Source organism: Hyla sarda, chromosome 3, assembly GCF_029499605.1.
Source record: "Hyla sarda isolate aHylSar1 chromosome 3, aHylSar1.hap1, whole genome shotgun sequence".
In the NCBI taxonomy this organism is placed as follows: Eukaryota; Metazoa; Chordata; class Amphibia; order Anura; family Hylidae; genus Hyla; species Hyla sarda.
Window position 1 is genome coordinate 97,933,725 of NC_079191.1, and position 144,179 is coordinate 98,077,903.

The 144,179-nt window shown below is 45.0% G+C and overlaps 3 protein-coding genes across 8 annotated transcripts; 2 read left to right on the top strand and 1 right to left on the bottom strand.

Annotated features, from left to right (window-relative positions):
- Positions 1-2,978: 2,978 nt before the first annotated feature.
- PPP1R7 (protein phosphatase 1 regulatory subunit 7) lies at positions 2,979-66,184 on the bottom strand. Of its 2 annotated transcripts, none has more exons than XM_056564743.1 (10): positions 66,115-66,184; positions 31,210-31,308; positions 19,032-19,087; positions 18,330-18,395; positions 17,942-18,072; positions 13,428-13,590; positions 11,078-11,194; positions 8,981-9,085; positions 8,140-8,226; positions 2,979-3,651 (listed from the first exon to the last, which is right to left on the bottom strand). In XM_056564743.1, the coding sequence occupies exons 1-10, from the start codon at positions 66,167-66,169 to the stop codon at positions 3,475-3,477; spliced, it is 1,056 nt and encodes a 351-aa protein (XP_056420718.1). In that variant the 5' UTR covers positions 66,170-66,184; the 3' UTR covers positions 2,979-3,474. The 2 variants fall into 2 exon arrangements, with proteins under 2 accessions (XP_056420718.1, XP_056420719.1); XM_056564744.1 differs by lacking the exon at positions 66,115-66,184 and adding an exon at positions 37,107-37,247.
- Positions 66,038-116,798, top strand: PASK (PAS domain containing serine/threonine kinase). Of its 5 annotated transcripts, none has more exons than XM_056564737.1 (18): positions 66,038-66,174; positions 74,796-74,960; positions 76,974-77,134; positions 78,493-78,660; positions 79,855-79,983; positions 80,143-80,277; positions 83,542-83,784; positions 90,936-91,068; positions 91,276-91,384; positions 93,016-94,007; positions 96,562-96,740; positions 98,799-98,966; positions 103,963-104,088; positions 105,069-105,203; positions 106,841-107,040; positions 108,868-109,001; positions 109,640-109,792; positions 115,165-116,797. In XM_056564737.1, exons 2-18 carry the CDS (start codon positions 74,813-74,815, stop codon positions 115,206-115,208), a joined length of 3,357 nt encoding a protein of 1,118 aa, XP_056420712.1. In that variant the 5' UTR covers positions 66,038-66,174; positions 74,796-74,812; the 3' UTR covers positions 115,209-116,797. The 5 variants fall into 5 exon arrangements, with proteins under 5 accessions (XP_056420712.1, XP_056420714.1, XP_056420715.1 ...); XM_056564739.1 differs by having other exon boundaries at positions 66,075-66,184; XM_056564740.1 differs by lacking the exon at positions 66,038-66,174 and adding an exon at positions 66,309-66,445.
- Positions 116,799-130,707: 13,909 nt separating this feature from the next.
- On the top strand, positions 130,708-136,085 carry GPR17 (G protein-coupled receptor 17). Its single transcript, XM_056564745.1, has 2 exons — positions 130,708-130,941; positions 134,798-136,085. Exon 2 carries the CDS (start codon positions 134,845-134,847, stop codon positions 135,841-135,843), a length of 999 nt encoding a protein of 332 aa, XP_056420720.1. The 5' UTR covers positions 130,708-130,941; positions 134,798-134,844; the 3' UTR covers positions 135,844-136,085.
- The last annotated feature ends 8,094 nt before the right edge of the window (positions 136,086-144,179 follow it).

A 144,179-nucleotide genomic window follows, 5' to 3' on the forward strand; every position in this document is an offset into this window, starting at 1 on the left:
AGCAGGCGCCCTGATTGGTCGGCCGGCTCTGGCTGTTCAGGTCACTGAAGACCCGATTGACCCGGAATCGCCGTAGATCGCTGGACAATTCAGCATAATGACCCCCCTGGGCGATATGCCGGGATGCCTGCTGAATGATTTCAGCAGGCATCCGGCTCCGGTCCCCAACCGGCTAGCGGTGGGGACCGGAATTCCCAAGGGCGTATGGATACGCCCTGCGTCCTTAAGGACTCAGGATGCAGGGCGTATCCATACACCCTGCGTCCTTAAGAGGTTAACACTGACCTAAAGCTGTTTTCCAAGATTTTAGCTACCCGTCTCAGTCGTCTCCTCCCCTCACTCACTCACTCATTCATTCATAAAGACCAGGTGGGATTTATTCCCTGTCGTCAGGGGGGGGGGGGGGGGGGGGAGATAATACGAGACAGATGATTGACTTGATTGATCTGGTCAACCAGCGGTCTCAGCGGGCTGTAGTCCTTAGCTTAGATGCTTTTCCCTTAAAAAATTCGGATAACTGTCCCCTTTCTTACGGCGCTGCGGGGCCTATACTCCTCCCCTACTGCCTCCCTTAAGTTCCCTCATACAGCCTCTCCCTCTTCCCTTATTTAATGGTACCAGACAGGGGTGTCCACTGTCTCCCCTGATCTTTGCTTTATGTATTGAACCTCTTGCTGCTATGATCCGGGGGAACGTGGTCATCTCTGGGATTACCCTACATGATAGGGAATTTAAGATTTGCCTTTTCGCTGATGATGTTCTTCTTACTAAACCACTGACTTCTCTCCCTACGCTTTATAGGGTCCTTCATCACTATGGTACAGTGTCAGGCTATAAAATTAATCTCTCCAAGACTGAAGTCCTTCCTTTAAATCTCCCCCCTTCGCTGGCTGCCCAGCTGCGTGCTTCCTACTCTTTCCGTTGGTCTCCCTCTGCTCTTTCCTATCTGGGGGTATGCCTCACCCCGAGCTACTCTTCTCTTTACTCCACTAATTACACTCCTCTCTTTCAGCACCTTCAGGCGCTTATGGATAAACGGCGGTCCCAATATATTTCTTTTTTCGGGAGAATCAAGGCTTTTTTTGGGATGGTAAGAGGAATCGCCTGCTGATGTCGGTAATGATGGCGGGTAGGTCTGTGGGGGGGGGGGGGGGGTCTGTCTGTGCCGGATGTAACTAAATACTACTGGGCGGCACACTTGCGCCACCTGGCGGCTTTGGCTACTTATCGGGCTTACAGTCGCTGGATGGAAATTAATTGAGAAGTTGTGGTTAGCTCCATATCACCCGAATACTTTTCTCTGGTGCCCCTCCTCCCCTCGGGCCCCCTACTGGGACCTATGTCCTTTTCTAGGTATGTCTGGGGGTACTGCTCCAGGAAGTTTCAGTTTTTTTCCCGTGCCTCTCCTCTTCAATCCTTTCTCTACAACCCTGCCTTCTCCCCGGGTCTCACGTCAGGAGTAGTTAGGGAGTGGGGGGGGTCGGGATCTCTTCTGTTGGGCAGACCTAGTGGATCCCCTCTCCCGTGACTGGCTCTCCTTTGATAATTTAGTCTCCCGCTATGGCCTTCCCTCCTCCGAGTGCCTCCACTATCATCAGCTCCGGCATTTCATGTATTTGGCGTTGGGTACCTCTGTGGTCTCCCTGCCCACGGCCTTTGAGAGGCTGTGTCACTCGGGGCCTCAGACAAAAGGTCTACTGTCTGATATCTACTCCATTTCCATTCTCAATGCGCATTTGGCAGGGAATGGGCCATCTCATCGCTACATGAGTCGCTGGGAGGAAGCTTTGAACACCACAATTACTTTGCCCCAGTGGAGGATCATTTGGGAGAGGGCTTCTAAAGCCTCTATCTGTACAACTTATAAAGAGACGCAATATAAGATGCTGATGGGTTGGTATCACACCCCTGCCCTGCTAAACCGTTTGTCTTAGCAGCTGAAATCCTTATTGCTAAATTTTGGAAGCAGACTCTTTCTCCTCCCCTGCCCCCCCCCCCCCCCTCTTTATAGTTACTCTTCTGATGCTTTCATGCGTTTTTTTTTTTTGCTTGGAAAAGTTATTTGATGTTAACAATATGATCCAATCTCAAGACTGCTTATCTTGACACTCTTTTGATGTGCCATATTGTCTTTATGTTGTAAAACTTTACAGTTAAGGAAAAGGGGGACTTGGGCTCTGGATAGCAGGTAAGTATAGCAGTCAGAGACCCAGCATCGGTCTCCTATTCACCCGCACTATAACCCCGTGCATCGGGTTATAGTGCGGGTAAACGGGTGACAGTTTTCCTTTAAAAATAGTGTGCCTATGAGGAAACCTCTCTAAAGTACACAAAATGCACCTGTATTTCAAAAGCATTGCTTTTTGTTCCCCAGAGAACTTGAATTAAAAAAATATATATATTCAATTTGATTGGTTGCTGAGAGCAACTTGTCAGCTTTTCTTCTGAAAAGGTCTGATAAAATATCCCTCAATGAGATGGATAGGGCTCTTAGAATTCTAAATTTACTCATAGAAATATGGTACCACTAAAGCTTCCAACAGCTTCCTCCATAACCACTAGAGATCTCACAATGTCACACTGTGCCTCCAGGGGCTATAAGAAGTGAGGTGGGCAGCTGAAGAAGAAGCAGCACAGTACAGACTTAGAAGTCACATGTGACATATACAGCTTTTTCTTTGATAAGTTATATTTAGTGGATTTTTAGGGGCTGTTAATTATATGTTGATCCCCAGCTGATATGTCCTCTTTGGGCATTTTTAACCTCCCATTTGTATAATAGGGGGATAATAAAAAGAGGCTTAACACAGGCAAGCAAATTAGGAAAAAAAAATATGATGCCATCTACATAGGCCATTCTTTATGATAATGTTAACTTCCACTTCTACATAAAGTTCAATTTCTTTTTTTACAGTAATGTACTGCTGCTGATAACAAAAGCTCTATATGACTGACCCTAAACAAGGTCTTGTGTGTGCTTGGAAGAAAAGAAAAAAAAAAAAAAAAGTGTCCATGCTGCATATATAAAACCAACTTTTGCAAAAAAAAAAAATGTAACAAACATTCCAATATGATGCAGCCATGAGGAATATTACAGGATCTATTAGTGCAGTGACATGTAAAGTGATGGAATGACTACAAATGGGCCAGAAATGGAAAGTTTCATGTAATGCCGATATGCTGAGGTTAAAATTAACGAAAGGACTACTGTCCAGAAATAAATACTGTATTGTGGCGCCACTGTATGGGGTAATTTCAATTCAATCAAAGGTGCATCTCAGGATGACAAGCAGTGGAGTCTATGTAATGAGCTATTAACATTCAGGTTGATATGAGAAAATCATGCAGTGCAGGGAACATAAAGTAATGCAGCGGTCGGATGATGCGAAAGGAGATTTCTATCTTATGTAAGAGGTTGGAGTTGTACTGTGCTGCTACAGTAGGAAGGAAAGAGGCATAATACCATCGATCAACTCAGAATCTGACAAACGTTGCATCAATCTGGCGGACAGAAGGCAAAGCCAGCATGATTTTGCGCCTGTATTGGTTATCTTTCTGTAGAGGGTTCCTTTCCAGATACACTGTCTGCAAATCACTGGCACCACTCAGCTCTTCCAAGTCGGCCCAGTTCTCCACTAAATTGTCATTCATCTGTGATAAAGAACACACACATAAAACACTCCTAGCTGGAATAGACAAGTGACAAGATGCACACTGAAAAATAAATTCTGGCCTTGCAATTTTGTAAACTTTGAATTTTCAAAGGCTTTGTCTCAATGTGATCTCCAGGTTTTCCTTAGGGTAGGGTCACGTGCCGCATATTGCTACCCATAGACTTTAATCGGTAGGAAAATACGCCACAGCAAAATACGGCACGTGTGACCCTACCCTAAGGTGGTGATTGCAAAACAAATGTAAGAATTACAACAATGATTTAATTTCTGAAATTGTCAACTTTTCCCCCTTAGAATTAAGTGGCACCCTCCTTGTTTTTCTAACAAATTTTGATATGTATGATTAATGTAATGTATTATAAAAGGAGATTTTTGTACTCACTGTAAAATCTCTCTCGTAACCTTACTGATGGGTATATGCTCTTGTCACTAAGAGGCGCTGACACCTAGGATAAAAAAAAAGTCAGCTCCTCCCTGGCAGGATATACCCACCCACTGGAAGTGAGGTAATCAGTTTTGTCACAAAGGACCCTAGAAAAGAATCCTGGATAAGAAAAAAAAAAAACGGAAAAAGAGTATTCGGACCAAAAAATAAAATGAAGAAATTGGTGGGTGCGGTGTCCCCCAATGAAGGTTACGAGAAAGATTTTACAGGGAGTGCAAAAAGCTCCTTTGCTTGATCGCTCTTCATTGGGGGAAACAGATACTGATGGGACGTACCAAAGTAGTCCCCTAGGGTGGGAAGACCACCCACCAAAGACAGGGAATCAGTCCAGAGACTGAACCAACTCCGAACGTAAGCCACCTGGACCCCAGGCCAGAGAAAACCGAGGCCTAGAAAAGGAGCTCCTGGAAGATCCCCTGTCCATGGAGATGGACTGGGACCCAAAAGGAAGGGACTGTCCTTCACAGAGACTCTAAACATACAGTCCTCAGAGAGACAAGAAAAAGTCACTTGGAAGCCAGAGAGGCCGGAACCATCCTGGAAGTAGGTAGGAATCAACTCTAAGGAACACAGAATCAAACAGAGGGCTAGCCCAGCTGGGAAACAAAAATTGAAAATGGCACAACAAAAGAACCCCATCCAGAGAACATAGCGGAAGAAGCCCGGGAGAGCAATGTACACCTGAGCAGAAGGCGAGCACAGGAGATGGAGGCTCGAAACTCACCAGAAAAAAGAAACACGGAAACCGGCTCTAGAGAGGCCTGGTGCGGAAGATCGAAGACCCGAACAGCTGCAGACCCAAAACCCCTATCCAGGAGCCCGCAGCGAGCACCTGGGAGGACATAGCTCAACTGGTGTAATCCGGACGACCGGAACGCCCTCCATCTCGAGAGAGGACCCCGAAGTAGAAGATGTAAGAGAACAATGGACAAGAAGGAGCGGAATGTCCAGAAAAGGGGCATCCCGGAACACCAGAGTGACAGACATGGAAGCTGGAGATTCCCGAGTCACCTGGAAGACAGACACGGAAGAATAAACGGCCAAGAAAGGAGCAGAAGACCCTGAAAAGGAGTATCCCGGAACATCGGAGAGGCCGACATGGGAATTTGGAGGTCCCCGAGTCTCCTGGAAGACTAATACCCGAAGGGTAAGGAAACCCAACGTCTGCGAAACGCTCCAGGTGACTAACATCCGTGCAGAGACAGAAGAAGTGCGGTACAGAAAGATTGCCCCATAAATGGGATCGCGGAGAAGTCTGAGCAGGACCACTACACATACCCGAGACCTCAACAGACACTAAGGCCCAAAGAACCAGGAGGGCAGACCTAGAAAAGTAGGTACTCCACAGGATCCTAGCAAAGTGTCCAAGACAAGGAGACCAACCGATCCTGGGCCCAAGCGGACCAGAGCACGCCGATGTAAAAAACCATCATGACGGGAACGGAGGGGGAACAAAAGGAAACCCGGCTGGGACTCCCAGGCTCTGGGCACAGGAAGGTTAGTCTAGAAGACTGTGGTGTCAGTTCAGCGCAACTGACCACGTCAAAAGGAAGGAGGAACACACCCTACTAGGGAGATTGTGCCAAGGGAGGAGGAGAGCAATTGTAGAACCCAAACGACAGACTGGCTAGACCAGCTGTGGCCGAGCCACACGATAGCAGAAACCCCTCCAACAGAAGAGAGTGCCAAGGCTGCCTGAGCAGCAGTAGATGACCAAGAAACAGTAGGGGGTCAGGCTGCAATAGTGGGCACACAGGCAGAGACAGCGAAAGGCTCTTCTGAATGCTCTCAGCGAAAAACAAGGGCCCAGATAGATATCCCACCTACAAAGTAGGAAGAGAGATTGCTTCATCTCGGTAGTAGAAAGCGACCAGTGAAATAGTTCCCCTAGTGGAGGGGTGGTCGAGATGAAACTCAGGCACTGACCATGCCAAGCCCCCTGATCCCTGTACCCTCGTGGAAGGGGGATTGTCAAAGTGCACCAGGCACTGAAGGAGCAGGGACATGCCGCCCTGTGGCAACAGACAAAGTACTGGGTAAACGTAGCCCCAGGAACTCTGCGAGAACATATCAAGGAGCCAATGTGTGTCCCCAGAGAGATCGCAATCCTGGACACTGGAGTTGGGAAAAAATGCAAATACGTGACTACAAATGCAAGGAAGAAGCACACACACAGCAACCAACAGAGTTGGGAGGAACACCCCATTGGGGTGAAACCCTGGACTAGATGGGCGCCAACGGATGCAGTCTGGTCATGTGTAAGCCAACCGAGCAGGCAACTGAGCCACCCTGCACAGGAATCCAGGAAGATACCTGAAGGCATAAGGGGGGGGTGCTGAACTGTCTGTGACGCCTCACCATGCCCCATGCCAGAACAGAGGTGCTCAACCACTGCAGACCTGTGGACACAAGATTACAGGAAGGTCCGAGGCACACCCCACCGACAGAAGGGAAGGTGGGCTCTACACGTGCCAATACAGACATGGATACCTCACGATAGTAGTGAGGAAGCAAGACTGCAGGCACAAAAGGAATCACAGACATCCAAAAGTCCGGCAGTATGAAAGACAGACTCGGCACCCAATGGTGTGGCACAACCATGCCCCTAGCAGACCAATGTGGCACTCTTAGAAAGGGAACAGAGAGTGCTGCCATTGCCATGAAAAGCCATGGAACCTGTAGGATAGGAAACGCCCACACCCCATCTTTTAATGGTGCCCCACACCAGGACTGCTGTCGCAGATGCAGGAAGTCTGATTGGTATAACAGGTTCAATGAACCCAGAGACACTTTGTGGAACGTCACATGGAAAGTGAGTGAACCGGATGCTGTCACGGCAGTGGCAGGAAAGGAGGTGGTGACCTGGTGGATCAGAAGCCATGCAGACACAGTCTGGCTATATGACATAAGGGCCATGGCCACACCAGGTCCCCGCATTCAGTACCACACATCGAAAGTGGGTTACCAGCCTTCATCTGTGAGAGCGGCAGGCATGCAGAGAGGAACCTGGTAAAGCAGGGAACCCTGCGAACCAGTATGTGGTGAATTGTATAAAGGCCCATGGAGCAAAATGGGGTGACTCACTCAGAACTACACCTTGGCAGGGGGTTACCTGCACTTCCATCCACGGAGTGGGAAATGTATGGTAGTTGAACCGAAGTAGCAGTAAATCAAGCAGACGTCTGGCTGACTGGATTCCTGAACGCACAGGATCACTCCTTCAAACCCTCCCACAGAAAGTGGGGTACTGGAGTGCGGCCGATATGATGGAGGACTTGGTGGTGCCAGAGATGGTGGAGCCGAATTGCGGGCCCTGTTGTCCAGGCGCTCGGCCTCCTGTCACCCTGGGAACAAGATGAGGGAGAGGGGCAGAGCATGAGAAAGAAACCCTAGCGGAGTGCAGAAGGTGAGGGACAGACACCATCTTCTCATCCTCACCCAGGCGTCTTCAACCAGCTTATGGCCAAGCTACATCATACCAGGCTAATATAGCAGTGCGAGTGGGGGACCTGGACCCAGGGTAAAACCTCCAGGCGCTGGCCGTTGACGATAAGGGGTTGACACTTATGTTCCGTGCCCCTTTGTCGCCTATGGGGGAACAGGTAGCGCCATGCTCCTGAACCCCCAAATTAAAAAGGGAGAAAAAAATCCTAACTAAACCATCCTTACTAGAAAATAATGAAAAAAGACCAGGTCTGGGGAGCACCCAAACATGTGTCTTGTCTCCTACTGACACTAGATAAAACCGATTACCTAGCTTCCAGTGGACTGGTATATCCTGCCAGGGAGGAGACAACTTTTTCCTAGTGTCAGCGCCTCCTAGTGGCAAGAGCATATACTCAATAGTATCGGTGTCCTCCAATGAAGAGCGACCGAGAAATTAGTCAGCATTTCCTAGTGTCAATCTTGCCACATGGACCTGCCTGCTTAGCCAAACAGCATCACAGAGCCTTAACCTTAGATAGCTGTAGGCTACATGTCGCAGTTAGGAAATAAGGAATAAATCACAAAAAACATTACCCAGAATTCCTGGAGTTCTGTCAGATGCCTGATATTTTGAATTCTCTTTATTCTGTTAGAAGCAACATCCAATGTTGTGAGTTTAGTCTAAAAGACAGAATGAGAAACAAAGGGATCATTCTTATTCTCTTTTAACAAACCCATGTCACCACCCCCACAAATTCTGGACTCCCCACCACTGAATAGAATACTTTACATTAGGGATGTCCCGATACTTTAAAGACCAAGTACGAGTACGATACTTGTTTTTAAGTACTCCCCGATACCAATTACCGATACTTTTTTCAATGTCACGTGAGAAATGGCTTTTTTATATATATAAAAAAAAAATGTTATAACTTTTTGAAAAAGAGGGGTGATTCAAATTTTTATTAGGGAAGGGTTAATTCACATTTATAATTATTATTTATTATACTTTTACTTTAGTCCTCATAGGGGACTATTACTTGCAATCTGTAGATTGCAGACACTGATCAATGCTATGCCATAGCATTGTTCAAAGTAATTGGCACTCCCTTAGGGCTGCAGTAAAGGAGCGACGATTGGACGGCACGGAGCACGGTAAGGGACCTCCGGCCGTCCTCTCAGCTTGTTGCAGTGATCCCCATCAGCATCCCTGAGCTAACCGGCAGTTAATCTCAGGATTTTAAGAGGCCGCGATCAACTTTGATCACGCATCTAAAAAGATTAATGCGGGTCACACACACAACCTGAGGACAGGTGTGGTGCTGGTTTTGGGAGTAACTAGCTCTTTCTCTATTCCTGGATAACCATTTTAGGGACAGTAAACCTCAGGTCTTCTATGCATTTGCTTAAAATCCATCCCCTTCCTGCAGCTCACATTGTTCTCCAGACCTTCCAGGACTTGGATGCCATTGTCACTCAGGTACAACTCACGCAGGTTCACAAGACTTTGGAGACCTTCAATCTTCAAAAGGCGATTACTCTGGGGGGGGGGGGGGGGGAAGAAAGTTCACACAGTTAATGTATATTAACGGGATAAAACATATACTAAACAGACAAGTTCTACAGAGTACACAACTTGGTCCTAAAACCTTTGATCAAAATATGCTTGCATTTTTTGTACTATAGCACAGCTGAAACAGTCACAACCAGCGTGTTTCTGGTAGCTTTGACTGGTCATATAAAGTGCTTGTGTTACATGGGACTGACCATGCAAGACATCCAGTCTATGTCCGTAAGACGTCCGCATGCCATGGCGGATACAAGAACTCTGGAAACTTAATAGGTTACAAGAAAAGCATCTGCTTTTCCCTGATCAGTGTTGTGTTTTCCAACTGTTTGTGCCTCCTAAAGACGCACATACAACTGAAAGCTGCACAAACCCAGGGATTTGGACTCTCTTTGGGCTCAGTAACACCCCCTATGACTGAACATTACACCTTTGGGAAAGGAATCTCCCATACTAGTTGTGGAAGCACCTCTCAGTTGGTAGTGCAGGTTAGCATACAAATAAGGTTATAAACACAGAATATGCATTTCAATTGGTCACCATAATAATAAAGTTGATCCAGATAGTAGGATCCCTTGCTGGACTTAGGATAACCCATCAATACAGTGACCCCCCGACCTACGATGGCCCCGACATACAATTATTTCAACATACAATGGCCTCTCAGAGGCCATCGCATGTTAAAAGCAGCATCAACATACAATGCTTCTGTATGTCGCGGCCATCCCATAAACGGCTATTCGGCAGCGCAGACTGCTTCAGCTGCCACCGGATAGCCGTTTACAATGCCCTGTGTGGTCCGCTGATGATCACTTACCTGTCCTCGGGGCTCCGGCGCGTCCTCTTCGGGATCCCCTGCATAGTCGTCGCTCTCCATAGTCATCATCACGTCGCTACGCACGCCGTCCCGTCATCCAATAGGAGCGGCGTGCGTAACGACGTGATGGCGGCGACTGAGAGCGAGGATGCCGGGGAAGCAGAGGCTTTGCCGGACACCACAGGGACACGGCGACAGCGATTGAAGACGACATCCAGGGCAGCGGTGACTGTCCAGAGCTGCGGGGACACGTGAGTATAACCTACAATACCAGTGGTCTTCAACCTGGGGACCTCCAGATGTTGCAAAACTACAACTCCCAGCATGCCCGGACAGCCAACGGCATGCTGGGTGTTGTAGTTTTACAACATCTGGAGGTCCGCAGGTTGTAGACCACTGTCCCATACTTTACATTGCACGGATCCCTCAACATGCGATGGTTTCAACAAACGATGGTCCATTTGGAATGGATTACCATCGTATGTTGAGGGACCACTGTATTAGATTTGTGGTGTTTTAACTAACTGGTACAGCAGGTATTTCTATTAGCAGTACCGCAGCTCAGTCCCAGAATGGACCCCTAAAAAGATATAGGGAGCGGTGCCTGGTAAACAATGAAGAGGCCACAGGATTCAACAGAACGCTGCAGCCCCTGCAGTCAGTGGATCATTGTGAGCCATACCCCACCAGTCTAATATCAGTGGCCAATTCCACAGATAGGTCATCAATAGAGATGAGCGAACTTACAGTAAATTCGATTCGTCACAAACTTCTCGGCTCGGCAGTTGATGACTTTTCCTGCATAAATTAGTTCAGCTTTCAGGTGCTCCGGTGGGCTGGAAAAGGTGGATACAGTCCTAGGAGACTCTTTCTTAGGAATGTATCCACCTTTTCCAGCCCACCGGAGCACCTGAAGGCTGAACTAATTTACGCAGGAAAAGTCAACTGCTGAGCCGAGAAGTTCGGGACGAATCAAATTTACTGTAAGTTCGCTCATCTCTAGTCATCAATATAAATATCCTGGAAAACCCCAATTCATTATTATTTAGTATTAGTAATATTTTTATTCACAACCACACACGTTGTCCACTTGGTTGCTCCTATGTGCTGACAGCAGAAGTCTGCACCGTAATGGCCATCGAGATTACCTGCACACTCAAGACTGTCAGGTTTGTCAGTGTATCCATGTTCTGCAACTTTGTGATCTTGTTCTTCCCTAGGAACAAACTGTCCAGATCCCGTAATGTATCTAGATTCTCCATCTCCTGCAACGACAGATTATGATTAAACTCATATGATGCTATTTATGAATAATTCTCATGAGAAGAGAACATCATAAATACATTTTAGTTTGTTTCTATTTTTTATTTTTATTATTTTTTTATTCCACAAAGGGAGCGTTCACATGGAGTAATTCAATAGGAATTTACTTGAGTAATTCCTCTTGAGTTCTCCACTCCAAATTAATGCACATCTCCTCTGCCCATTGACTTTAATGTTTTTTCCGCTGTCCTGTTCACACATCGGAAATTCTTTTAGTGGAATTCCGACGCTGAATTCCTTTCCGCTTGAAGAAAGAACATGTTCAGTCTTCAAGCGGAATCCGCGAGAAGAAATCAATAGAAGTCAATGGAAAAAAAAATTCCGCCCGACAGTTTTCGCGCGGTAATGGCTGAAAAACCCTTCACTTCTTTCTCCCCCATTTTTGCGCGCAAATAGAATATTATTTTTTCCGCACGTAAATTTTTCAGCGTGGATTCCTCTTGATTTACTCAGTGTGAGCGCACCCAAAAACAGAACTCAAAATTGCAGTTATCATTTGAACCCCAGGGAGCAACCAGACATGTTTCTTAGGCAGGGTGTGACCTCCTGCTTTGGTCCTAAGGACATGTCAAAATTATTTATTGGTCGGGGTCTGGGTTTTCAGATTCCAACTAATCACTAGAATGATCGGCTGGACACTTCTCTTGTATGAGAGCGAGACAGTCCCACAGACTTCTATAATATCACCGTCTTGAGTTTGCAGTTCTCCCAGCTCGTTTTACTGATCAGACTGATCAAAACGTTTGATATACGTCTCTGGCATAGCAAACTTTTTATATAATGAAAGTGCCCATTTAAAAGGGGTACTCCGGTGGAACCTTTTTTTTTTTTTTAAATCAACTGGTGCCAGAAAGTTAAACAGATTTGTAAATTACTTCTATTAAAAATTCTTAATCCTTCCAGTACTTATTAGTGGCTGTATACTACAGAGGAAATTCTTTTTCTTTTGGGATTTCTGTTCTGTCACGACCACAGTGCTCTCTGCTGACACCTCTGTCCATGTCAGGAACTGTCCAGAGTAGGATAGGTTTGCTATGGGGATTTTTCTCTTGCTCTGGACAGTTCCTGACATGACCAGAGATATCAGCAGAGAGCACTGTGGTCAGACTGAAAAGAAACCCAAGAAGAAAAGAATGTCCTCTGTAGTATACAGCCGCTAATAAGTACTGGAAGGATTAAGATTTTTTTTTTTAATAGAAGTAATTTACAAATCTGTTTAAACTTTTTTCCACTAGAGTAACCCTTTAATATCTACCTTTCATACATTAAAGGGTCACTGAGTTTTAAAGTCAGGGTCTGATTCCCTACTAATCGCTAGAATGAGCCTGGAGAAGTCTATGCTAAGCGGGTTCTCTCTCTACGTGACCATGATGGTCTCATAATGTGAATCTATTGAACTGTCTCAGGTTGCGTGCGGGGAGAAACATGTGGCTATGCCAGCGTTTCCCAACCAGGGTGCCTCCAGCTGTTGCAAAACTACAACTCCCAGCATGCCTGGACAGCCGTTGGCTGTCCAGGCATGCTGGGAGTTGTAGTTTTGCAACAGCTGGAGGTGCCCTGGTTGGGAAACACTGGCGTAGCCACGTTTCTCCCCGCTAGTTCTAGCAATCCCTAAACACTTAGGTATCTTTTATCAAACTACAACTCTGTTGGAGAATGCACAAAAAATATGCAATAAAAATGGAAGTCTAGGTCTTGCTTGTTCACCATAAGAAAGCACAATGTAGTCTGCAATAATGGATGCACATAGGTCTGATAGGAGCTGCAAACAGTAGGACATTTTTAATCCAGATTATTTACAACATTGTTTCATGTTTTGGGGGGAAAAAAAAATAAAAAAGTTGCAAAGATATCCAGAAACCTATGGTCCACAGATGTTTGGTGATCAGTGGGTATCCTATGGACTATCAGTCCTGGGTCCACTGAAAGATCACAATAATCCTAAATATAACTATACTGTATAATGTAGGGCAACTGTCAGCAACAACTACCTGTAAATACTCCGTGATCAATCAAGAATTAAATAAAAATTGCAATAAATGTCTTCTGGCACATTACATAAACACTGGGTTTCCCTATAACAACCTGTACGATACATTCTGCACGTTCCTGAGGGTGACTGCTGTAATGTTACATATAAGTAGTGAAAGGACTAAGCTCTACGTCAACATTTACCCGAATACGATTTGAGCCTAATTCCAACAAGCGGAGCTGCGTTAGATTGTTGATGTTTTCCACGCGGCTAATCTTGTTGTTCACCAGGTAAAGGCGCTTAAGCTGAGTCAAGGAGTCCAAACCCTCAATTCGCTTCAAAAGGTTGAATGAAAGATCCAGAATTCTGCAAACACAAGATTTTACCACATTTTAACTTTCTGTCACGTGGGAAGTCAGGACTAAAAATCCTAATACTCTCATCTGGTGTTGTATAAATGTAACAACGGGAAAGACTCCAGGGATTGTTTTGATGCTATTTGGCAAACGGTTATGTAGCAGAATCTGCTTAGCAAACAGAACCTTATTTTACCTTCTTGATAACAATATACACGAATGGCCACTTTATTAAAGATGCCCTCTAGTAGAACATTGGTCCTTCTCTGGCCTTAAAGGGGTACTCCGCCAAGACATCTTATCCCCTAAGCCCAGGGGATCTCCCATGCTGCACCTGGCATTCGTTTACAGCGCTGGAGGCTCGTGACGTCACGGCCGCACCCCGCTCGTAAGGTCGCGGCCACGCCCCCTGAATGCCAGTCTATGGGAGGGGGCGTGATGACAGTCATGCCCCCACCCATAGACTTGCATTGAGGGGGCATGGCCGTGACATCATGAGCGGCGAGGGGAGGTGGTGTTGGGGCATGGGAAGTGCGCGTGACCATGACGCCAGGAGTCATCCGGCACAGAGAGAAGTTCGCTCCATGCACCATATGTCTGGGGTGCCGCAGCAGAGATAGGGGAGGTCCCCTGCAGCAGGACCCCCGTGATCAGACATCTTATCCCCTATCCTTTGGATAGTGGATAAGATATCTAGGGGCAGAGTACCCCCTTTAAGAACTGCAGTAATTCATTCTGGCAGATTCATAGTTACATAGTTAGTACGGTCGAAAAAAGACATACGTCCATCAAGTTCAACCAGGGAATTGAAGGGTAGGGGTGTGGTGGGATATTGGGGGAAGGGATGAGATTCCATGAGGTGCTAAATTCGTTCTGATGGAATTTTGGGCTTTCTGCAAGTGACATTAACAGGATTATACGGAAAGAAAGGTGTATTTTTTTTTTTTTTTAAACATGCCCAAGCTGCCTGCTTAAACAAAAAACTGTAGTTACCTCCCTCACAGCCTCCGTCATTGCTGCTTTACTTCCTAGTGCTGTGGTCAACACGTCACATTGTCGCTCAGCCAATCACTGGTTGCAGCAGTGTCTCACCTTAGCCAGTGACTGACCAGAGCGCCGATCTCTTCTGTGCTGTGGTCAGTACATTAACGCACCATATATCGTCACAGAGATGTTCAATAGGATTAAGATTTGGGAACTGTGTAGGTGAGGGAAGCAAGAAAAACTCGCTATCATGTTCCTGAATCCAATCTATGACTATATGAAACCTTGTGGCACGATGCATTGTCCTGCTTAAAGTATCCTTCTTCCATAAGGTAAACAGCTGCCATGAGGGGGGGGGGGGTGAACTTGGGCATCCTCAATACTAAATAAGCCTAATGTCCAAACATCCATGCAAGGGAATCAGAGGACCCAGGGTGTGCCAAAAACCATTCCCCACACAATACCACCCCCTCCGCCAGCCTAAACTGTGCACACCTGACAGGAAAGATTCATTGATTCATGCACTTTATCCCAAATGTTGCCCCTCACATCAAATGGGGCCACAGAAATCTGGATTCCACTGACCATAGTTTTCCCACTGCTGCAGCTTCTCATTTTGTACTTTTGTCCACTGAAGTCTTGCGTTTCTACCTTGATAGCATGGACCCTGGTCATCAGCTGTTATAGTCTGACCGTACTATTGAACGTGTTGTGTTCAGACACCAGCATTGTATTTGTCTGCAGTTTACTTGACATCCTGACCTATTTTTCAAGTTGTTTATGCCCACAGGATCTCTTGCCTGTGTTCTTTTGATCACATCATTCACTGTATCAGAAGAAACCCCCACAAGATTGTCAGCTCATAAAATCCTTACCCCAGGTAGCCTGGCGTCAATCACCAGGCCTAATTTCCACTGCTCAGATCATTGGATTTTCCATTTCTAGCGTAGATTCACATTGATTTGTGAACAGACAACAAAGTGAACAGACAAACCACCATACATCTATTTTGTAATATTTGGTATGCTTCCTTACTCTAGATCAGCGGTCTCAAACTGTGGCCCTCCAGATGTTGCAAAACTTCAACTCCCAGCATGCCCGGACAGCCAACGGCTGTCCGGGCATGCTGGGAGCTGTAGTTTTGGAACATCTGGAGGTCCGCAGGTTGAAGACCACTGCTCTAGATGCACATTGAGACTGATCAGCAGAAACACCTTCACCTGATTTTCGGTCTCGCTCCAGGGTCACGTGTCTCATTTTCATAAAGCGTGAAAGAACAGCGATCTCTAATAAAGTGGTCATTCAGTGTATATTTCTCTCTGCAGTGTGTTATCCTTTTGTAATACGAGAACAACCTTCAGATTTCATTATTTTTATATACTCGTGTCCAGTAACCTACATGTTTAGGTTTTATGCTCTTGTATGTACCGGCAGCATATTCTTTCTGGGGAACTGCAGCGATTTCAGATCTCTAAATAATTTGTCCAGGAGGAGGAACAGGTCTGTTCTTTCTTTTCCCACAGAGACAGTGCCAATAGGCTGTCTGGTATTGTGACTATGGCTTAGACCATGTTCACTTTTTGGATGCAGGTCTTTAGTCCCCACCATTTGAAAAAAAAAAATAAAAAAAAGTATCATCAAAAAGATTTCCCGTTACTAGTTGTAAGAGCCTCAGGATTTCTATTATCGGAAAACAATTCCTTTTTATTACAAATACAGCCAGACTGCTTAGAGAAAATATTACTTTTTGATGAATATAATATTTAGAGGAATACTGGTCCAACCCAAAACCAGTGACTGCATTGGATTATGGGTATTAACCATATCGGAAATTAGCATTCTGCTTTTATTTAGCTGCTCTCCCCCTCTTCCCATGTATAATCTTTACAGTGCCTATGTGATGAAGAATGGAGGCATGAACTATGTTTACCCGATGTCGATCCCCCTCTGCCAATACCAAGCACTTCCCAGTCTCCTTTTCACACATACGAAATGCCTGCTCCAATGACTGTATATGTATCGTGAGGAAACCAGGAAGTGCTCAGCATTAGAGACCGGCAGATTTGGAATGAAACTGGCAGAGAATCCCACCCTGAAGAGGCTCTGAAATACCTCTGTAGGGTACGTTCACACGTATAGGATCCTGCGCAGATATGATGAGCAGGATTTGTAACTGCAGATTAGAAGCGGTGCTCAGTCATTTACTTTACATTGAAACCTGCAGCCGAAAAACGTGCAGCAAATCTGCATACGTGTGAACTTACCCTTAACCAAAGTCAGGTCTAAATACAGTGACCCACCGACCTACGATAATTTCAACATACGATGGCCTCTCAGAGGCCATCGTATGTTGAAGGCAGCATCAACATACGATGCTTTTGTATGTCGGGGCTATCGAATAAACGGCTATCCGGCAGCGCAGACTGCTTCAGCTGCCACCGGATAGCTGTTTAATGTGCCCCGTCTGCTCACACCTGTCCCTGCCGCTCCGGACCATCCTCTTCTGGCTCCACTGCATAGCAGTTACTCTCCTTCATTGTCATCACGTCACCACGCGCGCAGTTCCGTCATTCAGTTGGAGCGGCGTGCGCAGCGACGTGATGACAGCGATGGAGAGCGACGATCCAAGGCAGTGGTGACGGTCTGGAGCGGCGGGGACACCCTGGGGACGTGATGATTGTGAGCGACGATCCAGGGGAGTGGTGACGGTCTGGAGCGGCGGGGACGTGATGATGGCGATGGGGAGCGACGATCCAGGGCAGTGGTGACGGTCTGGAGCGGCGGGGACACCCTGGGGACGTGATGATTGTGAGCGACGATCCAGGGCAGCAGTGACAGTTCGGAGCGGCGGTGACATGAATATAACATATGCACGGAGTATGACTGTATGCAGGAAGAATCCTGACAGCATTCTAACAATGGTTGACATGAAAACACTAAATCAAATCACAGAATAGATCGCAACTTAAAAGGGGTCCTCCACTGGCCAGCGTTCGGAAGTAAATGTTGTGAACACTGTTTTTGTGCTGCGGGGGGGGGGGTGGTCGTTTCGGCCACACGCCCTTGTGACATCATGGCCATGCCCCCTCAAACGCCCCCTCCCATAGACTTGCCTAGAGGGGGCGTGGCTGGCCCCTGCAGCGCGAAAACTGCATTCGGAACATTTACTTTCTAAACGCTGGTCAGTGGAGTACCCCTTTAATGCATCATATTCTGCCCTGCAATGAGGGAGTACAGAAAACCTGATAGATCCAATTTAGTGTCATACGTGGGGCTGTGACAACTCGTGGCATAAAGAAGTAAAGTCAGGTCTAAATACAGTGATCCCCCGACCTACGATAATTTCAACATACAATGGCCTCTCAGAGTAGACTCACTGGAGTTGACTCAGGTTCTCCAGGTTCTGGATTATACGAATCTGATTGTCATACAGGTCCAACTCATTCAATGTCACCAACTGCTCCAAGTTCTCAATCACCTTTATGAGGTTTTGACGCAGGCACAGGGTCTACAGGGGTAGAGAGAGGGTAAGTTAGAGGAAAAGCAGTGATGGACATGAGGAGACAATTCAAGGGAATAGAAAGGAAAATTCATATAAAATGAGTTCTATATACAGTATAAAGGACATGATCTTATCAGACAGGTTTTATACACAGTGACTAAGACATAGGACGATAAACAAAGAGCACAAAATTTAGCATACAAGTTACAAATGAAGAATCGTAAGCGAGGAAAACACCATAAATGTAATAAATTCCAGCCTACCTGAACTTTCCTGAGCACCTCAAATCCCTGAATGGCTCCTATTCGCATGTGGTTTAGATCTACCTCCTATGGTAAATGTATAGCACAAAGTGAGTTACAACCTCACATAATGGCACACAATGAAGAATAAAATATGTACAAGGTTATAGGGGTTGCTTTTTCAGACCCTCCGGCCCGTTTGCAGTGACCTGGAAGTGGTTTGAAAAGCTGAAAGCAGCCGAAGTAGAGAATTCACACAACTTTTAATGAGAGTTACGGAAATTGCGTAACCCTGCGAGCTACACTATTTACATAACCCGGGTCCAAGAATTGACCAAGAAACATACTACAGTGTCATGTGCTTATAACCTCATGCTTTTGAACATATATAATACATGCCTCTGACCAATAAAAAATGTATTTGATGCACATAACACTGTAGGAAGCATCTGCAATTTTTGCAGTACTACCCGCTCATACCACATTGAGAGTATTTCACACGTGAAGGATTTAATGAGGAATTAGGCGCATTTTCCATGACTAAATCCTCAACAAATCTGCTGACATTTCACATCCAATACAAGTAAATTGGACATTTCATTTCCCTCTTATATGTTGCCCACAAATCTATGCAGAATAAGGGCCGTGCTGTGGATATTAAGATCTGCAGAACGCTCCGCAATTGAGCGGATTCTGCATTGAAAAGTGTCAGTTCTTCATTACCTCGGCCTCAGGATCCAGGATGATCGTCTCCAGGTTCACTGGTGTCTCGGAGTCATCTGGGTAAATAAAAGCAGAACAGCAATGGTTCATATCCCATCCAATACTTAATAGAGCCACAAAATTAAGGCTGCGTTAAAACTGCCATTGTAGTTTATGAGCCAAAGCCAGAAGTGTATCTGGCTATTCACAGCCAAACACGTGGTTTCACTATGCGGTAAATGGCTGCATGATATGTTAGGTACAAGTGAACCCAGCCTAAAGGTGTTCTCTGAAGAATATAAATGATAACCTTGCTCCCATTATAATGCTTTCTGGTTAAAGGGGTATTCCAGCTTTATACATCTTATTCCCTATCCAAAGGATAGGGGATAAAGTGTATGATCGCAGGGGTCCCCCGCGATCTCTGTGCAACCCCTGGCAATCTGTGCCGGGCATGTCTATGGGAGGGGGCGTGATGGCCATCATGCCCCCTCCCACAGACATGAATGGAGGGGGTGTGGAGACGTCACGTCTTGATCTCGGAGGCAGCGCCCGGCACAGAATGCCAGGGTCTGCACAGAGATCACAGGGGTCCCAGCAGCGGGACCCCTGCAATCATACATCTTATCCCCTATCCTTTGGATAGGGGATAAGATATATAAAGCCGGAATACCCCTTTTAAATCTAACAAATATGCGAAAAGGGGGCGTGACACTTTTAATACCTGTTAGCCAAATGTTGGTTTGGCACGAGATCTATCCCTTCATACGCATGAACGTTCAGCACAGCCAGAACAATAGGGCCGAGCGACCGAAATCAGACATGCCTAACCCACATCATCTGTCATGGGAGATGCGGAAGGTCACCATACACTTTAGACAATCAGATGAACCTGCTCTGAAGTCTGCAGGTTTAGCTAACCTTTTTTTAAAGGGAGAGATTTCTCATTGCCTTCCTGACATTTTATTGGCTGAAATTTGCCACAACATTTTTACGCAGTTAGTTTATGCACAAATTTCTATTTCAAAATAGACATCTTTGTCAAAAGTGACTAAAATGCAGTGCTTCACTGTTACTTTGCAGTGGATGAGATTTATTAAAGGACATCTGCAGCACCAATTAAGTACCTGTCTTACGCCGTTTTGCCGCTATGCCGTCACCGGAAGTCGCTCCCTGGTCCCCTAGTGCTCGTAGCGTAAACCTGTTATTCCCTATGGGGCCGCCATCTTGCTGGACGCTACATCACGAATGCCCATGATGCGCCGGGAGATCCCTGCACTCCCCCGTTGATAGTCGTGCCAGCCCCTCTCCTCCCACCTCATTCCTATTCATAAGGGGGGAGATTTATCAAAACCTGTTCAGAGGAAAAGTTGCCCAGTTGATCCGCAACCAATCAGATCGCTTGTTAAAAATGAAAGAAGCGATCTGAATGGTTGCTATGGGCAACTCAGGAACTTTTCCTCTTTACAGGTTTTGATAGATCTCCAAGTATAGGCTGCGAGCGCCTGCGCACAGTAAACCCCCTCTCTGCTACGCTGTCAGCACGGCCAGCCCTACACAAGCAAGCGTAAATGAGGGGCTGGCTGCAAACTTTACCCCAGACACCACTACAACCCAGGAGGTGCAGAGATCTCACCACATGCGCTCATATACAACGAGAGGCGTCAGCACATACTCCCCACCTCCATCGTGACGTGCGCCGGCCGCCTAGCTTCGCTCTCCTTCCTGAAGAGAAGGAAACACAGGGTTACGGCCATCACTCATAGCAGCAGCACGGCCGCTCACATGTTTGTCACTGTGCAGACTACAGGGCCTCTCCACACTGCCCTCATGGAAACGAAGTATCGCTGCCCAGTCAATATCGCCACTTCTAGTCATCCAGCAGTGAGCTGGGAGGGGAAGGATGGAAGGGGATAACCACAAGGGAAGGAGCTGTGGGCGGCACTTTATTATAATTTCCTTGGGGGGAGGGCAGCAGCTTTTTTTTTTTTTATAAAGTATCAGCGCTGTAGATGTCCTTTACCTGTGTCTTTTTTAAAAAGGTGCAAAAATATTGCACAAGCGTTAAACAAAAAAAAAATGCAAATTCATACTACCTCTGCCATGGCCTAGAAAAATTACATCCTACAGCAAGTTCTGAGATGATTTTTCATTTGTGCAAAATTTATCAACGTCTTGCACAGTTTTGATAAAATTGGTGCACAGAAGCCAAAGACAAAAAAATTAAAAAATAAATAAAATGATATGAAATGAAAAATGATGTGAAGTGGCTGCACACAGACACATATTGATAAATCTCCCCCAAAGTGTGTGCATCAGAACTCCGAGCTACTATACAGATGTTTTATAGGTAGCAGCTTAGACAGGCGCTTCTGAAAGGCTAATAGGGGTTATCTGGGGACTCCTTTTTACATGTTTAAAAAAAAATTAATAAATAAAGTCTGTTCTCACTGCACGCCACTGCCGTTTCATTGGTGCCCAATCCCCACTGCTCCTATCTTGTGAAGACTTGACACAAGGAAGTAGCTGCTCTGCCAATCACTGGCTATAACCAGCGACGGTCTGATAGACACTTGTGTTAAGAGGATAGCAGGAAGTGGTGGGCAGCACGAGCAGGACACCATTGGAACCCCAGCTGCGGGGAATCCTGGCAGGTGAAAACATGTGTTTATTTATTTTGACAATCCTGGCTACTTACACGTAAAAATCAGTCCCTGGACAACCTTTTTAACATATGGCTGTCAGGGATAACAGTAGATCACATTGGCTATTGTCACACTGTGTCTGAATGGACTATTGCCAAGGGACACCTCAGAAATATTAGAAAAAAGTGGATACCCCAACATAGGGAAAAGGCCAAGAGCACTGGCCTCAGACAATAACACAGCAATAAAGCTACCTCACTTTCCAATTAAAGCCCGTTTTGCATGTGGCCTCCATGGACCAAGCAGCTACATGGTACAAGGTGAGAACAGAAGACAGAGGGGAGAACTATCCCTGCAGGGCCACTCCAGACTGTATCCATGTACATATACCCAGGACAGCATGATGCAATGGGGAAGTGCATGGCTCTAGGACAGCACAATGCAATGGGGGAAGTGCATGGCTCTAGGACAGCATGATGCGATGGGGGAAGTGCATGGTTCTAGGACAGCATGATGCGATGGGGGAAGTGCATGGCTCTAGGACAGCATGATGCGATGGGGGAAGTGCATGGCTCTAGGACAGCACAATGCGATGGGGGAAGTGCATGGCTCTAGGACAGCACGATGCGATGGGGGAAGTGCATGGCTCTAGGACAGCACAATGCAATGGGGGAAGTGCATGGCTCTAGGACAGCATGATGCAATGGGGGAAGTGCATGGCTCTAGGACAGCATGATGCAATGGGGGAAGTGCATGGCTCTAGGACAGCATGATGCAATGGGGGAAGTGCATGGCTCTAGGACAGCATGATGCGATGGGGGAAGTGCATGGCTCTAGGACAGCATGATGCGATGGGGGAAGTGCATGGCTCTAGGACAGCATGATGCGATGGGGGAAGTGCATGGCTCTAGGACAGCATGATGCGATGGGGGAAGTGCATGGCTCTAGGACAGCATGATGCGATGGGGGAAGTGCATGGCTCTAGGACAGCATGATGCGATGGGGAAGTGCATGGCTCTATGAAAGCATGATGCTATGGGGAAGTACATATACCCAGGACAGCATGATGCAATGGGGAAGTGCATGGCTCTAGGACAGCACAATGCAATGGGGGAAGTGCATGGCTCTAGGACAGCATGATGCGATGGGGGAAGTGCATGGCTCTAGGACAGCATGATGCGATGGGGGAAGTGCATGGCTCTAGGACAGCATGATGCGATGGGGGAAGTGCATGGCTCTAGGACAGCATGATGCGATGGGGGAAGTGCATGGCTCTAGGACAGCATGATGCGATGGGGGAAGTGCATGGCTCTAGGACAGCATGATGCGATGGGGGAAGTGCATGGCTCTAGGACAGCATGATGCGATGGGGGAAGTGCATGGCTCTAGGACAGCATGATGCGATGGGGGAAGTGCATGGCTCTAGGACAGCATGATGCGATGGGGAAGTGCATGGCTCTATGAAAGCATGATGCTATGGGGAAGTACATATACCCAGGACAGCATGATGCAATGGGGAAGTGCATGGCTCTAGGACAGCACAATGCAATGGGGGAAGTGCATGGCTCTAGGACAGCATGATGCGATGGGGGAAGTGCATGGCTCTAGGACAGCATGATGCGATGGGGGAAGTGCATGGCTCTAGGACAGCATGATGCGATGGGGGAAGTGCATGGCTCTAGGACAGCATGATGCGATGGGGGAAGTGCATGGCTCTAGGACAGCATGATGCGATGGGGGAAGTGCATGGCTCTAGGACAGCATGATGCGATGGGGGAAGTGCATGGCTCTAGGACAGCATGATGCGATGGGGGAAGTGCATGGCTCTAGGACAGCATGATGCGATGGGGGAAGTGCATGGCTCTAGGACAGCATGATGCGATGGGGAAGTGCATGGCTCTATGAAAGCATGATGCTATGGGGAAGTACATATACCCAGGACAGCATGATGCAATGGGGAAGTGCATGGCTCTAGGACAGCACAATGCTATGGGGGAAGTGCATAGCTCTAGGACAGCATGATGCTATGGGGGAAGTGCATGGCTCTAGGAATGCATGATGCTATGGGGAAGTGCATGGCTCTAGGACAGCATGATGCTATGGGGAAGTGCATATACCCAGGACAGCATGATGCAATGGGGAAGTGCATGGCTCTAGGACAGCACAATGCTATGGGGGAAGTGCATAGCTCTAGGACAGCATGATGCTATGGGGGAAGTGCATGGCTCTAGGAATGCATGATGCTATGGGGAAGTGCATGGCTCTAGGGCAGAATTATGCTATGGGGAAGTGCATGGATCTAGGAATGCATGATGCTATGGGGAAGTGCATGGCTCTAGGGCAGAATTATGCTATGGGGAAGTGCATGGATCTAGGAATGCATGATGCTATGGGGGATGTGCATAGCTCTAGGACAGCATGATGCTATGGGGGAAGTGCATGGCTCTAGGAATGCATGATGCTATGGGGAAGTGCATGGCTCTAGGACAGCATGATGCTATGGGGAAGTGCATATACCCAGGACAGCATGATGCAATGGGGAAGTGCATGGCTCTAGGACAGCACAATGCTATGGGGGAAGTGCATAGCTCTAGGACAGCATGATGCTATGGGGGAAGTGCATGGCTCTAGGAATGCATGATGCTATGGGGAAGTGCATGGCTCTAGGGCAGAATTATGCTATGGGGGAAGTGCATGGATCTAGGAATGCATGATGCTATGGGAAAGTGCATGGCTCTAGGGCAGAATTATGCTATGGGGGAAGTGCATGGATCTAGGAATGCATGATGCTATGGGGGAAGTGCATGGCTCTAGGACAGCATGATGCTATGGGGAGTGCATGGCTTTAAGAATGCATGATGCTATGGGGGAAATGCATGGCTCTAGGGCAGAATTATGCTATGGGGAAGTGCATGGCTCTAGGACAGCATGATGCCATGGGTAAGTGCATGGCTCTAGGACAGCATGATGCCATGGGTAAGTGCATGGCTCTAGGACAGCATGATGCCATGGGTAAGTGCATGGCTCTAGGACAGCATGATGATATGGGGTAAGTGCATGGCTCTAGGACAGCATGATGCTATGGGGAAGTGCATGGCTCTAGGACAGCATGATGCTATGGGGAAGTGCATGGCTCTAGGACAGCATGATGCTATGGGGAAGTGCATGGCTCTAGGACAGAATGATACTATGGGTAAGTGCATGGCCCCAGGACAGCATGATGCTATGGGGAAGTGCATGGCTCTAGGACAGAATGATGCTATGGGGGACTGCATAGCCCCAGGACAGCATGATGCTATTGGTCAGATGTATTAATACAATCTTAAATTCAGAAAGTATAAAAACAGTGTGATAAATTTGGCACATCTTGTTAGATGTTTTTCTCTTCAGTAAACCAGCTTTTGGTGAGCTTAACTTCACACCAATGTTTTCCATCAGCGTAATGGTGTCCACATTTATAAATCAGATATAATTTACAATATTTTACGCATATTTCATAGCCATGCCTCCTTTATTAGACACTTCTTAAAACCATGTCTAAAACACAATAAAGGTGTTCTCTGCAGAATATAAATTATAACCTTACCCTCTCTATAATGCTATGTATACCTGAGGCACAGCATAAAACACAGGTTCAATTTGACTCAATTTGCTTAGTAGGTCTCCCCAATATATCCAGGAACAAGGTATGTACATGCTGGGGGACATTTATCAATGTTTTTTGTAAGGTAGTAAATATTTTATCCATTTGCTTGGTGTATTGTTTGCACAGTTGCTCAAAATTTACCAAAATGGTGCACGGGACTTGATAAATTTTGCTCAATTATAGAAACCAGTGAACTGCAGAGATTGACAGCTGTCACGCCCCCTCCCATAGGCTTGCATTGAGGGGCGGAGCGTGATGTCACACGGGGGCGTGACGTCACACGCCGTCGCTCCTGTGGTCGCTGGTAATCAGACCCGGAGCGAACACGCTCCGGGGACTGATTATAAACGGGGTGCCGCGCGCAAGATCCCGAGGGTCCCCAGCAGCAGGACTCCCGCGATCAGGCATCTTATCCCCTATCCTTTGGAGAACCCCTTTAAGCTTTGTACATGTCCTATTAGGTGGTGTAGGTTTGAGCAAAAAAGGTATGCTTTGCGGGGAAAAAAAATAAACCACCACATTTCTAAATTTAATTTGTGCAAATAATAAATACAGCTCCACTGCCAAAAGTGGGAGACAGTGCACCAAACCGTAGACAACTTTGTAAGATGTTCTACTGAAAATTGGGGGGGGGGGAATTGCGCAAAAAAATGCAATTGCGCATAATTTGCAGGGACATGTATTTAGAACATTGAAGTGGTGTAAAGCCCATTAAAAATGCCCCCCCCACCCCCACTGATATTAAAAGCCGAGAGAAGGAACAGAACTTCCAAAACATTGGACAACATTGATAGAAATTAACATAATGGGAAAACAGTGATATCAGACATGGCAAAGAATTACTGCCCTGTGCTACAAGGGGGCAGAATGTGATGGACTGTCAAGGGCAACACCCAGTGCTTTCACCTCTTCTTATAAATGTCCCACTGTGCTAAGCACCAGGTTTATCTGTGACCGCTAGGACTGAATTCTTGGTGCACAATACTTGCCTTTATTTACTATAAACCAGGTGATGCCAACTCATGTGACTTGTTCCTGCCAATCATGAGATGTAAAATGATGCCACCAGCTGGCACCAATGCACTGGCAACATGAGACGGCTTTTAGAACTATTAAGATTTAATACAGAGATTTACAACGCTAATGCAGAATGAGAAGTATAATCTCCAATACAGTGATCCCTCAACTTACAATGTGGCCTCAACATACAATAGTTTCAACATACAATGGTCTTTACTGGACCATTGTAAGTTGAAACCAGACTCAACATACAATGTACAGACAGTCCAGATCTGTGAAACGTCTCAATACCCGGAAGAACCGACCAATCAGAATGGGCATTTTACTGGTAAAACACCTGTATTACTGAAGCGTATGCACTGACTGATGTCTGGTAGCGCCCCCTACAGTACAGAGAGGTATTACAGGGTTACCTGCTCCTTTGGACACCAGCTAAGGGCGACTCCATGTTCTTTTTTTTTAATTTTTTTTTTTTAAGGACATTGCATGTACTGTACAGGACCCTGAAGAAGTTCATGTCCTCTACATAGACCAGTGTTTCCCAAGCAGGGTGCCCCCAGCCGTTGCAAAACTACAACTCCCAGCATGCCCGGACAGCCTTTGGCTGTCCGGGCATGCTGGGAGTTGCAGTTGTGCAACAGCTGGAGGCTCCCTGCTTGGAAAACACTGACATAGATAGTGATTTACAGCCCCCAGCAGATCTTTCTTACTTTTATATGTAAGAACTTGCTTTATCTATATTAGTTATCTACTTATTTTTCTTTAATCCTCACTTTTTCCTATTTTTGGATGACATTTTGGTGGCTTCAGAACTAATTACCAGGTTTCCATAGAGTTATGGTCTCAACATACAATGGTTTCAACATACAATGGTTGTCCTGGAACCAATTAATATTGCAACTTGAGGGACCACTGTACTCAGATAACTAATCACAGCAGTCCCACTGCAAGAAGCCTCCAAGATTTCTCATATTTCCCTATAGTGCCACATTGTGTATTGCTAATGGAAAGCTGGGTGTGTGTACATATTGATTTTCATGAATGCTCAAAGTCTTTCAGAGTACCTTTAACTACGCGAGGCCAGTACCATTGAGGAACCCCTCTACGCTCAATAAGCCCTAAGGTATATTAGAAGCAGCATTATAAAGTACCAGCAAAGGAAAGGGACTGATAAAAGAAAAAGGAGGTCGACCTATGTCAGTCCTTACAGAGGTACTCTGGAGAAAAAAAAAATGTTTTTATATAAACTGGTGCCAATGAGTTAAAAAACATTTGTAAATTACATGATTTAAACATCTTAACCCTTCCAGTACTTATCAGCTGCTGTATAGTAAAGAGGAAGTTGTGTACTTCTTTCCAGTCTGAACATAGTGCTCTCTGCTGACACCTTTCCGGAACTGTCCAGAGCAGGAGCAAATCCCCATAGCAAACCTCTCCTGCTCTTGACAGTTCCCGACACAGACAGAGGTGGCAGCAGAGAGCACTATGGTTAGACTGGAAGAACTAGGCAACTCTCCGCAGCTGATAAGTACTGGAATGATTAAGATTTTTAAATTGAGGTAATTTACAAATTACCTCAAATAACTTTTTGGCACCAGTTGATTTAAAAAAAAAAAAATTCCTACGAAGTACCACTTCAAATGGATTATCCAGCAACATTTTATTTATTTATTTATTTTTTTAATCAATAAATGCCCCCAAGCTGTGTGAGAATATAAAAATGGCCTCTACTTAACTCCCTTGCTACCTCGTAGCCTCCATGATCACAGTGAACAGTGCTGAACTGTGCTTTCTGGTACTCCACACAGCAAGACACATTGCTGCTCAGTCAATCACTGGCCACAGTGGTATGTCGGGGGAACCATTATAGAGCCCCCTACAACATAGTTCTGGGCGGAATACCGGTTCATAGCAAATAGCGGTGTGTTTTTTCTGTACGATATGAATTTTTCCCTACAATACTGGTCGGGCCACTCCCCCCGCCCCCTTCACATGAATGAACTATCAGCCGCAGCGCTGTGCCCACATCGGGGGACTAATCATGTTACCTGTAGGCACTGCTCCCCTCCTCCCCACAGGCTGAGGGGGAGTGAGGGAGGTAAGTAGAGGCTTTTTTATGTTATCACACAGGCTGGGCACATTGATTGGAAAAATAAATATGAGGGACATTTATCAATGTTTGCTTATGTATTTTTTTTAGTAATTTTTTCCTTACTTTTTATTGCTTATGTGTGACTTATTTATTAACTGGTTTCAGCCTGTTGATAATTTTCTTTCACATCAGCATTTTTTTCTTTTTTACTTTGGTAGTAGCTTTTTCTGCTCCATGTTTGAGCTGGAGTAAATTTAGTCAATTTTTAACCTTGTTGCGACTTTTTTTTGCGCAGTTGATAAATACCCGACTAAAGCAAATCCATTTTGAAAAATTTATTACGTAAGCAAGTTTGAATTTTCTTGCTTTTCTTGTTCTTCATGCAAATTGTCGCACGAAAACACAGTTGCGACAATTTTGCCACAATTAAAGTAAAGAAAACCTGACTAAATCTGTTGATAAATGTCCATCTGTATGTTTTTTGCTGGATAACCCCTTTAAAACGTGCAAGGGATATGGTACAGCAGTAATCCCCCTAATGCAGGCTGTACAAGGGGGCAATTCTGAGAAGACCACAAGAGACCTGACAACTCTAAAGTAGTTCCCAATGTAAAAATGAAGGATAAAACATACATATTTTAAGTGAACAGGAAGACCCTTTAAATTCCTACCTTAGACATTGATACCATATGCAAAAGCCATGTCTATTTAATAGATGTGGGTTCCACCCGCATTGCACTCATCTTCAGAACAGATGTACCCCTCACCCCATCCCACATGTTCAGGTGGCCACTGTCTGCCACATCCACGTGGGGACTAAAGAGTAGGGATCGACCGATTATCGGTATGGCCCATATTATCGGCCGATAATCACGATTTTGGGCATTATCGGTATCGGCAATTACCTTGCCGATAAGCCGATAATGCCCCGCCCCCCGCACCGCCCCGCAAACGCACCCCCCACCGTGATGCTGGGCAGTATACCGGTATGGATTTTTGCCCATACCGCTATACCGGTCGGTCCCCTCCCCCACCCTCCAAGTCAATAAAAAAAATTAAACTTACCCGTAATGGGGGTGGTCCGGGCCATCCATCCTTCCTGTAGTGTCCGGCGGCATTCCGGGTGGAGGGTGAACCGGTCCGGGCTGTCCTTCTCCGGGGGTCATCTTCTCCACTCCGGGCAGGCTCCGGCCTAGTACGCTGCATAGACGCCGCTACGCCGTGACGTCAGGTGCATCGCTGCGCACGGGCATCACTGCGCAGCGGCGTCTATGCAGCGTACTAGGCCGGAGCCTGCCCGGAGTGGAGAAGAGGACCCCCGGAGAAGTACAGCCTGGAACGGTTCACCCTCCACCCGGAATGCCCCCGGACACTACAGGAACGATGGATGGCCCGGACCACCCTGACAGGTAGGGGGAGAGAAGCGGGTGGTGGCGGCGGCGGCCTATGGCACCGCAAAGGCCACTGCAGTGCATTGATTTAAAGCGCCTGCTTTAAATCAATGATCTGCAGCGGTGTCACGGGGGGGGTTAAATAGCCGATAACTTATACCGGAATATCGGTATAAGTTATCGGCTATCGGCCCTAACCTCCACAGATTATCGGTATCGGCCCTAAAAAACCGATATCGGTCGATCCCTACTAAAGAGTTAACATGGACCAAGGAAACAGTGAAGCTCATTGTGCTATGCTGTTTGCTTTCTTCCATTCACTTCACTAATGTGGCAGCTAGCAAACCCTGTGCATATGCCACAAATGGTAAGATTGCAATAATCCTTTAAATTGACAATTCAGAGACGCAGTGCCATGTGCTCGAGTCAGGCAAGTCCCATGTAGGAGTTCTTTTAATTAGAATAGGTCTTGTGCACAGAACTAAACCGGCGTCATACGGTTACCTTGGCAACCCGACCGCCAACGTGAGCTGCATCTCTCTATGCCAGTGTTTCCCAATCAGGGTGCCTCCAGCTGCTGCAAAACTAAAACTCCCAGCATGTAGTTTTGCAAAACCTGGAGGCCCCCTGGTTGGGAAACCTTGCTCTATGCTGAATTCAGATCAGATCTCTAAACCATTGTGACACACATATGCAGAAGTAATATTGGTTACGACTATCAGCATCTATACTCCAGCGTAGATATGTAGGATGATGCCAGCTGCTTTGGGGGGGGGGGGGGGGGAGAGGTGTTACTATAACCAGGGACCATGTGGGTATTCTAAAGCAGATTTTAAGTCTCACAGACACTTCAAGGAGAAACTGTCATCACTTTTATGCTGCTTGAACCACAATCATCAGGGTGGCTGCTGGCGACTTCTCTCCCCACTTACCTTGATTGATAGATTTCTCTCTGTTTGGGTATAAGAGGAGATCATGGTCTGCAGGACATGCCACAGCCACCAGGGACTCCCCTGATGACTCGTGGTTCAGGCAGCATGAAAGTAATAACAATGTATCCTGACAGACATGACACAGCTTTTAGAGATGAGCGAACTTACAGTAAATTTGATTCGTCACAAACTTCGCGGCTCAGCAGTTGATGACTTATCCTGCATAAATTAGTTCAGCTTTCAGGTGCTCCGGTGGGCTGGAAAAGGTGGATACAGTCCTAGGAAAGATTCTCCTAGGACTGTATCCACCTTTTCCAGGAGCACCTGAAAGCTGAACTCATTTATGCAGGATAAGTCATCAACTGCCGAGCCGAGAAGTTCGTGACGAATCGAATATACTGTAAGTTCGCTCATCTCTAACAGCTTTACATAAAAGTGAAGGGCTCTGGAATATATATAACAGTGGATGGTACCTGTAGGTTGTTCACCATTCTGCACGTCGCCATCTGGAACCTCCCGCTTCTTCTTAATGTCATCATCAGCAGACTCCTCAGACTCTGCCCGCTTGTCAACTAGTGGTAAAAAAATAACCAATTATCACAGCAATGCTCTAAGGTGGCATTATCATCACCCTGTGTAATAGGACAGGGATCAGTAGAAGGATCTCAGACATTAATTAAACCGAGGATGGGCTAAACCAGAAGGCTGTCATTCAATCCACACTGGTCTCTAAGATAGATTCCCATAGGACGGAAATGCTACACATTACGCCTGCTGACATGTGCCAGAACACAGCGCAGGAGAAGGAGAAGATTCTACATCCACACGCTGCAGCCATTTTTCATAGAATTTGCGGCATGGAATTTAAGGGGGTACTCCACTGAAATTATTTTTATTTTTTTATAATTTTTTTTAAATCAACTGGTGCCAGAAAGTTAAACAGATTTGTAAATTACTTCTATTTAAAACTCCTAATCCTTCCAGTACTTATCAGCTGCTCTATGCTCCACAGGAAGTTCTTTTCTTTCTGAATTTCCTTTCTGTCTGACCACAGTGCTCTATGCTGACACCTCTGTCCATTTTAGGAACTGTCCAGGAGAAAATCCCCATAGCAAACCTATCCTGCTCTGGACAGTTCCTATAATGAACAGAAGTGTCAGCAGAGAGCACTGTGGTAAGGCAGAAAGGAAATACAAATAGAAAATAATTCCTGTAGAGCATATAGCAGCTGATAAGTATTGGAAGAATTAAGATTTTTAAATAGTAATTAAGTAATTTACAAATCTGTTTAACTTTCTGGCACCAGTTGATTTAAAAACAGAAATGTTTTCCACCGGAGTACCCCTTTAAAATGCACAGAATGTTGAATCAGTTGATGAAACGCAAGTAATGTACAGTAACCCCCCCAACATGTGATGGCCCCGACATATGATCAAATCGACATATGATGGCCTCTCAGAGGCCATCGCATGTCGATGTCAGCATCCACATACGATGCTTTTATATGTCGGGGCCATCGCATTAACTGCTATCCGGCAGCGCAAAATGCTTAAGCTGCTGTCGGATAGCAGTTTAAGCATCCCGGACAGGTTCACTTACCTATCCCCGCTGCTCCGGGTCCACTTCGCGATGCTCCGGCATCTTCTGCATCTTCTCCGGGGTCCGGGCCTCGCTTTCTGGCATCGTTATTACGTCGCTGCACACGCCGTCCCGGCGCAAAAACGTAATAACGTCATTAGAAAGCGAGGCCCGGACACCGGAGAAGATGCGGAAGAAGCCAGAGGATCCCGAAGAAGACACCGGAGCAGCGGGACAGCATCGGGAGCCCCTGGGACAGCATCAGGAGCGGTGAGGACGCGGTCCGGAGCGGCGGGGACAGGTGAGTATTAAATGCACGAATCCCTCAACATATGATGGATATGACAAACGATGGGTCGTTTGGAACGAATTACCATCGTATATTGAGGGACCACTGTACTGCTGTGAATTCGACTGGGAATTATCTCTGGATTTCTAAGCAATCTGTTTTTTTTTTTTTTTTTTGGGGGGGGGGGGGGGGGGGATGTAATCCTTCTCCCATACCATGTTCTCTCACTACATCATGGCTGAGCAGTTGCTCAGTACTACAATTCCCAGAATGCATTGCTTTTCCTCAGGTTTTTATCACAGCCCTTCCACCCTGCTCACTCCCTCGCCAAGGGAGATGATGAAAACCCCACTGACAATGAAAGGACTACACAACTTCCTGTCAGGGGTATTTCCAGAAAAAGAACGCTGAAGCCAATTAAATTTGTTGTAACACTATATTAGTACATTTTATAACTCAGGGTGGTAGTTTTACTTAAATAGTCACTAGTAAACCCTTTTGACATTTCAAAAGTTTGGCTTGGTAGAGGTCTGAGTGTTTAGATCTCCACCGGTCAGGAGATGTTTGAGTTTAGTGCGTTCTCTCCCGGTTTTGTGTCATGTGATTGAGATACCCTTGCAATGTTAGTGTCTTAAACACGTGACACAGGGCAGGGAGAGAAGCAAGTGGGTGCACAAACTATTCTCATCTTGTTCTTCAGATCCGTGGAGGTCTAAACACTCAGACCTCCACCGATCAAAAACTTTTTTTACGTGTCTCTAGGACCTTTTTTTGATGACCGGTCCTCTTAAAGCAGTCTTTCCTAACCAGTGTGTCTCCAGCTGTTGCAAAATTACAACTCCCAGCATGCCCGGACAGCCGAAGGCTGTCCGGGCATGCTGGGAGTTGTAGCTTTGCAACAGATGGAGGCACACTGGTTGGGAAAGACTGCTTTAAAGGGGTACTCCACTGGAAAACATTTTCTTTTACATCAACTGGTGCCAGAAAGTTAAACAGATATGTAAATTACTTCTATAAAAAAATTCTTAATCCTTCCTGTACTTAGCTGCTGTATAATACACAGGAAGTTCTTTTCTTTTTGAATTTCCTTTCTGTCTGACCACAGTGCTCTCTGCTGACACCACTGTCCATTTTAGGAACTGTCCAAAGCTATGGGGATTTGCTCCTATTCTGGACAGAGGTGTACCCCTTTAAGGTGCCCTTTACTCAACCTCATCTGCCAGAACTAGGATTGTAATGTATTCATAGTGATCTGAAGAGAACTCATCATAGGGCAGAGGAGGATTGTATTTTGCTAAGGTGAAAAACAAGAGAATTGCTTCTACCAAAACTGCGGCGTATGCAAACATCCAGATTTGTCTATAACGTAGTCTGGATGTGAACCAATATTTATTGCACAATTTTCCATTATGAACAGTGTCATACAATGCCTTCTATTGATCTTTCTTTCACTGCCGTCCCCACTGCTACAAAGATTTTCTATCATGTTCGGACTGTCATACTATTAGGAAATAGAGACTCCCCCCCACTTTTTTATTTTTTTTTTTAAATGAACTGATGCCAGAAAGTTAAATAGAAGTAATTAAGTAAATTACAAATCTATTAAAAAAAATCTTTACCCTTCCAGTACCTTTTAGCAGCTGTATGCTACAGAAGAAATACTTTTCTTTTTGAATTTCTTTTTTTTGTCTTGTCCACAGTGCTCTCTGCTGACACCTTTGTCCGTGTCAGGAATTGTGCAGAGCAGCATAGGTTTTGCTATGGGGATTTTATCCTGCTCTGGACAGTTCCTGAACCGGGCATCAGGTGTCAGCAGAGAGCACTGTGGACAAGACAAAAAAGAAATTCAAAAAGAAAAGAATGTCCTCTGTAGCATACAGCTGCTAAGAAGTACTGGAAGGGTAAAGATTTTTTAATAGAAGTCATTTACAAATCTCTTTAACTTTCTGGCACCAGTTGATTAAAAAAATATATATATTCCACCGGAGTACCCCTTTAATATCAAGTGCCACCCAGACCACAACTGATGGCTTCATACATGGCCCCAGACCCAACTTCCCTGGCACTGAATATATTACTGCCATACAGCTGCAATAATAGTGTGCCAACTGCACCACCATAAAAATGCAGCCTCCGAAAGTGTCAATCAAATGTAATTCTCATATCTGACCTTCATGACCTTCAGATCAGTAGCGTAGAGACACAGCGCCACCATGGGTGGATGGGTGGATGGGTGGACGGGTTGCTAACAGGGCTGTGGAGTCAGTAGATAAATGTTCCGACTCCAGAGTTTTTTGTACCTCCGACTCCTCTGTATTAATATGCGAATGTATTTTATATATTCCTTGAAGGAAAGAAAAGGTAACACACGTCATTACCACAGGACTACTGGCTGGGAAGCCAACAGTCTACTGTATTGAACAGTTTGTGTGCTGATCTGCTGCTGAAGATAGGGCAGTGGGAGGATCCAGGAAGGGGCATTTATTATAAAACATGATTTCCCTAGTAGAATCCCATAGTCCTGTTTAAAGGGGTACTCTGCCCCTAGACATCTTATCCCCTATCCAAAGGATAGGGGATAAGATGTCAGATCGCCGGGGTCCCGCTGCTGGGGACCTCGGGGATCGCCGCTGCGGCACCGCGCTTTCATTACTACACAGATAGAGTTCTCTCTGTGCGTAATGACGGGCGATACAGGGGCCGGAGCAGCGTGAAGTCATGGCCGCCCGACCGTCACACCCCCTCCCATAGACTTGTATTGGGGGGCGGGCCGTGAAGTCACGAGGGGCAGAGCCATGACGTAACGATGCTCCGGCCCCTGTATAGCCTGTCAATGATAGCGCGGTGCCGCAGCGGCAATCCCAGGGGCATTTAAACTTTTATTTTTTTTATTCCAATCTTAATTTAGTAGGAGTCAGAGTCGTTGCATTGTTTGCCGACTCCGACTCCAGGTACCCAAAATTTTGTCCGACTTCACAGCCCTGGTTGCTAAGGCAATCATATGAAACCCAGCGAGATACACGCCCAGGTCCTATTCTGATTACTTACCAGGCATCGTACAGTTGCTTTGACAACCTGACTCCCCAGCACAACGTTGCGTCTCCCCATGCCTGATCTGCAGATTGAGACGGCAGTGGGGACAAACCCATGGGTAACCTAAGGGTCAGACAGTTGAAATCTAACATGTCCGACCCTTCTCTCCTCCAACATCACGTCAGGGAAAAGTCGGGAGGCCTCCATACACTTCAGACAGGTGGCAAGTCCACATTCACATCACGATTTATGCATCTGCCAAACATTTTGTTAAAACAGATCTAAACACTGTCTAGATACATGATTTAACTTTAATCTTGTATGACAAACGCAAGGATAGCAATGAGGACGCAGCCTAGGTTTACATATATCAGTTCCATCAACAACATTTTTATTTTTTAACTAAAAACTGATCCCAACACTGAGGCCTCAGATTTTATCACTTTTTTTTCCCACTTAAGATGTTTCAAAGCCAGAAAACAATGCAGGAGACGTTCTCCTGTCCAGTGTATGAACCAGTCTGGCGCAGACATTGACCTGCCGAATGCTAATGTTATCAATGATTTAGGCAGCATGATGTAAATAAAGTCATCTGGATGGCAGAACAAGTGGGAACACAGGCCTTAACTTCACTAGAACAGCATTTCCATACCGGGGCGCCTCCAGCTGTTACAAGACTACAACTCCCAGCATGCCTAGAAAGCATATGGCTCTCTGACATGATGGGAGTTGTAGTTTTGCAACAGCTGGAGGCACACTGGTCTGGAGTCACTGCGTTAGAAGAAAAGATCAGGCACATAACTCTAACATGCCCAATCCTGCTTTCCCCCAGCACCTACTATCAGAGGATGCCTGGCCATGGCCACCATACACGCTTGAGTAGTGTTTCCCAACCACGCTGCCTCCCGCTGTTCCTAAACTACAACTCCCACCATGCAAAAGGCTGTCCAGGCATCCTGGGAGTTGTAGTTTTGCACCCTGGGGCTGTCACATCCGCGCTGTATGACATCTGTTACAGAAAAGCCACATAACAAGCCTATGTGCAGTCTCCCCCATGGGCACTGGAGGATGGGGGCAGTAGTACTCACTGATCCCACCCAGGAGACATTGCTTAGTAACACATAATGATTCATCACGTCCCATTTAAAGGGATTGGAGAGGCTTGTAGAACAGTCAGCTGTGTGTACAGGGCTCTGCGGCTTCTCACAGCTGTCAACAAGGAGCAGCAATCCCTCTCCGCCTGCAATGGCTGACAACAGAGAACAATAACTAGAATTCCTCTGCACAGCAGACGCTGTCACCCCCGCTCAACCTGACAGATCATACTGGAACTAGCAGTCCCCCAATGGGTTAACCACGCACAACCCACACATTTCCATCGTACACGGAGCCCGTCTATAAATGTCTCCTGTTATTCCCGCTCCCAGTCGTGTCCCCTGCACCAACCGGACGAGCCCCCATAGTCCCTACCTTCCATGTCTTGTACCTCTCCCCCGCCACTCGCCATTGTACGCTTGTTCCTCTAGTTCCCGGAAGCAGACATCTCCACCAATCAGCAGCGGCAGTCACTCCACCACGTGACTGACAGGGAACTTCTACAGCGCATGCGGGATGTTAAATGTTCCTCCTGGGAAATGTAGTGTTTGATATTACTGCTTGATGACAGCGCTTACTGCTGGATTATTTGCACGCTTTCCCACCTTTAGCGATTTAAGGACAGACACGTTTTATTTTAGCGTTTTCGTTTTTTCCTCTTCGCCTTTTAAGAGGAATGAATAATATAGAACACAATTTTGCAACTTTTAGGGGGGGGGGGGGGTTCTTGTTTTTACATAGTGCACTTAACGGTGAAACTGACGTTTTCTTTATTCTGTAGGTCAATATGATTAAAACGATTCCTATAGCTTTCACATATTTTCTATTCATTTTAACATAGTAAGTAGCCTCTTCTGGACCCTATAATGCTTTTATTAGGGCTCATTTTTTGTGCCATCATCTTTAGTTTTTATCAGTACCATTTTTGTGTATATGTGACGTTTTAATCACTGTTTATTTTCAAATAGCTGAGTACCTGTGGTTGCCCAGTTTTTCTTTCCTAATCCTTGTTGGGGAGGAAAAGCAACAAAGAAGGAAGCTTTTGACCTCATATCCCGACTTCATATCTCATCCTCGTATCCCGTCCTCATATCTTGACCTCATTACCGTCCTTATATCCTATCTTCATATCCCCTTCTCATATCTTGTCCTCATATCCCATCCTCCTATCTTGCCCCCATATCTCGTCCTCATATCCCGTCCTCATATCCCCTCCTCATATCCCCTCCTCATATCCCCTCCTCATATCCTGACCTCATATCTTGAGCTCATATCCCCTCCTTGTATCCCCTCCTCATATCCTGTCCTCATATCTCAACCTCATAGCTTGACCTCATATCCCCTCCTCATATCTCGTCCTCATATCCCATCCTCATACCCAGACCGTTTATCCCTTCCGGTGCTTTGTGGGAGTAGGCGTGACTTGCAAGTCAGACCGATGCAAAAAAGGGTAGAAAATAAAGGGAGTGTGGCTTAAAGGATGGGTGTGGCTTTGACAGATGGGGCGTGGCATGCATGGAGGGCATGGCTTGCAAGCCGGACTAAGGCATTCAACAGGGGATGCAGAGCGGAGCTTGTGGAGTAAGGTACCAGCAGTCCCATATACTTGCATGGGACTGGAAACAAAAAAAAAACATCCTTCACATAAGGGGGTAGGTTAGGGTTAATTTAACTACAGTATCATATATTTTTATTTGACATATAGGTAACATGCTACCAAGTATTATCGTAAAATCTCCAGCTGTTCGAAAGTTATGCTGGAACATTTGTATGGGACTTTAACCAAACACCCTGCTGCTTGCAAATGGGGGTAGGTTAGGGTTAAATTAACTATCCTATATTTTAAGTGGACATATAAGTAACATGTGACCAAGTATTATCGAAATATCTCCAGCTGTTATGCTGTAACATATATTGCCCATAGACTTGTATGGGACTTTAAAGAAGTACTCCAGTATTGGGAAACTTATAAGTTTCAGATTGTGGAGGGTCTGACTGCTGGGACCCCCTGTGATCACTTGTATGAGGCCCCGGCAGTTGGTGGGAAGGGGGTGTGTCGACTTCCGCTCAAAGTGGCAGCCAACACGCCCCCTCAATACAACTCTATAGGAGAGCCGGAGCGCTGCCCCTACAGGAGATCACGGGGAGTTCCAGCAGTCGGATAGGGGATAAGTTTTCCAGTACTGGACTACTCCTTTAAACAAAAACCCTGATCCTCACAAATGGGGGTGGGTAAGGCTTAATTTACCTATCCTATGTTTGTGTCACGATGCCGGCTGGCAGGAGGTGGATCCTCTGTGCCAGAGAGGGATTGGCGTGGACCGTGCTAGTGGACCGGTTCTAAGTCACTACTGGTATTCACCAGAGCCCGCCGCAAAGCGGGATGGTCTTGCTGCGGCGGTAGTGACCAGGTCGTATCCACTAGCAACGGCTCAACCTCTCTGACTGCTGAAGATAGGCACGGTACAAGGGAGTAGACAGAAGCAAGGTCGGACGTAGCAGAAGGTCGGGGCAGGCAGCAAGGATCGTAGTCAGGGGCAACGGCAGGAGGTCTGGAACACAGGCTAGGAACACACAAGGGAACGCTTTCACTAGGCACAAGGGCAACAAGATCCGGCGAGGGAGTGCAGGGGAAGTGAGGTATATATATAGAGTGCACAGGTGAACACACTAATTAGAACCACTGCGCCAATCAGCGGCGCAGTGGCCCTTTAAATCGCAGAGACCCGGCGCGCGGGCGCCCTAGGGAGCGGGGCCGCGCGCGCCGGGACAGGACCGACGGAGAGCGAGTCAGGTACGGGAGCCGGGGTGCGCATCGCGAGCGGGCGCCACCCGCATCGCGAATCGCATCCCGGCTGGAGGCGGTATCGCAGCGCACCCGGTCAGTGGATCTGACCGGGGCGCTGCAGTAACGAGAGTGTAGCGAGCGCTCCGGGGAGGAGCGGGGACCCGGAGCGCTCGGCGTAACAGTACCCCCCCCCTTGGGTCTCCCCCTCTTCTTTGAGCCTGAGAACCTGAGGACCAGACTTTTATCTAGGATATTGTCCTCAGGTTCCCAGGATCTCTCTTCAGGACCACAGCCCTCCCAGTCAACCAAAAAAAAGGTTTTCCCTCTGACCTTTTTGGAGGCCAGTATCTCCTTTACAGAAAAGATGTCCGAAGAACCGGAGACAGGAGTGGGAGAAATAAGTTTAGGAGAGAAACGGTTGAGGATGAGTGGTTTAAGAAGAGAGACATGAAAGGCATTAGGAATACGAAGAGAAGGAGGAAGAAGAAGTTTGTAAGAGACAGGATTAATCTGGCACAAAACTTTGAAAGGACCAAGATAGCGTGGTCCCAATTTGTAGCTGGGAACACGGAAGCGGACATATTTAGCGGAGAGCCATACCTTGTCTCCAGGAGAAAAAATGGGGGGAGCTCTTCTTTTCTTATCAGCAAACTTCTTCATGCGTGATGAAGCCTGTAAGAGAGAATTTTGGGTCTCTTTCCATATGGTGGAAAGATCACGAGTTATTTCATCCACAGCGGGCAAACCAGAGGGCAAGGGAGTAGGGAGGGGGGGAAGAGGGTGACGGCCGTACACCACGAAAAATGGGGATTTGGAAGAAGATTCAGAGACTCTGAAGTTATACGAGAATTCGGCCCATGGTAGAAGATCTGCCCAGTCATCCTGGCGGGAGGAAACAAAATGCCGTAAATAATCACCCAGGACCTGGTTAATTCTTTCTACTTGCCCATTGGATTGAGGATGATAAGCAGAAGAAAAGTTTAATTTAATCCTGAGTTGTTTACAGAGAGCCCTCCAGAATTTTGACACGAATTGGACGCCTCTATCCGAGACGATCTGCGTGGGCAACCCGTGAAGACGAAAAATGTGTACAAAAAATTGTTTTGCCAACTGAGGCGCTGAAGGAAGACCAGGAAGAGGAATAAAATGTGCCATCTTGGAAAATCGATCAACGACCACCCAAACAACAGTGTTGCCACGGGATGGGGGTAAGTCTGTAATAAAGTCCATACCAATCAGAGACCAAGGCTGTTCGGGGACAGGCAGAGGGTGAAGGAGACCAGCAGGCTTCTGGCGAGGAGTCTTGTCCCGGGCACAGACAGTGCAGGCCCGCACAAAATCAACAACATCCGTCTCCAGAGTCGGCCACCAATAGAAACGAGAGATGAGTTGCACGGATTTCTTGATGCCCGCATGGCCTGCGAGATGGGAGGAGTGACCCCATTTGAGGATTCCGAGGCGTTGGCGTGGAGAGACGAAGGTCTTCCCTGGAGGAGTTTGCCTGATGGAGGCTGGAGAAGTGGAGATCAGGCAGTCAGGAGGAATGATGTGTTGCGGAGAGAGCTCTACTTCCGAGGCATCCGAGGAACGAGAGAGAGCATCGGCCCTGATGTTCTTATCGGCAGGGCGAAAGTGAATTTCAAAATTAAACCGGGCAAAGAACAGAGACCACCTGGCCTGGCGAGGATTCAGCCGTTGGGCAGACTGGAGATAGGAGAGATTCTTGTGATCGGTGTAAATAATAACTGGAAATTTAGATCCCTCCAGCAGATGCCTCCATTCCTCAAGTGCTAATTTAATGGCCAGTAGCTCTCGATCCCCGATGGAGTAGTTCCTCTCCGCCGGAGAGAAGGTCCTAGAAAAAAAACCACAGGTAACAGCATGCCCGGAAGAATTTTTTTGTAGAAGAACCGCTCCAGCTCCTACTGAGGAGGCATCAACCTCCAATAGGAAGGGTTTAGATGGGTCAGGTCTGGAGAGCACGGGAGCAGAAGAAAAGGCCGACTTGAGCCGTTTAAAGGCGTCTTCCGCTTGAGGAGGCCAGGACTTAGGATTGGCATTCTTCTTGGTTAAAGCCACGATAGGAGCCACAATGGTGGAAAAATGTGGAATAAATTGTCTGTAATAATTGGCGAACCCCAAAAAACGTTGGATAGCACGGAGTCCGGAGGGGCGTGGCCAATCTAAGACGGCAGAGAGTTTGTCTGGATCCATTTGTAGTCCCTGGCCAGAGACCAAGTATCCTAGGAAAGGAAGAGATTGACATTCAAACAGACATTTCTCCATTTTGGCATAAAGTTGATTGTCACGAAGTCTCTGAAGAACCATGCGGACATGCTGGCGGTGTTCTTCTAGGTTGGCAGAAAAAATCAGAATATCGTCCAGATACACAACAACACAGGAATATAAGAGATCACGAAAAATTTCATTAACAAAGTCTTGGAAGACGGCAGGGGCGTTGCACAGGCCAAAGGGCATGACCAGATACTCAAAGTGTCCATCTCTAGTGTTAAATGCCGTTTTCCATTCATCCCCCTCCCTGATGCGGATGAGATTATAAGCACCTCTTAAGTCCAGTTTGGTAAAGATGTGGGCACCTTGGAGGCGATCAAAGAGTTCAGAGATAAGAGGTAGAGGGTAGCGGTTCTTTACCGTGATTTTATTAAGACCGCGGTAGTCAATGCAAGGACGTAGGGAGCCATCTTTTTTGGACACAAAGGAAAATCCAGCTCCGGCAGGAGAGGAGGATTTGCGGATAAACCCCTTTTTTAAATTTTCCTGGATGTACTCAGACATAGCAAGAGTCTCTGGGGCGGACAGAGGATAAATTCTGCCCCAGGGTGGAGTAGTGCCCGGGAGGAGGTCAATAGGACAGTCATAAGGCCTGTGAGGAGGTAGAGTCTCAGCTTGTTTTTTGCAAAACACATCAGCAAAGTCCATATAGGCCTTAGGGAGACCGGTTACAGGGGGAACCACAGGGTCACGGCAGGGAGTACTGGGAACCGGTTTAAGGCAGTCCTTGAAACAAGAGATACCCCAGCTCTTGATCTCCCCCGTGGACCAATCCAGGGTTGGGGAATGGCGTTGGAGCCACGGTAGTCCAAGGAGAATTTCGGAAGTGCAATTGGGGAGGACCAAGAACTCAATTTTTTCTTGATGAGGTCCGATGCACATTAGAAGGGGCTCCGTGCGGTAACGTATGGTACAGTCCAATCTTTCATTGTTAACACAATTAATGTAGAGGGGCCTGGCGAGACTGGTTACCGGGATGTTGAACCTGTTGATGAGAGAGGCCAAAATAAAGTTTCCTGCAGATCCGGAATCCAAGAAGGCCATAGTAGAGAAGGAGAAGGTAGATGCAGATATCCGCACAGGCACAGTAAGACGTGGAGAAGCAGAGTTGACATCAAAGACTGTCTCACTTTTCACCTTTTCACCTTCAGGAAGTGTTCGGTACCGGCACAGTACAGGCAGAGATTCTCCATGCGGCGTCGTGTCCTCTCTTGAGGTGTCAGGCGAGACCGGTCAACTTGCATAGATTCCACGGCGGGAGGCACAGGAACGGATTGCAGAGGACCAGAGGAGAGAGGAGCCGGGGAGAAAAAACGCCTCGTGCGAACAAAGTCCATATCCTGGCGGAGCTCCTGACGCCTTTCGGAAAAACGCATGTCAATGCGAGTGGCAAGATGAATGAGTTCATGTAGATTAGCAGGAATTTCTCGTGCGGCCAGAACATCTTTAATGTTGCTGGATAGGCCTTTTTTAAAGGTCGCGCAGAGGGCCTCATTATTCCAGGATAGTTCAGAAGCAAGAGTACGGAATTGTATGGCGTACTCGCCAACGGAAGAATTACCCTGGACCAGGTTCAGCAGGGCAGTCTCAGCAGAGGAGGCTCGGGCAGGTTCCTCAAAGACACTACGAATTTCCGAGAAGAAGGAGTGTACTGAGGCAGTGACGGGGTCATTGCGGTCCCAGAGCGGTGTGGCCCATGACAGGGCTTTTCCAGACAGAAGGCTGACTACGAAAGCCACCTTAGACCTTTCAGTAGGAAACTGGTCCGACATCATCTCCAAGTGCAGGGAACATTGTGAAAGAAAGCCACGGCAAAACTTAGAGTCCCCATCAAATTTGTCCGGCAAGGATAGTCGTAGGCCTGAAGCGGCCACTCGCTGCGGAGGAGGTGCAGGAGCTGGCGAAGGAGATGATTGCTGAAGCTGTGGTAGTAGCTGCTGTAGCATCACGGTCAGTTGAGACAGCTGGTGGCCTTGTTGCGCTATCTGTTGTGACTGCTGGGCGACCACCGTGGTGAGGTCAGCGACAACTGGCAGAGGTACTTCAGCGGGATCCATGGCCGGATCTACTGTCACGATGCCGGCTGGCAGGAGGTGGATCCTCTGTGCCAGAGAGGGATTGGCGTGGACCGTGCTAGTGGACCGGTTCTAAGTCACAACTGGTATTCACCAGAGCCCGCCGCAAAGCGGGATGGTCTTGCTGCGGCGGTAGTGACCAGGTCGTATCCACTAGCAACGGCTCAACCTCTCTGACTGCTGAAGATAGGCGCGGTACAAGGGAGTAGACAGAAGCAAGGTCGGACGTAGCAGAAGGTCGGGGCAGGCAGCAAGGATCGTAGTCAGGGGCAACGGCAGGAGGTCTGGAACACAGGCTAGGAACACACAAGGGAACGCTTTCACTAGGCACAAGGGCAACAAGATCCGGCGAGGGAGTGCAGGGGAAGTGAGGTATATATATAGAGTGCACAGGTGAACACACTAATTAGAACCACTGCGCCAATCAGCGGCGCAGTGGCCCTTTAAATCGCAGAGACCCGGCGCGCGCGCGCCCTAGGGAGCGGGGCCGCGCGCGCCGGGACAGGACCGACGGAGAGCGAGTCAGGTACGGGAGCCGGGGTGCGCATCACGAGCGGGCGCCACCCGCATCGCGAATCGCATCCCGGCTGGAGGCGGTATCGCAGCGCACCCGGTCAGTGGATCTGACCGGGGCGCTGCAGTAACGAGAGTGTAGCGAGCGCTCCGGGGAGGAGCGGGGACCCGGAGCGCTCGGCGTAACAGTTTGTAGTTGACATATTAGTAACATATGTACCAAGTTTCATGTTAATATCTTTAGCCATGTTTAGTTAGTTATTTATTTCAATATATATATATATATATATATATATATATATATATTAAAAACGTTTTTAACCCTTTTTCAGTCCCTATTATAAGCAAAATTGGATTGCTTACGTTGTTTAGTGCTATGGCAGATAGCATAGCACTGATCAGTGTTTTCGGCACTCTACTAGTAGACCTCCAGCTGCCATTTTAAAGGGGTACTCCGGTGCTTAGACATCTTATCCCCTATCCAAATCCTGATCGCGGGAGTCCCGCCGCTGGGGACCCCAGTGATCTTGAACGCGGCACCCCGTTTGTAATCAGTCCCCGGAGCGTGTTCGCTCCGGGTCTGATTTACCGGCGACCACAGGGCTGGCGGCGTGTGACGTCACGCTCCGCCCCTCAATGCAAGCCTATGGGAGGGGGCATGACAGCTATCACGCCCCCTCCCGCAGGCTTGCATTGAGGGGCGGAGCATGACGTCACACGGGGGCGGAGGCGTGACATCACACACCGACGGCCCCGGGAACGACAGTAATCAATCCCGGAGCGAACACGCTCAGGGGACTGATTACAAACGGGGTGCCGCGTGCAAGATCACGGGGGTCCTCGGCGGTGGGACTCCCGCGATAAGGCATCTTATCCCCTATGCTTTGGATAGGGGATAAGATGTCTAAGCACCGGAGAACCCCTTTTACTCATCAGACCCTCCCAATCCCCATCGATCTCTTGCAGCAGACAGGCTCTGATATAGGTCTGTAATTGAGCATCGAGCACTGCAATCCATAGTTACATATATATTTCGTTAGATTGAAAAAGGACAATAGTCCATCGAGTTCAACCTAAAACCCTACTGCAGTGTTTCTCAAGCACGGTCCTCAAGACCCCTCAACAGGTCATGGTTTCTATATTTCCTTAGGCTAAGTTTCCACTTGTTTTTTTTTTTTTCCTTTAACCTAAACAAATGCCAAAACGGCCCCCATGGCGTTTTTTTCATTGAAAAACCGCTGTGGCCAGATGTTAGTGTGGTGGCCCAGTAAAGGAGTTGCACCCCTGTACCCTTGCTGTCCTGTCTGGTGGACTCTATTGCAGTGTCCCCTGAGTCCCTCCTTAAGCTTAGTATGTTAAATGGTTAATAAGTGCCTATATTATCTAATGTAATGTATATATAATGTTATGTACCTTTAAATGTTGTTGCCAAGTGTTGTAACCAAGGAGGGTGCCAGTGATCAGGTGACTTATAGGGTGACCTATAGAACCCCTCCAGAGTCTCCCCCATAAAAACCCTGGGAGGAGCTAGCTAGTTCTAGTTTCAGTTTAGAGAATGCTGAGGAACAGTCAAGACCTGGAGAGAGTGTCTGGTGTCCTGAGGAGACCCAAGGCTGACCACGCAGCCACGCTTCTACCAACCAAGTGCCCCACAGGTGAAAGTCAAAACCTGGTAAGTTACATACGGGCCGAAGTCTGTCTAGTCAGTCCTAGTCAAGATCAGTCTGCATAACATTAGCATGGGCCTGCAGCAAATTGTCTAAAATCCACTACAAGTCCCTGCGAGCCCTGAAGTCACTGGTCACCTCCTTGGGCCTAACTGAGCTGTAAAGACCATTCCATCTGTCTGCCTCAGTAAAGCTGCCATTGTTCCGTAACTTGGTGTTGGAGTTATTATTTAGCCCGTGCCTAGCCCAGGATCCAGCGGCCATACCTTCAGGTGGCGTAGAGGTAAAACCACGCCCTGGTGTCATGAACACAAGGGGTTAATGCCATCTGCCCCTAGGGTAATAACATCTGCCCTCCATCACACCCTCACCACAGCTTTTGGTGTCCTACAAACAGGATACGGGTGTGTGCCTTATGAAAAAGTACCCCCCCCCCCCAGACCGAACTGTGTCCAATATTGCAGAGTAAAATGCACAAAAATTGCACCAGAAAGTGTATGGGACTTTGTCAGTGAAATCTGTTTATTGCGGGGCGCTTGTGAAATAGAGGGGGAGGTGAAGAAAAGTCTGCTATCTGCCATTGTGAACTGATAAAGTAGTGTGCAGGCCTGTGTAAAGTTTGTACTTGAAAGAGTTATTCTGGTTCAGCGTTTCCCGCACACGCGAGCGGTCACAGCTTTGCCTACGTCAGTCCCCAGTGATGACGCTCTTCGATCCAGCGAGAAGGAATCAAAGGTCCGCCCTTGCGTTGCACAGGGGAAGATTTTCCTGACCGGACCCAAACAGGAAGTTCCCTGGGCGTAGCCATCTTGGAAGTTCTAGCTGCCTCGCTCATCTCCAGCTGTCATGCGCAAAGTCAGCGCTGCATCGCAGGTTCCGCAAACACCACCAATCACAAATACAAAGTCTCCGGTACCTGAGTTTGTTACTACTGTCCCATCATTGTCCGCAAGTCTGGTCGCTGAGCCGCTTATCACCGGGTACCTGCAAAATAGAGGGGGAGTGTCTGATGTAGTACCCTCATCACCCAAACTGGAGCCGCTGCAGTACCTCATCAGCTCTCTTAAAGGGGAATGCATCACATTCTTCTTAAAGCGACAACACACTCTAAAAAATCTACAGGATTTCTGAACCCAGCACCACAGATCAACCGGGCATCAGTGTCCCTTCATCTCCAGTGGTGAGTTTGCCACCTGTTCCAGCTGCTAGTGTCCTGGTCCCTGCAAGCATCAATAATCCTGGTGTTCCAGTGACAGCACCGGTATTCATGGGGAACCCTGTCCTTCCCCCCTACAATGGAGACCCCTTCACCCTGAGGGATTTCAAAGAGAGGATCCAGAGTTTGTTTGTCTTTTACTCTTTCGCTCCTAACCAACAGGTGCAACTGCTAACCGCACCTGGCCAACATCTGATAAGGCGACGGTAGAAAAGATCTCTGAAGGACTGTACCAGGTATTTGAATCACATTCTCCATCAGAGGTACGTCTCCGGCTGCATGAAAGACGGCAAAAGCCTGGTGAGACCTTGAGAGCGTATGCTGTAGCCCTACAGAATGCCGTGGAGACTGTCCAGAAGTTAGATGGTATAACTGCCGAGCAGTGCAACAAAGTGTTAATGGACAGATTTATTGATGGAGCCCATAACAAGTGGGATAAGATGAGAATGTTAGCAGTCCAGAACCCCCACATGTCATTTCCTGCTTTTAAAAGACTGGCTATCCAAGTGATTGAGTCTGGGATTGAGTTAGAGGAAGTTTGTACTTCCCTTACACCTGCTCAGGAACCCCTAGGGGCAGCAGCCAGGCCTATACCACACCGTCCCCTGACCCTGCCCCAGTACAACCTACTTTGCTAGTCACCACAGTCTCGGATCTACAGAGTGTTAGGCAGTACATTGAACAATTGACTAAGGCTGTTAAGCTGCTGGCCACCTGGCCTGCTCCACCTGACAGTGAGGCGCCCTTGCCTAGGAAACCTGCCCGGCCCTGCTCCCCGCAATACCCAAAAAAGGTGCAGTGAATGTTCAATCTTCAACGTCACCAAAAAAATGTCAGGATCTGGGTTGGTAGCGGGAAGAACACGGGAGTGGATCCTCTGTGTCAGTGCGGCGATGGCGTGGGTCGTACCAGGGGAACGGAATCTAAGGTGTTACTGGTATTCACCAGAGCCCGCCGCAAAGTGGGATGGACTTGTTGCGGTCGTTCCACCCGATAGCGACTCAACCTCACTGACTGCTGAGACAGGCGCGGTACACAAGGACTAGGCAAAGGCAAGGTCGGACGTAGCATAAGGTCTGGGCAGGCGGCAACGGTTTGTAGTCAGGGGCAACGGCAAAGGGTCTGGATACCCAGGCACTAGACACACGGGAACGCTATCACTGGCCCTCAGGCAACAAGATCCAGCAAGGACAGGAAGGGGAAGTGGGTTTTTATGTGTAGGGAGGGATTAGGAACTGATTGGGCCAGGCACCAATTAATGGTGCACTGGCCCTTTAAATCTGTGCGCGCCGGGACTGAGCCGGAGGACGGGGCAGGTGAGATGATCGGGATGCGACCCGCGGGCAGGCACGTCCCACCGCACGGATCGCATCCCCGCAGGGGGACACAGAGCAGCGCTTCCGGTCGGCGAGTCTGACCGGGGCGCTGCAAGGATGAACTGGACGCCGCGAGCGCTCCGGGGGAGGAGCGGGACCCGGAGAGCTCGGCGTTACAGCAAGGACGCAAGAGCACCCCTTCACTACATCCAGAGTGACAGACCCAACCAGTTGGTCGTGCTAGACCATGTGAAATTGTCTCCTACCCGGTCCGGGTATACCTATGCTCTCACCATGGTGGATCATTACTCCAAGTGGGTTGTCGTTTCTGTCAAAGATCTCACAGCCAAGAGCGGCCCAGATGTTCTACTCTTAAATGGGTGCAAACCCGTGGATGTCCTGAGTCTGTCTTAACTGACCGTGGAACGGCCTTTGAGGCCCAACTCTTTAAATAATTATGTCAATGACCCGACTGCAAGAAACTGCGAACCACCAAACTATCACCCTCAGGGAAATGGCCTTTGTGAACGGATCAACCAAATCTTCATCCATATGCTGCGAGCAGCCTCTGTGTCCCGACAAGAGGAATGGCCCCGGTAACTGCCGAGTTGCTGCAGATTTACAACAATACTGTGCACTGTTCCACTGGATACACCCCTTTCTACCTGATGATGAGGCGACATGGGCAGCTGCCTAAAGACCGGACATTCCGGTTGCAAGCCCCGATCAACAATACTCCTCAAGCTTCCCTTGAGTGGGTTTCTGGTCATCAAAGAAGGATCCAAGAGGCCAAAGAGATTGTCAGTAAGAAGATGGGCGAGGCCCGACAAAGGCAAGAAGACGACTACAACCGCCATGCCACGGCCAAACCCCTCCAGGTGGGTGAAAAAGTCTGGTTACGGAAGTTCCGAGAACAGACAAATTGGATTCCATCTGGAGCCCTACACGGTGACGGCCATACCCTATCCCGAATCTGATGTTTACGAAGTTCAGAAGCCTGGGTATGAACCACAAGTCGTCCACCGAAATCGTATCAAGATCTGCCTAAAGGAAGATCTACCAGTACTTCCACCACCGCCTCCTCCAGATGTCAGACCTACAAGGGAAAATATTCCTGGCAAAGGGATCCATCCATCCATGGATTTCAATATGTTCTTCCCAAGTCAACCAGCATTCATCTGTTTGCCTCCAGCACCGGGGCTGGTCCAACCAACGTTAGTCAACACACCAGCTCCTGTTCTATCTCCGTTGGCTCCAGCTTATGTACCTGCTCCTAGAGTGTCAACAATAGCTCCAACCTCTCCAGTTCATGTACCAGCGGTCCCAATTCCAGCAACTCCTGAACAAGTTCCAGCTCCTGTGATTGCTGAAAAAGAGCCTGCTGAGATTTCAGAAGTCCTATCAGTTCCTGGTTCTTCAGAGGTGGTGCTGCGCAGATCCCAAAGGTCCACACACGACCAAATACCAGCAAGGTATAGAGAGTAAATTATCTATGTGTATAAAAGTTTCTAGTTAACCACATTCTAGTATCTAGTCTAATTCCATGTACAGATATTCAGTAATGTACATAGTATATCTTATACTATATATAGAATATCTATCATAGTCAAATGTCACATATTTAGTCAGGACTGTAACAACATAATCATATATTCAGTCCACATATATAGTCCTCAAATCATCAAATGTTTAATGTCTATTATTTTCCTGTCCATTGTGCACAGGGTACGCTTGGGGCCAGAGAGTTCTCCTGAAGGCGTAAGCAGCATAACATGGCAGAGCTATTGGGGGAGATTTATCAAAACCTGTGCAGAGGAAAAGTTGCCCAGTTGCCCATAGCAACAATCTGACAGCTTCTTTCATTTTGAAGATGTTAGAGTCATGGCAGGTGGTGAATCCTCTGGGACTGTGTGAATTATGACGTGAGCCGTGCCAGGGAGCGGAGTCTAAGGTGCCACTGGTTTTCAGCAGAGCCCGCCGCAAAGCGGGATGGTCTTGCTACAGCAGGCGGCACCCAGGTCACTACCCCTGACACGACTCGTCCACACAGCTGGGATGTGATGTGGCACAAAAGGAAACAGGCAAGACGAGGTCAAGATAGCAGTAGGTCAGGGCAGGTGGCACAGGTGCAGGGTCAGGTAACGGAACAAGGATGAGGAACACGGATATCAGGAACACAAGAACACAGTATGCTTTCACTGGTCACAAGGCAACAAAGATCCGGCACAGGGCAGGGGGAGGTGCAGATACTTATAGACAGGGTGAAGGTGATGACACTTAATTAAATGAGTACTGGCCCTTTAAATGTAAGAGCTCCAGCTGCGAGGACAGGAAGACCAGGGAGGTGAGTGACGGTCTGGAACCGGATCACCCAGGGAGGTGAGTGATGTCCCACGATGCGAATCCCAGCCCCGCCGGCAGCAGGGACATGACGAGAGTGCTCACAGCGAGCGTGTCTGGCTGGGGCGCAGATGTTACAGTACCCCCCCCCCTTTGGTCTCCCCCTCTTCTTTGGAACTCAAAAAGTTCCCCACTACATGAGACCAAGGGGTTTCTGGAATGGGCAAAGGCTGTGAGGGACTTGCAGGTTTCTGTCGTGGAGTCTTCCGCCTTCTAAGGGACCAACTAGCAAAGAATGTCCCCAATTCAAGACTTTACGTCTGAGTTTAACAGGCACAGAAGATATCACAGGAGGAACATTATGCCTTGGCATGGAGTCCAATTCTGTGACATCGGAGGATCTGGAAAGAGAGTCGGCTCTGAAGCTTTTATCAGCAGGCCTAAGAGGAGGCATGATACAGTGATCTTGGCAAAATTGTCCCCAACAAGTGATTTCACCAGATCTTGGACAGATGTCACTCCTACTTGTCCAAGATGAGAGGGTTCTCCCGGACGCGGAGGACGTACAGAATAGTCTTTGAGAAAGTGCTCCGGACAAGATAGGCACAAATTCTCATTGCGTCGATGGGATCTTTCCTGCTGCGTTAAGCGAAAACGGCCCACTTCATTAGCCTCTTCGGCAGGAGGCAAAGAAGACAGTAGAGGTGGATGTTGGAACATGAGTGCCAGTCAAGATAATTGCCGTGTTCAGGCAGGTTCTTTTTCCAAAGGAAGTTCTTCCTGCCTCTCGGCAAAACGCACATCAATTCGAGTGGCTAAATGGATAAGTTCGCTCAGATTTGTAGGAGAATCTCGTGCAGCGAGGGCATCCTTTATTCTCGAGGAAAGTCCTTTTTTAAAGGTAGCATACAAGGCCTCGTCGTTCCAAGCAAGTTCAGAGGCAAGAGTGCGGAACTGAACCATGTAGTTGTCAACGGAGGAGTTCCCTTAGCAGAGGTTCAAAAGAGCCATCTCGGCAGAGGAGGCTCGTGTGGGTTCTTCAAATGCATTGCGGAATTCTGCAAGGAAGGCCGACAGGTTCAAGGAGACCGGATCTCTGCAATCCCAGAGAGGAGTAGCCCAGGCTAAAGTAAACTGACCACAAACGTCACTTTAGCTTGCTCCGTCGGGAACAGATCTGCCATGAGTTCTAGATGGATAGAACACTGTGTCACAAAGCCTCTACACAGCTTGGGATTTCCGTCATACTTTGAAGGCAAGGACGAACAAAGCTTGTTCCCGGGAAGAGCTGTAGACACAGGAGGGGGCTCAGGAACAGGTGGCTGCTGCTGTTGCTGTTGTTGCTGCTGAGCGGCAAGAAGCTGTTGCACCATGACTGAGAGTTGATTCAGTTGTTGCGCCTGACGGGCTAACTGCTGCGATTGTTGAGCCACGATGGTGGAAAGATCCAAGACATCTGGCAAAGGCACCCCATCAGGATCCATGGCCGGATCTTACTATTAGGGTCACGGCAGGTGCTGGATCCTCTGGGCCTGTGTGGATGATGACGTGAGCCGTGCCAGGGAGCGGAGTCTAAGATGCTGCTGGTTTTCACCAGAGCCCACCGCAAAGTGGGATGGTCTTGCTGTGGCAGGCGGCACTTAGGTTGCTACCCCTGGCATGACTCGTCCACACAGGTAGCTGGGATGTGACATGGCACAAAAGGAAACAGGCAAGACGAGGTCAAGTGTAGCAGTAGGTCAGGGCCGGTGACATAGGTGCAGGGTCAGGTAACGGAGCAAGGATAGGGAACATGGATATCAGGAACACAGTATGCTTTCACTAGGGCACAAGGCAACAAAGATCCAGCACAGGGCAGGGGGAGGTGCAGATACTTATAGACAGGGTGCAGGTGATGACACTTAATTAAATGAGTACTGGCCCTTTAAATGTAAGAGCTCCGGCGCGTGCGTGCCCTAGGAGGCGGAATTCTGCAATGCATTTGAGGAACCCACACGAGCCTCCTCTGTCGAGATGGCTCTTTTGAACCTTTGCTAAGGGAACTCCTTCGTTGACGACTACACGGTTCAGTTCCGCACTCTTGCCTCTGAACTTGCTTGGAACGACGAGGCCTTGTATGCTACCTTTAAAAAAGGACTTTCCCTCGAGAATAAAGGATGCCCTCACTGCACGAGATTCTCCTACAAATCTGAGCGAACTTATCCATTTAGCCACTCGAATTGATGTGCGTTTGCCGAGAGGCAGGAAGACCAGGGAGGTGAGTGACAGGCTGGCATTTGCATGCGGGCGTGTCCTGCGATGCGAATCCCAGCCCCGCCGGCAGCGGGGACATGACAAGAGAGCGCTCATGGCCAGCATGTCTGGCCGGAGCGCATATGTTACAGCAGAGGCCTTTTAACCCCTTCCCGACCTATGACATACCTGTACGTCATGAGTGGCAAGGTGTTCCCGACCCATGACATACAGGTACGTCATGAACATTTTTGCCGCTACTCGCGGCATCCCACAGCGCCCGGAAAGATGGTGGCTATCACTGATAGCCAGCCATCTTACCGTGCGACCACGGGGGGTTTCATCCCCCACCCCCAGCGATCGCTGCTATCAGCTGGTCAAATCTGACTAGCTGATAGCAGCGTTTCGCTATCAGAATACTTAGCAGCACGGTGTGTGAGTCCCGATCACGGGGATCGGGACACACACCGCTCTGCTAAGTGTCCCTGACCCGTCCCCCGGCGTCACTTACCCGTCCGAGCGGTGTCCCGAGCGGTCCCGGAGCGAGCGACGTCCTCCATGCGGTCCCGGCGGCGCTGCGTCCCGGAGGTGAGTTTCCGGCAGCAGTGCGGCATCTTCATTGGCAGCAGTGAGATCGCCGTAAAACGATCTCACTGCTGCCTCTGGGAGTTTCAAAACTGCAACTCCCAGCATGCCCAGACAGCCTTTGGAATTCTGGGCATGCTGGGAGTTGTAGTTTTGCAACATCTGGAGGTCCTCAGTTTGGAGACCACTGTATAATGGTCTCCAATCTGTGCTCTTCCAGATGTTGCAAAACTACAAATCTCAGCATGCTCAGTCTGTCCAGACATGCTGGGAGTTATAGTTCTCTAACATCTGGAAGAGCACAGATTGGAGACCATTATACAGTGGTCTCCAAACTGTGGACCTCCAGATGTTGGAAAACTACAACTCCCAGCATGCCCAGACTGCCAAAGCATGCTGGAAGTTGTAGTTCGGCAACATCTGATCCTTCAGATATTGCCGAACTACAACTTCCAGCATGCCTGGGCAGTCTGGGCATGCTGGGAGTTGTAGTTTTGCAACAACTGGAGGCACACTAGTTGGGAAACATTGTCCGTTTCCTACCTCAGTGCCTCCAGCTGTTGCAATTGTTGCAAAACTATAACTCCCAGCATGCACTGACAGACCATGCATGCTGGGAGTTGTAGTTTTGCAACAGCTGGAGGCACACTGGTTTGGAAACACTAAGTTTGGTTGCAAAACACTTGAAAGTTTATTACTTAACTTAGTGTTTCCAAACCAGTGTTCCTCCAGCTGTTGCAAAACTACAACTCCCAGCATGCACGGACAGCCAAAGGGCATGCTCGGAGTTTGCAACAGCTGGATGTTTGCCCCCTCCCCCCAATGTGAATGTACAGGGTACACTCACATGGGCGGAGGTTTACAGTGAGTGCTGCAAGTTTGAGATGGCGCAAATTTTGCGCTGCAGCTCAAACTTCCAGCGGCAAACTTGCTGTGAACCTCTGCCCATGTGACTGTACCCTAAAAACACTACACTACACTTACACTAACCTAAAATAAAAAAGTAAAAAACACTACATATACACATATCCCTACACAGCCCCCCCCCTCCCCAAAAAAATGAAAAACGTCTGGTACGCTACTGTTTCCAAAACGGAGCCTCCAGCTGTTGCAAAATAATAAATCCCAGTATTGCCGGACAGCCATTGACTGTACAGGCATGCTGGGAGTTTTGCAACAGCTGGAGGCACCCTGTTTGGGAATCATTGGCATAGAATACCCCTATGTCCACCCCTATGCAAATCCCTAATTCAGGCCTCAAATGCGCATGGCGCTCTCTCACTTTGGAGCCCTGTCGTATTTCAGGGCAACAGTTTTGGGACACATATGGGGTATCACCGTACTCGGGAGAAATTGCCTTACAAATTTTGGGGGGCTTTTTCTTCTTTAACCCCTTATGAAAAGGTGAAGTTGGGGTCTACACCAGCATGTTAGTGTAAAAAAATAAATTTTTTACACTGACATGCTGGTGTTGCCCTATACTTTTCATTTTCACAAGAGGTAAAAGGGAAAAAAGACCCTCTAAATTTGTAATGCAATTTCTCCCGAGTACGGAGATACCCCATAAGTAGGCGCAAAGTGCTCTGGGAGCGCACAACAAGGCCAAGAAGGGAGAGCGCACCATGTACATTTGAGGCGATTTGCACAGGGGTGGCTGATTGTTACAGCAGTTCTGACAAACGCAAAACAATAAATATCCATAAGTGACCCCATTTTGGAAACTACACCCCTCACGGAATGTAATAAGGGGTGCAGTGAGAATTTACACCCCACTGGCGTATGACAGATGTTTGGAACAGTGGTCTGTGAAAATGAAAAATAAAATTTTTGATTTGCACAGTCCACTGTTTCAAATATCTGTCAAATGCCAGTGGGGTGTAAATGCTCACTGCACCCCTTATTAAATTCCATGAGGGGTATAATTTCCAAAATGGGGTCACATGTGGGGGGGTCCACTATTCTGGCACCATAGGGGCTTCCTAAATGGGACATGCCCCCCAAAAACCCTTTCAGAAAAACTCACTCTCCAAAATCCCATTGTCGCTCCTTCCCTTCTGAGCCCTCTACTGCGTCCGCCGAACACTTTACATACGCATATGAGGTATTTCCTTACTCAAGAGAAATTGGGTTACAAATTTTAGGGTGATTTCTCTCCTTTTACCCCTTGTAAAAATTCAAAAATTGGGTCTACAAGAAAATGCGAGTGTAAAAAATGAAGATTTAGAATCTTCTCCTTCACTTTGCTGCTATTCCTGTGAAACACCTAAAGGGTTAAAACACTTACTGAATGTCATTTTGAATACTTTGGGGGGTGCAGTTTTTATAATGGGGTCATTTATGGGGTATTTCTAATATGAAGACCCTTAAAATCCACTTCCAACCTGAACTGGGTCCTGAAAAATTACGATTTTGAAAATCTTGAGAAAAATTGGAAAATTGCTGCGGAACTTTGAAGCCCTCTAGTGTCTTCCAAAAGTAAAAACACGTCAATTTTTTTATACAAACACAAAGTAGACATATTGTATATGTGAATCAATATGTAATTTATTTGGAATATCCATTTTCCTTTCAAGTAGAGACTTTCAAAGTTAGAAAAATGCTAAATTTTCCAAATTTCCATGAAATTTTTAGATTTTTTACCAAGAAAGGATGCAAATATCTGTGAAATTTTACCAATAACATGAAGTAGAATATGTCACGAAAAAAAAATCACGGAATCAGAATGATAAGTAAAAGCATTCCAGAGTTATTAATGTTTAAAGTGACAGTGGTCAGATTTTCAAAAAATGCCCAGGTCCTGAAGGTGAAAATGGGCTGGGTCATGAAGGGGTTAAAAATGAAAGAAGCGAGCTGATTGGTTGCTATGGGCAACTTTTCCTCTGGACAGGTTTTGATAAATCTCCCCCATTGTGTATATGTAACATTCTCATGTGTTGTCAGAAAAATATATAACTGCTAGTTCTAATGTTATGGAGAGAAGTAGCTAAAGCCAAAGGGCCCAATTAGCACAGGCATCATCGTAGAGAGCCTCAGGCAGCCCAAACTAACCAAATATTCACCAAAAAGCAGATGCAAGACCAGAGAATCTCAAATGTATTTTCATCTGCATGTATCCCAGCTTTCAAATAAATAGTGGGGTGAAAATCACAGAAGAATTGTGAGAAAACCGTCTCACACATGTACAGACACTATATTATAAACTACACTAACTTTACAGCCCCTGTAGCATAGTCAAATAAAAAAAAATCCTGGAATACCCCTTTAAGCTGAGTATGTTAAATGGTTAATAAGTGCTTATATTATCTAATGTAATGTATATATTATGTTATGTACCTTTAAATGTTGTTACCAAGTCTTGTAACCAAGGAGGGTGCCAGTGATCAGGTGACTTATAGGGTGACCTATAGGACCCCTCTAGAGTCTCCAAAAACCCTGGGAGGAGCTAGCTAGTTCTAGTTTCAGTTTAGAGAATGCTGAGGAACAGTCAAGACCTGGAGAGAGTGTCTGGTGTCCTGAGGAGACCCAAGGCTGGCCACACAGCCACGCTTCTACCAACCAAGTGCCCCACAGGTGAAAGTCAAAACCTGGTAAGCTACATACGGGGTGAAGTCTGTCTAGTCAGTCCTAGTCAAGTCAGTCAAGATAAGTCTGCATAAAGTCAGCGTGGGCCTGCAGCAAATTGTCCAAAATCCACCACAAGTCCCAGCGAGCCCCAAAGTCTCTGAAGTCACTGGTCACCTCCTTGGGCCTAACTGAGCTGTAAAGACTATTCCATCTTTCTGCCTCAGTAAAGCTGCTGTTGTTCCGTAATTTGGTGTCGGAGTCATTATTTGCCCCTGCCTAGCCCAGGATCCAGCGGTCATACCTTCGGGTGGTGTAGAGGTAAAACCACGCCCCGGCACCCCGAACACATGTGGTTAATGCCATCTGCCCCTAGGGTAATAACATCTGGCCTCCATCACACCCTCACCACATTAGCTGTAAATCAATGAAAAAATGTAAAATCCTTTTTCCACTTTGTGTTTTTAAGTTTAGCGTTTTTTTGTTTTTTTTACCCTTTTGCAATTTTTTCACCTTTTTTGGCGGTTTTCAGCTCCTTGGCGGTTTTGCAAAGTCACAGCATGTTGAGCCTATGGCGTTCATTTCCCTGAATTTGTAAGAAAAATGCCATGTGGGTTTTAACTTTGGCGTTTTTGCAGTCGCTTTTTATTCTTTTATGGACTTTAGCGATCCAAAAAAGGGATGAAGATACCTTTTATTATTAAAATTTTATAGGTACCATTAAAAAAAAAAAAAAGAAGATACAGTAGTGATGGAAGAATTTGTATTTAATATAATTTATATTTTTATAATGAAATTTTTATAAATTTTTAAACAGGGATCAATTTATGTGGGCGGGCAGGAAACCAAAAATGTAGCCAAAATTAATAAAGATGTAGAAAGGGGTCAGTTAATTGTAAAAATAATATAATTTTTAAAATTAAGTTTGTTAAACTATTAGTAATGTATTTTAATAATGTGTTTAACCTGTTAAGGACCAGGCCCATTTTGTTTTAGCATTTTGTTTTTTTTTCTCCTCGCCTTCGAAAAATCATAACTATTTTATATTTCCATCCACAGACCCATATGAGGGCTTTCTTTTTACATAACCAATTGTACTTTGTAATAACATCACTTATTTTACCATTAAATGTACGGCGCAACCAAACAAATATTATTTATGTGGGAATATTGAAAAAAAAACGCAATTTAGCAAATTTTGGAAGGTTTTGTTTTCACACTGTACACTTTCCGGTAAAAATGACATGTTTTCTTTATTCTGTGGGTCAATACGATTAAAATGATACCCATATTATATGCTTTTCTATAATTGTACCGCTTAAAAAAAAATCTCAAACCATTTTAACAAAATTAGTATGTTTGAAATTGCCCTATTTTGACCACCTATAACTTTCAAATTTTTCCGTATCTGAGGCGGTATAAGGGCACATTTTTTGCACCATTATCTGCAGTTTTTATCAGTACCCCTTTTGCTTAGGTTTTACTTTTTATAATTTTTTAATTAGGATAATTAACAATGTATTTTAATAGCTCAGAGTTTTATGCATAGTTCAGAGTTTTATGCACGCGGCAATACCAAATATGTGTATTAATATTTTTTTTACGCTTTTTTGGGGGTAAAATGGGAAAAAAAATTCAAATTTTTTTTTACAAAAGGGGGACTATTTATAGCAATCATTTGATTGCTAATACTGTTCAGTGCTATGCATAGAGCATAGCACTGATCTGTGTTATCGGTGATCTTCTGCTCTGGTCTGCTCAGTCTCGGACCAGATCAGAATACCCAGAGAGACGGCCAGAGGCAGGTGAGGGGACCTCCGGCTGCCATGCTGGATGATCGGATCCCCGCGGCAGCACTGCAGGCGATTCGATCATCCATTCAAAGTACCGCATTGCCACAGTTGCCGTGATCTGTATTGATCACGGCATCTGAGGGGTTAATGGTGGACATCCGCGTGGTCGCTGATGTCCGCCATTACTTCGCAGTCATGGCGGAGGGTAAATGTACGTCATGGTGCGTTAAGTACCATGACACCATGATGTACATTTATGCCCATTTACGTTTTTTTTGCATCGGGGCCCTGGGGTCTCTAACCACCCCATGCGATGTAAATTCTATTCACATCACTGGCTGGCTGGAGTATAATGCAGAGATGTGAGCGCTGTAGAGATCCGATCCGCATCTCTGCAATAGATAGGACATTGGCATCGGGCATCAGGAGTAACACCCGAGGCGATCTGTCTATTAGTACAGGTACTATTACTCCCATCATGGAACAGTCTGTTCCATGCTGGGAGTAGTAGTAAAAGTGAAACACACACACATACACTTTATTAAACACATTATTAAAATATATTACTAATAAAAATGTAACAAAAATTTATCATAGAAAATATAACTTTTACATTTAAATGGCCCCTTTCTACATTTTTATTATTGATGGCCATATTTTTAGTTCCCTGTCCGCCCACATAAATTGATCCCTGTTTAAAAATTAATTAAAATTTAGTTATAAAAAAATATAAATTTCGTTAAATACATTTTTTTCCATCCCTAATGCATCCTTTTTTTTTTTTTTTTGGTTCCCAACAAATTTAGAAAAAACGCCAAATTGGCCAAAAATGCAATTTCCACTCAAAGGTAAAAACGCTAGAAAAAACGCCAGATGCAGGAAATTGCACTGACTTTTGAAAATATGAATGAGCGATATTCTATTCACATCACCGGCCGGAGTATAGAGCAGAGATGCAAGCGCTGTATTGAGCTGCTCCACATCTCTGCTATATTATGGATGATCGCATTGGGCGATATGTCTATTAGTACAGGTACTACTAATCCCATCATGGAACAGTCTGTTTCATGCTGGGAGTAGTAGTACTACCTAAAAAATTTAGAAAAAAAGTGAAACACACACACTTTATTAAATATTAATAACATTTTGTTATAACATATATAAATTTTGTTAAATAAAAAAATTTCCAGCACTACTGCATCCTTTTATTTATTTTTTTGGTAGCCAAGAAATTTTGAGTACCAAAAAAACAACACCAAAGGTGCCAAAAATGCAATTTCCACACATATGAAAAAACGCCTGAAAAAATGCCAGAAAAAATGTCAGACAGGTAATTGCACTGCCGTTTTTTGAGGCGTTTTTTCTTGCGTTATAGTCTAGTTATAGTATAATTATAGTCAATGAATCGGGCATCACCACATTTATATCACCTGTGAAAGACTAAGGAAATCCTGAACACATGACCTGTTGGGGGGACTTGAGGACCACGCTTGAGAAACACTGTGTTGATCTAGAGGAAGAAAAAATCCCTTCCAATGAGTAACACAGTAACATAGTTTGGAAGGTTGAAAAAAGACAAGAGTACACTTAATTTAACCTAGAACCCTACTGTGTTGATCGAGAGGATGGCAAAAAACCCCGTGAGGCAGATGCCAGTTGCCCCATAACAGAGAAAAAATGTCTTCCCTAATTCCAGTATGGTGATCAGAATAAATCCCTGGATCAACATTCAATCCCCATAAATCTAGTATCCGTAACCTAAAAATTTATATTGTCCAGAAAAACACCCAGCCCCCCTGAATTTGTTTAGAGAGTTAGACATCACAACATCATGGGGCAGAGAGTTCCATAGTCTCATTGCTCTTACAGTAAAGAATCTCTGTGATGATGGGGAAAACCTTCTTTCCTCTACATCAAGGGTCACAAATTCCCGACCCTCGGGCCATTTGCGGCCCGCAGAATGAAATTTTGAGGCCCTGGCATCGGGCAGGGGATTTCTTCAGGCATTTAGCTCTGCTTCGGGCAAGCAGTGCTAAATGCCGGAAGACTTCGCACACATCGGCACACACTGCTGCTGTACCTATAGCTCCCTGCTGCAGCCTATAACGAGCCCTCCTGAAGGGATGCGCGCAATTGGTGACGTCATCGCATCCGCAGCACAGGACACCGGGACGCTGACGTCTTGCGCGGCACATGTGATGGCGTCACCTAACGTGCACATCCCCGCAAAGAAGGCTCTTTTTAGGCTGCAGCAGGGAGATATAAGTACTGTAGCTGTGAAACTTAACTTAACTTGCCTAATAAGGGAGGACCTGCTTATCACCAGGGGCTAACCTACCTTCTTAGGGGGCATAATTGTTTAACCCCTTAAGGACTCAGGGTTTTTCCGTTTTTGCACTTTCGTTTTTTCCTCCTTACCTTTTAAAAATCATAACCCTTTCAATTTTCCACCTAAAAATCCATATTATGGCTTATTTTTTGCGTCACCAATTCTACTTTGCAGTGACATCAGTAATTTTACCCAAAAATTCACAACGAAACAGAAAAAAAAATCATTGTGCGACAAAATCGAAGAAAAAACGCCATTTTGTAACTTTTGGGGGCTTCCGTTTCTACGCAGTGCATATTTCGGTAAAAATGACACCTTATCATTATTCTGTAGGTCCATATGGTTAAAATGATACCTTACTTATATAGGTTGGATATTGTCGTACTTTCTGGAAAAAATCATAACTACATGCAGGAAAATTTATACATTTAAAAATGTCATCTTCTGACCCCTATAACTTTTTTATTTTTCCACGTACAGGGCGGTATGAGGACTAATTTTTTGCGCCGTGATCTGAAGTTTTTATCGGTATGATTTTTGTTTTGATCGGACTTTTTGATCACTTTTTATTCATTTTTTAATGGTATAAAAACTGATCAAAATACGCTTTTTTGGAATTTTTTTGCGCGTACGCCATTGACCGTGCGGTTTAGTTAATGATATATTTTTATAGTTCGGACATTTTACGCACGTGGCGATACCACATATGTTTATTTTTATTTACACAGTTTTATTTTTTTTTATGGGAAAAGGGGGGTGATTCAAACTTTTATTAGGGAAGGGGTTAAATGACCTTTATTAACACTTTTTTTTAACTTTTTTTTGCAGTGTTATAGTTATAACACTGCACACACTGATCTCTCATGCTGATCACTGGCGTGTATTAACACGCCTGTGATCAGCGTTATCGGCGCTTGACTGCTCCTGCCTGGATCTCAGGCACGGAGCATTCATTTGTCGATCGGACACCGAGGAGGCAGGTAAGGGCCCTCCCAGTGTCCTGCAAGCTGTTCGGGACGCCGCGATTTCACAGCGGCGGTCCCGAACAGCCCGACTGACTAGCCGTGATACTTTCACTTTCGTTTAGAAGCGGCGGTCAGCTTTGACTGCCGCTTCTAAAGGGTTAATACCGCACATTGCCGCGATCGGCGATGTGTGGTATTAGCCGCGGGTCCCGGCCGTTGATGAGCGCCGGGACCGACGAGATGTGATGCGGGGTCGCAGCGCGACCCCGCATCATATCGCGGGGGCCAGCACAGGACATAAATATACGTCCTGCGTCGTTAAAGGGTTAAATAGGAGTTCTACCTGCCGGGGGTAATATCTATCTGGGGCCTGTACACCTATTGGGAACCCCTACCTGATCATCAGGTAGGTCTCCCCAGTAGGTAGACAGGCCCCCAAATAGATATCACCCCCATCAGTTTTGGGGATCATATCTATCTGGGGGCCTGTCTACATACTGGGGAGCCCTACCTGATGAGGGTCATATCTATCTGTGAGCCTGTCTGGGGGCATGATGGGGGCATTATATGTGAGGGGGGCATGATGGGGGCATTATATGTGAGGGGCTCATGCGGCCCAGCCTCACCCAGCCGCTATCTCCAGTGGCCCCCAGATAATTTGAGTTTGAGACCCCTGCTCTATGTAGAGAATGCCCCATTGTCTTGGTTCCCGGCCTAGGTATAAAAAGATTACTAGAATGATCTCTGTACTGTCTATTCATATATTTGTACACTTTGATCAAATCTGCCTTAAGGCGTCTTTACTCCAAACTAAATAACTAAAGAGATACAACCTACATGACGAGAAAGGTAAAAAAGGGCATTACTGGTGCTGGCAGGTTTGTCAACAAACAGTTCTGAAAGTGTAACTCAGGCAGCTGATATCTATTTAGATCTCAAGGCAACTTCATAGCCCATGATGACAGCAATCAGGATACAGATTTGCATGGGACTTCTGGTAAATATATATTCGGATCGTTGTATTCTCAAGGAAGTATTTGGCTACAAAGTTGCCAGGAGAGTTAAATGAGTACTCCGAGATAGAGAAACGTATCCCCTATACTAAGGATCGGGGATAAGTGTCAGATCGCGGGGGATCCCCCTGCGATCTGCCGTACAGGGTCCTGGCTCTCCTCTAAATAGAGCGTGTGTTACGCCGAGCGCTCCGGGTCCCCGCTCCTCCCCGGAGCGCTCGCCACATCCTCGCTACTGCAGCGCCCCGGTCGGATCCACTGACCGGGTGCGCTGCGATACCGCCTCCAGCCGGGATGCGATTCGCGATGCGGGTGGCGCCCGCTCGCGATGCGCACCCCGGCTCCCGTACCTGACTCGCTCTCCGTCGGTCCTGTCCCGGCGCGCGCGGCCCCGCTCCCTAGGGCGCGCGCGTGCCGGGTCTCTGCGATTTAAAGGGCCACTGCGCCGCCGATTGGCGCAGTTGGTCTAATTAGTGTGTTCACCTGTGCACTCCCTATGTATACCTTACTTCCCCTGCACTCCCTTGCCGGATCTTGTTGCCATCGTGCCAGTGAAAGCGTTCCCTTGTGTGTTCCTAGCCTGTGTTCCAGACCTCCTGCCGTTGCCCCTGACTACGATCCTTGCTGCCTGCCCCGACCTTCTGCTACGTCCGACCTTGCTCTTGTCTACTCCCTTGTACCGCGCCTATCTTCAGCAGTCAGAGAGGTTGAGCCGTTGCTAGTGGATACGACCTGGTTACTACCGCCGCTGCAAGACCATCCCGCTTTGCGGCGGGCTCTGGTGAAAACCAGTAGTAACTTAGAACCGGTCCACTAGCACGGTCCACGCCAATCCCTCTCTGGCACAGAGGATCCACCTCCTGCCAGCCGAATCATGACAGCGTGTTGACCATTGCAATGGCTGACCTGCCTGGAGATTCCTGGCTCTCCCATAAAGATTCATTGAGGGTGTGTGTCAGCCATCGCTTCATGCGGTGGTCAACACACCCCATTCAGGAGGAGAGCCAGGGCCTATACAGGAGATTGTGGGGAGTAGTGGTCGCACCCCTGTACAGTGTCCATTTTAGGACTTCATCAGTCCTCAGCCGTAACTCCGTCCTCCCTCAGGCCAATCTCTGTCAGTCGCAACTCCCTCCTCCTTCCTTTATCATCCTAAATCTCTCATCCGAAACTCTGTCATCCCTCAGACAAAAAACGTTCCTGCCGTGTAGCAGAGCCGAGTCAGTGTCAGCTCTCTGCTATACGGGTTCTGCTGTACACGCTATTCAATGTTGGCTCTGCTATACAGATTCTGTAGCACATGTAGTGTCTGTAGTATACACATGCAAGTTTCACAGTTTCGACTCTGCTATACATGCTGTGCAGCGTCGGCTCTGCTATGCAGTCAGAAGTTGCGTCTGAGAGAGAATTGTCTGAGGCATGACGGCGTTTTGGATGAGGGAGGAGGGAGCTGTGGCTGAAGGATGACGGCGATTGGTGTGAGGGAGGTGGGCCGTTTCACCTGACGGAGGACGGAGTTGCAGCTGACGACGATTGGTCCGAGGGAGGGGACTCCGTTTCACCTGACAGAGGACAGTTACGGCTGACGACTGACGATGTCCTAAAATGGACACCGTACCCCTGCAATCTGACAGTTATGCCCCATCCTTAGCATAGGTAATACGTTTTTCTATCCTGGAGATCTCCTTTAAAGGTGTAGTCCAGCAAGAAACTTCTCTTTATAATCTGGTCAAGGAGGGGGTTTGTAAATAAAGAATGCTCTCGCATCTTCCTCACTCCCCCGCTGCTGCTGGTATAATGGAGGGCCTCTCTTTGCTGTCCACCAGTTTTGAGTTTAGTGACATGATGTCACACGCCCGCTAACCAATCAATAGGGGAAGAACTCCAAGGTGTAGACGGGATAAAGGGCACTGGACAACCAGGTAACTAGACCAAACGTTTATTCACCCATAATGCGACGCGTTTCACAGCACAGCTGCCTCATCAGGCATCTAACCAATCAATGGCCACTGTGCTGTCCTCCCTCAGCCGCTGATTACCTGAGCAGGCGTGTGACATCACATCCCCGAACCTGGGATTGACAGACAGTAAGAAGCAAGAAAGGTAGGGGACTTTTTTAAAAATTATATTTTTGTTGTTGCTGGAATAACACCTTAAACCAGTAATGCAGGGCTCAAGTCCTACAGGAACGCGTGGGAACTGAGTTCCTGTACTTTTTCCATAGCAGGAACACTAGTCCCATTGACAAAAATCCTGCAGGACCACCCGTTGAGTTGAAATCTGGGTTGAGTTCCCACACTTTTTTTCCCCAGGACTTGACCCTTGCAATATCGGTAATTATCGCTTTAACCTTGTAAAATAGGGCTATTCTAGCTATATTATCTTCCGCTCTTAACATTTACCTCCTACCCACTGAAAAACTATGGGAAAAACACAAAGTGGTAATAAATCACTAAATGTATTTGATAAGATAGGATCCCATAGTGACCGTCTATGATCTCCCCCTCCACTCCTCAGCAGACAGGGACAGTCTATGTAAACAAATCTACTCTGCGCGTCCCTAGCAACCGCTTGCCCGCTCTTTTCTGGTAGGCTGAAGGCGTGGCCCCTCCGCCTGGCAACGTTTTCTGCTCGCCGATTGGTCAGTACGTCTAGCGGTCATAAGTCGTCGCGTTCTGATTGGATGACGTCTTTAAACCTGTTAGTCCCGCCTGTTCCGCTGAACTGTACGCTGTCCATGGGAAGGATGACATAAGAGGTATGATCGTGTGAGTAATACTGTGCGCGGCGGGGGGGCAGGGAGACCTGAGCGCTGTATAACGGGGTGGGCAACCGGGCGTGCGCTGCTGCATGTCCTGACCCTGTGCTGGCCCTCTACATAACGCTGTCCGTCACGCACGGTCACTGGCTGCCTGCCTCTTTGTATGCGGTGATGTGGTGTCGTATGAGCTCTGCTTCCATTGTACAGCGGCGGTAAAGAACTTGTAGCTTTCCAGCTGTACTGGAACTACAATGCCCAGCATGCACTGGTAGGATATGCTGGGAGTAGTAATTCCCTATTAAAAAATGATTTAAGCATTTTTTCCCCATATGTCTTAAAACTACAACTCCCAGCATATCTGGCTTGATGGGAGTTGTAGTTATGCAATCACTCAAGAGCTACAGGTAGGAGAACATTATGCTATAGCAGTGGTCTTCACCCTGCGGACCTCCAGATGTTGCAAAACTACAACTCCCAGCATATCTGGCTTGATGGGAGTTGTAGTTATGCAATCACTCAAGAGCTACAGGTAGGAGAACATTATGCTATAGCAGTGGTCTTCACCCTGTGGACCTCCAGATGTTGCAAAACTACAACTCCCAGCATATCTGGCTTGATGGGAGTTGTAGTCATGCAATCACTCAAGAGCTACAGGTAGGAGAACATTATGCTATAGCAGTGGTCTTCAAACTGCGGACCTCCAGATGTTGCAAAACTACAACTCCAAGCATATCTGGCTTGATGGGAGTTGTAGTTATGCAATCACTCGAGCTACAGGTAGAACATTATGCTATAGCATCGGTCTCCAAACTGTGGACCTCCCAGATGTTGCAAAACTACAACTCCCAGCATGCCTGGACAGCCAAGCAGGATCGGGCATGTTGGATTTATATAGGTCATTTGGTCAATGTCTTTTGCAAGGATTTCTCACACTCATCATTGGCGCGCAACTTAGTGTAAATTCCGCCAGCGTGTTGCACCAAATTTATCATTTTGCCAACTTCAATTGAATACGTTTAGTGGTTCTAAAAAAAAATCCAATAAAACCAGTCACAAAAATGAAATTTGTGCTTATGATTTGTGCTTCCCCGTAATTATATATTTTACAAAAACTTTTGTAACTGTATAAACCCTGCACTTTTTGTAGGTGATGGATATGTGCCCCAAAAATGTTTGGCCTGTTATTCTGTTTGGTGGAGGGGTGTCTTTTGGTGAGGCTTTTCTGTATACTACTGTTGTTTCCTTTTTGTAGCTTTTCTTAGGTGTGATTGTACAGTGAAACCTCTGCAAAAAGAAACCTTTCTGAGAAGACCATATGCATTAAAAATCCCACTTTTTAACGCAATTTTGGGTGGTCTCCTCAGAGAAGGTTGTCTGTATTGCATACAGATGTGTGAATTCAATAAGTAAAGAAAGAGTGACACTTTCCAAAGTTTTTTTTATTTATTCGTTTATTTAACGTGCATACAAATATCCTCCAATACCCTTGCAGGTGAGGACACAAGTGTGTATTAAGGATCCAAAGGATAGGGGATAAGATGTCTGATCGCGGGGGTCCCGCCGCTGGGGACCACCACAATACAGCATGCGGCATCCACCTGTTTCTGCTCCGGAAGCCCTGGAGGGTCTGGGTCCCGACCACCGGAACGGAAGTCCCTGACGTCACGACTCCGCCCCCGTGTGACGTCACGCCCCGTCCCCTTAATGCAAGTCTATGGGAGGGGGCGTGACGGCCGTCACACCCCCTCCCATAGACTTGCATTGAGGGGACGCGGCGTGACGTCACGGACTTCCGTTCCGGTGTCTGACCCCCGCGATCAGACATCTTATCCCCTATCCTTTGGATAGGAGATAAGATGTCTAGGGGTGGAGTACCCCTTTAAGGTTGACAGCTGTTTTGCACTAGCTAGTGCTTCTACAGACCCCCAGAACACACTGCCGTCCTTACCTGCCTGAAACATGGCAAAAAATTCCGAGGGTAGCCTTCGGCCTTGTTCACATGGCAGAATTTCCAGTGCAGAATCCGGCACAGAGATTCCGATGCAGCAGAGTCCCGTTGAATTCAATGGGATTCTACAGTTCTGTGCACACGGCGGAATTTCCGTGCCAGATGTTTCCGGCACGGAAATTCCATTTTCCGTGTCTGCATCTATGAGACGGCGCATTCCTGTGCGGTCTTAAAGCCGGCATATTATGGCAGCGCCCCGCAGTTTGCAGAATTTCCGTGCGGACATTTTGCCATGAACATAGCCTAAGATTTCTGTCACGTATTTAACCGGCGTCCTGCATTTTCCGAATGCTCTGAATAACAGATATTTCGCACCTACTCCACCATGTTAGAAATATACTCTGAATAAAAATAAGCGCTACAGTTCACCGTTAAAAGGGAGCACATGCACGCATTTTTTGTTCAGGGCTGTGCAGTTTTTTGTACTTCCGACTCCGACTCCTCTGTATTAATATGCAAATGTATTTATAAACACTTACAGTTGAATCCAAGAAGCTGTTAAATCAAGTTCTTCTAAGCTCTTCTAGCAGAGAGAGGTAGTTGGGCAGAAGCTGCTGCCTTCTCCTTTTTGTGTGCTGATCTGCTGCTGAAGATAGGGCAGTGGGAGGATCCAGAAAGGGGCATTTATTATAAAACATGATTTCCTTAGTAGAATCCCATAGTCATGTTTAAAGTTTAAGCAAACAATCGAAGTTTACAAGTTTTTATAGCCTTAGCTGAATGACAGCAGTTTTTCCAATGGTTTTACAGCTTCAGTCTTGAACTATTGACCCTCCATTCCATTCACTTATACAGGTGTCTCTAGTCCTGCAAAAAACATATATTTACTTAACCCCTTATCAGTGAGAGGCTAGGTTACCCAAGGGTTCCCTGTAACAGCAGAACACAACACTATGGAAAGTATAAGTATTGCCGCTCCTAATTGTGCGATGTGTGCCTTATAGTGAAGCACATGAAAAGCTTCTTCACGGTCACTTAATGTGTTCGTTTTGCGGTTACGTTAGGCACAGCATGCATTGGTCTTTATTCTTACAGTAGAGAAGTCATTGATTATAACTTTTAGTGAATTGGGAAACTTGCTTTTTTTTTTTTTTTTATTTCAATCTAAATTTAGTAGGAGTTGGAGTTGGTGCATTGTTAGCTGACTCCGACTCCAGGTACCCAAAATTTAGTCCAACTCCGACTCCTCGACTCCACAGCACTGGTTTTGTTCAGTATTGTACCCCAAAATGTATGCAGAAAAATTAGGTGTGAACCCGGCCTTAAACTGATGCTGAAATGGCATTATCACTTTAAATAAAGAAATACTTATGTAAGGCTAAGTTTCCAAACAGGGTTTTTTTTCAGTTTTTTTTTTTAAAACCGCTGCTGCAGTTTTTGAGCCAAAGCCTGAAGTGTATTCAAAAGTAATGGGAAATATAAAGGGGGGGGGGGTGACTTATGCTTCTCCTTCCTGCTGGATCCACTTCTGGCTTTAGCTCAAAAACTGCAGTAGTAGAATTTCCCCCCCCCCCCCCCAAAAAAAAAACCCAGAAAAGAACCTAGCCTAACAAATTTTTCTTAATATTTTCCTCTTATTGCGAATAGCAGTCCTGTAAAAACTCTCAATGCATTAATAGATGTTGGTAAGATCAGTCAACACCCGGCTGACACACAGAGCGCGGTGACAGCTGTGCTCACGCGTGACAGGGCGCTGCTTTCTTACATTCTGCATCACACTTGGCTCTGCACATTGGTTGTGTGGGAAGACGCACGACAGGCTAATGCTTCACCTTCTGTCTCCAGAAATGCTGATCATTTATCAGTATAGACTGGTCCTGCTCTATTATTGCTGATCCACATAAGTGCAGGAAAGATTACACACCTCAAGAAAATCTGTCTCCCAAAGATTAGACTTTACAATTAGAGATGAGCGAACTTACAGTAAATTCGATTCGTCACAAACTTCTCAGCTCGGCAGTTGATGACTTATCCTGCGTAAATTAGTTCAGCTTTCAGGTGCTTCGGTGGGTTGGAAAAGGTGGATACAGTCCTAGGAAAGAGTCTCCAGCCCACCGGAGCACCTAAAAGCTGAACTAATTTACGCAGGATAAGTCATCAACTGCCGAGCCGAGAAGTTCGTGACAAATCAAATTTACAGTAAGTTCGCTCTTCTCTATTTACAATTCACTTAATATGCATGTGGTCACATTATGGATTTGTGCTGAACAGAAATGGGATGATCCATAAACCTGCAGATGCAACAATTTGGTTCAGAAATCCGTCAAGATGGGCCAATCCCGAAAGATAAGAAGCAGTGTTCAAGTCTCTGAGCCACAGTGAGCCAACAGATCGGGAAAACGGGGCATTGAAGAATTTTGTTTATTGGGTACTCTACCACAAATAAGAGTTTAAAAGACTGCCTCCTGGATTCGACTTGAAATTGATGCCTTGTGACCAGGTGTGAATTCTGGGGGAGGGGGAGATTTAGCAACCGTTTTGTGTAATTTGTGCGCAAATGTTTTTGCATCTCTTAATTATTCAAAATTTTTGCTGCCAAAAGTGACTGGATGTGCATACAATTGTAATGAATTTGTTGTGCAAGAGATTTGCATAACAAGACAGAAACACAGCGCAAACCCACCAAAAATTTGCAAATCTACACCACCCCAAGCAGATCTTTAAAAAAAAAAGGCTTGCTCATAAATTTTTTGTCTCTTGGCCTTCTTTTTAGTGAACTTGCACAAAATGTACCATACATTGTGCAAACTCCCCCCCCCCCCCCCTCTGTCTCTGCTCCTGAGAATCTTCCAAACAGGCGGACCGCAGCAAACATGCAGGGTCCGATGCACAGACACGACAGATATAAGCATAAGTCATCAGAAAATATCTGTCCAGCATCTATTCATATGTGTGTCATGCGAAGGGGGGTCTAAGAGCGCTTATGGCCATTAGGATCAGACATGGGAGTCAAAAAGTGTCTTAATTGTTGTGCATGCCAGGGAGTGAGTGTCCGGGGGTCATTGGCCTCCAGCATAGCACCTCTCATTTTCAAATGAATATTTTTCTGAAGAGAAAAAAGTGATAAAGTAAAATCCGATATGCTTCAATTCATGCCAGTTCATAAATGATATACATGGAGGCTTTATAAATAAGTACCTAGTGGTGTATTGTAGGGATGTCCCTGATACCATGTCCGATACCTGGTGCTGCTCCGCTCCCATCCTCCCGTCCGCATCATAATGTTCCATGGAGAAGCGTGTGACACACACGTCAGTCCACCTCCTCCTCTGCGCCCAGCGTAACGCTACGGAGGAAGCAGAGTGACGTATATGTCACATGCTCCTCCATAGGACGCCATGATGCGGACGGGAGAAGGGGGCAGTGGAGCGGCAGCACCCGACAGAGGACAGCCACAGGTGAGCTGTCTGCAAGGAGAGGGGCTGCTACTAACGTCTATAGGGGGGGCTGCTGTCTAAACGGGGGGCGCAGCTGTGGAGTCGGACAAAATTTTGGGTACCTGGAGTCGGCAAACAATGCACCGACTCCGACTCCTGCTACATTTAGATTGGAATAAAAAAAAAAAAAAAAAAGCAAGTTTAAATGTCCCAATTCACAAAAAGTTATAATTAATGACTTCTCTACTGTAAGAATAAAGACCAATGCATGCAGTGCCTCATGTAACCGCAAAACGAACACGTAAAGTGACCGTGAAGAAGCTTTTCATGTGCTTTTACTATATGGCACACACCGCACAATTAGGAGCGGCAATACTTATACTTTCCATAGTGTTGTGTTCTGCTGTTACAGGGAACCCATGGGTAACCCAGCCTCTCACTGATAAGGGATTAAGGAAATATGTTTTTTGCAGGACTAGAGACACTTGTATAAGTGAAGGGAATGGAGGGTCAATAGTTCAAGACTGAAGCTGTAAACCATTGGAAAAACTGCTGCCATTCAGCTAAGGCTATAAAAACTTTTAAACTCGATTGTTAGCTTAAAGGGGTACTCCACCCCTAGACATCACGAGGGGCGGAGCCATGACGTTACGATGCTCCGGCCCCTGTATCGCCCGTCATTACGCACAGAGCGAACTCGCTTTGTGCAGTAATGATAGCGCGGTGCCACAGCAGCGGGACCCCGGCGATCTGACATCTTATCCCCTATCCTTTGGAAAGGTGATAAGATGTCAGATCGCCGGGATCCCGCTGCTGGGGACCCCTGGGATCACCGCTGCGGCACCGCGCGCTCTTTACTGCACAGAGCAAGTTCACTCTGTGCGTAATGATGGGCGATACAGGGGCCGGAGCATGGTTCCATCACGGCTCCTCCCCTGATGATGTCACGGCCCGCCCTCTCAATACAAGTCTATGGGAAGGGGCGTGGGGGTCGTCACGCCCCCTGCCATAGACTTGCATTAAGGGGGCGGGCCGTGATATCACAAGGGGCGGAGCCATGGCATCACGCTGCTCCGTCCCCTGTATCGCCCATCATTACGCACAGAGCGAACTCGCTCTGTGTAGTAATGAAAGCGCGGTGCCGCAGCGGCGATCCCGGGGGTCCCCAGCAGCGGGACCCCGGCGATCTGACATCTTATATCCTTTGGATAGGGGATAAGATGTCTAGGGGCAGAGTACCCCTTTAAACTTGACTATGGGATTCTACTAGGGAAATCATGTTTTATAATAAAGGCCCCTTCCTGGATCCTCTCACTGCCCTATCTTCAGCAGCAGATCAGCACACAAACTGTTCAATACAGTAGACTGTTGGCTTCCCAATGACATGGTAATGACATGTATGTTACCTTTCTTTCCTTCAAGGAATGTATAAAATACATTCACATATTAATACAGAGGAGTCGGAGTCGGGGAGTCGGAGTTGGATTTATAAGTACAGAAAACTCTGGAGTCGGAACATTTATCTACCGACTCCACAGCCCTGCCTGCTGCTGCTGTCTAAACAGGGGGCCCTGCTGCTATTTAAATGGGGGCACACTGTCTACAAGGGGGGAGGGGCTGCTACTAATGATTGCTGGGGAGCTGCTGCTAATGTCTGTAAGGGGATACTACCTACTATAATAGACAATCTTACAGCAGAGTCAATTTATAGGTAGATAGTGCATGTGACCCGGTTTATACCGCTGCTCACCATGTGGTCATCGGTCTCGACGCCAATGCAAATTCCCTGTTCTGTCCAATGGAGAAGAGAGAAATCTTGGCTCATACTACAGTAGCCGCCTACATTATACACAACAAGGAACCACATATCATACGGTAAGCAGCGCCAGAAACCGGGTCACCCTGGTGTCAGATTCCCTTTTAAAATCAAAGTACTTGTACTTGGTATCAGCAAGTACTAGAATTAAAGTATCGGTACTCGTACTTAAAAAATGGTATCGGAACATCCCTAGTGTATTGTTTTTGTATTTTTTGGTAAGGTTAGGTTTTAATAATGTGAGCTTTACATGTGTGCAGCAATCCCGTACATAAACTGACATGTTACACAATAACCACAAAAAGAAAATGTAAGAAAACTGCTTACATAGTTGGTGTCTGAGAGGAGGCAGGGTGTCTTAGGCACCTGAGGCACACTTTGTATAGGGGGTCTGAAAAGCAGGTGGCCCTTCTAAATACCTAAAAGAAGACATGGAATAGAGGAATCATGGCAGGAATATGAATAAGGAAGGCATTAGATATATAAACTGTGAAATGTTTATAGAAAACTGAGGGTTATTAAAGTTGTTATCCAGAATTATAGAAGTGATGGACTATAATTGGGATCAGCTCTTTAGAGAGGCCTCCGATGTTGCATCCTTGCAAAGTACTGCAGCATTGTCCAATTTAAAGAAGATATCTAGTGGTAAGAAATGTATCCCCTATCCGCAGGAATCGCCATCGCGGAGGGTTCAACCGCTAGGACCACCATCCCCGCCCCGTGCGCGATCATCCGTAGTAGGCCCCGCCTCCGCTCCAGCTCTACTACACTAGAGCGAGTTTCGTACCCAGAACACCAGCTGGTGGAAACACGCCCCCTCCATTCATCTCTATGGGAGAGGCGGAGACACGCAAACGCTGTGTCTCTGCCTCTCCCATAGAGATGAATGGAGGGAAACACACATGTATACGGTTCCATACGGGAAACTGTATACGGTTTTTACTTTGCACATGCGCACCCAAGACCCCTCCCATTAAAAATGGACAACATTTTCAAAAAAATTTTTTTTTTTTTTTTTTTTTATAAAAACGGACGGAACTTTATTCACTTTTAAAAACAGTATAGGGTGTAAAAACGCATACGGTTTACTTTTTTCCCATACTGTTCCATCCGTTTTTTTTGCCATACAGTTTTCTTTAGAAAAAAACGGATTGAAAACAGTAAGGCAAAAACGTGATATGAACCCAGCCTAATATGGAAGGCCATCAATTTTATACGTATGGATAATCCCTTTAAGAATATGACAACAATACTATAAATCACGTTATTAGGTGATTATATCAGAATAAATTCCATATCATTAGAGGACTTTGCGGATTTCATTGCTGTGTGAGCGTCATAATTGATTATCTTTTCTTATAATATAATGTGTTTTATTGCTTATTTTTACTCCTAACATTTACATTTTTCTGTCTAGGGGCATTATTTAAAAAAATGGCGGCCTCAGTGATACCACAATCTCCTAGTTCTCCACTGCATAGTGTTTCTCTGCTGAGCAAGTCCTTTCCCCAGCTGCCCAGCCCACGAAGAAGAAGACATGGTGGGAGAGCTAGAAGCCACTGGAATACAGCCAGTCTGACAGGTATTCTCACCACTCTTCTTAAAGTGTAACTTTTATTTGGAAAAACTTTTGGCATGTTGTTTAGACATGTTATAAGTCTAGATCGTACCAGATCTCCGCTCTGAATCGCCAGTTATGGCCAGTAAATTGCATGGCAGAGCATTTCACTGCTTGGCCGGTCACTCCTTATGTGAGTCTATGTCACGGTTTCCCAAACAGGGTGACTCTAACTGTGGCAAAACTACAACTCCCGGCATGCCCGGACAGCCTTTGGCTGTCCGGGCATGCCGGGAGTTGTAGTTTTGCCACAGCTGGAGGCACCCTGGTTGGGAAACACTGGTCTATGAGAATGAGTGACAGCTGGGGATTGTGGCACACGCTTTACAACGCTGTAACGCACGCTTGGTCTCGGAACTGGAAATCTCCCTTTATGTTGGTCGTCTGAAGTTTGGATAAGGTTCGCTGGTAAAGCCAAGCTGTAAGGTATAATGAAATACATTTCTAACATGCAAATTTTGTCCTATTCCTGTGACACTACTTGTATTGAGCTGCTGGTACTGTAGACAATATAGAGATACTGTGCTGGATGTGACCAAGTATACATTCATAAAGCCCTGAGGTTTAACAGGGAATAGCACTAAGATTTTGTTAGCAATTATATAAGCTCGAGCTAGACTAAATGGATGTTTTTATTTTTTTAAATTTTTTTTAACCCCTTAACGACACAGGACATATATTTATGTCCTGCGCCGGCTCCCACGATATGCCACGGGGTTACGCGGTGACCCCGCGTCATATCGCGGCGGTCCCGGCGGCCATCAACGGCCGGGACCCACGGCTAATACAGGACATCACCGATCGTGGTGATGCCCTGTATTAACCCTTCAGACGCAGCGATCAAAGCTGACCGCCGCGTCTGAAGCGAAAGTGAAACTATCCCGGCTGCTCAGTCGGGCTGTTCGGGACCGCCGTGGTGAAATTGCGGCGTCACGAACAGCTTACAGGACACCGGGAAGGACCCTATCTGCCTCCTCGGTGGCCAATCGGCAAATGACTGCTCCGTGCCTGAGATCCAGGCAGGAGCAGTCAAGCGCCGATAACACTGATCACAGGCAAGTTAATAAATGCCAATGATCTGTGTTAAAGATCAGTGTGTGCAGTGTTATAGGTCCCTATGGGAGCTATAACACTGCAAAAAAAAAGTAAAAAAAAAAAAAGTGTTAATAAAGATCATTTAACCCCTTCCCTAATAAAAGTTTGAATCACCCCCCTTTTCCCATTAAAAAAATAAAACAGTGTAAATAAAAATAAACATGTGGTATCGCCGCATGCGTAAATGTCCTAACTATAAAAATATATCGTTAATTAAACCGCACGGTCAATGGCGTACGCGCAAAAAAATTCCAAAGTCCAAAAAAGCGTATTTTGGATCACTTTTTATACAATTAAAAAAATGAATAAAAAGTGCTCAAAAAGTCAGATCAAAACAAAAATGGTACCGATAAAAACTTCAGATCACGGCGCAAAAAATTAGCCCTCATACCGCCCTGTACGTGGAAAAATAAAAAAGTTATAGGGGTCAGAAGAGGACATTTTTAAACGTATACATTTTCCTGCATGTAGTTATGATTTTTTCCAGAAGTGCGACAAAATCAAACCTATATAAGTAGGGTATCATTTTAACCGTATGGACCTACAGAATAATAAGGTGTCATTTTTACCGAAATATGCACTGCGTAGAAATGGAAGCCCCCAAATTTACAAAATTGCGTTTTTTCTTCAATTTTGTCGCACAATGATTTTTTTTCCCGTTTCACCATGGATTTTTGGGTAAAATGACTAATGTTACTGCAAAGTAGAATTGGTGACGCAAAAAATAATCCATAATATGGATTTTTAGGTCGAAAATTGAAAGGGTTATGATTTTTAAAAGGTAAGGTAGAAAAAGACGAAAATGCAAAAACTGAAAAACCCTGCGTCCTTAAGGGGTTAAACCTTACTAAATGTGCTACGGTGTTATATATTTTTCCCTAGGGGAGGACTGGAGCTCTTACAGCCTCTCTTCAGCAGCTAGCAACAACCTGCTACATTCACCCAGCGGTCTACCTACCCCAGATGACACCATTCACTCTTTACCATCATATGCACGGAGCTCAAGCAGAGCTGTACTGACTGTGAACACCTCAACCACACAGGTATGAACACATATATACATAGAAAGGGGATTTACACACAACAACTCGGACAACTGACTTTACTTTGGAAACAAGTAACCGCTATGATTCTCAATTGAACTTACCCGTAACTCCACATCAGTCGGGGAACTAGAGCTCTCTGATTAAACAAGGATTAGGAAAGGCTTTGACGAGGATTGTGTGTGTCAGTGTGGGAATTTAGAAAAAAATAAAAAATTAGCTTATTTCCCAGGATTCTAGATCTAGAGATTCCAGACTTATTTCCCAGGAACTGTAACACAGCATTTCGGGATAAAAACATGCACCATTGTCCTAAAACCTTCTCTTTAAAACTTTTAAAACTAAATAAACTTTTAGTCACTTTACACAAAATAGTCTTCATTAAACATTTCCTTTAATTTTGTTGCTGTAGTTGCCTGTGATTTCAGGTGGGTCCCATAAAGGATTTGCATCCACATCTATTCGGCCAGATATTGGGTTTTTCAAAATTGTCAAATTTTTTATTTAACTGTAATTCTGCATAAAACCTAAGGGATAATTCGGATAAACAGTATGGGGGAGATTCCTCAAGACCTGTGCTGAGGAAAAGACGACCAGTTGACTATAGCAAGTTTGTTTAGCAAAAAGTGAAAAAAATTTAAGATTAAAATCAAGAATTGCCAAAATTGCAGAAAAAAAGATGTAGATTTTATTTTTAGGCCATATCGCCCAGCCCACACGCATGTTCGCGTGTTTCTAACTTTTGCCAATGGTATTTCAGTCCTCTAGGCTATATATGTGTATAGACAATAATAGGGAATTATTCACCTATAAGTAACTAGATAATATTGGGAACCAAGATAAAAAATAAATAGTTATAGTTCTAGGAGGTATATAGGTAAATTACCATAAATAGATGCAAAGTATACATTTATTAATAAAAGATAGTGAACCAGGTGATGCAGTCACAGGGCCCTTGTGACTCGCCCCCAGTGTATACAAATATATACATTTATATAATAAAACAATGCCTAAAATATAATAAGTCTGAGAATGCTGCTTATCATAGATATAGTTTGTTAGAGGTAGGCTGGGGTCTGTAGTCTTCCCAGATGTAGTGTTTCTATCTTTTAAGGTATTTGTTGCAATTATGTTCCTGCCTTACAGAAGAATAAAGAGAAAGTTTTAATTGACCATTTCGTTACAAGACAGATTGGTCCCTTTTGCATTTTGGGAAATAAAAAATATATTGCCTGGACTGCTGTTTTAAGCATTTATTTATAAATTGGCATTGCTAGGTGAATTTACTAGAGCTATGAATGTCTCCTTTTTGTTCATTTATCTTCATATTTATTCTCTCCTCTGATTTTTTTCATTAGATTTTGATGGCAAATGATAAAGCCTGCAGAATGTTTGGGTACAGTAGCCTTGAGTTAATCGGTATGAGTCTGTCCATCTTGATCCCCGCCTCCAGCCACAGAATTTCGGAGACTCTGGAAGAGGAATTGATAGAGGCTGGTGGGATTTCTAGGGTACCTGGAGAAGTGGTGAGTGATAAGAAGAATTGCCTGTTATAGAAAAATAATAAAAAAGAATTAAGATAATACAGGGGAGCCCTCTCTTCTAGACCCTCCACTATTAGGGTATGTTTGTTACAGAATTACCCAATTAACTTAAATAGATACCGTATATACTCGAGTATAAGCCGACCCGAATATAAGCCAAGGCCCCTAATTTCACCCCAAAAACCCAGTAAAAATTATTGACTCGACTATAAGCCTAGAGTGGGAAATACATCATCCCCCCCCCATGTCATCATCCAGACCACCGTCATCATCCCCCCCCCCCCCCCTTTTCATCATCACCACCAGTCAATCCCTTCACCAGTGGTCTTCAACCTGCGGACCTCCAGATGTTGCAAAACTACAACTCCCAGCTTGGAGTTGTAGTTTTGAAACCTCTGGAGGTCCGCAGGTTGAAGACCACTGCGGCCTTCGTCATCATCCAAACCCCCGTCATCATCACCTGCAAATGAACGTCCCTGTGCGTCGTCGTCAAGGCAATGTCACTAGTCCGGGGCAGGCCCGGAGCGTGGAGAAAAGGGCCCCCCCCCCCCCCCTGGTGAAAATGGACAGCCGGAAATGACTAACCCTCCCCACCGGACGGTCCCTGTAGCACAGATGGTCCGAACCAGCTCACCTTTCCTTCCCACCGAGGGGAGGTGAGTAGAATACTAAGGGAGGGGGGTCTGGATGATGACGAAGGCCGCAATGGTCTTCAACCTGCAGACCTCCAGAGGTTTCAAAACTACAACTCCCAGCATGCCCCCGACAGCATGCTGGGAGTTGTAGTTTTGCAACATCTGGAGGTCCGCAGGTTGAAAACCACTGAGAAGGGATTGACAGGCGAATAGTTCACTCGAGTATAAGCCGAGGGGGGCGTTTTCAGCATGAAAAATCATGCTGAAAAACTTGACTTATACTCGAGTATATACGGTAAGTCAAAATCTGCAACATTTTATCCTTAGCCCCTTAGCTATAGATGGGAGCTGCTACATAGAGCGTCTCTCGCCATGGAGAAAGTGGCGCATCCGTATAAATCCGTAAACACCACTGTAGTGTGGACACTTTTTGGGAGGAATTTCATGCCCTCCTAAAGAATTTTTAACTCTGCCTTATTATAATGATTGTTATTTAAAAGTACTAATTATTTTTCTTGTCTCTGCACATTTTTCCCCTTAGGTTGAAGCAGTGCGGAATGGGGGAGAGGTGATTGTGTTATGCCTCTGGGTACGCAGAGCGAAGAACCAATGTTTGCTGTTTCTGGATACTGTACAGATCATCACAACTGTTCTGTCTTTTCAGCAGGATGTGAGTTTCTCTGAATTACTAAAACATCTACACTACATTTTAAATAGTAGTGATTATCGGGAATGATCATTGCTCACCATTTGCACAATTTGTAATAAAGTATAAGTATGGATATTGCATTTTCCATGATCCTTTTTGTGTGTTTTTTTTTTTTTTTAGGGTAGGATTGTGTCCTGTGATCCATCTTGTGCACAGTTATATGGCTTTATGGATCCAGAGGAGCTTTTGGGTCAACATATTACAGACTTAATGCCAACAATTCATATCCCGCATCATAGAAAAGAGATGTCACAGGTAATACATAGCACTTGCCAACCTTCAATAAGAGCCATAGAGACATAGCAGAGTATATTAAAAAAAAAAAGAAAAAAAAAAAAAAGGGTGGGTGGTGTACTCTGAAAGGGGGGCATGGTTCAGACAGAGGGAATGTGGCTTGAAATGAAATGTCACCATGCGCCAGAATTTGGTTCTAACATTCTAGCAAAGTTTAAGCCAGCTAATATTGTAAACTTTTTTGATTACCAAAATGTATTAACCAATATAAAGAACTGTGATAAATCTGATGCATTCTTACACAGTCTGACCTACGTTTATCCAGTCTAAGAATTAGTTTTAGTAAATCTGCCCCATTTGAAGGGGTTGTCTGGGCAGAGCGTTCTTTACATATATTCTCCAAGAGGGGGGTGATTAAAAAAAACTACACACACTTACCTACCTGACACAGCGCTGCTGTCATGGAGTTCTGGTACCTGCTGATCTTTTCTACAGCGCACAGCAAAATGTCTCAATGAACGCTCCAGATGCGGGGGATCTGTGTCAGTCACACAGCGTATCAGGTGCTGAAGTAAAAGAGGAGTGGTGGATCAAAGGCAGTATGGACCCAGCTGTCACTGACTCCAGACAAAAGTGTATTTTAGCACCATAAATGCACATATTAAGCAGCCAAAGGTATGGGTGCATTACACAACTAAACAGCTTTTACATACCGGCCATAGTTTTAGGAGGTAATTCTTAGCGACAGTCACGCTTTAACATAGAAATGAGCAGATTGGCAATGTTTTGTATAATGTATAATTATCTTTGGAAATTAGTATGACATATTAAGGTGGGTGTCGTACTTATGGAACATTGATGTGATCTTATCAATAAGCAGAATTGACTGTAAATATGTATAACATACAGGTTGTCATAGGGGCTAGATATATTTTCAGCCAAAAATCTTCCATAAAGAAATATCATAATTATATCAAGCAGTGTTAAAGGGGTACTGTCATTTAGAAAAACTTTAACATGTTGCCCGGGCCTCAAAAGTTTTGATTACCTTTATTGATATCGAATGATCAGGTGGGATTTGTACATGGCCGTCAAACTATAGACGGTACCCCTAGATTTCTGGATCTTATACATGTCTTGGAGACTGGTCGAATTGGTCCATTGGGGTTACCTATCACAGGTCCTATTGAAGTTTGGGCTACAGGGGGCTTACGGGAAAGCAGTTATGGCTCTTTATTCAGAACCATCGGCAGTGGTGTACAATGCAGGGGTTTTATCCAGAAACTTCAGAATTTATAATGGTACAAGGCAAGGATGCCCCCTTTCACCATTGATTTTTGTTTTGGCCATTGAACCTCTAGCACAGTATATTAGAAGCTCATCTGCCAAAACTGGGGTGAAAATAGGAACTAAGGACCATAGAATTGGCCTTTTTGTCGATGACATCATTTTGAGTTTGACAAACCCAGAAGAGTCGTTGTTGAACCTTACAGAAATCCTTAAAGAATTCAGTAAAATGTCCTATTATAAAATAAACGCTTCAAAATCCCTGATCCTAAATATAGGTATCCCAGAAGATATTAAACTTAGGCTCCAGAGAATTTACCCTTATACTTGATCAGATGGGCAAATACCTTACCTAGGAATAATCTTAACCAGTCCCTTATCAAACATAGTGGGGGACATTTACTAATCTAGTCTATTCTGGGTATGCTTATAGACCAGCGTATGTGGTAGTCTCCTGTCTATTGTGCTCCTAATTTATCAAAGGTCTCACAGCCCTTGATAGATTCTGTGCTCAGACTTCAGGGTCTACAGCTTAAACTGCATTTAGACTCCAATATGGTCTGACATTTCAGTGTATTTTGGGCAGATGCGACTTGTCGCACAAAAGTCGCACTTGATAAATTCAGCACCAATGCATTTTCCAATGCATTTCCGTCTAAAATAGACTTGCATGCATCAGGTTCTAAAAATCCTCTACAGCAAAAGTCGCAGAAAAGTCGCACATATTTAGACTGCGACTTTCTGTGAGACAAATTTAGACAGGAAAAACCAGTCTAAATCCTTTGATAAATCTCCCGAGTGTCTATTAATTATTCTGTCTTAGCTGCTAGTTTATCAAGGGATATTTTAAATTACTAAAAATTTTAAACTCAGGATCAGTACAGGATAAGTAATGTAATGTATGTACACAGTGACCTCACCAGCAGAATAGTGAGTGCAGCTCTGGAGTATAATACAAGATATAACTCAGGATCAGTACAGGATAAGTAATGTAATGTATGTACACCGTGACCTCACCAGCAGAATAGTGAGTACAGCTCTGGAGTATAATGCAAGATATAACTCAGGATCAGTACAGGATAAGTAATGTAATGTATGTACACCGTGACCCCACCAGCAGAATAGTTACTGCAGCTCTGGAGTATAATACAGGATACAACTCAGGATTCCAAAACGTATGTACGGTTCTATCCGTTTGCATCCGTTTTTGCCAACGGTTTTGTTATTTTGTTGGAATTAGTTTTCCAGCAATTTAATAAAGTTACTATTGTTCTATTGAATTTCCAAAGGATGTGGGAGTGGGTTGTCTGGGATGAATTCTAGAAAGATCTGCGCATGTGTCAACTCCAAAAACGGATTAGAAAAACCGTCTGCAACCGTATTCTGAAATTCTGTGTACGGTTCTCATAGATAACAATGTTAAAGGAACCACATACGGTTCACATGCGGTTATCCAACCGGAGGCAAAAACGTGGTCGACAGCGTTTTTGCCTACGGTTGAAAAATCGGCAAAACCGTATCCGAGGCAAAACGGATGCAACCGTACACAATTTGGAATACGGTTTACAATGCATTCTCTATGCATACGGTTTCGGATACGGTCGGATACGTTTTTTTTTGCGGAAAACCATATACGGTTACCATATTTGAAAAACGTTGTGTGAACCCAGCCTAAGTATGTTTCTTTGTGAAGTAATCTTAACCTGCAGTATCGCATACAACCAGACCTATTCTACCTTGGTGAAAAGTGACTGCACAGTAGTCAATCTGGGTTTTAGTACAGATGTCAGGGGACAATGTGATCTGCAGATCCACAGTGGTAGGTGTTGAGATTATAGTCTACTGGTAAATATCTAATCTGTTAAACCCTAATTCTAAAGTATTTATGAGTCCTCACAATACAGCAGAACACTCATCCTCCAGTTTTACTGATGATTTTGTTAAATAGGTAAAACATGCTAATCTATATGTATGACAGGGAGTGTTGTATTGTTTCAGAGCATTCAGCAACAACGTGTAGTCGGAGTGACACGTAATGGAGCCACTTTTCCTCTGAGTCTGACTTTAATAAATGATTTTCCTGATGAAGTGTCTCCAGTGGAAGAATACTATGCCAGCCTCAGCGTCCTCTCTTCTATCAGCGGTCTGATTACTATTTCTCCCGATGGAAACATCCAGGGAATCAATGGAACATTTTCACGATCCCTTTTTGGATATGACAGGACACAGCTCCTGGGAAAGGTAGGAATTGTAAAGGGGCTGAACGCAGCCAACAAGTTTAGTGCTACTATCTAGGTATTAGCATGTCTGTCCTGAGCCCTGTGTGAATTGTGGATTCTTCCTGTGAGGTTCTGCTGAAAAAGTGCCCGTCAGCTGAACTATTGAATGGTTTGGAAAGTATATACTTGTAGAAAAATCAAGGTCTAAGCAGTGACCAAGTTCTGCTAGAAACGTTGTTTATTAAAGTTTCAAGGGGTATACTGGACGGGTTTTGGTAAACACCTTACCTTCCGCAGCTGTCAGCTATAAGACTTTAAAGGGGTATTCTGGGGTTAACTAACTTTTAACTATCCTGCCCATTATGAATAATTATGCTAGTTTTACATTTACTTGCTATACTGCCCTGCCGTAGATCATCTTCTTTTTCTTCATTATATGGTCCCCCCAGGTCTAGCGTTTCCCTTCAGGTCCTGATGACGTTCGTCTCTCAATCCTTTGCGGCTCGAGGTGGCAGCTGGTATACAGGGGCTTGGCTATTTCTTGGTCGCTCTTCATTGGGGACACCTATACTTATGGGTATTGCCACTAGGCACTGACACTAGGAAAAAAGTCGGCTCCTCCCTGGCAGGATATACCAGCCCACTGAAAGTGAGGTAATCAGTTTTATCTAGTGTCAGTAGGAGGCAAGACACAGGTCTGGGAGCTCTCTAGACCTGGTCTTTTTTATAATTTTCTAGTAAGGGATGTTTAGTTAGGTTCTTATCCCCTTTTTGTTTTCCTTTTTCAGGTGGGGATTCAGGAGCATGGTGCTACCTGTTCCCCCATATGCAACAAAGGGGCACGGAACATAACAGTATGGGCCGTCAACCCCTTATCGCCAACAGCCAGCGCCTGGAGGTTGTACCCTGGGTCCAGGTCCCCCACTTGCCCCTGCTTGCCCTGCTATCTTAGCCTGGTATGATGCAGCGTGGCCATAAGCTGGTTGAAGACTTCAGAGTCAGTATAAGAAGATGGAGCCGTGGGTCAGCGTGTACTACAACCCCTCCCTCCCTCTTGCTCATCCACGGGTCCCCTTGCTCATCCATGTGCCCGGCTCCTCAGCCTCCATTACACGTGGCTGTGCTGGGGTGTACCCCTTATGGCCTCTGGCGTTATTCTGGAGGGGATAGTCCAGTGAACCTTCCCTCCCCCCTCTTCGGGCCACGCATTTCTAACCCACATGTATTGCAGCCAGGCACAGAGCCTTGGCCACGTTATCTTCACTACTGGCCGAAGACTCTATGCTGCTTCCCCAGTTTCAGTCTCTGGGGCAGCCGTTCTCCAGTCCTGCGTGGCTGCCGCTTACCACCTTGTGCGGCCAGGCACAGTGTCCTCGCCGTGTTATTTCTTAGGCTGACTGGAGACCTACAGCTGCAGGCAGCGGGTCTCCGGTCCCACGCGGCTCTCTGCCTTTTCAATGCGGGCGCACCAGCCCGCTTACTCCTATCTGCTGCGGCCAGGCGCAATGTCCTGGCCGCATTGACATAGACTGACCGGGAACAGCAGGTCTCCGGTCCCACGTGGCTGAGTTTCAGCTAGCTTCCCAGCCCCCTTCAGGTGGGGTGCCGCATCTTACCACAAGTCTTCAAGCCACCAGCCCCCCCCCCCCCCCCCCCCCCGTGCTTCTCCAAGTCCGAGGCTGGCTTCTGGGACGGTGTTCTTCTAGCTCGCCCTCCTTCTCGGTGGGCTGCGCTGTCTGTAAAAGTAAAAAAAAAAATTATTATAATTTGGTGGTGTTTGGCGCCCTCTTGTGGCCATCAATTGTATTGCGCCCTGGATTTTTCATTGCTTCTTGAGCTTCCCCTTTTGGCAACCAAGCGCTATTACTGCCTTGGCCTGACACCTCTCTGTTTAATATCTGCAGGGTCCCTTTTTTAGGGACAGAATCGGGGGCCGCTTTATTCCTTCAGTCACCCTGTACGGTGACCTGCTTTAGACTATTTACATTGTGAGTTCAGGTATGCCCCTGGCATATCTATTTTCTGCAGGGTTCTCACTCAACATATGCGCACCGACGTGGCGGGTTACTGCCAAGTATTTCTCGATCACTTGGAAACTGTCAGGGATATATTCAATGTCTACCACTGAGTGCCATGCCATGTCATGCCCGTCGTGCCCACGGCCGTATTTTAGTCCCTCCCTACCAAGGCAAGACACTGGTCGGGTGCCCTTGCAAGACTTTTTTTTTTTTTTTGCAATGCTGGCGGACTCTAAGGACATGACGTGTACTACAATATGATCCCCTCCTCTACAGGCTGCCACATCCGCAGCTAGGGCTCTGGATCCTCCCAGCTAGTGCGAGGTCTCTGTGGAAATGTCCCTGTGTGGGCATGAATTGGTCCTGATGTTGATATGGCGGACAGTAGTCTGGCCTGTCACTCATCTCAGCTGCCGCATCCGCGGCTGCCACTCCGGTACCCCACTGCTGATGCAAGGTTTCCAACAGAGTGACCCGTTGTCTACTATGGACCCATACCAGTAAGCCAGACAGTGGTCTGTGTGGTTTCCTCCACCGCCTGCCATTCATCACACAGCTGATGTATCTGCGGCTGGAGTTCCGGTACCCCACTGCTGTGCATGGTGTCAGTAAGCCAGACAGTGGTCTGCGTGGTCTCCTCAGCTGCCTGTCACTCATCACTCAGCTGATGTATCTGAGGCTGGAGTTCAAGTACTGCACTGCTGTGCGAGGTGTAGGAAACGTGTCCCAGCATGTCCTATGCACCTTATACGGGGTGCAGGGATGCATTCCATGGCTCCTTAGCCTCCCCCGATCTCCCAAGGTGGCAGGGATACTATCTATAGCTCCTAGGCCTTCCCTCCCTCCCACATGCTGCAGTGAGGTACAGTGATCGTCTATCTGGCTGTCCCCTTCTATCCAGCGACTGGAAGTGTACTTGTTCAGCCACGGTTTGCACGGTCTCCATCGCTGTTGGTCTCAAATCTCTGGGCTGCAGCGAGCTTGGTCAGGTCTCCCGTACGTCTCTGCTGGTATAAGGACTCTGGATGAGGGTCCCTGCAGGTACTCTGGACGGATGACAGTCAGCCAGACATTCGTCTGCTGGGTCTCTTACACCACCAGTTCGCTCGTTAGTTCGGTTGTACTCCAATACCCCACTTTCTGTAAGGGGGTTTGATGGAGTATCCCTGAGCATTTAGGAATTCTTTACCAGTCAGCCTGACGGTTGTCTGCATGGTCTACTACTGCGTCGAGTCCACTACCATACACTTCCCACACCGTGGACGGTAGTTCACATTATCCACTGCCACTGTGTAGTTATGAGTGAATCCATGTTGCTCCATGGACTGTATACAATACACCACATATTGGTTTGCGGGGTTCCCTCCTTTACCAGGTTCCTCCCTACATGCCTGCCGCTCTCTAGGCTGAAGGCTGGTAACCCACTTTCTGTGTGTGATTCTGGCTACAGCACCCGGTGCGGCCATTGTCCCTATGCCAGATAGCCAGACTGTCTGCATGGTTTTCTACTCTGCCAAGTCACCTTCCCCATTCTTGACGCTCCAGCAGTTTACAGTCCGGTGACTCATTTTCCAGGTGAAGTTTCAGTCTCGGTGGTCTCATTGGATCTTTTATACTTGCCGGTCAGACTGTGTCTGCATGTTTCCTGCTCCACATACATCCTTCATCCCTTGCATCTGCGACAGCAGTCCTGGTGTGTGGCAGCATTTGAAGCTGGGGTGTGGGTGTTTCCTGCAGGTTCCATGGACTTTCACAGAAAGAGCAGCACTCCCTGTTCTCCTTTCTAAGGGTGCAACATTGGTCTGCTAGGGGCATGGTTATGACACTATGCTGCCAGACTTTTGAATGTCTGCAGTTTCTTTCGCGTCTGCAGTCTTGGTACCCCTCTACTATCGTGTGGTAACCACGTCTGTGTCCCTACTTATGCTAGGCCACTCTGCACATGTAGAGTCTACCTTCCCTTGTTTTCTGTGGGGTGTGCCTCGGGCCTTCCTGTGATTTTTGTTTCCACAGGTTTAGGCGGTCGAACTCCTCTGCTCTGGCATGGGGCATGATGGGGCGACACAGTTGGTCCCCCCCCCCCCCCCATGCCACCAGGTATCTGTCCAGGGTTCCTGTGCAGGGTGGTTCAGACGCCGGCTCTGTTGCCTTAGAAAATGACCAGAATGGCTCAGTTGACACCCTTCTGGTCCAGGGTTGCACCATGTTGAAGTGTTCCTCTCAACGCTTTGGGAGTGTGCTTCTTCCTTCCATTCGTAGTCAGAACTCAAATTAGCTCCTCCATTCCTTGATATGTTGTTGCAGGGTTCCTTGGGACTACGTCCACCCAGTCCTTTTTGCCCCCTTACCTTCGGGTGGTATTTCATTGCTCCTATAGTGCCTGGCGCATTTTGATCATCCCCCTTCCACAGGGGGTACGGGGATAAGGGAGCTTGGCATGGTGTGGGCCTGGGTTTCATAGCGACCACCCCTTGTTTTCCCCTCCTCTATATAAGTGGGGTACCTGGCTGGGCCCTTGTTTTTTACTGAGAGCAATCGGCTGAGCTGCGTACTTTTGCAGCCTGGCTCTCTTCCTGTTTCTTGGTTATCTACTGCTGCCCATACAGACTTGGCACTTGGAGGAGTTTATGCACTCATGTATGGCTCGGTGACAGCCAATCTAGCCACGGTCTGTTGTTTGGGTCCTGCCATTACTCTCCTCCCTCGGTGCAATCTCCCTGGAGGGGTTTGTTCCTCCTTTCTTGCTACACTGACACTACGGTCTTCTGGAGTAACCTTCCCTTTTGTGTTTCCCCCTCCGTTTCCGTCATGACGGGATGTTTCTTCGGTCCGCTCAGACCGCTGGGGTACATGTCTGGTTAGTCTCCGTGTCTTGGAAACTATTCTAGTATGTTGTGGTGTGTCTTCTTTTCTAGGTCAGCCCTTCTGGTTCTGTGGGCCTTAGTGATGGTTGTGGTCTCGTTAGCTCTCCAGCCCCGACTTCTCTGCGTTGGCGTTTGTGGGGCGGTCTTCCTGTACCGCACTTCTTCTTCTTGTCTAGACGTAGAAGTTTGTCACCCGGAGCATTTTGCGGACGTTGGCTTTACTTACTTTACAGGTGTACATCTTCCAGGTGACCCAGGTACCTCCGTTTCCCATGTCGGACACTCCGGTATTCCGGGATGCCCCTTTTCCAGGGCATTCTGCTCCCTTTTTGTCCTTATTCCTTCTGTCTCCTCCTTCGTGGGTCAATATACTCCCAGGGCGGTAGGCGTTTCGGTCTTCCGTATTACTCTATTTCGCTTATTTCGCCTCCCAGGTGCTCGCGGCGGGCCCCTGGGATGGTGGTTTTTGTTCTGCAGCTTTTCTGGTCTTTGATTTTCTGCACCAGGACTCTCTGCAGCCAGTCTCCATCCTTCTTACTTTTTTAAAGTGTTTTTTCTGGTCTCCAACTTGCGTACTCTCCATCTGCTCAAGCGTACGCTGTTCTCCCTCGTGTTTTTTTTTTTTTCTGCCAGGGGTTCTCTTGTTTGTTCCCTTTTCCATTTATGTTTCCAGCTGGGCTAGCCCTCTGTCTGGTTCTGTGTTCCTTGCAGTTGTTTCTTACCTCCTCCCGTTCCGTCCCATCTGGCTTCCTAGTCGACCTTTTCTTCTTCTCTCTCTTTCTGGACCATAGATTTGGAGTCTCTACATAGGACGGTCCCTTGGCTTCCTCGTCCTTTCCCATGGATGGGGGTTCTCCCAGGAGCTCAGTTTTTGGGCCTCTGTTGTCTCTGCCAGGGATCTCATCCGCAAGCCTTACTGTCGAGTGGGTTCGGTCTCTGAACTGATTCCCCTTTTGCTGTTGGTTGTTTTTCCCTCCCTAGGGGACTGCTTTGGTATGTCCCATCAGTATAGGTGTCCCCCAATGACGAGCGACCGAGAAGAGGAGATTTTTTGTATTCACTGTAAAATCTCTTTCTCGTAGCCTTCATTGGGGGACACCGCACCCACCCATTTCTTCTTTTTTGTCCGGATAATCTTTTCCAGTTATTGGGTTTTTATCCGGGATTCTTTTCTAGGGTCCTTCAGACGTATTTCTTTGTTGGCTTCTCCTACTGCTTTATGACAACTGGGGCGGGTATATCCTGCCAGGGAGGAGCTGACTTTTTTTTTTTTTTCTAGTGTCAGCGCCTCCTAGTGGCAAGAGCATATACCCATCGGCATAGGTGTCCCCCAATGAAGGCTACGAAAAAGAGATTTTACGGTGAGTATAAAAAAATCAAATCTCCTTTTCTTATATTTCCTCACAAGCCAGCCCCCTGATGACATTTGCGGTCCATCTGTACGTCGCCCAGACATGCTGGCGTCCCGTGATCTCGGCAATCTGCACAGGGACCACCGGCACGTCAGGATGTACAGATGGACCGCAAAGGTCATCAGGGGGCTGGCTTGTGAGGAAATACAAGAAATAGCCAAGCCCCCTGATATCAGCTGCTGCCTTGAGCCGCAAAAGATTGTGAGACGAACGTCATCAGGACCTGGAAGGAAATGCTAAACCTGGGGGGACGATATAATGAAGTAAAAGAAGATGATCCACGACAGAGCGGTATAGCAAGTAAATGTAAAACTAGCATAATTATTCATAGTGGGCAAGATAGTTAAAAGTTAGTTAACCCCAAAATATCCCTTTAATGAACAATGTTTCTATAAGTATAGTGTGTGCTGGGACCTATACTTTTTTACATGTACCTATCTGCTGCCTACAAAGTGCTGACAGCTTTAACAGTCTGATGTATCTGGACCCAATAATTTTGTTTCTGGGAAGAGAAGTATCCACCAGAGGAGTCTGGCAGCAGTATTTTCCCCCAACTTTCCATTCAGGCCACATGAACCAGCTGAGCCTTCATATGTGCATAAGGGGTATAGCAGGTTTGTGTAAGATAGTGGTCAGCCAACCGATCATTCAGCCAATGGATATGAATACCTTTTAGACAAAACATGGAATAAACATTCTTTGTAATTTTTTCATAAGATTGCAGATCCACAAACCAAAGTATATTTCCAGCTTTGTTTGTAGGCTTTACCTGCGTTTGTGTGGAAAAGCAGAGACAGCTTTGTGGTGGTAGTCACTGAAGGTATCTGCATTTCTTAATTTGTGCTTTTTGGTAAAGGATTATTGTGTCCTTTTTCTTAGAATGTTACCTTTCTGATTCCTGGATTTTACCATTACATGAGAAGTGCTGAAGAGGAGGCTTCTCTCCTGTCCCCACCAGAAGAGGCACAACTTAGAAGCAAATCTTGTGACGTCATTTGCAATGGTGCTGCTGGTAAGAAAGCTGACTTATATATGTGTGTCATCTTATATGCCTGGCATAAAATTATTACTTCTCCAGTTTTTCTCTGCTAAGCCACACATGACCATATTACCAGATTTTCTTATATATTTCTATGAATATTGAATTCTATTTTTTATTTTATTTTTTTACTTGCCATAACATTAAATAATCATTACTGTTTTGTGCTTTGACTTGTAGAGAAGTCTGTACAGAAATGTAAGTCTGAGGATCTTCTGGCGGCTGGAGAAGGATACCAACATCCTACTTGTTCTATAGTACTGAGCCCGTCTTCTCCCTTATCTGCAAGGTATCCACACTTATCTTTTTTTGTGGTTTAATATATGGAACACACAAATTGGGCACCACAAATGAATTCTCCCTTGTTAATTTCATTTATTTGTTTACTTTGACATTTAGAGTGTGTTCACAGGATACAGATTTTCTGCAAATGATACACAGTTATTCTGCATCATGTGAGCATACCCTTGGATACAGGTGCACAGTCACTCACCTTAAAAGCCTGTATCTAGACTGTTAAGAGTAGATGATGATGATGATGTTGGGGGACGGTTTGATCAGGGAAGTTGAGTTTCAACTGCCCAATCCTTTAGTTCTTGGAGAGATAAGTTTGGCAGCACATGGCCCCTAATCATGTGTATGGCTACCTTAAGGGTACGTTCACACCTACAGGATCCTGCGCAGGATTTGTAACTGCAGATTAGAAGCTGTGTTCAGTCATTAAGATTACATTGAAATCTGCAGCAGAAAATTCTGTGCATCAAATCCTGTGCATCAAATCTGCATATGTGTGAACATACCTTAACACTTCCCTGCTGGGAATAAAGACCAGAAACCCTTATCTTAAGATCTGTGGGGATCTCTGTAGCCAGATCTTCACTACTTTTATGGAATATCCCGTAATCCAGTTAATTGGCTTGGTAGCTAAGGTTTGGATAGATCCGGTCTTCTTTGCCTGAGAGATTTGCTTTTTTATGCCGAAATTCAAAGTTTTGGGGGGGGGGGGGGGGGGGAAGGGGATTTAGCAAAGCTTGTGCAGAGGAAAAGTTGACTAGTTTCCCTTAGCAAAGAGATCGCTTCTTTTATTTTTCAGAGGCCTTTTTAAGAATTAAAGAAGCAAACTGATTGGTTGCTATGGACAGCTGTTTAACTTTTCCTTTGCACGTTTTGATAAATCTCTCCATTTATCCTGATTAATTTAAAGTTTGTCAATATACAGTTTATTTGCTAAAGGGCACTACAGGGGGGTTATGTGAAATTTCAACAACAAAAAGTTTTAAATGGGCACTGTTAGATACAAAAACTTTTGATATGTTGTAAAGCATGTATAACCAATAGGTTTTGCAATTGCTTTCATTAGAAAATGTTCAGTATTTCATACTGAAAAAGCCAGTCAAACAACTGCCCCCCTGCCTGCCTGGACACCTACTAGTCCTGCTGTGTCCATGCATCATCACCTATGTCATGGACACACTTCCTTGATTGACAGCTGTGAGCGCAGGGCTCACAGCTCTAGGAAAAATCCTCCCACTGTCATCTTGTGTCCCGCTACTGTCAGTGAGGACAAGCTGGGAGTTGTAGTTTTGCTAATGCTAGGAGAGATGTGAGCAGACAGCATACTGAGGGAGGGGGCGGAGACCTGCACAGTGAGGCCACACCCCCTCCCTTTGAGAGGAATTCAGACTAGTGAGCTAAATTAAAAGTGTAATAAATAAAGGTGCTAGACACATAAAAATTAGATGTACATGGTCAGGATTAGGTACTGAGTAATATATTTTAAAAAAAGTTTTTTTGTTGGATTTGACGGGTACGCTTTAAGTGTATTAAAATAAGGGTCAAATCTGTAACTTTGTGGGTGACTGTAAAACATGACATTCGGTAGTAGACATCATTATGACTCCACTTTCTTTGCCTGCTTAGGACACTTAATGGCCACCATAAATCTGTTCATGGAGACCATTGTACACTGAACTTGCCTGCATGTTGCTTCTCACCTGGGACACCTACACAGGATGAACCACAGCAGGGAGGTCTGGTGAAAGAAAAATGCAACCTACCTGACCTCCTTCCAAGCCTGGGTATGGAGCTGGACTTGGCACCTCTCACCCACTGTCTACAGAGTATGAACTTAACAGGAAACAGAAAACAGAATCCACCTTGTGTCAATAATTCTCCTTTGTCTTCTCCCTGTGCCTCAAATGTAAAGAAAACACAGCCTCTTCCTATGGATAATACGACTCCAGTTACAGTACAGGTAGCTCCATTACCTGCTTCTCCAGTGTTCCCAGCAGTCTCTCCTTCTAAATGCTCTGATCCCACTGTCAGTGCCCACACCGACAAAGACAGCAATAGCAATACTCCATCTTGTAGCTGCAATAGCACAGAACAGTGTGCAACCTGTCTTGATAGATCACTTGTAATCTCAAGTCCTCCTCCATTATGTCACAGTAGTCCAATCACAGGTAAATCACAACCTTTGCCCCTTCCGAATACAAACTCACCAACGCATAATTCCTCACCTCTAGCCAGAGAACTGTATCCTGAACGTAATGAAGCATGTGCTGGTGATGAAGTCCCTTCCACAATGGTTGAACCTGATCATCAACCTGCCAACCACCCTGTCTTCAGAGCACATCCTTCTAGGAACTCGTACACAGAGCAAGATCTATATGGCTTACCCAACATGTCACCAGAACAAGCCTCAGGCCAGGTTGAGGATGTGCAGATTTCAAGGAAGGAGATTTCCCATGCAACATCTACTCCTGTTAAAGATGGCTTCACCCAGTCATTGATGGTTCCTCCATACACCAACAAGTCCCATGCTCTATATCTTCCAACTCAATACATCAGCTCTGAAATTAGGGAAGGAATTTTCACTGGAAGCTGCTATCACCGAGATGGCTCCAGACTTTGTAAGAAAGTTTTTTACTAGTATATTTATGTGTCGTCTTTTGGCTTTAAAGGGGTTCTCCGGCGCTTAGACCTCTTATCTCCTATCCAAAGGATAGGGGATAAGATATCTGATCCCTGGGGTCCCGCCGCTGGGGACCCCTGTTTTCGTGCACGCCGCACCCCATTAAAATCAGTCCCCGGAGCGTGTTCGCTCCGGATCTAATTACTGCCGATCACGGGGCCGGAGCATTGTGACGTCAAGGCTCCGCCATGTGTGACGTCACGCTCCGCCCCCCCCCCCCCCTCAATGTCACACCCCTTCCCATAGGCTTGCATTGAGGGGGCCGGAGCCTTGACATCACAACGCTCCGGCCCCGTGATCATCAGTAATCAGACCCGGCGCAAACGCGCTCCGGGGACTGATTTTAACGGGGTGCGGCGTGCAAGATCACGGGGGTCCCCAGCGGCAGGACCCCCACGATCAGGCATCTTATCCCCTATCCTTTGTATAGGGGATAAGATGTCTAAGCGCCGGAGTACCCCTTTAAGGGGACCTGTCAGCAGTTTTAGCCTAAAAAACTGCTGTTACTGCTATAAAGAGGTTAGCAATACCTTCTCCACATATCTTACTCAGCATATATTAAAAAAAATAATAATTTTGTAGGTAAACTAAAGGTGTGGGTGGGGGATAACATAACTTTTTAATAGTACATAAAAGGAAACCCCACAATAATTCTTGTCATGTATTGGCGGAGGCCTAATTCAAGGATTCCGGTTCACAAAGGACAATGCCTTACACCAGTAGTCTTCAACCTGCAGACCTCCAGATGTTGCAAAACTACAACTCCCAGCATGCCCGGACAGTCAACGGCTGTCCGGGCATGCTGGGAGTTGTAGTTTTGCAACATCTGGAGGTACACAGGTTGAAGATCACTGCCCTACAACAACTGCTAAAAATTATTATAGGATACAGTGTAAACTGGTCTGTATCAATGCAATATACATATCTCATACACCACAAATCCACTCGCCCTACGCCTTTCCACTGGTTTGTGTGACCTCCTCCTTATTCTAGAAGTGTCTACTTAGCATTTCCTTAGTAGACAAGTGACTTGCAATCTTAGGGCTTCCTCACATCTATGCTTGAATGACGTATTTTACAAATCCTGCTTCATCCACTGCTCCCTACAAACAGATGCCACGATGGGACATGCTGCTGCTGAGATCACAAGACACTTACAAATCAATAAACACCAAACAGACACATGGATGGTAATAATGGGATAGTGTGTGACTTGTGCCTTTTGCAATAGTATAAGTCCTGTCCATATACCCTATAAGGGTATATGAATGTCATAGAAGGCATTCCCCTCTCTGAATCTTTCCCTCTGAGTCAAAACAAAGAGCTGCCATGTAAGAGCGGCACCTGCTCTGATGGTCTATTCATGCATTACCTTGTTGGTGAATTATTTGATCGGTTACCATGTAATGATACATTTCCCTGCTGCATCTCCCATTTGCTATGCATCAGCACTTAAAGGAGAACTCCAGAATATAAAAATTGTCCCCCATACTGCCGTCAGAAAAAGAAAATAAAGATTTACATACCTTCCTTCGCTCCCCCGGGCCTCCGGTAATCGGCTCCGTTCTCCGCCACGGTCCTCTTCCTGGTTGCCGGTGGTCAGCGAGTCATTCTGCACTCAGCCAATCACTGGCTGCAGCGAAGTCCTGACTCGGCCAGCGATAGACTGAGCAGCAGTGTGACGTTTTTGGGCCCGGCAGCAGGTGCCGGTGCAGTGAAGAATTGTGTGTCTTGAAGCGTTCTCAGACTGCCGCTCAGCCTATTGCCGGCCGAGTCGGGACTTCGCTGCGGTCGGTGATTGGCTGAGTGCAGTATGACTCTCCGACCACCGGCAACCAGGAAGAGGATCGCGACGGAGGCCAGTGCTGGTTACCAGAGGCACGGGGGAGCGAAGGAAGGTATGTACATCTTTATTTTCTTTCTGCCGGCAGTATGGAGGACAATTTTTATATTCTGGCGTTCTCCTTTAATTAATTACATAGTACTTACTTCTGCCAGTACCGTTCCAGTAATTAAAGTAAAGGCATCAGGCAATAAGGTAACTCCTCTTATACCTCAACCTGTATTCTGTCTACAGAGGGCTTGTAAAACAGCCTGTTTCTGCTGACAGATTGGCTGCAGGTCATTTGGATTTCCTTTAGTTTTAAGACTGATCAGTCCTAGCTGTCATGGATCTTTTAAAAACAGAAGGCTTTAACATTTTCAACCTTTTTGAAGTTTATTCTTCCCTGTCCAAGTGAGCGGGACTTAGCACAGTGTCCAGAAATGGGCATGGTTTCAACACGCGCCAGTTTTACTACAATTTACCTTAGGGAGTTAGTATAATTGTAGCTGAAATCTACATTAGCACACAGCTGCCATAGATTTCAGCAGGGTTTTACATAAGGCAAGTGTGTGAAATGCCAGTCTAAGTAAATTTCCCTCCAATGTCTTTCTATTGTAATGAAAAAATAGACACATTTGATTTTAATTTAATTTCTTTCTATTTGCAGATATTCAGTTTGAAGTACACGCTGCGTGCTCCGCTGGCTTGCCATTATTCAGTGTTTGGGTTTGTAAAGACATGATGCAGGGACAGAGAGAAGCTATTGCCAGAACCCGCCTTCTGCTCTCCAGTCTGGCTAGTTCATCTCAATCTCTTCTGGAACAGTCTGAGCGCAGTCTAGGAGAGGTAAGTGACAACACTTGATAATACTAAAATACAAGAGCCTTCTACAGAATAACACCAGGGCCACAAGGATCCGTGCATCTGTCAATCACATCACTACTGTGGCTTAGATATTCTGTAATGTGATCACCGCAGTAGAGCATCCTGCACACTTCTAATGATTAACATAATGCTTTGGCTGAGTCTGATACTGCGAGTAGCATGCGGATGTCTCCTCAATCCACAACTAGAGGTTTCATGTTATTAGTGTATGTAATTTTCACGTTGGATTTGTATATTTAGATGCAAAGAAGTATACATTTTACATAAACAAGCATAAAAAATATGGACAGCAGTCTCTCTTAAACTGATTATTTAGTGTCTGTTTTTTTGTTATTTTTTTTTATTATGTAACAATTTGACAAGCTGTATACCATCTACATGAATGTGTTTTTCCTTTGTTATTAAAAGACAAAATATTCAAGAATGGACTCATGTTAATAATGTATAATCAGTTTAATATATTTTAGATTAGACATTAATATACTTTTTTTTCTTCTTTTATTTATGTGTATAAAATATAATTATTTATATTTAGTAGGCTGACTTGTTTGCTGGTTTCCTGCAGTTTTTTTTTTTTTCTTTTTTACACTTCATACTTTTTTACACTTTTTACTGGTTGTACTATGCTGCAATACATTTGTACTGCAGCACAGTATGATCTGATGAGCTGCACACACTTCAGCCTGTGCGATCCAGCTTGTGGCTGCCATAGCAACCAATGGCGACCCACGATCGTATCGCGCTGCCGCCATTGGTGAACAGGGGGAGAGCGCTCCCCCTGTCAACTCCATAGATGCCGTGATCAGGATTGATCACGGCATATAGGGGATTAATGCTGCCGGGACAGGCAGCTCTGGCAGCTGCGCCGGGATTAACAGCCGGGTCCCGTCGCCGATCTCCTGCGCTGCCCGCGGCAGTGCCAGAGATTGCTAGGACGTATGCATACGTCCAATTGCGCGAACGTGTCGGATGCTTGGATGTATGCTTACGTCCCATAGCGGGAAGGGGTTAAAGGGGTTATCTGGGACTATATAGTTTATCCTTACTCTGTGACAATTAGAACAATACAATACAGGAATTTAGGTGCACTACTGTGGTAGATGTATACAGTGACATTGGCTATCCCTCAACACTAATGTTAAGATTGAGACATTCGCCAGTATATCCTTATATGAAGGACATACCAGAGCCCGCACACCAACGCCAAGGTTTCTCAAATGGCACGGGACCTACCTGTGCGTGATAAGCAAAACAGGGGCCAGTGGGCAATTACGGTAGCGTTAGGTCGGCTCACAGAGTCCTCCTAGGTACCCTCCAGCGTGGCTAAACACACATACAATGGGAGGAGGGAGGCAAACTGCATGCCCCACCAGAGTTGGCTAATATAGGTGCATGGCCTCAAAGGTGCTACCATAATGCTGCCTAGAAAATGTTCAAGGCGCATTACATATGGAGTTTACACACCTCCAAGTATAAAATTTAAACAACAAAAAACGTGGTCTCAAATGGCTGGAGTTTCTCAAATGCGGTTGTGCATTTATACTGGGGGAGCAGATCCTGCCCTTGTAGTCCGTTGCTAGGGGCGATCCCCAGCATAAAAATGCATACAATGGAGGATGCCTGCAGCAGACTACAAGTGCCACAATAGAATCCTACACCAGATAGACGGTGTGGATGTGTAAAAATTAGAACAATACAATACAGGAATTTAGGTGCTCTACTGTGGTAGATGTATACAGTGACATTGGCTATCCCTCAACACTGATGTGGCACTTGTAGTCCGCTGCAGGCATCTTCCATTGTATGCATTTTTATGCTGGGGATCGCCCCTAGCAACGGACTAGAAGGGCAGGATCTGCTCCCCCAGTATAAATGCACAACTGCATTTGGGGTTGAGCACCTCCAGCCATTTGAGACCACATTTTTTGTTTTTACTCTGTGACAATCCCTGAAGTGTGTTTTGCTAACAGATTCCCCTTAGGTTAAATTTTTGCTAAATTTTAACTTTTCTCATTGTAGCTGATTCGCAGCAATGCTGAAGCTGGACATTGCACAGAAATCCAGGATCTCCAGATGCTTGGTGCCTGTGGTGGTCAATATGAAGAGGAATATGAGACTTTGTTCCCTCTTGGTAAAGGAGCGTTTGGCTTTGTGTGGTCTGCCAGACACAAGGAAGATGCAAAAGAGGTTAGTGCTTACTTGCAGATTTTCATCCTATACTCCTAAACATTGAAATTGCAACACCAAGAAGGGAAAATTAAGGAATTATGGAAATCACAGGATCAATACATATGTTAAGGATATGAAAATAATAACAAAATGGAAACAAAATATTCAAAACTGCTTGATTTATTCAGGATCGAGTATAGTTTGGGCCACACAGGTAGTTCAGAGCTGCATAAGCAACATACTGCTTGGCATGGTCAGGTTGAAAAATGGCTTCTGAGACACTTTGGAAAAATGGTTGTATCACTGGCTCCACAACCAAATCGTAATGCTGTTAGTGTGCCTGGAATGAACAGGAGTGTGGAGCTTAAGGAAAATGGTTTTGTGAGATGTCTCCCAGGAGCTACTGCTAGAAGAGATAGAATACATATTCTTAATATTGTTAAGCAAGCAAAGCAGGAAGGGGAAGTGGATTTTCTTGTCCATCTAGGGACAAATGACCTGCCTTGCAATGAAGTTTCAGAGGTGAAGGAATATTTTATCACACTTGGTAATGATGTACAGGATTTAGCATCCACTGTTTCATTTTCTGTAGTTCTGTCTGTGCATAACGTTCAGAATGATAGGCAGAGGTGTATTAAGGAGTTCAACCTATGGCTTAGTAAATGGTGTCAAGAGCAAGGATTTGGCTTTTTGTCTCATGATAGCTCTACTTGGAATACAAAGGAACTTTACAAAAAAGATGCTTTGCATCTTTCTCTGAAAGGAACAAATGTACTCAGTGAACAATTCCAAGACTTTGCTAAGGAGTATTTAAACTAGGAAGGGGGGGGGGGGGGGGCAAAAGAGTGAAAATCCATGTGTCCAAATGTCCCCCAAAACAATGCCAGAACATGTCAGTAGCCCAGAGGTTAAGAAATGACAAGCTCAGAGTCCTGTCTACAAATGCCTGCAGTTTAGGTAATAAAATCAATGAACTTGGGTCAATAATGGCATCTGAGAATGTAGATTTAGTGGCTGTTACTGAGACATGGTTTAATGAAAGGAATGACTGGGACATATCCATACCAGGGTACTCTTTATACAGAAGAGACAGAGAAGGCAAGAAAGGAGGAGGAGTGGCCCTATATGTGAAAGATAGCATAAAATCTAACCTAATACAAGTTAGTGAGGCCAACATTGAGTCAGTTTGGGTTACGTTGCAGCTTGGTAATCATGCAGTAACTCGTGTAGGTGTGATATATAGACCACCTGGCCAAGTTAAAGAAGTACCATAGATGATCTACTAGTTGAAGAAATATCTAAAATGACAATGAAAGGAGAAGTTATCATTATGGGAGACTTCAATCTTCCAGATATAAACTGGAAAACCAAAATAGCTAGTTCTGCCAGGAGCTTGACAAAGGCCTTGTGAGAAGGCTGAAATGTCACTATATTGATGTTTTGTGAATAAAGCCACACATTATTCACCTTATCCAGTGAGTGCTGCTGCCTTCTCTGCATATCTACCTGGGACTTGGGACCGAGTCAACCAGCTAGCACCAACCTTCACTCCGTAGTGCTGCCCGCTTCTCTTTACTAGTTCTGCCAGGAGTACAGATATTCTAAATTCCCTACTGGGATTATGTCTACAACAAGTGGTTGAGGAGCCAACCCGGAGGGAGGCCATTTTGAATGTTGGTATTCACAAATGGGGATTTGGTATATGATGTTATTGTTAGCGAAAGCTTGGGATCTAGTGATCACCAATCAGTGTGGTTTAATATAAGAACAGTGAAGGAGTCACACCACACAAAAACTAAAGTTTTAGATTTTAGAAAAACAGACTTTTCAAAAATGAGATTAGTCATAAATGAGTCCCTATCATACTGGAATAAATTAGATGGAGTTCAGGAGAAATGGGACTACTTAAAAGACATTAGTGAAGGCAACAGAAAATTGCATTAGACTTGTCAGTAAAAGCAGAAAAAGGAAGAGACCACTGTGGTACTCAGCAGAAGTGGCCAAAATCATAAAAAACTAAACTAGCATTTAGTAATTATAAAACAAACCAGAGCAATGAAGATAGGGAAATCTACAAGACTAAGCAGAAGAGGCCAAGCAAGTTATAAGAACTTCTAAAGCGCAGACAGAAGAAAAATTAGCTCAGTCTGTGAAAAAAAGGGGATAAGACATTCTTCAGATATAGAAATGAAAAAAGGAAATTAAAAAAAGGAATAACTAAATTAAAAACAAAGGAAGGAAGGTATGTAGAAGAGAATAAGGAGCTATGGAGATGGAGAATATTCAGAGCAAAGTCTTGTCACCAGTGGGGTACCTCTGTACTGTTACCAATATTGTTTAATATCTTCATTAGTGATATCGCAAAAGGTTTCGATGGTAAGGTATGTCTTTTTGCTGATGACACAAAGATATGTAACAGGGTTGATGTTCCTGGGGGGATACGCCAAATGGAAAAGGATTTAGGAAAACTAGAAGTATGGTCAGGACTCTGGCAACTGAAAGATAATGCACCTAGAAACATAGAAATATAGAATGTGTCGGCAGATAAGAACCATTTGGCCCATCTAGTCTGCCCAATAATCTGAATAGTATGAATAGTCCCTGGCCCTATCTTATATGAAGGATAGCCTTATGCTTATCCCATGCATGTTTAAACTCCTTGGGAGAGAAATGTACTACTGACGTACCAATGCTCTGCCACCGACAAAATAAACCATCCAATACAAGGAGCCTGGAGGACGACGGCTGAAAGAACAAAAACAGGAACAGTGCCATGCCAACAAAACTCCCTGTAGAAGGGAGAAGCAGAATGGCTGAAATCCGCATAGCCGGCAGTCCCCCAAGCCACCCCGAGGCTGGAAACGGAAGGGGTCAATGAGATGGCTGGACACGCCATAGGAGGGATATAGAAGATCGCCCAGAAGCTAAGGAATGCAATGACCACAGGAGAAAAAGTAGGCCACCTACGAAACCTGCCCATAAGCAAGGGTGTGAACAATGCCTGCATGATGAATAGCAGGCATCCTATAGTAGGCAATAGAAATAGGTATCAAGGCCACCAATACCCATGCCATGGAGAAAAATGTGATGGAAGAACCAGCCGGAGCAGTAGAGTAGCCAAACTCACCATGATGCCTTTTCAGGGAAGGGAAATGTGAACCCTGAACTAGCCAGGGTCGGAATCCACAAAGCCAAGACCTGGATACACCATCACTCCACTAATGACTGTGAACAACTCCCCCCCCCCCCCCCGTGAAAGGTGCCACTTCATCGCATGTGGGAGCTTAGGTAGCGCCATGCTCCTGTCGTCCCAACCTAGAAAAATAACAAAGGGAAAAAACATTAACTTAACATCCCTAGCTAGAAAATAATAAAACAGAAAAGACTAGGTCTGGAGTGAGCTCCAGACCTGTGTCTGCCCCCTACTGAAACTAAGCTAAAACTGGTTAGCTCAGTGCCTGTAGGCGGGTATATCCTGCTGGGAGGAGCCGACTTTTTTTTTTTGCCTAGTTTCAGCCTCCTAGTGGACAGCAGCATAATATCATGGTCTCTGTGTTCCCCTATAAGGCAACCGAGAAGAGCTGTGTATCATACCGTTCTTCTTGCTCACATAGTGCAATTTCCCAGCAGGAGAAAGTAGGCGTTTCCCAGCAGGTATGACCTCATTGAAGCCTGCTTAGGGACCACTTCCACCCTCACATTGTTGCAGTGCTGTGATGAATAGAAGACCTCAGGCTCTGTGCATGTTTCAGTCTGTGTTGCCATCAGTGAGGCTCTCCTGCAGCTTTTAGTCTGTGTGGCTTTCTGTGAGAATCTGTGGAGCTTTCACTTTCTGTGTAGCTGTCAATCAACACTTCCTGAGTTTGGTCACCTGCCAGGCTGGGAGGAGACCAAACTCACCGTATTAATTGTGGCAGTAAACAGAACAAAGCCACTTAGTGGCCGTTTTTCATATTACATTTTAAACATATTTATGTTGATAATTTTAAAAGCAAGTGAATGGGAAAGTGTCTGTTAATTACACAAGGAACACTATATTAAAAGTTTATTTGGTGACAGGTACTTTTTAAATTTGTGATTTAGCCCACTGTTTCTGTGTTCATTTTGTTCCCACTGTTTCCATTGTATTTTTATGTGATTATAGGTGATATCTTAAAGATATTTTTCCTAATCACTATCATTTTGCCCCTTCACTCTAGTGATCAGTGGGGGCCTCAGAACCTGGCCCACCACAATCCAAACTTCTTGCGTGTCACTTTCACATGTCAGAAGTTTGTAATCCAAACCATAAAGGCAAGGGGATGTCTTTAGACAAAAAACTAATGTCTAGTGTGCCATTTAGCTTAATTAGAAAACCCTATTAGACACACCAGAAAATGTCTTGATGCAAAATATCAAATAATCTTTATTGAAATACATAGATTGAAATACAAACAACAATCAGACAAATTCTGATTGCTGCAATGGGCAAGACAATTGATCAAGTAGACATAGATCCCTTTATAGTGACAAGTGCAATCTATACCGCTGCTCTATAAAGAAACAAGCAGCAAACAATAGATAACTGCAAAGTGAACGCTCCAATAAAGGAAAAATAATCCTGATAGCAGTAAAATAATCTTAAAAGTAAACCTTTTACTCTAATCTTTTTACTAGGATAGGGGATAAGATGTCTGATCGCGGGGGTCCCGCCACTGGGGACCCCCGCAATCTCTCCTGCAGCCCCCACCTGTCATCAGCCTCACAGGGTGAAGATTGCTACGTGTCTGACACACGATACAGGGGCCGGAGTATTGTGATGTCACGAGGGGGGTTGGAGCCATTACATCAGGATACTCCGGCCCCTGTATCGTGAGTCATCACAAACGGAGCAATCTTCGCTCCGTGAGGCTGATGAAAGCCTTTGGATAAGATGTATAGGGTCGGAGTACCCCTTTAAGTAACAGGAAGGACAGTATTTTGTTTCAGCTTCAGTGAACTGTGATAAAGCAATAATTTTGTTTTGTTTCAATAGGTTGTAGTGAAATTTATCCGTAAGGATCGGGTGTTAGATGACTGCTGGGTTCAGGATCCTGAACTTGGGAGGGTTACACAGGAAATTGCTATTTTGTCCAGGCTACAGCACCCCAATGTTATTAGGGTAAGTATCAAATTTTTTTTGTTCAAAAGTTCCAAAAAGACAATCCGTATCTGGAGAAGTCTGAAAACCTATAAGAAAAAAACCTTGAACCCTGTTAAATTCCTAAACTTTGTTTTCCGTCGATTGTCTCCTTCTGTCAAGTAAGCCCTCACAGTTAAAAGGCTTCATTTTTACAATTTTCAAGTGAAACACAATAAATCAACAATGCCAGCCACCTCATTCCCTGAGTTTACATACCAAGTTTACACAGATTACAGAGTAAGTTCCAGCAGCAATTGTATAAAAAAAAAAACAACACAAAACAACAAGTGCAAAAGCGATGTATTCATTTAGTAGGGCAGTAGACACTGTGTGACCAGACGTATGTAACGTTAGGCCCTCCTGCACGGTGATACACAGTCACGCCAACATTAGGCCCTCCTGCACGGTGATACACAGTCACGCCAACATTAGGCCCTCCTGCACAGTGATACACAGTCACAATAACATTAGGCCCTCCTGCACAGTGATACACAGTCACAATAACATTAGGCCCTCCTGCACAGTGATACACAGTCACAATAACATTAGGCCCTCCTGCACGGTGATACACAGTCACGCCAACATTATGCCCTCCTGCACAGTGATACACAGTCACGCTAACATTAGGCCCTCCTGCACAGTGATACACAGTCGCGCTAACATTAGGCCCTCCTGCACAGTGATATAACATAACATGAAAGAGAGTCTCTTGAAGTTGTGAGTTTATAGCAACACAACATCCTAGGAAAGCCATTGGTGATATGATAGAACATCACTACAGTCTTTAGAGAGAGTGACCTGTCATAAACACTTCTGCCATATTTTACTCTTCCTTTTGTCTATGAATACTGAGAGAAGCAAGAGGACTTTTATGCAGACTAATTATGTTGACATATCTTTCAGTATAGTGCATCCAATATCTGTTTACCTTTTTTCTTACTATATTGTATAAATCCCAGGTCCTTGGGGTCTTTGAGAGTGACACATTCTTTCAGCTAGTAATGGAACTACACGGTGATGCACTTGACCTCTTTGACTTCATTGATAATCAGCCTAACCTAGATGAGCCTCTGGCCAGTTACATTTTCCGTCAGGTGAGTGCCAGTACATTGTATGTACCTGATAAATATCATCTGTACTATTAAGATACATAATGAGACATTACTATTAGTGGATGTGTATGCTTACATTAGTGTTAAATGTTAAAGGGGTCATTCCATGAATAAATAAAAATTTTACTTTAAAGCGCAACTGTCATGAACTCTGGGCTATATTACCTACACACAGACGTATTAGTGTGAAGATGGTGTTTACAGTATAGTTTCTATCTTATTTCTGCCGGCTTTTATCACCCCAAAAAATACTATTGATAGCATCCGCACACAGTCGGATAGGCGTGGCGCAGGGTACATCATCGCTGGGATCGCTGTGGGATTGACACACAGGTCCCAGCGCATGAGCCCCTCAGTTCACCTAACCTGCGTGCCGCGGCGCATTCTATCTAGTCTTTCTTCTCTGCAGTGTCTGGAGACGTGAATGCAGGACAGTACTGTTACTAGAGGCAGAGAAGAAGCGCACAGGTGAACCAAGTAGGCAGACAGCAGGAGCAAGCGCTTGCCTGGATAACACACTTTGCGGGTCGCATGCGCTGGGACCTGTGTGTCAATCACACAGCGGTCCCAGCGCTGATGTACAGGGGGTGAGTGTGGCAGCGACGGGGCATAGCGTACCCCGTGCCACGCCTATCAGACTGTGTGCGGCTGGTTTAAAAAGTGTTTTTTTGGGGTGATATAAGCCGGCAGAAATAAGGTAGAAACTGTACTGTAAACACAATCTGCACACTGCAATAAGTCTGGGTAGGTTATATTGCCCAGAGTTCATGACAGTTGCGCTTTAAGCTCTTAATTTGCAATAAGTTTTCAATTTAGTATATAATAAAGAAATCATATGTCTAGATATTGCTGCAGAAACTTATGTAACCCCAGTGCTATTTTGATTCCCTCTGAGAACATCAACCCAATGTGTCCAGTGGCACTGGTCACACATGCTCTGTCAAACCACCCTGATCCTTTTGCATGCTGACAGCAAATTAATTCCTGCTGTTCAGACCAGCCTATAGGAATCCTTGCACTATAAGCAGTTTCTTCTCACCTCCACTAGACACATTAGGTATACGGTAGTTCTTTCCAGTCTTATCACAGTGCTCTCTGCTGACACTGCTGTCTGTCTCAGGAACTGTCCAGACTAGGAGCAAATCCCCATATAAACCTCTCCTGCTCCGGACAGTTTCTGACATGGACAGAGGTGTCAGCAGAGAGCACTGTGGTCAGTCTGGAAAAAACTACACAAATTTCTCTGTAGTTTACAGCAGCTGATAAGTAATGGAAGTCATTTACAAATCTGTTTAACTTTCTGGCACCAGTAAAAAAAAATTATTCTATACTTTTCTATGGAGGCTGTCTAGCATTTCAGATGCCCTCTACAACCATATCAAACCACCTTTAGTTATAGTAAAAAAAAAAAAAAAAAAAAATTATAACTAGTAAAAAAAAATATATATATATATATATTGTATTTTTTTATGTTTTTGGAACATTTTTATTTCCTCTGTTTGGAGTGCTGGATTTTCTCCATTTGGAGTTTTTTTTATTGTTTCATGTATTTTTAGTTATATGCTGTTTTATTTATTATGAGCCAGTTTATATTTAATAGCAATTTGTATGTTTTGCAGTTGGTGTCAGCAGTGGGCTATCTACATAGTCACTATATTTTGCACCGTGACATTAAGGATGAAAATATTATCATTGCTCCTGACTTCACGATAAAGCTGGTCGACTTTGGTTCAGCAACTCGTCTGCAGCCTGGAAAATTGTTTTCTACATTTTGCGGCACCACAGAATACTGTGCTCCAGAAGTTCTGCTTGGCAACCCGTATGTTTGTTTTAGCTTTTATTGCTACTATTGCAATTTTGAAATAATAAATATACAAAGATTCATCCTACTAGTTAGAAAGATTGCTATGTTAGAACAAGAAGCTGAGGTTATTTATAACACCAAATGATAACTAAATCCTAGCATAAAGCAAATTCAGATTATGTGGAGCCAGATATCCCTTAACCAGCCTAGCGGTATTCCCGAGCGTGACTCGGGGTTAATTTTCGCTGCTAGAAGCGGTAACCCCGAGTCACGCTCGGGGTAGAATTGCAGAGTTGCTGTGCGGGCTGCACAGTATATCGCAAAAGCAATCGAATCGCGATTTTTGCTTTTTGCGATGTAGTGATGCAGCCCCCGGGAAAATATGTTATTATCTGCTCGGGTCGGCTCCCGTTGCGGGGGCCGGCCAGAGCAGGTAAAGACATATACTAAAAGTCAGTGTTTCTCAACTAGGGGGCCTCCAGATGTTGCAAAACTACAACTCTCAGCATGCCCGGACAGCCAAAGGCTGTCCGGGCATGCTGGGAGCAGTAGTTTCACAACAGCTGGAGGCCCCCTGGTAGAAAAACCCTGAACTAAGTGTAAAAGTAAAAAGGAAGAAAATAAAAAAACCTTTTGCTCACCTAGTCCCGATCCCTGCAGATGTCGTTCCCCTCCGTGCGCTCTGGTCACTGCTCTATTCATCTTCTAGGACCTTTCCCTTTTCAGCCAATCACAGGCCGCAGTGGTGTAAAGCCTGTGATTGGCTGAAGGGGAAAGGGCTTGTTCTGCAGCAAATACACTAGGTTTGAAATCTGCCCGGCAAACCCAGTGTATTTGCTGCAGTACAAGACAAGGTGACAGAGGGGGTAATGTGACACAGGGGAGAATGTAACAAGGGGGGGGGGGATGTGACAAGGGAGGGGGGAATGTGACAGAGGGGGGAATGTGACAAGGGGGGGGATGTGACGGGGGAGGAATGTGACAAAGGGGGGATGTGACAGGGGGGGAGTGGAATGTAACATGGAGGGGGGAAAATGTAACAAGGGGGGGGGGAGAATGTAACAAGGGGGGGAATGTGACAGGGGGGGATGAATGTGACGGGGGGAGAGTGTAACAAGGGGGGAGAATGTGACAGGGGGGATGAATGTGACAGGGGGGGGGAGAATGCAACAAGGGGGGGATGTGACAGGGGGGGGAATGTGACAAGGAGGGGGAGAATGTGATATGGGGGGGGGGGAAATGTGACAAGGGAGGGGGAATGTGACGGGGGGGAGATGTGGAATTTCAATGCAAAAAATTGTACCGCTTTTGGTACAAATTTCCAGACGGAATCATACTGCTAGGGAGGTTAATAAAGCGCTATAGATTTAAGGCATTGTCCGCTTGGGACCTCCATCTATTAGCCAGAATGAAGATCGTCTGGAGATAGCAACTGTCAGGGATTTAAACTGCAGTGGTCCCCAACTCAGTCCTTTATGGACCACTAACTTTCTGGATTATTTCACTTACTGTTGACTGTTTGTGGGCCTTGAGGACTGGTATAAGGAACTCCTGGATTTAAGGGATTTCCTAGTTTCCCCTCTTCAGGTCTACACAAAGCCGACCCCTGCGATCAGACATCTTATCCCCTATCCTTTGGATAGGGGATAAGATGTCTTAGGCCGGAATACCCCTTTAAGTATATACAGTGATATATATCCTGCATAGTCATACATGCTTGTATGTGTATTGCACATTATTTTATCTGTTTTTTTCTCTCTCTCTAATATTAATACTAATTAATACAAATAATTAATTTTACAAATAAGGGCAGATGTTTATTTCTGTCTGTTGTGTGTTCAGGTATCCAGGCCCAGAGCTGGAAATGTGGTCCCTTGGGGTAACTCTATACACTCTGATATTTGGAGAAAATCCTTTCTGTGAGGTTGAAGAGATCCTGGAGGCAGAGCTGAACCCTCCTTTCTCTGTATCTCAAGGTAAGAAGCCTTTACTTTTCACATTGATGGAACTCCTCACCACAAGAATACTTGTGTCATTGAAATATATCCTACTTTGCAGAGCTCCTGACATTACATACCATTCCGAATCTGCTTAATGTTGGGTTACCTTTTACATAAAAATATGAACACATTGGGGGAGATTTATCAAAACCTGTGCAGAGGAAGAGTGGTGCAGTTGCCCATAGCAACCAATCAGATTGCTTCTTTCATTTTCCACAGGCCTCTTTATTTGGTTGCTATGGGCAACTGCACCACTCTTCCTCTGCACAGGTTTTGATAAATCTCCCCCATTGTGATTAGTGGAAATTCAACATTAGGGACTGCCAAACTAATAATGATCTGGAAAGATATTAACTCATGAACCAATATCCATATATCAGGCAGAGACCACTCATACTATATTTATTATGTTGTACATTTTATCTATTGATGTGTCTTGATGTCACAATTTTTGTAATATTTAATAATCTTTTAGAATCGTGCAGTCTTTAGTTCCTTTGGATGATTTGCTGTGAACCAAAGGAAAAGATCAATTTATTCTGTTGTGTTTATTCTGCTTTATGATGGTTTTTGGGTTTACCTAGTAATAAGTACGATATATTTTCACCTTCTAGAATTGCATGATCTTATTTCTGGCCTTCTTCACTGTGACCCAGAAATGCGTATGACTCTGGATGAACTCCTCAGGGATCTTTGGGTGACGCAGCCTGTCAACCTTGCTGAATATACCTGGGAGGAGGTATATCCACCTGCCTGCTCCCAAACAGGTAAATAAATAAAGAAAACAATATATTTAAATAAATAAGATTTAAAATATATTTTGTGCTAAGACAAAATCTGTTCCATTCATTGGTGTAATACTATTTGCTTAAATAGATTTTTATAAAGTGAAGGTGTATATCTAGGATATGGATATCAGTTTATTATTGTTGGGTGTCTGACTCCCGGGACCCTACATAATTATGAGAATGAAGGGGACACAGCACTAGTGTAGTTCTGGGTCTCCTTCACTGCTTTTCCCATGCACAGCTGGATGTCCAGGAGCGCTGATGTGCAGGGAAAGTAATGCATTATGCTTATGATTCTTCCTGTATTTAATGCCAGCGCCACTAAACAGTCATGGCCGTAAATGTTGGCACCCCTGAAATTTTTCTAGAAAATGAAGTATTTCTCACAGAAAATGATTGCAGTAACACGTTTTGCTATACACATGTTTATTCCCTTTGTGTGTATTGGAACTAAACCAAAAAAGGGAGGGAAAAAAGAAAATTGGACATAATGTCACCAAACTCCAAAAATGAGCTGGACAAAATTATTGGCACCCTTAACTTAACCCCTTAAGGACCGGGGGTTTTTCCGTTTTTGCATTTTCGTTTTTTGCTCCTTGCCTTTAAAAAATCATAACTCTTTCAATTTTGCACCTAAAAATCCATATGATGGCTTATCAAAATCCATATGATGGCTTATTTTTTGCGCCACCAATTCTACTTTGTAATGACGTCAGTCATTTTGCCCAAAAATCTACGGTGAAACAGAAAAAAAAATCATTGTGCGACAAAATTGGAAAAAAAAACGCAGTTTTGTAACTTTTGGGGGCTTCCGTTTCTACGTAGTACATTTTTCGGTAAAAATGACACCTTATCATTATTCTGTAGGTCCATACGATTAAAATGATCCCCTACTTATATAGGTTTGATTTTGTCGGACTTCTGGAAAAAATCATAACTACATGCAGGAAAATTAATACGTTTAAAATTGTCATCTTCTGAACCCTATAACTTTTTTATTTTTCCGTGTATTAGGGCTAATTTTTTGCGCCGTGATCTGAAGTTTTTAACTGTACCATTTTTGCATTGATAGGACTTATTGATCGCTTTTTATTTATTGTTAAATGATATAAAAAGTGACCAAAAATGCACTATTTTGGACTTTTGAATTTTTTGCGCGCACGCCATTGACTGAGCGGTTTAATTAATGATATATTTTTATAATTCGGACATTTCCGCATGCGGTGATACCATATATGTTTATTTTTATTTACACTGTTTTTTGTTTTTTTTATCGGAAAAGGGGGGTGATTCAAACTTTTAATAGGGGAGGAGTTAAATGATCTTTATTCACTTTTTTTTTTCACTTTTTTTTTTGCAGCATTATTGGTCCCATAGGGACCTATAACACTGCACACACTGATCTTCATCATTGATTACTGGTTTCTCATAAGAAACCAGTGATCAACGATTCTGCCACATGACTGCTCATGCCTGGATCTCAGGCACTGAGCAGTCATTCGGCGATCGGACAGCGAGGAGGCAGGTAGGGGCCCTCCCGCTGTCCTGTCAGCTGTTCGGGATGCCGGGATTAGCCGCGGCTATCCCGAACAGCCCGACTGAGCTAGCCGGCCACTTTCGGTTTAGCTTTTAGCCGCGCGGCTCAGTTCTGAGCACGCGGCGTAAGGGTTAATAGCGCGCGGCGCCGCGATCGGCGCTGCGCGCTATTAGATGCGGGTCCCGGCTTCACTATGACGCCGGGCCCGCCGTGATATGACGCGGGGTTACTGTGTAACCCTGCGTTATATCAGGAGAGCAGGACCAAGGACGTACCGGTACGTCCTTGGTCCTTAAGGGGTTAATATTTGGTTGCACACCCTTTGGAAAAATAAACTGAAATCAGTCTCTTCCTATAACCATCAATAAGCTTCTTACACCTCTCAGACGGAATGTTGGACCACTCTTCCTTTGCAAACAGCTCCAGGTCTCTCTTATTGGAAGGGCACCTTTTCCCAACAGCAATTTTAAGATCTCTCCACAGGTGTTCAATGGGATTTAGATCTGGACTCATTGCTGGACACTTCAGAACTCTCCAGCGCTTTGTTGCCATCCATCTCTGGGTGCTTTTTGATGTATGTTTGGGGTCATTGTCCTGCTTGAAGACCCAAGATCTCGGACGCAAACCCAGCGTAATCCTTAGATTTCATGATGCCTTGCACACATTCAAGGCACCCAGTGCCAGAGGCAACAAAACAACCCCAAAACATAATTGAACCTCCACCATATTTCACTGTAGGTACTGTGTTCTTTTCTTTGTAGGCCTCATTCTGTTTTCGGTAAACAGTAGAATGATGTGCTTTTCCAAAAAGCTCTATCTTGGTCTCATCTGTCCACAAGACATTTTCCCAGAAGGCGTTTCATTTCATTTAAATGTCGACGGATAGTTTGTGCTGACACTGATGCTCCATGAGTCTGCAGGACAGCTTGAATATCTTTGGAACTTGTTTGGGGTTGCTTATCCACCTTCCGGACTATCCTGCATTGACCCCTTTCATCAATTTTTCTCTTCTGTCCATGCCCAGGGAGATAAGCTACAGTGCCATGGGTTGCAAACGTTTTGATAATGTTGCACACTGTGGACAAAGGCAAATCTAGATCTCTGGAGATGGACTTGTAACCTTGAGATTGTTGATATTTTAACAAAATTTTGGTTCTCAAGTCCTCAGACAGTTCTCTTCTCTTTCTGTTGTCCATGCTTAGTGTGGCGCATACACAGACACAAGTGAACTTCTCTCCTTTTAGCTGCTTTTTAGGTGTGATTTTTATATTGCCCACACCTGTTACTTGCCCCAGGTGAGTTTAAAGGAGCATCACATGCTTGAAACAATCAAAGTTTTCCACAATTTTGAAAAGGGGCCAATAATTTTGTCCAGCCCATTTTTGGAGTTTGGTGTGACATTATGTCCAATTTGCTTTTTTTCCTCCCTTTTTTGGTTTAGTTCCAATACACACAAAGGGAATAAACATGTGTATAGCAAAACATGTGTTACTACAATCCTTTTCTGTGAGAAATACTTCATTTTCTTGAAAAATTTTAGGGGTGCCAACATTTTACGACCATGACTGTATATGCAAGCTAGCAGCAAGTGCCTACAGAGCCAGGCCGATCGTCTTAAATGGGCACTGTCAGATATAAAAAAAAATGATATGTTGTACATCTGGCAAAACATTAACCTTTCTAATATACTTCATAAGAAAATTTTATTTCCTTTTTATAGAAATCATGGCTTATAAAATCATGACTTTGTCCAAGCTGAAGCATAGGCATGAACAAAGTCCAGTAAGTGAGAGTGGGCTAGCACTCCTCTTTGTCTGCTAGGACAGGAGAGAGCACAGGAGTCATATCAGACAGGCGAGAGCACCGAGGAGTACTATCAGACAGGCGAGAGCACCGAGGAGTACTATCAGACAGGAAAGAGCACAGAGGAGTGCTATCAGACAGGAGAGAGCACAAAGGAGTCATATCAGACAGGCGAGAGCACAGAGGAGTTCTATCAGAAAGGAAGAGAGCACAGAGGAGTGCTATCAGAAAGGAAGAGAGCACAGAGGAGTGCTATCAGAAAGGAGAGAGCACAGGAGTGCTATCAGATAGGAAGAGAGCACAGAGGAGTACTATCAGACAGGAGAGAGCACAGAGAAGTGCTATCAGAAAGGAGAGAGAGCACAGAGGAGTGCTATCAGACAGGAGAGAGCACAGAGGAGTGCTATCAGACAGGAGAGAGCACAGAGGAGTGCTATCAGACAGGAGAGAGCACAGAGGAGTACTATCAGACAGGAGAGAGCACAGAGAAGTGCTATCAGAAAGGAGAGAGCACAGAGGAGTGCTATCAGACAGGAGAGAGCACAAAGGAGTCATATCAGACAGGCGAGAGCACAGAGGAGTGCTATCAGAAAGGAAGAGAGCACAGAGGAGTGCTACCAGAAAGGAAGAGAGCACAGAGGAGTACTATCAGAAAGGAGAGAGCACAGAGGAGTACTATCAGACAGGAGAGAGCACAGAGAAGTACTATCAGACAGGAGAGAGCACAGAGGAGTACTATCAGACAGCAGAGAGCACAGTGAAGTACTATCAGACAGGAGAGAGCACAGAGGAGTACTATCAGACAGGAGATAGCACAGAGGAGTACTATCAGACAGCAGAGAGCACAGTGGATTACTATCAGACAGGGGAGAGCACAGAGGATCCTATTAGACAGAGGAGTGCTAGCCCACTCTCACTTACTGGACTTTGTCCATGCCTGTGCTTCAGCTTGGACAAAGCCATGATTTTTTTTATATAACTGTTTTATTTATTGTTTTTATCAGGTTTTTATAAAATACAAAACAATAAAAAAAAATTAGAAATGACAATAACAAGTCAAGAGCAGTCTCGTTAGCAAATTTGAAAGGTTAATGCTTTGCCAAAATGTACAATATATAAAAAGTTTTTTAATCTAACAGTGCCCATTTAAGGGCCCTGCATTTGCTTCGACTGCTGCACTCATGGCAATCAAATGCAGAAGGAGGAGGAAGACAGCCATAGGGGATGGAAATGTTGGGCACTTGAGGCAATAGACCCAGCACTGTGGGAACATTTTGCTTATTTGCTTACATGAAAATGCCATTGCTTGACTCACAAGCAAAAGTTCTCCAATCACAGGGTAGGAGCTTCCTTCTACTGATCGGTAGAATTTAATTGGACCGACCCACTTTAATAGCCGTACGTAGCATATTCTTTTATTATGTTATAAATGTGTGTGGTTGGGAAGCCACTTTAGGATCTTAAAGGTTTTTATTTTTTTTTTTTTTTTAATCAACTGGTGCCAGAAAGTTAACAAATTTGTAAATTACTTCTATTTAAAAATCTTAATCCTTTCAGTACTTATCATTTGCTGTATGCTCCAGAGGAAGTTGTTTTCTTTTTGATTTTCTTTTCTGTCTGATCACAGTGCTCTCTGCTGACACCTTTGTCCATGTCAGGAAGTGTCCAGAGCAGGAACAAATCCCCATAGAAAACCTATCCTGTTTTGGACAGTTCCTGACATGGACAGAGGTGTCAACAGTGAGCATTGTGGTCAGACAGAAAAGAAATTCAAAAAGAAAAGAACTTCCTCTGTAGTATACAGCAGGTGATAAGTACTTGAAGGGTTAATATTTTTAAATAGAAGTCATTTACAAATCTGTTTTAACTTTGTGACACCAGTGGATTTCACTTCCACCGGAGTACCCCTTTAAAATCTCAGACTTTTTAATTGACAAGTGGTAAGCTTCATTTAATGATATACAGTAAATTAAGAAGGTCTGACAAAAAACTTTTCATTTTGCATTTACAGATGAAGTATTAAAACAGATCCCTCTCAGCCATAGCTCTGAATGAAATGGAGATGTTGTAAAGAAAACAAAGTGATATGTACAAAAAATAACTAATCCAGATGAAGAAAACACAAATTGCACTTGTCACTATGACATGAAGTTTAAGACTATAACCAGATTTCAGTGTGCTACCCTACCCATCACAAGAAGAGACAATCTGAAGAAATCAATCGTCCATTCCACGGCACTACATCAGCATTTGTTACAGCTTACCAGTGTTAGAGATGTTCACTCAGTCCAGTCGACTCCAGCTCTTATGTCTCATGTTGATAACAATGAACATTCATTGGAGCAAAATCTATGAACAAAAGTGAGAAAAGGTTGGCTCCATTGGTTAAGCCTGCACTGCAGTGTTAACGTATCTACGATTCATAGTTTTCCGAATGGAATTCATTTGGCTGGAATGAGTAGTTTTTGAACCATATAGTGCCAATACAAAGATTTCCATCGGAGGGAGATCAGAGGAATGTTTATTCAACTCTTCAGTGTTTTTTTTTTCCACATGATCTTCTTTGTATTGAAGAGAACTATTATTGCTGCTAAATTTAAAAAGCTCACATTTGGGAGGACTTTCTCAGTTTATAGGTAGAGTATAAAATCCTGAATAAAACCACCTCCTCTGTGCTGGTGCCAAGCCATTGCTTTGCTATTAGCTGTGATGCACAAATGCCATAATATATTGTCTGTAGTGTTTTAGAATTCTGAAGGAAAATGGAAATGAATGGAACTGGAAAGGTATGTTATATATTTGCAGAACCATTGATTTCTGACTTTATAAGGTACTGGTCCGTACTCAACGTGTCTTTGCAGGTGACACAGCTATGTGAAACATTTGTGCCAAATTTTGCACAGTCAACAATAGATCTACAATTTGGTGACTTACTCAAAGTATTTCACATATGTTGTTTTTGTTTTTTAATTTCCACATGGAAAGCTATCTATATTTTTAAGTATCTTTATATATTTTTAGGTTTGGTGAGCTTTTGTTGTTAACTGGCTGAACCCTGTTTTTATATCTTGGCACTTTCAGCCTCTCCATCCCACACATTTTATATGATCCAGTCCAGGATCCCTGATGTTATCCACATGCAATTTGTCACCAGGGCAGACTAAGATTATTTGACTTAGTCAACAGGGAAACCATACCAGGACCTTCATTTAATGGTGTCAGCTCTATTCTGACACTTCTGCCCCTCCAGCATTCATGCGACATGCCATTGAACAATTTAGTGTACAGAATATGGATTTGTGGGACATTTAAAGGTGTTGTCCAACAAAAGAATCAACCTGTGTATGGTGTTAAAAAGTATAATAAAGCAACTTACTAAAATAATGCTATTAGCAATAGTGCACAGATCTCTCCATATCAGCTGAGCTGTCCAGCTTGCAGCTGTGACATCACGTCACACCTTCTGCTCCTCCCAACCCCCCACCCTCCTTCCTGTCTGCTCAGGATGAGACAATTGGTGTGAAGAGGGGAACTCATATTACTTCTCATTTTTATTTAAGGCAGCAGGAAGCCTTTCTCAGTAGTTTCAGTCACAACAGGCTCTATGCTGCTTTATCTGAGAAAGGCTTCCTACTGCTTTAAAAGATAATGAACAGTAATATGAGCTTCCCTCCTCACATCAATGGTCTTGTCCTGTTCAGGCATGAGGAAGGGGGGGGGGGGGGGGAGACAGGGACAGCAACTATTTTTTTTATTTTGAGGGTGTGATGTGATGTCACAGCTACAAGCCAGAGAACACAGCTGATATGAAAGATCTGTGCAGTATGGCTAATATTAGTAATACTTTTTGACACCATACACATGTTGTTTCTTTCTCTGGCCAACCCCTTTAAGCTTTCACACATTGGGTCTTAAAGAAATGTTTACCAAGTTCTTTCTCACACAGGCCTTTACAGTGTGGTGTTAGGTGATGGTACCTAATTCCTTATGATTGGAGGAGATAGTGTAGAAAGTTAGACATTTTTGATTGAGGATAACCCATACATAGACAAGATCCAAATAAACCAGATCACAGAGCTTGTCCTGTTGTCCTTTTTTGCATCTTGTAAAATTTTGTTTGTGGCTTTTGTTAGTATTCTTATCCGAAGCATTTATGACATGTGGGTACTCCTTTTAACCCCTTAGGGAAGCAGACAGTTTAAACTTTTGTTTTATTCTCCTCTTCTTTTGATATCTCTTTCATACTTTTGAAACAAAAAAAGTAAGGAAAAAATTTGGGTGAAATAAAAAGTAAATCCGTTAATAAATTAACATATTTTGAGGGATCTGCCATTTGCTTTGCGACAAACCTAACATGTAAACTTTATTCTGCAGCTGATTACAATGATACCCAATTACTGTAGTTTTGCTATGGTTTATGGGTGAAAACACACAGGCTGTTGGCCTAATGTGGCAGGAATTTGGCAGCCAATCGGGACACAATTTTGTTGACAACTGCTTGCTTTGCATTTTCATATTCTGCCCCTATAACCTTTTAACTTTTCTGTCTACAGAGCTGGATGAGGGTTCGTTTTTTTACACAGTGAGCTCTGGCAGGGTATAATAGCAATGCAGTCATGGCAACCATGGTGGCCTTCAGAAGGCCCATGTCTAACGTGACAACCTATCGGCATGCTGAAATTGTCAGCCTAGATGCCACAGTGGACATTGATTGAGGCATCTAGGAGACTGACAACATTTCTCTGCTGCGGACAGCAAACACAGTGTATGCAGTGGGCTCAGTTCCTGAGTCTGCTCCATAATTCACCAGTGTACATCTGCAGAAAAGCTTCACAAGACAGGTTCATGCTGTGAACCTTCTGCCATCTACCACAAGTTAATTAACCCCTGTCGTGCTGATATGGGCCTCTACCAGGAAACAAATAAACATATTTAAAAGCACTCTTCTATAGTACGAAAATTAATAATGCACCTTGGTGTGACAGTACCTGGTATGTATGAAATAAAAATCGTTTATATGGGTCAGTATCAATTAGTTGTATTATTTTGCAATGTTGTGCGACAATTCGTTTACGCTGTTCACCGTACAGGATCAGTAACATAATATTTTGATAGTTCAGACATTTACGCACACGGCGATACCAAATATGTTTATAAAAAAAAAAAATTATGCTTTTTTGGGGGTAAATGGAAAAAGGGACAATTGTTATTGGGGGCAGGGGATTTTTCACTTTTTTTTACTTTTTATTTTTAAGTTTTTTTAATTTTGATAGGGGACTATCTATAGCAATCACTTGATTGCTAAAACTGTTCAGTGCTATGCATAGGGCATAGCACTTATCAGTATTATTGGTGATCTTCACCGGCCGGAGGAAGGTGAGGGGACTTCCGGCCGCCATTTTAGATGATCGGATCCCCGTGGCGATCAGATCATCTATTTAAATGTGTGCATTGCCACAGATGCCGTGATCTGTATTGATCATGGCATCTGAGGGGTTAATGGTGGATATCAGTGCGATCGTTGATGTCCATTACCAGCAGATCCCCAGCTGCTTATAGCAGCCGGGACCTGCAGTGCATGACACGAACACCGCTCCGATGCTCGTGGTCATGTACAGGAGGTAAATGTGCGTTCTGGTGTGCAAAGTACCTCCGCACCAGGAAGTACATTTACGTCCGTGGTCATTAAGGGGATAACCCTTTAACCCGCTACTTACTTCTAGCTGGAGTAAAGTGAGAGCAGTCTCTCCCCCAACTTCAACATCCACGCCCTTTTCCAGGTTTTCTACCCATTTAAAGCTGGAGTATTGCCTTTATACCCCACTGTATGTCCTTGTTTACTTGATTTTCTCCACTATAGGGACATAGACATGTTACTTTATTAGCCACACTGAAATATCCGATCAAAGATCACTTTTCGAGGAACCCACCCTTTTCCAGGGTCAAAGCTTCAACATTGTTGTACATATAACACAACTCTTTTCACTGAAAAGGCTCTACACAGTTTATATGTATATTTATTTGTATGTATATAATTTTATGAAGAAAATTTCCAGAAAATTATAAACAAAACATAGCAACTGTACATAATGAGGAAATAAGAAAGTATAAACCTCGGGACCCTGAAGGGAGCAATATAGGTCCTAACCAGGAACAAATCGCACATCCAGTATCACAGTTACCCCCCCCCCCCCCCCCCCCCCCCCCAATCCCAGGAAGCAATGTTGGTGTCAATCAGCCAAAAGTGGTTCAAGGCAAATAGTATGGTCAAACGGCAAACTGGATCCGTAACACAGCCACACGACCCCCATACATGCCAAAAGGCTGCCAAGCATGGGTCCCTTGCCAAGAAACTGCATTCGAGCCCAGCAACAGCTCCTCTGACTCCCAGGGGATCCAAACAAAATCAAAAGCGACAATGAAGAGCAATCATAGAGCATCAGGTTAACGTAACGCACCTCTCAGAGATTCTATACAATACCAGGCCGTGTACCTAAAAGGCCGGACAATTTCAGTGATCCCCGGAGAGTCAAAGTGAGTGACATTGAAAGACCTCCATTTCTGGAAAAAACTTTTTTTTTTTTTGCCAGTGTCTTAGTGCTGCTCGCCATCTAATCAGTCTACAGTCAGAAATAACTTCAGATGGGCTATCAGCATAGGCAAATCTGGAGTAGTGCGGTCCAACCATTTGGCGAAAAGACACCCAAGTGCAACTAAAAGAACAACATGAAGAAACTGTGGAAACTTCTCCCTCCGGTGGGCGTAGCTGGTGAAAGAGTAGTGACTGTGCTGTGAACGGTATCCGCACCCTCCAACAGTCCCATATGTAAGACTGTATTAGACGCCAGTAATCCGCTGAGTGGGAACACTCCCAGACACCATGATACATGTTAGTGAGGGGTGAGCAACCTTGAAATAAGACTCCCTCCACCTCTCATTTATAAAGTTTTTCCTCACCGCCTCCCAACCACCTAGAATAATGTTGGTGTCCCCAGTCCACCTTTCCCATGTACGGAACACACGCTTGGAGTCATAGTTGAGAAAGCGGCCTCTAAAGGCTACACACAAATCGGAGATCGATAATCTCCGGGGTTCGCTGCATATAATCTCATCCAGGGCGTGTAATGGGGCTTCCTTTGACAGGTCCCATAATCTAGAGGAACAGAAGGCATGAACATGGTTGGCATAGAAGGCGTGGGAAGGGGGGGGGGATGTCAAATGTCTGCATCATCTTCCCTGGTGTGAGCCATCTATGATCAATACTGTGAATAAGTTGCTCAACCGTCGCAACCCCTTTAGAAATCCATTGCCGTTGCCATGGGGAGGACCCACCCTGCGGGAATTCTGGATGGTCATGCAGGGGCATTCGTTTGGCAATAAGGAACGGTAGTCCAAAGGCCTTCCGTACCTCCTTCCAGGTTACTATAGTATCACGCAGTAGCACTGAGCCCTTGATCCCAGTCGGGAGCCTGGCATAAGAGGTATGCAGTTGTGCCGACAGCGACCAAGGAGCAGTTAGGGCCTCTACCACTGCTACATTAGAGAAAGTGGAGCCATGCAGCCAGTCAAGTGTATGGCGAAACAAGCATGCTAAGTTATAGCCTCTGATATTGGGAAAATTGTCCCCCCCCCCCCCCCTCCCTCCGCTTTACAGAGCATTCGTTTTTGCAGGGCGATGTGTGGGCACTTGCCCTGCCACAGGAAGCGTTGGAAGGCAGAGTTGAGGCATTTAATATCTGCATGCGGGAGTGTTTGCAGGGGATACAGAAGTTGGGGGAAACTGATCATTTTAACAAGGTGGTGGCACCGCCCCAGGAATGATAATGGCAAGTTCTCCCAGCGCTTCAGTTCGGCCAAAATGCGCTGGAAAAGGGGTATAGTTGAGGGAGTAGAGCGTGTCAGGAGTCTTCCCAATGCGAACACCCAGATAGGTAATGAAAGAGGGGGCCACCAGCACCCCCAGCATATTCGCGTCAGGAAGCCCCCCCCCCCGTGGGACGCCGTACCCAGAGGCAAGAGTATGCTCTTGGCTGCATTAACTCTGTAACCCGTGAAACAGCCTGCATAGGACAAAAAAAATCAAGAATCTTAGGGACAGCTTCCCTGGGGTTACTGAGGTAAGGAAGTACGTCATCCGCAAACATAGACAATTCGAGCTTCCGGGAGCCCAGACTTATGCCTCTGTAGAGATCAGTAGAGACCAGAAATCGAGCCAGAGGTTCAATCGCTAGGTCAAACAACAAAGGCGACAAGGGGCAACCTTGGCATGTACCTTTTGCCTGTGTGAGGGGAGTGGATAGTACCTGGTGTATGCACCCTAGCTGTAAGACCATCATGCAAGCACTAAATGAAGGAGCTGAATCTTCCCGGCTATCCCCCATTTGGACAGGACCAGTCCCATCGAACGTTATCAAATGCTTTCTCAGGATCTAAGGCAAGTAAAGCAGGCTAGGTGGCTGTCCAGGACTGGCCCCGAAGACTATGCATCACTGCTAGTACTTTTCTAATATTCGCCGAGTGGGTTTTCATAAACCCTTCCTGGTGTTCACCTATGAGTGTGGGAAGAAATCTGGCCAGTCGAGGAGCTTAGATAACAGCTTCACATCCTGGTTGATCAGAGAGATATAGCGATAGGAAACAGGATCTAAGGGGTCTTTACCAGGTTTGGGGAGTACATTAATGTAAGCTAGTTTTGCTGCTGGGGAAAACACTCCCGTACGCAATATCTCATTAAAGAATGCTGTCAGGGACGGTACCACCTGATCCACAAGGGATTTGTAGAATTCGCCGGGGTAGCCAACTGATCCAGGTGCCTACCCGTTAGCTAGGGAGCGGATGCTGACTGACACCTCCTCCGCTGTCACATCTGCATTGAGCTCCTGACACTGCTCATTGTTTAAGGATGATAAAGCCATTCCCTCCAAAAATTGCGCCCCCCTCATCAGTAGGTGCAGGGGGGAGGAATAAAGAGCAGCATAATAAGATCACAAGACAGAGTTGATCGAACACGGTTTAAGCTTTATGTGCCCTATCGAATCACGCATAGCTAGAACGTGCGCTGGCAGGCCTTATTGCCATGCCGAAACAAGTCTGCTTCAAAATGAGACCTATAGACCCTCTCTTGTCTAACCAGAGTTCATATGAGGACTTCGCTTCCTGCCATAGAAGTTTGTGGGCTGCAGGGCGGGAGTATAGAAAACAGGAGTACACCTCCGACAGGGCTGTGCTCGCCTTTGCATGACCTTTCAGAGTTTTGTGTTTAATCGTGTTACTATAAGACATGATTTTACCCCTAAGGACCACCTTCGCGGTTTCCCAGTAGAGGGAAGGATTGTCTACATGAGATGCATTGTCAGTCTGGAATTCCAGCCACTAACCCCTGAGAACACTCTGAAAGGATTAATATTTTGTTAGATGAAAAGGAAACCGCCATAAGAAATCGGAGCCCTTGGGGCACGATGGCAGAAGCTCCAGAACTACCGGAGCATGGTCCGAAATGACCAGATCCCGTATGTCCACCACTCCCAAGCGGGAGCATAGCAGGGGACTAATCAGGAGATAGTCAATGCAAGACCAAGAATCGTGGACATGTGAGAAGTGTGTGTACTCATGCCCTTCCGGGTGTTGGTGCCACCAAGAATCTAGTAGTCCTGTTTGCGCCAGGAAAGGGGGAGGACTTTGTCACTCTGACATATTTGGGTAGTCGGAGGTGTCTAGCGTCTACGATCCACTAGCGGGTCTGCCACCGAGTTCAAGTCCCCGCCCAGGATGGTAAGCGGACTGTGAACACCATTATTTGTATCTTCTAGAGATTGGATAAAGGGGGAGTTATCACCATTGGGAGCATAGACATTGTAAATATGATAAGTATTGCCATTATGGAGCAGCTGTAAGTGTGAAAAGCGCCCCTCCTCATCCCAGTGAGAGAATGCTCTAGATTTACCTTCTACTGTTGAGCTGTCCACCACATAACCCACCCACAACTTCTGCATTCTCTAAAAATCCAGCTCCATTAGGTGGGTCTCTTGGAGCAAGACCAAGTCTGGATGCAGGCGCTTCAGAAAATGCAGAACTTTTATGTGCTTCTGAAGGGAGCGTAGTCCCTTAACATTCCATGTCACAATCTTACACATATTTGCTGAATAGCCCCCTAAGGGCAGGGGGGAGGAGAAAGAGACAAGACCGGAAAGATTGCGGACAGGAGACGGTACAGAAAAATGAACTGGGGAGACTCGCAGAAAAGATCACAGAGAAGGAGAGGGGGAGCCAACGGAGGAAACCGTCATGACCTAGGAGACTGAAAAACAAGTGGACCACGTCTCGTGTAGAAGACCCAGGGAGGGAGAAGGCTAACCAGCACACAGAACAATATAAAATATCCCATAGACAGAACAAGAACAGCGGCAGACCGACCCCCAGTATAGAGGAGAGAAGGATCTGGAAAACGAGACTGTGGACATCAAGGAAACAGAAACAAACATGGACTAGGCAAAGAGGGGAGGGAGACCAAAATATGGAAGGAAACATAACAAACCATGAAAAGAAAAACGGAAGACCCAGGACAGACCAATACCCAAGGTGTAATCAGGGTAGCTGCAATGTGGGTGATGGACTTCGCTTTTATCAGGCATGTGGGAGACCAGAGCCCCAACCCCAGACCTCAGCGTGACCAGCTAGCTAGCACAAGGGCCGGAGACAGGAGCCAAGTAGTGTCCATAGGGAATATACGTCTGTGATGGTCCTAACCTTACTCCCGCTAACCCAGGAATCCAGAGGAGAGGCTCAGTATGCAAAACATAGGGCGTAACATCTATGCAATATTATAACAGGTCTATCCGTCCCCAACCCCGAACACTGAAAAGGAGGAACATAGTAGGTTAAAGGACAGATAACCATGGTACACAGAATAAGAACAGATAACACTCTGTAAGTGAGGCTGAGAGGTACAAACTCTATGGGGCAGTCGTCGAGCTACTTTCCAGTAGCAAACATAACTGTGACCCTACTGGTCAAATGTGAGAGATAACTCCCCGAAGATGCATACATCCCTAAGAACAAAGACAGGACAGTCAAACAAACAAGAAGATACTCAATCCGGAGAAGAGGATCTGCTGCTCTTACTCCTGCTTCGCCTCCCAGCAGACTTTTGACGTTTCCGCGTGTCACCCGGGGATCTCGTGTGGCTGCCTCTGCGTCGTGAGGAGTGCAATGAGGTAGTACCTTGGCCCCGTGGAGATCGACAAGATGGAGAGCGGGGGTGGTGAGCTGGTTCCCACAGAATGTCCAGCATGGCCGCCTCTGCAGCAGCTGGGGTTTGGTAAGAAGAAAAGGAGCCATCTGGATGAAACACCTTTTAATGTGGCTGGATACTGAAGTTGAAAACGCTTTTTGGCTTTGAACAGTTCAATGCAGATCTTGCCATATGCTCTCCTGCATTTGGCCACATCGGCAGAGAAGTCTTCGAATAACAGCAACTTCCTGTTACGAAAAGTTAGTGGAGTTGTGCATTTGTGGTAAGCCCTCAGGATCTCCACTTTGTCGTTATAGTCCAGTAATTTGAAGATAACTTGCATTGGGCGAGAGGTATCAGCTGGAGTAGTGTGAGAGGGGGTAGCAGGGGGTCGGCCCAAGCAGTGCGCTTTCCACTCTACATTTGTGCTGGAAGCCCAGAGCTTTGGGCAGGTCACTCTCGCAGAAGTCTTGCAAGTCAGATGGGAGGAGAGATTCACTAACCCCTACCAGGCGAAGATTGTTCTGCCGGGAACGATTTTCCAAATCCTCCAGCTTCTCGCTGACAAAGCAGTGGTCTGTTTCAGTTTGGCGGAGTCGGGTAGCAAGGCCGCTGTTTTCGTCTTCGAGAGCAATAATTCTTCGTTCCGCTTCAGTTAAACGCCCCCCTGAGCACAAAGGTCTGGTTGAATTTGTGTTAAGGTGGAGTGCATGGTGTTCTCCATGGTGAGCTAAATAGCAGGTATGATCAATTTGACCAGAGCAGCTGCCAGTATTTGAAGATCTATAGGCTGAGATAAGGAAATCTCCCGGACCCCTGCCAATGGGGGGTTCGGAGGAAGAACAGGCTGAGCTGAGGCACCGTCTTTGGGGGTGAACAGAGGCTGGCTGTCAGAAACATCCATAGCCACTAACTGGTGGCTGTCTGCTTGGGGATGCACGGAGTTGGTAGTTAGAGTTGTGGTGGTAACAGCAAATGTGGTAGGCACAGTGGTTGCCCCTGTCGGAGAACCCCCTCTGAGGGATCCCTTCTGTATATAACGGTCCATAGTCACTGTGGTCAGAAGATGTGGAGACCGCTGAGGAGTATGCTCCCTATTCAGAGGGCACCTCTGTAAAGTCTCAGAAAGGCGGGATGGGGCTCCCCTACTAATGTTGTTCCCCTGAGCAAGCTTAGGAAGTGGGAGGAGAAGCAGTTACTGGGTGGCCAGCAGTAGCTCTTGTGGCCAGAGACAGGAGCCTTCCACTCCCACACACTAAAGCTGTATAATGGCGCCTATCTTCCTGCGGCCGGCACCTGTGCTTATGGGGCCGTGCGCAGCTTATGTCCCTGTGAGACTGTATGCAACTGTAGCGTGGTCGGAGCGGTCCCCAAGCAGCAGCCCCGGAGCTGGTATCTGTGTGGGTAGTATTGAAATAGGGATACCTGGTACTTGGATGCGCTCCCAGACGCTCTGCGTTCTGAATGCGGGGAGCACTCAAGGAGATGAGCGATGCTTGCGCTGTATAAGATGGCTGCCGCAGGGAAGAGGAAGATGGAGGCGCCGAGTGCCCTGGGGATCCTGCACCTGCTGACCCGATATGACAGGTCCCTCGCGTTCTCTCTGAGTTCCGGGCCCTCCCACTGTCGGCTGGAGGGTGAGAGGTTCACGTGGAGGCCGGTATGGTGCGAGTATGAGCGCTGGAGTGCAGGAGCTAGCACATCCTCAGCCTCACATGCCCGTGCCGGAACCAGAAGTCAGCTTTAGGTGCCGAAGCGACAGGTTTTGATAAATCTCCCCAATAGTGTTCACAAACACCCCACTCAGGGCAACAAGCAGACCATAGAACATTTTCCCAGAAGGAATGTGCTTTGTCTATGTAACTTCTGAAAAAAACACAACTTATGGTATGGATAATAGGTACCACAACCTTGCAACGATAAAGAACTCTTGGTGAATAGAATTTCAAGCACCACTTAGTATAGACACCATTCGAGTTAGGTTAAAACATAACTTTTACTGATATTTGTAAAAAATAATAATAATAAGGGGTACACACATGGATCGGGGGCATACGGGAAAAAAGGGGTACAGGTGAAGCCCTATTCTTAAAGTCCCTAATAAATTCTACTCCTAATATAAGTGTGGAAATAGAAAAAAACTATAAATAGGGGGGTAATACAATACAATCTTAAAATTGTGGTAGGTCTCTTTTACCTACGCGTTTCGCCCTCTTTAATAAAGGGGGGACTCATCAGGGATAAGAGAACCACAAAAAACAAATGATATAAATGAGTGTACCTGATAAGACATATACAATAAAGCAATCAATAATATGATAGAGGGTGACAAAAGTAAGCAGGCGTCTCAGAAGTAGGAAGGAAGTCTGTGTCAGTCTTAGTCAGAGATCTGTCTTAGATATGTGGTGAAATTTACATAATGGATAATGCAGAGACAATGAAGATATACATCCAATAAGTAATACAGATGCACTGATGATACACATCCACTACAGAAATTGATGGCTTCAGAGGGTATTATACAGATAATAGCCTGTATTGTGTATATATAAGGTAACAGCCGCACTGTTGAGAAAGAGAGAAAATTCCACTTAGAAATAAATGTTCGTAGGCTGAAATTAGTGATATTACTCATAAAATGTTTAGAGGGCTTACCATAAAATGTTTAGAGGGCTTAACCAAAGTTGGATATTACGCAACAGGATGCCAGATATATTATTCAAATAACCACATACATGACCACAGATTCCTACAAATAACAATAATGAATGGAGAATAGAAAATAGAAGGAATTACAAATAAACCCCCATTAGGTGTAGAGGAAACACTGTGTTTAACAAGAATTTATGTATGGCTCACCTGGATAGTAGGCCAGAATAAGGTAATGCAGTTAAATATGTGGCACATCCAGTGGAGACAGATGTATATTAGTCTAGGGCTCTAGATCAAAACAAGATCACGGCATAACTACAGTATGTAGTAAATTTTATATTCAAGAGAATAAACCAATTAAATACAAACAAGCAAAATTCCAAAAGAAAATCCTACCTGAGATATTTATGGTAGGAAAAACTACACCTGATGATGGTGGTAGAATTGTGCCCTTTGGCGGTGTGGTATCCCGCACTATAATGTAAAATCCAGCATGGATTTAGTAATAAGACATGAGTACTAGCAATTGAAAGATATACCAAGGAAAAATATTTGCAAACCTGATAATATTGCCGTGTAAAGAATCTGGATGTGCCACGAGGACGCCGCATACTGCCTTGGTAGGTGCTCAGGTTTAAATACCCTGCCCGGATATTGATAGGCAGTGTTATTTCCGGTTTCATGGAACACATGCTGCGTTCCACAGACACCAAAAAGGCGCAAATAGCCGGACCGGAAGTAGGCGCAAATTGCCGGACCGGAAGTTGACTGATACCGTCACTTCCGGGGCCGTGGAACGCAAAATGCGTTCCACAACCGGAAAATATACTTCTGATGCGCAGTATTTGGAACGCAAAGCGTTCCACATTGACAGATAGAATATAGAAGTAAATCAAATCATTTTAAAAGCATTCTATATGAATGTAAAAGGTAGTTGGCTTAGATGGAGGCATACTAGGCATACTATATGTATGCGAAAATGATTAGTTTAAGGCTAGATTGTCGAGCGTACAGACACAGTCAGGGGGGAAAGAATATAAAAAGAAACATATTAATAGATAATATGTAAAATAGAATAGACCAAACAGGAGCCTGCATTACTATCAAATAGACCAGATAGGTTATGGCGAGAAAGTTTTTTCAGATACATGTCACAATAGACCTGGAGTATGTCAACCTGTAAGATATGGCTGTTCAAATGAATGAGGTAAATGATAGACAATCATTGAGTCCAGAAGGTGTAACCGTATGGAGGCGATAGATCCATCTGGCCTCCGTTTGTAAGAGTAATTTGTCCACGTCACCTCCTCTAGTATCTAGTTTAACAGTTTCTATCATCTGAAATTGAATTTGGAGGGGGGCACTGGCATGAAACCTGTGCATATGATTCGCCAAAGTTTTGTTGCGTTTATTTTTAATATCCCCCACATGTTCAAGGATGCGCCTCCTGAATTCCCTATGTGTCTTGCCCACATAGCCTTTAGGGCAGTTACAGGTGGCTAGATAGACCACATTATTGGTCTTGCAGTTAGCGTAATGGAAGTTTTTAAAGGTCTTATTATCCGTGTATCGATTGAAGGCTTTTGTTACCTTCACAAAATTGCAAGCCTTGCAAGACCCACATTTATAGGTACCTACAGTTTTTACATCCAACCAACATCCCATTTTTTGTGGTGTGGTCAGGTGACTATGTACCAGAATGTCCCCGATGTTTTTGGATCTCTTGTAGGTAATAGAGGCATGATCTTCTACCAGTGAGCCCACAAGTGTGTCAGATTTTAATATTGGCCAATATTTTTTGATAACCTGACTAATTTCACCTGCTGCTGCATCAAAGGTTGCGATAATACGAGAATGATTTTCTACTGATGTAGAGTGTTCTCTTGGTTGTAGCAACTGCGTCCTCATCTGTTGTTTAGCATTCACATAGGCTTCTTTCAATACCTTATCCGGGTAGCCCCGTTGTTTGAATCTGTCTCTCATTTGATCAGCCTCAGTTCTAAAAGATAACTCATTTGAGCAGTTCCTGCGTGCTCTCAGGTATTGGCCTTTCGGAATCCCTTTCTTTAATGGGATGGGATGATGACTATCCCATCTCAAAATGTTATTTCCAGCAGTGGGTTTCCGGAAAGAGAGGTTCACGTGGAGGCCGGTATGGTGCGAGTATGAGCTCTGGAGTGCAGGAGCTAGCACATCCTCAGTCTCACATGCCCGCGCCGGAACCAGAAGTCGACTTTAGGTGCTGAAGCGACAGGTTTTGATAAATCTCCCCAATAGTGTTCACAAACACCCCACACAGGGCAACAAGCAGACCATAGAACATTTTCCCAGAAGGAATGTGCTTTGTCTATGTAACTTCTGCCAGCTTTCTGACACATGTTCCAGTCCTGCTTTTGTGTCCTTGTTCCTGGTGTTTTTTTTTTTTATATTGCTGGGGCTCCAATGATAATTAAAATGATAATTTACTTACATACCTCGCTCCCTCAGGGATCCCCCTGTGAAGTCTATTTGTTCCCCACTGAACACTCCGGCTGCTACTTCCAACAGGGACTCATCTTGCGCAGTGACGGCCCACTAAGCCGATCCGTGACTGACACAGTAACTGGCTGACAGCATTAGGGTACGTTCACACGTGCGGATTTTCCTGCAGAATTTCCACAACTATTATCCATTAAATTCAACATCTGCAAAGAAATATATCCTTATTAATCGGCCATATGCTTTCTCTTGCCTGTTTTTTGTCACAAAACTCTCCTCTGTAATCTTCTGCTGAGTCCCTGCACCTAATACAGCTATGGACTCTACTGTGCTCTTTTTCTGATGCCCATTTCTTGTTATTTTGACTACCCTCTGACCTCTCTTGGACTTGCTTGCCTCTTTCTTACATCCAGGCCAGGAGAAGGCCTCCCCCACTGCCTCTATCCTACATATAAGCTCTTTGCTTCTTGGGACATGAGCCAGCTTTAGGTATAGTGATAAACCACCTTGTCAGGATGATACTGTCCACAGTTCTCTATCCGCCTGTATTTAATTTATTGTAACGCCCTCCATTTAGAATATCAGTAGCTGACACCAGTATATATCCCTGAATCATGTCAGCACATTCCCCATATGATTAGCAATATTGCACTATATTCTTGGCTGAGCCAAACAATGATACTTTACTTTAGCAGGGGCATGGAAGGGAGGGCTGCCAAGAGATGCAGAATTGCCCAGAGTATTTAGATACAGTGAACAAATGATGTTTTATTACTAGTTATGCACTATTGTACTGTTGCATCAGTCTCTTCATTCTGTTTTATTGGCTGGTGTAAGGTTATTGATTCTCAGAGATTGTGCTACAACTTTATCATCTAACAAATAAGTGGATCAATATAAGCCCTTGTTATTTGTGAACCATTTATCGACTACAAGTGACTTCTACAAGAGACGTCTCCAGACCCATTTCCAAAAATATAGCTGGTTATTTTCTCCAGCATAGCCCAGAATACACTCTCACGATGCGTCTGCAGCTGTGCTGGATGGTAGAACAAGATGCTATGTGTGAGTGCAGAAGATACCAGAGGGGGGGGGGGGGCTCTCCGATGAGCAGCTTATATAGCACACAAGGGATGATAGTCTCTATGGACAAAAAGTCATATCCCCCTTGAACATGTACCCCCCTAAGTTTCTATGGCAACAGTGCACTCATCCGTTCTGGGACACACTCCTCTCTTTGTCCTACAATAAAAAATGTTGCTGTGCCTATCTGTTCGGGGTGAAGAAGAAGACAGGAATGTGGGGGATACCCTCCCCTCTGATGAAAGAGTCTATTTCACTACCCCAAGACATACACGCCATCCTACTTAAACTACAGGACGGAGAAGAGAAGTCCAGTTGGGGAAAGAGCAAGAGACCGATAAGACTGTAAGTATATTATCTATTATAGTGATGCTCGTATTGTCAAGTCTGCTAAGATTTAATAGTTTTATTAACTTAAATAGGTTATTCACAAATAGAGATCATAGTTAATTTCTCAAAAAAAAAACTGCACATGGCTCCATTCACATCAATGGAACTGAGATGCAATACCGCACACAACCTGAGGACCGTTATGGAAGAAATGAGCTCTGTTTTTCAAATTAAGTCCCCTGAGAGGCTTGGTGTATGGGGGAGTAAAGCCTTCTATAATCCTTCTTCAGTGCAATCACTTTGCCTCATATATATTAACTATATATTGATTACATATTTCTATAACATAAAACTCCTTTATGTAGAAAAAAAATGACATATATTATTTGTAATGTCACTGGCTGGAATATGTAAAGTGTAGAGTGAAGAAATCCCAGCTCTCACCAAATAGATGCAATTTCAGTAGTGTTTATTCACATGAAGCCATGGTACAGGATAAGTTTTGGAGTGGAAACACTCAATGGCTTGATGTGAATAAACACTACTGAAATTGCATCTATTTGGTGAGTGCTGGGATTTCTTCACTTTACATTGTACAGGACTTGATGCCATCACGAGCACCACTACTACTGCAGCAGTACTGACATTTATGACCATTATTCCAATGGTCATAAATGTCAGTACTGCTGCAATAGTAGTGGTGCTCGTGGTGGCATCAAGTCCTGTACAATGTAAAGTGAAGAATTCCCAGCACTCACCAAACAGATGCAATTTCAGCAGTGTTTAGTCACAGGATAAACATTCAAGCTAATTCATTTAAAGGGGTTTTATGTAAATACAGTATTGCAGCTATGTAATATACGTTGGGTGTCAGTTTCTCACCATTTTCATGATTTCTGCTTGCTGTAGGTGAATGAAGTGTTCTTAGATGATTGTTTTCTACAGGGTGGGCCATTTATATGGATACATCTTAATAAAATGGGAATAGTTGGTGATATTAACTTCTTGTTTGTGGCACATTAGTATATGTGAGGGGGGAAACTTTTCAAGATAGGCGGTGACCATTGTGGCCATTTTGAAGTCGGCCATTTTGAATCCAACTTTTGTTTTTTCAATAGGAAGAGGGTCATGTGACACATCAAACTTATGGGGAATTTCACAAGAAAAAAACAATGATGTGCTTGGTTTTAATGTAACTTTATTCTTTCATGAGTTATTTACAAGTTTCTGACCACTTATAAAATGTGTTCAATGTGCTGCCCATTGTGTTGGATTGTTAATGCAACCCTCTTCTCCCACTCTTCACACACTGATAGCAACACTGCAGGAGAAATGCTAGCACAGGCTTCCAGTATCTGTATACACTGCTATATACTACTATATACACCGCAGGAGAAATGCTAGCACAGGCTTCCAGTATCCATAGTTTCAGGTGCTGCACATCTCGTATCTTCACAGCATAGACAATTGCCTTCAGATGACCCCAAAGATAAAAGTCTAAGGGGGTCAGATCGAGAGACCTTGGGGGCCATTCAACTGGCCCACAATGACCAATCCACTTTCCAGGAAACTGTTCATCTAGGAATGCTCGGACCTGACACCCATAATGTGGTGGTGCACCATCTTGCTGGAAGAACGTAGGGAACGTGTCAGCTTCAGTGCATAAAGAGGGAAACACATCATCATGTAGCAATTTTGCATATCCAGTGGCCTTGAGGTTTCCATTGATGATAATGGCCCCACTATCTTTGTACCCCATATACCACACCATACCATCAATTTTTGTGTTCCAACAGTCTTGGAGGGATCTATCCAATGTGGGTTAGTGTCAGACCAATAGCGGTGGTTTTGTTTGTTAACTTCACCATTCACATAAAAGTTTGCCTCATCACTGAACAAAATCTTCTGCGTAAACTGAGGGTCCTGTTCCAATTTTTGTTTTGCCCATTCTGCCGCACCTGAAACTATGGATACTGGAAGCCTGTGCTAGCATTTCTCCTGTGGTGTATATAGTAGTATATAGCAGTGTATACAGATGCTGGAAGCCTGTGCTAGCATTTCTCCTGCGGTGTTGCTATCAGTGTGTGAAGAGTAGGAGAAGAGGGTTGCATTGACAATCCAACACAATGGGCCGCACATTGAACACATTTTATAAGTGGTCAGAAACTTGTAAATAACTCATGAAAGAATAAAGTTATGTTTAAACCAAGCACATCATTATTTTTGTTGTGAAATTCCCTATGAGTTGGATGTGTCACATGACCCTCTTCCTATTGAAAAAACAAAAGTTGGATTCAAAATGTCCGACTTCAAAATGGCCACAATGGTCACCACCCATCTTGAAAAGTCCCCCCCCCCCCCTCACATTTACTAATGTGCCACAAACAGGAAGTTAGTATCACCAACCATTCCCATTTTATTAAGGTGTATCCATATAAATGGCCCACCCTGTACATATTGTTTGTTCTCTAAACTCCAGGTTCCCAACATGGTCGGCAAGTATTTGTAAATTCACAGAATGTCCTTCAAAATCTGTACCTTAAAAAAAAAAAAAAAAAAACACATTAGTGATATTTTGTAGCAGGTCATTTAGATTGTACATTTAATTTTACAGTTCTTAAATATGCTTAAACTTCTCAGACATGTTTGACAGCTCTTTCCTTTATACCTGATCTCCTGTAAACTAATGGGGGGGGGGGGGGGACGACTTTCAGACTCTAAATGTAAGCAATAATATCTCCATTCACTAACAGCAAGTAACGATTTTGAAAAGTGTACATGTAATAAACATACACATAACTTCTGACATGTCATAGAGACATGTCAGAAGTTGTGATCAGTGGGACTCATGTCTAGATGCTGCCATTCATGAATTGGGTCCAATAACAGGATACATTTGGTCCAAATGGCCGATAGATTGATTAAACCAGGTTTTAATGGTATCTGATTCTATATTATTTAGACGATGGCTATAAACAATTTCTAGGCTTTAAATGTATATATATGTATGTATGTATATATATATATATATATATATATATATATATATATATATAGAACCAGATACAGGCGCAGCACTCCAACAAAATAAGTGATTTAATATCTCATGTCAGCATTACAACGTTTCAGCTCCTCCTGGAGCCTTTTTCAAGCATGCTTGAAAAAGGCTCCAGGAGGAGCTGAAACGTTGTAATGCTGACATGAGATATTAAATCACTTATTTTGTTGGAGTGCTGCGCCTGTATCTGGTTCTTATCTTGGATGGACTCTGATCAAGTCCTTTGGGACGCTGGCACCAATTTTTTGGTTGGACTGGATAAGTAGTGCTGCTTTATTTTGGGATTATATATATATTTATATATATATCATCAGCACATTACAATGGCTATGATTTGTAATCTCTCTTAATTAACTAGAGCTGGCGTAGACAAATAATACATTTAAAAGGAAACTTGTCACCTGTTTCATGCTGCCCAAACCACACACAGCATGAAACAGATACAAGTGGGATGCCAGGACACTTCGCTTACAAAAAGCTGTCAGGACCTGGCTAAGTAGTCACAGGAGGAGGTCCCACGCAGCTTCTCTCCATTCTGCTGGCCTTGAGTAATACATCTCTGAATATACATTCCTAGGAAGAGAAGAGATCCATCACTCAATGCCAGTGGGATGAGGACCCCCCCCCCCCCCCCCCCCCCGTGACTTCCTACCCCATTTCTAGTGACTTTTTAAAAATATGTTTGGACAGCATGAAATAGGTGACAGGTTCCTTTTAACATATAAGAACTTAGGATCTTTTAATATATAAGAACTTGGGATCTTTTAATATATAAGAACTTGGAGTGAAATGACTAATGTATTTGTTTTTCAGAGTGGTACTGAAGAATCTTGGTGACAGTGACTATTTCTGAGGACAAAATGTTGGATAACTCCTCCAATCTGGGATGGGTGGATCCGTGTGTCCAAGAAACATGGTTGGAGAATGCCCTGTTGTCTGTATGCTATGTGCTGGGCCTATTTGTAGGAGGTCTAGGAAACATTGTCGCCCTGTCACTCTTCATGCGAGACCGCCAGCCTAAGTCACCCTCTGACATCTTTCTCCTTCACCTCGCCTTATCAGATCTCTTCCTATTGCTCAGCTTACCTACTCGGCTCTTCTATCACCTGTCTGGAAATAGCTGGCCCTTTGGTTCATTGGCATGTAGGCTGTCTTGTTTTGTCTTCTACCTCAATATGTATGCCAGTCTTTACTTCTTGGCTGGTATAAGCATTGATAGGTATCTGGCTATTGTGCATCCACTTAACTCAGTCAAGTTCCGAAAACCATTACATGCTCATTTGACTTGTGGTTTTTTGTGGGCTATTGTAGCATTTGCTACGGCACCGCTACTGTTAGGCCGGGCATCAGCAACAGAAGAAACTGTTTGTCGGTTGCTTTATCGTGAAACACCATCCTTGCGGGCATTGTCATCACTCAGTGCAGCATTTGCCATCCCATTCTTGGCCACAGTCACTTGCTATGGACTTATATTGAGGCGACTTCGGAAAGGAGGTGATAGGAGACCCAAGGAGCGTGCTGTGAAGATGGTGCTCTTGGTTCTTACTATTTTTCTGATCTGCTTTGTTCCATACCATCTTAGTCGGGCACTTTATCATGTCCTGATGCCAGGAGGTGAAAGTGCGGCTATGCTTTCTCCCTGTGACTTAAGACAAGGCTTAGCTTTAGCAAACCGCTTTACCTCTTGCCTCAGCACCCTAAATGCTGCCCTAGACCCACTTGTCTATTTCTTTGCTGTCAAGAAATTCCGTCAGATTCTCCTTCATTTGCCATGTAAAAATAATGGAGCAGACAATGTGAAAAATCGTGAGGAAGGCAAAACAGAGGACAGTTCTCTGAGTGCCAAGACAGATGTGTAAATGGAAGCTGTTTCAGAGTTTTAAAGCTGAAGATACTTATGAAGCAGCAGCGCCAATGGAGTAAATCTGGGTGCAAGAAAAAAAAAAAAAAGCAGCTATGTCTTTGGAATTTGCTATGAAAAAAACAAAGAACAAGGCTCAAGTAATAATCTTTCGGACTTTCAAACACAGTCTGCATTCATAAGCTCTGCAGACAGTACATGTATTTATGTATTTACTATGTCATAAAAAAACGTAGATTGACTGACTGCTCTGTCATATCATTGCAGTATACATAAGATAAGATGTATGTATCTATATATATATATATATATATATATATATATATATATAATATATACATATATATCAGTACAGACCAAAAGTTTGGACACACCTTTTCATTCAGAGTTTTCTTTATTTTCATGACTGTGAAAATTGTAGATTCACACTGAATGCATCAAAACTATGAAATAACACATGTGGAATTATATACATAACAAAAAAGTGTGAAACAACTGAAAATATGTCATATTCTAGGTTCTTCAAAGTAGCCACCTTTTGCTTTGATTACTGCTTTGCACACTCTTGGTATTCTCTTGTTGAGCTTCAAGAGGTAGTCACCTGAAATGGTTTTCACTTCACAGGTGTGCTGGTGTGGAGGAGGAGGTGTGATGGTGTGGGGGTGCTTTGCTGGTGACACTGTTGGGGATTTATTCAAAATTGAAGGCATACTGAACCAGCATGGCTACCACAACATCTTGCACCGGCATGCTATTCCATCCGGTTTGCGTTTAGTTGGCTATCATTTATTTTTCAACAGGACAATGACCCCAAGCACACCTCCAGGCTGTGTAAGGGCTATTTGACCAAGAAGGAGAGTGATGGGGTGCTGCGCTAGATGACTTGGCCTCCACAGTCACCGGACCTGAACCCAATCGAGATGGTTTGGGGTGAGCTGGACAGCAGAGTGAAGGCAAAAAGGGCCAACAAGTGTTAAGCATCTCTGGGAACTCCTTCAAGACTGTTGGAAGACCATTTCAGGTGACTACCTCTTGAAGCTCATCAGGAGAATGCCAAGAGTGTGAAAAGCAGTAATCAAACAAAAGGTGACTAGAACCTAGAATATGACATTTTCACACTTTTTTGTTATGTATATAATTCCACATGTGTTAATTCATAGTTTTGATTCCTTCAATGTGAATCTACAATTTTCATAGTCATGAAAATAAAGAAAACTCTGAATGAGAAGGTGTGTCCAAACTTTTGGTCTGTACTGTATATATAAATAGATTGAACAGCCATAATATTAACTAAGTGGAATGAGCACTGCTAATGTGCGGGATATATTAGGCAGTAAAGATATGACAAGAGTAATCAGCTGTGATGGCTATGTAGACATTAGTTCCTACAAAAAAAGGGCAATCTGTGAACTAGCCACAGGGTCATGGGGTCCCAAGGCTCATTAATGTGCAGGGGGAGCAGAAGTTAGCCTGTCTGGCCCATTCCCACAAAAGAGCTGCTGTAACAGAAATTGCAGAAAAAGGTGTTGCTGGCTGTGATAGACAGGGCATAGCCACTTGACAGACTGGTCTGAATGTCACCACTAAAATGGTCTACAATAGTAATGTAAGCATCAGAAATGGACCATGAAGCATTGGAAGAAGATGGGCTGGTATAATTTATGTTGTTTTTATTTGCAAATAATGAGGATGGATGAGTACGTGTACATAGCTTATCTGGAAAGCAAAGGGCAACAGGATGTACAATGGATAAGGCAAGTAGTAGCAATGTAATGCTGAGGGCAATTTCCTCACCTGGGTAATTCTTGGAGATCGAAAACATCCAACACTACCATAATGTTTCAGAAATGGCTTTGTGAATATGTCAAAGGGTTAAAGGTGTTGACTTGGCCTCAAGTTTCCCCAGCTCTCAGTACAATCAAGTAGATGGGGTGGAAAAACAAGTTTGATCCATGAAGGGCGCACCTCACAACTTACAGGCTTATATGATGGTGCCTGCATTCACCTAGATTAACAATATTAGGCCGGAGGTATTAATCTTATGGCTGATCTATGTATACTCCCGTGTAGGCATGAGAACTGGTCAGGGGAGACTGTACCTATATGTATAATGATGGCAGCTTACGTTCTTAGGGTAGATTCTATAATGAGATTTTCATTTTTATAATACAACAAAGGGGACAGAGCCCCTACCCCAATGCGCCAGCCTAACGAGCCCAGGGTTAGGCCAGGACTTGCAGTTGTTAGTAAGGTACAATTTACCCGTATTATGTTTATATGAACCTGAAGGACGGACGCTTCATGTGTAGTGTAATATTCAGAGAAGAAATGGTAAAATGTTGAGATAGTTTACACAAGGCAGCTGAATTAATATTTTAGTTATTTAGAAATATGTTATGTATGTGCTGAATAAGGAAGTATGCCTTTTATAGGTCTTAATTGAAGTTTTTTTTTATACATGTGCTTTTGTGTGGCATTGGGTTTAATAAGTGAAGAAATAATATATGTTTGGGGCCCCATGTATTAAGCCATCGAAGGTGTCTGTATGGGCCCTTACTATAAACTAGAGGCGCGGCAAGTTCTGCTGTTTCGTGCCTCCATGAGGCTCATACCTATTTCCTTCTGTATCACACAGATCCTTATGTATGTAGGCCCTTTGTTCGCCAATATGGACTGTGTGGTTTCTAAGATTTTTTGAGTCCTCATGTGCTCATTTGTCTGGCATTGGTAGATCATCTGCTGGAAAGGATGATAATAGCATAAAGCTCAAAATTATACCTATATATCTGTATATATGAGTTCAAAATGGATTTGATAGTTACTATAAGTTGTTTCATGTAAAGCAGTAGAAGTTAAAATAGAAAATCACAAACTCTGCCTTAAAGGGGTACTCCTGTGGAAATTATTATTTTTTAAATCAACTGGTGCCAGAAAGTTAAACAGATTTGTAAATTACTTCTATTAACCCCTTAAGGACTCAGGGTTTTTCCGTTTTTGTATCCTTACCTTTTAAAAATCATAACCCTTTCAATTTTCCACCTAAAAATCCATATTATGGCTTATTTTTTGCGTCGCCAATTCTACTTTGCAGTGACATTAGTCATTTTACCCAAAAATGCACGGCGAAACGGAAAAAAAATCATTGTGCGACAAAATCGAAGAAAAAACGCCATTTTGTAACTTTTGGGGCTTCCGTTTCTACGTAGTGCATATTTCGGTAAAAATGACACCTTATCATTATTCTGTAGGTCCATACAGTTAAAATGATACCCTACTTATATAGGTTTGATTTTGTCGCACTTCTGGAAAAAATCATAACTACATGCAGGAAAATTTATATGTTTAAAAATGTCATCTTCTGACCCCTATAACTTTTTTATTTTTCCACGTACAGGGCGGTATGAGGACTCATTTTTTGGTCTGTACTGTATATATATAAATAGATTGAACAGCCATAATATTAACTAAGTGGAATGAGCACTGCTAATGTGCGGGATATATTAGGCAGTAAAGATATGACAAGAGTAATCAGCTGTGATGGCTATGTAGACATTAGTTCCTACAAAAAAAGGGCAATCTGTGAACTAGCCACAGGGTCATGGGGTCCCAAGGCTCATTAATGTGCAGGGGGAGCAGAAGTTAGCCTGTCTGGCCCATTCCCACAAAAGAGCTGCTGTAACAGAAATTGCGGAAAAAGGTGTTGCTGGCTGAGATAGACAGGGCATAGCCACTTGACAGACTGGTCTGAATGTCACCACTAAAATGGTCCACAATAGTAATGTAAGCATCAGAAATGGACCATGAAGCATTGGAAGAAGATGGGCTGGTATAATTTATGTTGTTTTTATTTGCAAATAATGAGGATGGATGAGTACGTGTACATAGCTTATCTGGAAAGCAAAGGGCAACAGGATGTACAATGGATAAGGCAAGTAGTAGCAATGTAATGCTGAGGGCAATTTCCTCACCTGGGTAATTCTTGCAGATCGAAAACATCCAACACTACCATAATGTTTCAGAAATGGCTTTGTGAATATGTCAAAGGGTTAAAGGTGTTGACTTGGCCTCAAGTTTCCCCAGCTCTCAGTACAATCAAGTAGATGGGGTGGAAAAACAAGTTTGATCCATGAAGGGCGCACCTCACAACTTACAGGCTTATATGATGGTGCCTGCATTCACCTAGATTAACAATATTAGGCCGGAGGTATTAATCTTATGGCTGATCTATGTATACTCCCGTGTAGGCATGAGAACTGGTCAGGGGAGACTGTACCTATATGTATAATGATGGCAGCTTACGTTCTTAGGGTAGATTCTATAATAAGCCGTGATCTGAAGTTTTTATAGGTATGATTTTTGTTTTGATCGGACTTTTTGATCACTTTTTATTCATTTTTTAATGGTATAAAAAGTGACCAAAATACGCTTTTTTGGACTTTGGATTTTTTTTGCGCATACGCCATTGACCGTGCGGTTTAATTAATGATATATTTTTATAGTTCGGACATTTACGCACGCGGCGATACCACATATGTTTATTTTTTTTACACTGTTTTATTTTTTTTATGGGAAAAGGGGGGTGATTCAAACTTTTATTAGGGAAGGGGTTAAATGACCTTTATTAACACTTTTTTTTTACATTTTTTTTGCAGTGTTATAGGTCCCATAGGGACCTATAACACTGCACACACTGATCTCTCATCCTGATCACAGGCGTGTATTAACACGCCTGTGATCAGTGTTATCGGCGCTTGACTGCTCCTGCCTGGATCTCAGGCACGGAGCAGTCATTCACCGATCGGACACCGAGGAGGCAGGTAAGGGCCCTCCCGGTGTTCGGGACGCCGCGATTTCACCGCGGCGGTCCCGAACAGCCCGACTGAGCAGCCGGGTCACTTTCACTTTCACTTTAGAAGCGGCGGTCAGCTTTGACCGCCGCTTCTAAAGGGTTAATACCGCACATTGCCGCGATCGGCGATGTGTGGTATTAGCCTCGGGTCCCGGCCGTTGATGAGCGCCGGGACTGACGCGATATGATGCAAGATCGCGGTGCGATCCCGCTTCATATCGCGGGAGCCGGCGCAGGACGTAAATATACGCCCTGCGTCGTTAAGGGGTTAAAAAATCTTAATCCTTCCAGTACTTATTAGCTGTGGAATACTACAGAGGAAATTCATTTCTTTTTGGAACACAGAGCTCTCTGCTGAACCACGAACACAGTGCTCTCTGCTGACATCTCTGTCCATTTTAGGAACTGTCCAGAGTAGGAGAAAATCCCCATAGCAAACATATGCTGCTCTGGACAGTTCCTAAAATGGACAGAGATGCCAGCAGAGAGCACTGTGCTCATGATATCAGCAGAGAGCTCTGTGTTCCAAAAAGAAAATAATTTCCTCTGTAGTATTCAGCAGCTAATAAGTACTGGAATGATTAAGATTTTTTAATAGAATTTATTTACAAATCTGTTTAACTTTCTGGCACCAGTTGATTTAAAAAAAAAAGTTTTCCACCGGAGTACCCTGGAAGACCCTGGATTGTGCAAAAAATGGAAAGACTGAGACTTTTCCTCTTTTCAGATCCATTCCTGTCTTTGCATTTAATAATTGTAGTTAAAAACCTGAAAGTTTGAACACACTCTAAAAAACCCTGTGATCAGCAAAAATAAATGCTTGTAGATAGGCTGATTTCTGAGGTCACGCGGCCCTATAGATCAGACGGGGGATGTGTTGCCGACAATAAAGTGAGTGAACAGCCAGACACACAATCCAGTGATTGTTCACAAGGGCATCACTCATAATAATTGGGCCGATGGACTTTTGCTTGTATCAGGCAGCTTTCTGCCCTTTTAAAAGAATCCCTAGTTTTGCATTTATAAAACAAATGGACAATAAAACAAATCAGTTCAAAGACATAAGTTTTCAACTTGATTCATAAAAAAAGGAATAGTCGTGTCTCTTATATATCGACATTTCTAGTATATTTTACACCATTGTGCATTATTCTATACTTTGTGTATTTATAAATATTAACAGACTGAATTCATGCAATGTAATTGAATTAACAAAAGTATTATTTTTATTGTCTGATGACTTTTTGTTTTAGGACAGAAGCAGACTGTAAATTTTCTTTTGACGAGGATTCATTTTTGTACAATCTGAGCAAAAACAGTTTTATGTAACAATAAAACGCAAGTTAAAGTAATTTTTCTGCTTGGTGTTTTACATAAGAATTGTTTACTGCATTTCTTAATGATAGCAAGTAATGGGATCTATGTGTGCCATTATGTGATATTGGTCACCTATACACAAGCATGGACCAATAAGATAACAATTAAAGGGGTAGTCCAGTGGTGAAAAACTTATCCCCTATCCTAAGGATAGGGGATAAGTTTGAGATCGCGGGAGGTCCGACCGCTGGGGCCCCCTGCGATCTCTCTGTATGGGGCCCCGGCTCTCCGGCCAGATAGCGGGTGTCGACCCCCGCACGAAGCTGCGGCCGACATGCCCCCTCAATACATCTCTATGGCAGAGCCGGAGATTGCCGAAGGCAGCGCTTCGGCTCTGCCCTAGAGTTGTATTGAGGGGGCATGTCGGCCGCCGCTTCGTGCGGAGGTCAACACGCCCCCTTCCCGCGGGCTTTCGGGGCTCCGTACAGGAGATCGCACGGGGCCCCAGCGGTCGGACCCCCCGCGATCTCAAACTTATCCCCTATCCTTAGGATAGGGGATAAGTTGTTCACCACTGGGTCACCACTGGACTACTCCTTTAAAATGCACTTGTCTTTTTATATGCCATTTTCTGTTGGTGATTAAACCTAATAAAAACCCTTTAATGAGGAAAAAATGCACCTGTCATTAGAAAAATACTTGATATGTCGCAGAGACATGTCAAAAGTCTTGATCAGTCAGGGTGTGAGTGTTTAGACCCTCACCGATTTCTATAGTAGAAGCGTGGTTATGGTTATGCACTTGACTCGCGGGCTCAATGTCTTTTACGTCTCTGCATGAGACACATCCCATGTCATATAGTGAAGTGGAGATCACAGCAAGCCGGGGAGTCAAGCGCGCGCTTCTCTCAACTATTTGTGAATCATCTAGTGGAAAGTGAGTGAATTCAAAGTCAGCCCCACACTGGGTTTTCATCTTTTAGGGCCCATTCATTTTCAAGAGCCTGGCCTAGTAATGAATGAACAGGTCGGCCAACCCAGTCTTGTACGGGAGAGTTGATCTGGATCAAATGTGATGTGAAAAATGCCTTAGGCTATGTAAAAGTATGGCTCCTAGAAGAAGAGAAAGAAATAACAAAGATGCTGCGTCCAAAATGGGCTGTGTCCTTAAAGGGGTACTCTGCCTCTAGACATCTTATCCCCTATCCAAAGGATAGGGGAAAAGATGTCAGATCGCGGGGGTCCCGCCGCTGGGGACCCCCGGGATCTCGGCTGCAGAACCCACCTGTTGCGGCTTCTGTGGGCGGGGCGTGACATCACACGGGGCGGAGTCGTGACGTCACGATCTCACGTCACCGTGGTCGGGAGCCGTTAGGATGAGAGCCTTCACGCCCCCTCCCATAAACTTGCATCGAGGGGGCGGGGCATGACATCACATGGGGGCGGAGTCGTGACATCACGATCTCATGTGGTCAGGAGCCGTTAGGATGAGAGCCTCCAGCGCTGCCGGAAGCCGCAACAGGTGGGTGCTGCTGCCGAGATCCTGGGGGTCCCCAGCGGCGGGACCCCAGCGATCTGACATCTTATCCCCTATGCTTTGGATAGGGGATAAGATGTCTAGGGGCGGAGTACCCCTTTAAGGACACAGCTCATTTTGGACGCAGTTCATAAAATAAATAAGTGTAGAACAAACACAATAATATATGAATATTCATCAGATATGAATATAAAGAATATTAATGAAGCATTATTAGCTTATGTTAGTTACTACATATAAGGGGAGATTTATCAAAACCTGTGCAGAGGAAAGGTTGACCAGCTGCTCATAGCAACCAATCAGATCACTTCTTTTGTTTTTCAGAGAATGAAAGAAGCGATTTGCATTGATATGGAATGAACATGCCCTGTTCCCTGCACAAGAAGAAGAAATTATCCAGATGATACGTTTACAATCTCAACATGGAGATTAAAGAAAAGATCTATTCACCATACTAAATTATATAATTTCATCCACATTTTAAAGGGGTACTCCCGTGGAAAACTTTTTTTTTTTATCAACTGGTGCCAGAAAGTTAAACAGATTTGTAAATTATTTCTATTAAAAAAAATCTTAATCCTTCCAGTACTTATTAGCTGCTGAATACTAAAGAGGAAATGGTTTTCTTTTTG

Coding starts and splice junctions, on each gene's coding strand:
- GPR17 (XM_056564745.1), top strand. CDS start 134,845: ATGTTGGATAACTCCTCCAATCTGGGATGGGTGGATCCGTGTGTCCAA.
- PASK (XM_056564737.1), top strand. CDS start 74,813: ATGGCGGCCTCAGTGATACCACAATCTCCTAGTTCTCCACTGCATAGT. Junction 83,785..90,935: donor GGACACAGCTCCTGGGAAAG/GTAGGAATTGTA, acceptor CCTTTTTCTTAG/AATGTTACCTTTCTGATTCC. Junction 91,069..91,275: donor CATTTGCAATGGTGCTGCTG/GTAAGAAAGCTG, acceptor TTTGACTTGTAG/AGAAGTCTGTACAGAAATGT.
- PPP1R7 (XM_056564743.1), bottom strand. CDS start 66,169: ATGTCATCCTTCCCATGGACAGCGTACAGTTCAGCGGAACAGGCGGGA. Junction 31,309..66,114: donor GGAACAGGCGGGACTAACAG/GTTTAAAGACGT, acceptor TTTTACCACTAG/TTGACAAGCGGGCAGAGTCT. Junction 13,591..17,941: donor GAGAACCTGAGTCAACTCCA/GTGAGTCTACTC, acceptor TTGTGTTTGCAG/AATTCTGGATCTTTCATTCA.